Source organism: Thalassophryne amazonica, chromosome 2 (genome assembly GCF_902500255.1).
Source record: "Thalassophryne amazonica chromosome 2, fThaAma1.1, whole genome shotgun sequence".
NCBI lineage: Eukaryota > Metazoa > Chordata > Actinopteri > Batrachoidiformes > Batrachoididae > Thalassophryne > Thalassophryne amazonica.
This window is the reverse complement of record NC_047104.1, coordinates 138,759,338-138,886,460: the sequence shown is the minus strand read 5'-3', so window position 1 is coordinate 138,886,460 and position 127,123 is coordinate 138,759,338. Positions and strand designations below refer to the sequence as shown.

The 127,123-nt window shown below is 42.8% G+C and overlaps 2 protein-coding genes across 2 annotated transcripts; one reads left to right on the top strand and one right to left on the bottom strand.

Moving 5' to 3' along the window:
- The first annotated feature begins 16,939 nt into the window (after positions 1–16,939).
- Positions 16,940–68,056, top strand: tmem39a (transmembrane protein 39A). The gene is made up of 9 exons (XM_034194467.1): positions 16,940–17,218; positions 32,685–32,898; positions 36,724–36,946; positions 38,446–38,529; positions 38,663–38,817; positions 48,973–49,333; positions 49,449–49,636; positions 49,729–49,849; positions 64,264–68,056. Exons 2-9 carry the CDS (start codon positions 32,786–32,788, stop codon positions 64,501–64,503), a joined length of 1,485 nt encoding a protein of 494 aa, XP_034050358.1. The 5' UTR covers positions 16,940–17,218; positions 32,685–32,785; the 3' UTR covers positions 64,504–68,056.
- A 9,208-nt stretch (positions 68,057–77,264) lies between these two features.
- On the bottom strand, positions 77,265–84,232 carry LOC117531385 (serine protease 23-like). Its single transcript, XM_034194479.1, has 2 exons — positions 84,034–84,232; positions 77,265–78,850 (listed from the first exon to the last, which is right to left on the bottom strand). The coding sequence occupies exons 1-2, from the start codon at positions 84,057–84,059 to the stop codon at positions 77,653–77,655; spliced, it is 1,224 nt and encodes a 407-aa protein (XP_034050370.1). The 5' UTR covers positions 84,060–84,232; the 3' UTR covers positions 77,265–77,652.
- Between the last annotated feature and the right edge of the window lie 42,891 nt (positions 84,233–127,123).

The window sequence follows — 127,123 nt, the reverse complement described above, 5'->3', positions numbered from 1 at the left end:
CACTACAATCTTCACCTATTCCTTTGTAAGATATAAAGTATTTTCCCTCCTGCAGTTTTATATTAAAAATGTGCCGGCATGATTTTCGCTGTTCAAATTGATTTACATGTGAAAGCTTCTTACAGCTTGTTAGAATTATATCCATAAGTGATTAAAAAAAAAAAAAAAATCAAAGTTAAGAAACAACATGAGACAATCAGTGAATGTTCTTTACCCACAGTGGGGTGCAAAACTGCTGGTGAATAGAATCTTAGCACTTAGTGGTGCATTTGCTTGATTTATTTTTCATACATTTCATTTCTGTGCTTTGTCCTCATACAAACACTGATATCTCCATCTCACAAAAGTTGATATTTTTTGTTGTTCTTGCTGTTACTCAGGTGAGCAACACAAGCAACAAAAAGATGTTTTGTGACCATATATTGAGGGCATTTCTAAATACAAATGACCATGAATGTGCACCAGCATCTGCTTTAGAACAGGTGCATTTATCAACAATTGATATTGCTGTCTGTACAGACACTGTTTGACCAATGCAGATTTTACACACACACTAAATTCTGTTTGTACAACAGCATTTGTAGAATATTTTTGTCTACACTTTGATAAATGAAAGCCCAGATGTGGCAGTCAGTTTGGGTAATGCATAATCTTCTGAGTTTGTCCACATTCTCGTAATGTATGGAATATGATTCAACCCTTAAATGGAGTTGGCAGGTATAGAAAATAGATGTTGTGAAAGTGTCGTGACACGGACCCACAACGGGGCGTTAATGAACGGACAATGGATAAGCCAAAAGTAACAATTTAATGTTGTGAATCGCACAACGACGTACAGACAATAACAATATGGTGGACTGTCAATTATACACAAAGTGACGTGTGGGCAGGCTCGACGATAGAAGACGCCTGGCGAGAGAAGAGCCGGATCCCACACAGCTTCCACCACCAACGGAGCTGAAGAACACCGGAGCCACCAAGCCCTGCGCCCCAGGTGGCCGCTGTCTTCAGCAGTCAGACCCGGTACTGCTGGCAGAGAACAGAGACAGTCCTGATGAGTGTGAGTTCGCACACTCAGTAATCACACAGTCTGTATACAGTTAGGAGGGAAAACCTCCACCTCCAATCACACACTCGTGTAGCTCCTGTCTAACCACTTATCTGGTTGGGGTGTGAAGCGAAGCCGTCGCTGATCACACCAAACGCCAATCCCACAGATAAGGCAACACCCACAGGAAAACGGCTGCAAAGAAGATCAGACTATTAGTCAGTGTTAAGTACAGCAGAGAATATTACCTGAATGGTAGCTGATTTCTCGGCGAGGAGGTGGAGTTGCAGTCCGGCCTTTATGGTGATGGTGATGAGATGAATGAGTGACAGCTGGTGCTGATGATGAGTGACAGCTGTCACTCCCAGTGGCTCCAGTGCCCTCGTGCTTGAAGCCCGCACTCCAAGCAGGGCGCCATCTGGTGGTGGTGGGCCAGCAGTACCTCCTCTTCAGCGGCCCACACAACAATAGGTATATGGCCCAGTCACTATCTCTCCAATCACTCGCTAGTTAGCAGGTAGCCTGCTTGGAAATGAACTAGCTTGTTGAAATTTTTCAGTTGTATGTCCATTGTTGGTGTGATGGGCCACCACTTTGGAAGTAGTGTTTGTATGTACTCCCCCCCTCCGGTGAGTGTGCATTATGAACGGAATGGAAGGAATCCATTTGGAGCCTCATCTCAGCCTCATCTCTGAAGAGATGAAACCACAGGACAACAGCAGTGTTCACACTCCTGACCGATTGCCCAGCTCTCACTGGAATGCCCCGGTTGCCAGGAAGCCCAGCATGGTCAGCATCCGTGTGGGTACAAACAACCGCTTGGCACCTCACCGTATTGTGCTGTGAGCCAGCCACAGTTCTATGCGTAACTCCATTAACAGTGGCCTTGGTAGTCCAAACCCGTTTATGACCCATTTATCATCATTTGCAAGTAAATCCTTGTGTTCCCTGAATAGTACACGCTCATGTTGGATTGCACCACTTAAGCCCCTTTCACCGGGCCCACTTCGAGTTGCGTCGTGCGGCATCATGACGACCTCTAGCAACTCTAATGCAGCCATTATTAATACCATTTGTTTTCAGCACTTACTTTGCCAGTGTTTTAATGTCCACCCATATAATTGCAAACGTGTGTTAATTTCTCATCAATGTGTCGCTGATGTGCACATCCTTATGATGACTTCATGTTTTCACATTATTAACTGTCCCAGCATTGCCTCGGCAGTCGACCAATAGCTGTAGAAACGTGCATACCCCAGCCAGGATTTTTGCGTGATGCACCGCACATTTCTAAGGTCATTAAATTGCATGGAGAGTGAGACAGATGTACACCACATTTTCGTGTGTTGGCACGCTTTGTACATGAGGCCCCAGGAGAATCTCACAACTCCCACTACACGTCATCTGAGAAGAAGTGGAGAGGGTGGACTTAATCAGGTTCCTTGGCACCCACATCACCAAGGATCTGACATGGACATTACACACCCACAACCTGGTGAAAAAAGCCCAGCAGAGGATGTTCTTCCCGAAGAAGCTGAAACAGGCTGGTCTAGCTCCACAGCTGCTCAGGAACTTCTACAGAAGCACCATCAAGAGCATTCACTGCCAGGGCTGCACAGCGTGGTACAGCAACCGCATAGCAGAGGACAGAAAAGATCTGTCCCAGGTGGTGAAGACAGCAGAGGATTGTAGGAGCTGAACTCCCAGACTTAGACTCTGTATGTTGAGCACTTACAGAGGTAATCACGGGCCATCTGCAAGGACAACAACCACCTGGGATATTCCCTGTTTGTTCCTCTGTCATCTGGGAAGAGGTACTATACTGTAGGACACAGATTAATAGGCTAAGGAACAGTTTTTTTCCCCAGAGCTGTAGCCTCCATCACCCCACCCTGTCCCCTTCCTACAAAGACATTCAGTAATGGATATCAACATGTGCAAAAAATAATAGTCTGTTTACATAACTAAAACTATCCTACCTCACTAAGCATTAACACTGGCAGGCCCAGAGATTTTTGTTTCTGCTGCCTGCCCCCTCCTCTTTGCAAAACATGTTAATTCCTCTCCATATGCTAACATTTGGACAGGAATTAACATGCAGCTCAAGTGAACCAAGCGAACCACATTCCAAAAAAAACCAACAGGCCACATTCCTCTGTCGTGTCTGATTGAGCCTAAACACCAATTACAATGACAATGTACTGTACTAAGCTCACAATGTCATAGACCTGGGATTAGCCCCCCCCCCCCCCCCCCCCCCAAAAAAAAAAATTCATCTTGGAATAACAACACACAGAAGGTATAATGTCAGGAAGAAAACAAAATTTTTATTTCTCCCAAAGAAAAGGGGTTGTTACTATACAAACACTATACAAAGCACACAAATGTAGCATACAGTTGTCATAACTAGCAGTTTCCACATTTCCAAGGTGAGTCTTTCCTACATTTGCCACAGGTGTATTTTCGGCAGTGTACACAACATTCAGTGCCTCTGTTATTATTGCAGAGTATGCACACCTGGGACTGTCTTTTTCTTTTGAGAAACTCTCATCTCACAATGCTGCTGTTTGCGCGCTTCCCCTAGTGCGTTTTCCTGCAAATGTCTGTTTTGAAGTTTCTCTGTGAGCTCCAACATGAACAATTGCCAACTTTCTTTAGATCCTGTACATGCTGTGTATAAAACGTGCATTTGTGGCAGCCATGTCCAACAGGTTGTAAAACACAGCCATGGGCCATCTCCATGTTCCTCCATGCACGGAGTAGTTGCATAATTTCTGGTCCATGATATCAACACCACATTTGAAATGATTGTAATCAACAACAGTGTTTGTTTTTTGTTTTTGAGTGTCCACAATTTCCACTTTCTGATGCATGGTGCTCAGAAGACAGATTTCTTTTTTTTTTTTGCGTACACCATCAGCAAGGCACTTCTAGATGTGAACACCTGTGTTGAGTACAACTGGCAGCCCGAGGTTTCCTTGGTAGTTGCTGGTAGCTCCCAAGGATTTTTGTTGATGGTACCAAGCAGAGTTGTTTTTCATTGAAGAAGCCTGTTAGCCAAAGACAGAGAGGTGAAGAAATTGTCCATAGTTACAGTCCTTCCCTGGTCCATAAATGGTTCCATCAACTTCAAAACAACATTCTCTGACAGCCTCTCTCCCGCCGGATGAGTGGGATCTTTTCCCAAGTAAGGGATGGCATTACACATGTATTTCGTGTCCAGATCTGCTGCAATCCAAAACTTGATTCCAAACTTGTCAGGCTTGGATGCAATGTACTGCAGAAAGAGACAACGAACCTTTGATGGAAATAATTGCTTATCCACAGAAACATGCTGCCCTGGACTGTAGGACGACACACACTTATGAACAAACCAGTGCCAGATGTCAGAAATTGCTGCAAATTTGTCCGTTTGTAAGCGTTCCTTGTGAGTGTCCTTGTTGTTGAAGCAAAGGAACTGCTTTATTACAAGAAAGCGGTTATGGGGCATTATGGCTTTGATATCTGGGTTGCCAAATCTATTGGCCCACATAAATTGCATGGCACCAACGTAGCCCTTGGCAGCCCTTCGAAAAAGGATTGTAAGGAACACCATTAGCTCATAGACACCCATCTGCCAGCTGGGGTTTGTTCTACGGCCCTTCTGGACTGTGCAGTCTCTGATGACCAAAAACATGCTGATATCCACTAAATACAGGAAGCTTTGAAGGCGAGTCATGATTTTGCGTTTTGCAAACTCTGTTAGCCCTCCAGATCCACTGAATGCTGTCTGTGGAGTTTCATGATCAGAATAGTCTCCAGTGTTGCGGTGGAACCAAACAATGCCATCTTTTTCCTTCTCTGTGGATCCAGGTGTTATGCTCAAATCAACAACTTTTTGTTTTTGCTACGAGGGGGGTTGCCATGCTTTGTGTCTTCCTCCTCGTCTGATGTAGCCTCTGTGTTTGAACTGTCCTACTCAATCACATACTTGACCGCCTGTCTTCTAGTGCATCTTTGGAGGGGAGGATTTACTGGTGCAAGAGCAGTCATGTCCTCATCACTTGATGAATCATTGACGACGTTTTCATTCTGAAATGCAAAGTTGCCCACATTTCCACCATCAGATTCACAGTCCGACATGCTCTGTAGCATTGATAAGGCCTCCTGAACACTTATCCTTCTTGATTGCATTGATTGTGACATTGTAAAATCTGGGGTCTGTGTGAAAGACATCCCTTATTTATGGTTGAACTCTCAGCTCAGTGAGACTTCAAAGGGAGGAGGTTGGTGCCGAAGTGAAACTGCCTTCAAGTGTTAATTGGTATATTCCAAAGAAACAATAGGCTGCTTTTCTCTGCTAAAGCCTGTGTCAGCCTCCATATGTTATTACATATGCAGGCTATACAAACCCCACAGAGACTCAGCTCATTTATATAACAAAGTGAGGAGGTTGGTCATATGCAAAACCATATGTTAAGCACCTTGATAATTTCTTAAGCACTTTTTTATTTTTGTGTGTATAGCCATTTGGAAAATGCCACCAGAATTTCATTGCAGAACTGCAATGACAATAAACATCTACTCTATTCTATTAACTGCCTGAATCACGTCAGCACTTTGTCTTCTATATTTGAGAGATGACAACTTGAGACTGGCAAGATGGTCCAGATAATGGAGATAAGAGCCCCCATGACTCAGTCTTGTATCCAGGAGTTGGACCTGTTCAAGAGCATTCCTGTCCCTTTTTAGCTTTGGCGCTCAGATGATAGAAACAAACACAAGGTATGGCCTACTTAGAGGCTTGTATAACTGCAGAAAAACTGGTTGGTCCAAACCACTGTAGGTGTGCTTCTGTTGTGGGCTGGGGTGTTTGGCTGGCTTGGTTTTTGTTTTCTGTTTCTCCCACCAGGTGGTATGCATTCAGGACTGAGTGGCTGAGCATTAGGACCTCACCCTGAACACCTGAGGCTTGTTTTCACATGCAGGTCATCAGGACTCACAGCTGTGGTGTATTTTGTCTTGATCAGAGATTGCTGCATTTAAACCTTGAATGCACAGTGTGTGATTGCCAGAGACTCGACCTTGTGAGCAGACGTGTGAGATCGATGTCAGGAGAACAATCTCACCATCACGGACGCAGAGACCGCTCCAGGTTTGACGCCACAGTCTGTGAAGGAGGATTGGGTGAGGTCTCACGCTCTTCAGCACACTTCCTGAGGTAATTCGGTTTTTGGTGACTTTTATGAAGTAATGACAGTGGATTAGGTGTCCCTCACACCTTGTGTTAGTGAGCTGTCACGTTATGCTAATTGTCTAATCAGCTTCTGCTGCAGTGGAGATTTGAACTGAGTTGTTCCATGCCTGCAGGGTAAGAAGCTGATGTATAGATTTAAGCCAGGAAGTGTTTGCTGATTGCGTGCACCTTTGAGTTGTGTCTCTCTGTGTGGAGTTGGACTCACCTCATGTTTTCTTTCTTCACAGACTTGGCTTGTCGCGGCCACCTGGGGGGTGTCGGCGGGGTCCCTGGGTCCGAACTGCTGTGGCTCCGGACCGTTTGCGCTGTTAAGAGTGCGCCGTGTTTCCACCTCACCAGACCGCGGACTTTTTGGTTGTTTAGCACTGCACACTGTTATGTTTATTAAATTCTGTTATCTTTTGAACCATGCTCTGCTTATTTTATGCTGGGTCCTTTCAAATGCTGGGTCGGTGCTCCGACCGCGTCCGAAACATAACAGTAGTCTCTGGCCATTTAACAATGGACCAGCGGAAGCAGAGACGGTATTTTTGCCGGGAAGGCTGCAGCAGATGTTGGAGTTGATCTGGGATCAGTTGCGGGTGCTCTCTGCCCGGGTTGTGCGCGTTGGTGCGCGCATGGTGGAGTTTACAGCTTGGGTCACGTCGCACCCCGCTGTTACGGCTGTAGCCCCGTCTCCTCCTGTGCAGCTGGCTCCGACGCCTGTTGTAGCAGCCCCGGTGGTATTTAGTTTGCACTTTAAGCTGTTTGTTATAACCTGCTGTCGTTTACAGCAGTGTGTATTGGTTTTTACTCTGTTACCACAGGGATTTTCTTATTTGGCACTTTGGCTCCCTCTGTTGGTGACAGAGTCACATTACCGTCTAGGTTCAAAGGATGGAAAATACGTTTTTCCATTCTTTGCACTTGATGATGTAGGCCAATGTTAGTTTTTTTTTATTGGTCTATTATCTGTTTCTTGTTTTAGTATGTGGTGTTTTTATCAGGGGTTAATTTGTTGTTTTTGTGGGTTTTAAAGCACTGTCTGTGGTCTGGTGGAGTTGAAAATGCAGGCTGTCTGGAGCATAGTTTGACCCAGGTGACTTTATGTTTGTCTGTTGGTCTTTTTTATTTCTTTTGGTTTCACCTCCCAGGGTTTGATGGGACGGTCCTCTGGGGGGTGATGGGGGGGTAATTGGGTTGTTTTTTGTTTTTTTTTTGTTTTTATTGTTCCCTCTCTTCTCCTCTGGCTCCAGCCGTGTGAGCCGTATGTTGTCGGCGTTGCTGGAGTGGTGCAGTTTGGTTATGCTGGGCGTTTCCCAGGTAACCTCTGCACCCGGGAGGGGGGGGGGGGGGGGGGGGGGTTTGGGGTATTTTTTTTTTTTACTTCCCTGTCTTCTTCTCTGGCCCCAGCCGTGTGAGCCGTAGGTTGTCGGCGTTGCTGGGGTGGTGCAGTTTGGTTGTGCTGGGCATTTCCCAGGTGACCTCTGCATCCGGGAGGGGGGGGGGTTCGGGGTGTTGTTTTTTTTTGTTGATTCCCTGTTCCACCTCTGGCTTCAGCGCGCCTTTGAGCCGTATGCCATCGGCGTAGCTGAGGTTTGGGGCAGTGGATTATACCCGCAGCTGGTGGCTGGTTTAAAAGTCGGAGGGGTGGCGCCGTCTTGTGCCGTATGCCATTACTGCTGTTCCACTCCTCCCGGTTGACTTTTGGGGTATAGTCGTGGTTGGTGACACTGGACGTACTTCCAGTTTCCACTGCGCTGAGGGGGTGGGGTTGGGGTTGTTGTTTTGTTTGTATGTTTTTTTTTCTCCCCCAGTTTCCGCCCTCAGGGTGTGACTGTGGTGTCCTCTAGGGGGGAAAGGACTGTGGGTCCATCTAGCCGTAGATGGCCGGGGCTGGGTCTGTTAGTCATGGGGGGGGCGTCTCCTGGGGTTTGATGGACCGGTCCTCTGGGAGGCGCTGGGAGTCCCCGTGGGTGACTTTGGATCCCAGAGGGACCTCGGCTGTGGTTATTACTCCTGGAGCTGGCGGGATGTCCTCTGGGGGGTGTTGGTCCCTACATGTCGTCCGGGGGGGGGTGTTAGCATTTTTGTTTTGTTTGCATGCTTAAGTTTGGGTTGTGTTTTTTCTTTTCTCCTCTTCCCGGGGTTTGATGGGACGGTCCTCTGGGGAGGGGGGGGTTGGTATGGTTGTTTGTGTTTGTCTTTTTTTTTGTTTTATGACTAAGCAGACTTTAACACACAGTCGGAAGAAGGCTGAGTGCACAGGTTCAAGAACTCCTGGCCAAAATTATGTAAAGTGAACAACTAAAGCAAGAGTCGACAGGAATGAACGCAAAGGTGGAGACTCTAACAGGTTTGCTAAATGAAACAGAGGGCAAGACCATTAAAGTCAACAAAGGATGTCTCTGCACTGGAGTGTCAGCTGCGGAGCAGTCTGCTGCAGACAGGCTCAGGGTGGGAAAGGATGAGCTCCAGGATGAGAGTGATGGTCTTGGCACGGAGTTCCCTGTTGACAGAGAAGAGGCGGCTGGAAGCGTGCGTTATTCAGCTGAGGGAAGAGCTGGAGAGGCTCAACATTGAGATGATCAAGGACTGCATGAAGAAATTAACATTGCAGGTGGAGCAGCTGATGATGGAGCTGGGTCGGTGCTCCGACCGTGTCCGAAACATAACAGCTTCAAGGCTCCCATTATGCAAACTGGTCTTGTAGTTAATAACAACACCAACATTCTCAGCATTCTAGAGTGTGCGTGTGTGTGTGTGCGTGCACATGTTTAACCACATGATTTGTCATTATATACATGTTCTGTAATCTGCAAACATTAATACATATTTCTTAAGCAAGTCTGAGATGTCATTGATAAACATAAACAGAAATGGTCCTAAGACTGAGCCTTGTGTGACAGCACGAGTAATGTTAGTCCATTTTGACATATTCCCATTAACTGGTACCCTTGGATGGCAACGTGTTAAAAAAGTTTGAATTTCAAACGTTGTCTTTAATGCAAATGTTGAATTGAAAATGAATTATTGCTTCTTATGCATATGCTAAGAGCCTCAAAGAGTTTGTTGGTACAACCCCAATTCCAATGAAGTTGGGATGTTGTGTAAAATGTAAATAAAAACAGAATACAATGATTTGCAAATCCTCTTCAACCTATATTCAATTAAATACACCACAAAGACAAGATATTTAATCTTCAAAATGATAAACTTTATTGTTTTTGTGCAAATATTTGCTCATTTTGAAATGGATGCCTACAACACGTTTCAAAAAAGCTGGGACAGTGGTATGTTTGCCAATTTTCAATTTCAGTTTATTAATTTGTATAGCGCCATCTCATGACAGAGCTGCCCCAAGGCGCTTCACATAACACATAATTCATAACAGCACAAAGTAAATTAAAATCTAAACGTGCACAATAAAAAGGTAAAACACATACACACACACACTCATCTTCAACCGCTTAGTCCAATTAAGGATCGCGGGGGGCTGGAGCCTACCCCAGCAGTCATACAACAGGAGGCGGGGTACAACCAGGACAGGACGCCAGTCTGTCACAGTGCCACAAACAGACAAACAAACACACCCACTTGCACACCTACAGACAATTTAAAGATTCCAATCCACCTAACCCGCATGCCTTTGGACATAGGAGGAACCGGAGCACCCGGAGGAACCACACAAAACACGGGGGAGAACATGCAAACTCACACAGAAAGGCCACAATAGGATTTAATCCCATGACCTTCTCGCTGTGAGGCAACAGTGCTAACCACTAAGCCACCCTGCTGCCCAAGGTAAAACACAGTAGAATAAAACAAAATTACAAGGCAAACATAAAAACAGAATAAATTAATGATAAGACAGTCTAAAAAAGTGGGTCTTCACTCTTGATTTAAAAATCTCAACCATGTCAGACTGCCTTATAACTGCAGGTAGATCATTCCAGAGAGTAGGGCCACGGTAGGAGAAGGCTCTATACCCCACAAACTTTTTATTCACCCTTGGAACACACAGAAGCCCTGCGAAGGCAAGGTCCGTGGTGGTACATAGGGCTTAACCAAGTCTGCCAGGTAAGAAGGGGCCAGTCCATGAACAATTTATAGACCAGCAACAGGACTTCAAAATCTGTTCTGGCAGATATCAGAAGCCAATGAAGGGATGCCAGAATGGGTGTAATGTGGTCAAACTTCTACTTTGTGTCAAAAGTCTGGCAGCAAACATTCTGCACTAATTGAAGACCCCTAATGCTGGACTGCGGCAGACCACCAAAATAAAGCATTACAGTATCCAATCTGGAAGAGATTAAATGCATATATCAAGTCTCAGCATCAGCCATAGACAGGATGAGACAAATCCTTGCTATGTTTCGAGATGGAAGAAGGCAGTCCTTGTAATATCTCTAATGTGGTGGTCAAAGGACAACTTAGGATCAAAAAGTACCACAAGCTTCCTCATTTGTATGTATGCTGTATAACAATGAACCCAAACTAAGCGGCCAGCTGGTCAAAATCCACTGGTTACATCACCTTTCCATCTAATAACACTCAATAAGCATTTGAGAACTTGAGGCCATAATTTGTGAGTGTCATGATTTGGTTATAAAAGGAGCATCCCCAAAAGTTTTCAGCCGTTCACAAGCAAAGATGGGGGGGAGGATCACACCACGTTGTGAACAAACTGCATGACAAAATAGGTCCAACAGTTGTAAGAACAATGTTTTCTCAAAACGTTCAATTGCAAGGAATTTAGGGATTCCATCATTCTACAGTCAATAATATAATAGAGATTCAGAGAATCTGGAGAACTTTCTACACATAAGCGGCAAGGCCCAAAACTAACATTGAATTCTCGTGACCTTCGATCCTCAGGCGGCACTGCATTAAAACTGACATTGTATAAAGGATCTTACCACGTGGGCCCAGGAACACTTCAGAAAACCATTGTCAGTTAACACAGTTCGTCGCTACATCTACAAGTGCAAGTTAAAACTCTACCATGCAAAGTGAAAGCCATACATCAACAACATCCAGAAACACAGCTGCCTTCTCTGGACCCAAGCTCATTTGAAGTGGACAAACGTAAAGTGGAAAAGTGTGCTGTGGTCTGATGAGTCCACATTTCAAATTGTTTTTGGAAATCATGGACATTGTGTCCTCCGGACAAAAGAGGAAAAAGACCATCCAGATTGTTACCAGAGCAAAGTTCAAAAGCCAGCATCTGTGATGTATGGGGGTGTGTTAGTGCCCATGGCATGGGCAACTTACACACTGTGATGGCACCATCTAATGTTGAAAGGTACATCCAGGTTTTTGGCTATCAACACATGCTGCCATCCAAGCAATGTCTTTTTCAGGGACGTCCCTGCTTATTTCAGCAAGGACAATGCCAAGCCACATTCGCACGTTACAACAGTTGTAAAAGAGTGCAGGTACTAGACTGGCCTGCCTGCAGTTCAGACATGTCGCCCATTGAAAATGTGTGGTGCATTATGAAGCGCAAAATACGACAACGGCGACCCCGGACTGTTGAACAACTACATACATACATCAAGCAAGAATGGGAAAGAATTCCACCTACAAGCTTCAACATTAGTCGCCTCGTTCCCAAACGCTTATTGAGTGTTGTTAGAAGGAAAGGTGATGTAACACAGTGGTAACATGCGCTGTCCCAGCTTTTTTGAACGTGTTGCAGGCATCCATTTCAAAATGAGCAAATATTTGCACAAAAACAATAAAGTTTATCAGTTTGAACATTAAATATCTTGTCTTTGTGGTGTATTCAGTTGAATATAGGTTGAAGAGGATTTGCAAATCATTGCATTCGGTTTTTATTACATTTCACACACAACATCCAACTTCACTGGAATTGGGGTTGTAATACAAAGCCAATAGTTCATTCTTATGTCCACTGAAATCAAACAAATGAGGTGAGTGAGATTGGCCAACAACTGGTACGAGCAGCTTATCTCCTTTCGTGAAAACTGGATTGACTGTTGCCTGTTGTCTTGAACTGTTTTGGAACCTCACCTCTTGAAGCTGAATAACATGCACAGCTGGGGAGCTAAGACATCTGACAATTCCTTGAGTATTTTAGATGTCTATGTTCTGGACCAACCTGACCATTCTCAGTGATTTTACAAAGAGTTTTGTAAATTTTAGAATTACACAAATAGAACACCCATCATCTTAAAAAAAACTGTAGTGACAGTAAAGCTGACTCCAGGTCAGCTATCTGTGTTGTCAAACTGTGGCTGTGCAGTCCCCCCCCCCCCCACACACACACTTTTTTTTCCTTTTTTTTTTCTTGCTTTATTGAAAATAGCCATCAGTATAACTCTTCCACAATGAAGTGTTTTGAACACAAAGTTTTTGGTCATGACAATTTTGTCCAGCTCTTTCCAAGTCATTTGCCTTTTACGGTCTTTACTGAACTTGGTCCAAATGATGGTCTTCATCCACAGATATTTTGTGTTTTTTTTCCTCCTCACATCACATGTCCAGCACAGGGAAGCCTCACAGAAGTAAACCATGATGCTTGCTCAACAATAAAATAACTGGTGGAGGCATAAATGTGTTTGCCAGCAAACCTTGTAAAATTCAAAAACAGGTAGTGCCCCACTGTGGCGGCACATAAGTACCTGCAACCAGTAGAGAGAATTTCTGTTATTATGGCACCAGTATTTAAATGAACCAACATCATGGTTTCTGATGCTCACCTTAGGCTCGTGTCTTACTGGGCTGTGGCAGCCTGCAAATGGTGTCCATGAAGAAATTTGAGTAGTTTGGTGCAAGGGTCGCAGCCATTCACCAAACCCTTGCTTCAGTTGCGTGGCAGCATCCATGCATCACTTAAGTTTTGAAAAATTTGGAGCAATAAACTCCCTCGTCAAATCATCAGTTGGGTGCCTTGTACCTTCACCACGTAGTTTCATGTGAGACAACCTGTGAGAGGCTGACACACACTTTTCCTTTATATGATCGGAGAGGAACAGCGCTTCTGGAAGTCGCTCAAGGAGTCCAGCAGCCTCCAGCCACCTGGCTGGCACCCACCCACTGTGCACACGCTTCAGAAGGCTGGACACATCCTGTCCAGCCATGGATGAGCTGCTCGAACCGGATTGACTGTGATTTTATTTAATTAATTAATTTATTATTCTGAGCACAGAAGTGGAAATTAAATTCAAATCCCTTGTCTGGCTGGCATAGTATGTTACTATGCTTTTTACTCTTAATTAATTTTATTAGGAAACGGAGCGGGCCGCGGCCTCAACTTTATCTAAATTCTGGGTCTTTAGTGAAGCTTAGGACTAGTTGACCGGTGATCACCTCAGTATTTCTTCTGTTTTTCTTGTTGCTTAATGCTGACATATTATACTGTACGTATTTGTTGCCTTTCTGATGCTTGATTCTGCTTTTTTCTTTTCTCTGTTTAAGGTGTGACTCCATCCAGAGATGGGTGTGGTATCTGTTCCGGAAACTGTCCTGTGCACTGGCAACATTTCCTGTATGTTCGTTTTGTGAATTGTTTTGTAATTTGTGTCTGTAGCATGGCCCAAGCAGAGGGTCACCCCTTTGAGTCCGCTCTGCTTGAGGTTTCTTCCTCAGAGGAAGTTTTTCCTTACCACTGTTGCTCTGGGGGTTGGTAAGGTTAGACCTTACTTGTGTGAAGCGCCTTGAGGCAACCTTGTTGTGGTTTGGCGCTATATAAATGAAAATAAATTGAAAATAGTCCGCGCACACCCGCCGTGCACGCATGGACAGTGTGCTGGACAGATGATATCAGCATTCTGGCTCCATTATTTTATTTTATTTTTATCAGAGTGCTTCCAAAACATCATGATGCTCACGCGTCCTGTCCTGCCAAAGAGGAGCCACATCATCTAATGGAACTTAGTTTTATGCGTGGCCCAGCTGTACACGGGCATCAGACGCTGGATGTATCCTGTCCTGCCACGGAGGAACTGTTTTCGTGTGATTTTGTGTGTTTGCCCCTCATGTGCAACCCTCACTTCTGATCTTGAAATTAGTCAGTTGCCTCTTGACAGACTGGAATGGCTGGACACAAATGCAGGGCTCACAAAGATAGCTCTTGTTGCAGACGGGTTTTAATGAGAGAAGCAGAGGTCGGTACATGGGAAGGCAGTCCAGAACACACAGCAAGCAGTACAATAATCATTAGGCTTAATCGTGGTTGACACAGGCAGGCAGGAGGTCGAGAACACACAAAGCAGGCAGGACAAGGAAACATGGGCACAAGAGCTGGATGGAAGGCACAGGGCGCATCAATCTGGCTAGGAACAGACACAAGCCGTGAGCATATATACTCCTGAGACCTAATCAGGAAATCTAGGACAGGTGTGCATGGAAGAGCCAGAAACAGGGCGTGGCCAGAGACAGAGTGCAAAAAAAAAAAAAAAAAAAAACAGCAGACACTTTCCACAAGGAAAAGCATACATGAACAAAGCTAAGCAGAAAACCAAACCCCGTCAGACCCCGACACCTCTTGTACAGCTTCAACACCATTATGTCCTTCTTTATCTCCCTTACAAAAACAAATAAATAAATACATAAATAAATAAATAATACAATAATATACTTAAAGTTTGTTTTACTAAATAAACTTTAGAAAACCTCAAGTTTATCCCAAAGTACATGTTATAGTATAGATGTAGTATAGTACTATTTAAATACTTATTGAGAATAAATTGGCCTACTTTTTAGTTTATAAAAGTATACTTGTAAGTACACTTTAAACATGAGTAGTAAAGTTTGAGTAAACAACTAGTTTTGTTTTTACAGTGCAAGTGAGCTTGTAGGTGCCACTGTAGTTATATAATTGTCACCCACATTGTAGTTTATGAACAGACTACAAAGTGGTCTACATTAAAATCTGTTGACTACAATACTCAGTGGGTTTTAATGAAGTTCTACTGTAGTCTGATCAGGCTTTGATCCAAGGATTGTCTGGTCACAAGACCACATCTCTAACCCTACCATGAAATGTAGTTTGTGTGTGATTTTTGGATTACCTGAGAGGCTTGCTACAAGTATCCTTGTCAGTATATGCCAAGTATACTTGGATTATTCTGTATATTTGTCAGTATATGCCAAGTAGAGATTTTTTGGTATCCCTGTCAGTGCAAAGTATACTTTTAAGTATAATCTGTTCAGTATACATATCTACGACGGCGTTTTAGGGCCATATAGAATTTTTTTGTTTTTTGACTTCGAGAATAAAGTCGTAATATTACGAGAATAAAGATGTAATATTATGAGAATAAAGTCGTAATTTTAAGACTTCAAGAATAAAGTCGTAATTTTACGAGAATAAAGTCGTAATATTACAAGAATAAAGTCGTAATTTTACGAGAAAAAAGTGGTAATATTATGAGAATAAAGTCGTAATTGTACGAGAATAAAGTCGTAATATTACAAGAATAAAGTCGTAATTTTACGAGAAAAAAGTGGTAATATTATGAGAATAAAGTCGTAATTGTACGAGAATAAAGTCGTAATATTACAAGAATAAAGTCGTAATTTTACGAGAAAAAAGGTGGTAATATTATGAGAATAAAGTCGTAATTGTACGAGAATAAAGTCGTAATATTACGAGAATAAAGATGTAATATTATGAGAATAAAGTCGTAATTTTAAGACTTCAAGAATAAAGTCGTAATTTTACGAGAATAAAGTCGTAATATTACAAGAATAAAGTCGTAATTTTACGAGAAAAAAGTGGTAATATTATGAGAATAAAGTCGTAATTGTACGAGAATAAAGTCGTAATATTACAAGAATAAAGTCGTAATTTTACGAGAAAAAAGTGGTAATATTATGAGAATAAAGTCGTAATTGTACGAGAATAAAGTCGTAATATTACAAGAATAAGTCGTAATTTTACGAGAAAAAAGGTGGTAATATTATGAGAATAAAGTCGTAATTGTACGAGAATAAAGTCGTAATATTACAAGAATAAAGTCGTAATATTACGAGAAAAAAAGTCATATTACAAGAAAAGTAATATGACTTTTTTTCTCGTAATATTACGACTTTATTCTTGTAATATTACGACTTTATTCTCGTACAATTACGACTTTATTCTCAAAGTCCAAAAAAAAAAAAAAAGAAAAAAAAAAAAAAAATTCAATGTGGCCCTAAAACTCAGTCGTACATATCTAAGTATATAAGTATACTGAAAGCATACTCACTTATTTAGTTTAAAAGAGGTATACTGCTAGTAAATTTGGAGAAAATTTTTTGGTAAAGACTCGATAATCGTTGCTCCTCACAGCGGTTTGTTATTGGAACACGATACTGTATCGATAGCTGCTCTCATATTCTAATTCTAACAATATTCTAATCAGGGGCTACAAATTCTACATCCAACAGTTTAGTTCGGTTGACAGAGAACGTTGCTATAAATATCTTGAATTTATCAATTCTAATTAAGAGAACTGAATTGACAAACAATTTCCTGTCTTGGCCTAAACAAACAGACAAAGAGGAGTGATAACAAAATAAACGAAGAACAGTTTGTGGTTTAGTGTTACAAAATGTGCATAATTCCTATTTTTGTCAGTAAATTTGGAAATTATTTTGTTCCTGAACAGTGCAGTGTGGGTTTTTTTTTTAATCCAGGTCGCATTTTGATGACGTCAAGGGGAGAGGCGGTGTGAGTTTGCCACGTCGGTTTGTGTGCAGTGCACGACACTGTTGCTTCCCTAACAGGGCCAACTTTAAAAGCTGTTTTATGTTGTTATTCGCAGTTAAAGCCGCTTCTCTTCATCTTCGTTGGCGTCGTAGCTCACTGTAACGTAGTTGTAGCTGAGGGTAGCGAAGCTGGAAAGCAGAGAAATGTTGGCTGCTGTGTGGACTCGTCAGCCTGGAAGCCGCTCTGACTGACTGATGCATCCTGATTTAGTTCTGTGTGCTCCTGTCTACGCTGTGTGAGTAACGCAGTCTTTATCAAGCTTAACACCTGTGGGGTTTTTTTTGTGTAGTAAAAGTGTGCTGGTTAAGTTGGGGCGGTGTGCCGTCTCGCGTGGCGGTTTGCACATTTAATTAACGTGTCATTGCAAACCTCTGCAAAACACCTCGTTAAAAAGTGCTTTCTAAAAGAAACACCGAAGTCCGACAAACAAATCAACATGTGATTTTCAGATGTTCTTGTCGAGGCTTTTATACAGTAACTCTTTAAAATGGAGTTGAGGTGAAGCCTGTGTTGTGCCACATTCTGTGACCCGTCACATTTTGTGACCTGCCAGGAGGTTTCGCTACAGCAACGTTTGCTAAGTTTTTTTTTTTTCCCCCCCTCAAGGTATAACTGGAATCGAACTAAACTAACGCAGTCTTAGGTGTTTTTGTTGTTTTTATTTTCATTCCCCAGAATATAAAAAATTTGCTTTTAATTTCTGTGGAGGTGAAGGGGGAAAAGGAGCGCATGTAAGAAGTCACTTAACTACAAGGATGCACTGCACACCAGAGCAGCCACCTCAAAACCAAGCATTATTCAGTGTGTCTCTTAATCATACCAAAAACCTGTTGCGTGACCAATAATGGTGCTGAAAATGAAGATCGTTCATATTTGTTGATCCCGAACAAGGCAGCTGAGTCAGAAAGAAAACAGAAATGCCTCTAGGTAATAAGTGACGTGCGCAACGCATCTGCGCATGCGTGGGTCAAACGGGGGCAAAAATTCCAACTACAAAACTCACACCGCTCCCATTGAATTTCGTATACAGTAGCATTAGCATACTGTAAAAGTTAAAGCCCCTTTCACACCGGGGCTGCTCCCAGTTGCTCCCTGTGGCGTCATGACGACGCAGGAATTTCTGCGTCAGGTGCGCGCAGCAGGGAGCAGAGAGGAGGTGAGAACACAGTCTGCAGGTTCTCTACACAGAGAAGTCAGAGTGCACAGTTTGGCTGCAGACAGACTGCACTCTGACTTCTCTTCTACTTGTGCTGAGCTGCAGGGCTGCGCTCTAAGTTCTGTTTTAGTTTATCTTTCCTCCTTTGACCGTGAGATGCGCGCGCACGGACCATCCCAAGCAAATGTGGAGATGTCTGGAGTACTTGATGTTGACATGTCCTGGATTTATGTCCTTTTTTAACTGTGATGAGAGAGTCTGAGCAGAGAAAGGAACTAACTGCCTGTAAATCAAATCAAATCAATTTTATTTATATAGCGCCAAATCACAACAAACAGTTGCCCCAAGGCGCTTTATATTGTAAGGCAAAGCCATACAGTAATTACGGAAAAACCCCAACGGTCAAAACGACCCCATGTGAGCAAGCACTTGGCAACAGTGGGAAGGAAAAACTCCCTTTTAACAGGAAGAAATCTCCAGCAGAACCAGGCTCAGGGAGGAGCAGTCTTCTGCTGGGACTGGTTGGGGCTGAGGGAGAGAACCAGGAAAAAGATATGCTGTGGAGGGGAGCAGAGATCAATCACTAATGATTAAATGCAGAGTGGTGCATACAGAGCAAAAAGAGAAAGAAACACTCAGTGCATCATGGGAACCCCCCAGCAGTCTAAGTCTATAGCAGCATAACTAAGGGATGGTTCAGGGTCACCTGATCCAGCCCTAACTATAAGCTTTAGCAAAAAGGAAAGTTTTAAGCCTAATCTAAAAGTAGAGAGGGTGTCTGTCTCCCTGATCCGAATTGGGAGCTGGTTCCACAGGAGAGGAGCCTGAAAGCTGAAGGCTCTGCCTCCCATTCTACTCTTACAAACCCTAGGAACTACAAGTAAGCCTGCAGTCTGAGAGCGAAGTGCTCTATTGGGGTGATATGGTACTATGAGGTCCCTAAGATAAGATGGGACCTGATTATTCAAAACCTTATAAGTAAGAAGAAGAATTTTAAATTCTATTCTAGAATTAACAGGAAGCCAATGAAGAGAGGCCAATATGGGTGAGATATGCTCTCTCCTTCTAGTCCCTGTCAGTACTCTAGCTGCAGCAGGAAATAAATGCATGAATTAGTTTTTCAGCATCACTCTGAGACAAGACCTTTCTAATTTCTCCCTCAGCCCCAACCAGTCCCAGCAGAAGACTGCCCCTGCCTGAGCCTGGTTCTGCTGGAGGTTTCTTCCTGTTAAAAGGGAGTTTTTCCTTCCCACTGTAGCCAAGTGCTTGCTCACAGGGGGTCGTTTTGACCGTTGGGGTTTTACATAATTATTGTATGGCCTTGCCTTACAATATAAAGCGCCTTGGGGCAACTGTTTGTTGTGATTTGGCGCTATATAAAAAAATTGATTGATTGATTGATAATTTTAGAGATATGGCGCAAATGCAAAAAAGCAGTCCTACATATTTGTTTAATATGCGCATTGAATGACATATCCTGATCAAAAATGACTCCAAGATTTCTCACAGTATTACTAGAGGTCAGGGTAATGCCATCCAGAGTAAGGATCTGGTTAGACACCATGTTTCTAAGATTTGTGTGGCCAAGTACAATAACTTCAGTTTTATCTGAGTTTAAAAGCAGGAAATTAGAGGTCATCCATGTCTTTATGTCTGTAAGACAATTCTGCAATTTAACTAATTGGTGTGTGTCCTCTGGCTTCATGGATAGATAAAGCTGGGTATCATCTGCGTAACAATGAAAATTTAAGCAATTGCCGTCTAATAATACTGCCTAAGGGAAACATGTATAAAGTGAATAAAATTGGTCCTAGCACAGAACCTTGTGGAACTCCATAATTAACCTTAGTCTGTGAAGAAGATTCCCCATTTACATGAACAAATTGTAATCTATTAGATAAATATGATTCAAACCACTGCAGCGCAGTGCCTTTAATACCTATGGCATCACACTGACAAAGTGAGGAACCTTGGAGTAATTTTTTGTTCCTACATTGTTCTTTGACCTCCATAATAGAGATATTACGAGGATTGCTTTCTTCCACTTGTGGAATATAGCGACGATTCATCCCATCCTGTCTATGGTCCAAGCAGAGGGTCACCTTTTGAGTCTGGTCTGCTTGAGGTTTCTTCCTAAAATCATCAGAGGGAGTTTTTTGTTACCACTGTCACCTGTGTGCTTGCTCTAGGGGTTGGTAAGGTTAGACCTTACTTGTGTGAAGCACCTTGAGGCAACTTTGTTGTGATTTGGTGCGACATAAATGAAAATAAATTGAAAAAAAATTGAAAATAATTCATACTCCATTAGACTGGCTTACATCTCATCTCTCTGGCTGCACTCCATTCACCCAACTGAAGTCCTTTAAATCCACCCCCTCCCCTGTCACTTCAGGTGTGCCCCAGGGCTCTGTCCTGGGGCCCCTCCTCTTCACCATCGACCTTCTTCCCCTTGGCCATATTTTCCACACATTTAACATTCATTTCCACTGTTATGCTGTTAGCTCTGTCTTACCATTAAACCCTCATCTACTCTTCTGCCCACCTCCCTCACTGACTGCATCTATGAAATCAAATCCTGGTTCACCCTAAGCTTTCTTAAATTAAACAGCAGCAAATCTGAGGTTCTCCTCATTGGTACAAAATCTACCCTATCCAAAACTGACAATTTTCTCTCATTATTGATAGTTCCACCATCTCACCTTCACCCCAGGTCCTTTTAATCCCATATTAAAAACATCACCAGGGCTGCCTACTTCCACCTACGTAATGTCAATCACCTCCGCCCCTCCCTTACCCACCACACTGCTACCATCCTGCCCACGGTCTCGTCACTTCCCATCTGGGTTATTGTAATTCTCTCCTTTTTGGTCTCGCTCATAAATTCCTCGATAAACCTCAACTGGTCCAGAATTCAGCTGCCTGCATCTTAACTCAAACCCTCTTGATCCACCATATCGCTGCTGTCCTCCTACAGCTCCTCTGGGTTCAGGTTCAGTTTCGTATTCAATTCAAAATCCTCCTCTTAACATTCAAGGCCATACACAACCTTGCTCCCCACCTCATCCATGTTTCTACTCCATTCTGCTCCCTCAGATCCTATTCCTCCATCCACCTGTATATCCCCTCCGCCCGTCTACCATGTGGAGCATTCAGACGCTCCACTCCGCGTCTCTGGAATTCATTACCATCTCAACTCAGAAACATTGATTCACTTCCCCATTTCAAATCACAATTCAAAACATATCTGTTTATGACTACTTATTCCACCTGATGCCTCTTGCTCTGTCTGCTTTAGTGATTTTCTTGTTTCTTTTAATAGACTTTGAGTTTTACTGTACGGTGTCCTTTGAGTGTCAAGAAAGGCACTTTCAAATAAAATGTATTATTATTGTTATTATTTCATTGTCTTTTTTTTTTTTTTTTTTTTTTTGAATCATATTTGTGAAACAATCAGTGACCCATTGAAGATGCCGCTGCTCGGCCTCATCCCAACTCATTAAATTCTGTTGTCAGCTGCATACTGCAACAAATCCAGCCACTGAGGCGCTCTTCAGCAAGTCTCCTAAAACACAACCGTTCGCAAAGAAGCACTTTGTGGTCAGACGTAATCTTTAACATATATCTGTATTTTCACTGTTCTGACAGTTGAATCCCAACAGAAAGTTTTTATTTTAATTTATTTATTCCTGTTGTGATTTTAAAAAAATTATTAAAAGTGTTAACTTACAAAAAAGGTCAGAAAGACTCTTTTCATTCTTCTTCTTCTTTTTTTTTTTTTTTTGGCCATTTATCCTGGTTCAGGTCGCAGTAGCAGAAGTGGAAGTAGCTCAACCCCCACTTCCCTATCCTCGGACAAGTCCTCTAACTGTTCCTGGGGGTTCCCGAGGTGTTCCCAAGCCAGCTGGGAGATATAATCCCTCCAGTATGTCCTGGGTCTTCCCCAAAGCCTTATCCCAGTTTGACACACCTGGAAGACCTCCCTAGGGAGACGACTGGGGGCATCATCGCTATAAATGCCGCAACCACCTCAACTGGCTCCTTTGGACGCAAAAAAACAAGTGTGCACCCAGATACCCGACAGAGGAATGTCATTTCCACCACTTGTATATCTGCTACCTTGTTCTTTTAGTCGTTACCCAAAAGGATAGGAGTGTAAATCGACTGAAGACTTTCGCCTTCTGGCTCAGCTTTTTCTTCACCAAGACAGTCCAATACAGCGCATGTTAAACATGAGCCCCCCCCCCATAAAAAATAAAAGTATAAAAAATTATATTGTCATATGTACTAAAATTCTACTTTTTAATTTGAGTGACTCCAGTACAGTATACAGATTTGGTATAAAAAGTTACATTGTGTTTCCAAGAACAGCCTAAAGAAATGTGTTAGAATGTGTTCTAAATATTTGAATGAAATATGAAAATCTAACATATCAATTTAAACAATCTGCTGTTATTCACTGCCATTTGAACAAACCACAGTTGAGTTTATTTAAACCCCCTTTTGCATATTTTCAATGATGCATACATTACATATGAGAAAAACAAATCAATCTTTTTCAATTATTCCTGAATTCTCTGGAATACTGGGAGCTTCAAAAATCCATGCAGGCAAACTGTTCTATATGTTGATGACACGGTGAAGGAAGCTATTCAAGAGGACACTTGCTTCCCCATCAGGAGCTTGTGCCCTCTGGTTTTTCTGGTAACATCCAGATGCATTTAGGCCCATCAGTGCTGTTGTATATGTGTGCAACCATCTTATAATCATGTATGATTTCACCTCTGAGGCCTCTATAGCAGAAGGTTTGCACACACCTTCTTCGGCTGTTCTGGGTTACCAGTGTTAGTACCATTTTGGTGGCTCGCCTTTGGTCATTAAAGTTATAGTTATATTTTGCATCACTCAGAGTGTATCACATATTTTGTTGATGCGTTTGTTTGCAGGTCTATCCAATTGCTTCCAGAGGCATTTTGGTCTATCCATTGGTTGAGCTCTTTGGAAATGGAAAATAAACTGTTCTAGAGTGGCTATGTCAGGCTATGAAAAATCCTTAATATGATAAATATGATTCAAACCACCGCAGCACAGTGCCTTTAATACCTATGGCATGCTGTAATCTCTGTAATAAAATTTTATGGTCAACAGTATCAAAAGCAGCACTGAGGTCTAACAGAACAAACAGAGATGAGTCCACTGTTTGAGGCCATAAGAAGATCATTTGTAACCTTCACTAATGCTGTTTCTGTACTATGATGAATTCTAAAACCTGACTGAAACTCTTCAAGTAGACCATTCCTCTGCAGATGATCAGTTAGCTGTTTTACAACTACCCTTTCAAGAATTTTTGAGAGAAAAAGGAAGGTTGGAGATTGGCCTATAATTAGCTAAGATAGCTGGGTCAAGTGATGGCTTTTTAAGTAATGGTTTAATTACTGCCACCTTAAAAGCCTGTGGTACATAGCCAACTAATAAAGATAGATTGATCATATTTAAGATCGAAGCATTAATTAATGGTAGGGCTTCCTTGAGCAGCCTGGTAGGAATGGGGTCTAATAGACATGTTGATGGTTTGGAGGAAGTAATTAATGAAAATAACTCAGACAGAACAATCGGAGAGAAAGAGTCTAACCAAATACCGGCATCACTGAAAGCAGCCAAAGAGAACGATATGTCTTTGGGATGGTTATGAGTAATTTTTTCTCTAATAGTTAAAATTTTATTAGCAAAGAAAGTCAAGAAGTCATTACTAGTTAAAGTTAAAGGAATACTCGGCTCAATAGAGCTCTGACTCTTTGTCAGCCTGGCTACAGTGCTGAAAAGAAACCTGGGGTGGTTCTTATTTTCTTCAATTAGTGATGAGTAGTAAGATGTCCTAGCTTTACGGAGGGCTTTTTTATAGAGCAACAGACTCTTTTTCCAGGCTAAGTGAAGATCTTCTAAATTAATGAGACGCCATTTCCTCTCCAACTTACAGGTTATCTGCTTTAAGCTGCAAGTTTGTGAGTTATACCACGGAGTCAGGCACTTCTGATTTAAGGCTCTCTTTTTCAGAGGAGCTACAGCATCCAAAGTTGTCCTCAATGAGGATGTAAAACTATTGACGAGATAATTTATCTCACTCAGAGTTTAGGTAGCTACTCTGCACTGTGTTGGTATATGGCATTGGAGAACATAAAGAAGGAATCATATCCTTAAACCTAGTTACAGCACTTTCTGAAAGACTTCTAGTGTAATGAAACTTATTCCCCACTACTGGGTAGTCCATCAGAGCAAATGTAAATGTTATTAAGAAATGATCAGAGAGAAGGGGGTTTTCAGGGAATACTGTTAAGTCTTCAATTTCCATACCATAAGTCAGAACAAGATCTAAGGTATGATTAAAGTGGTGGGTGGACTCATTTACATTTTGAGCAAAGCCAATTGAGTCTAATAATAGATTAAATGCAGTGTTGAGGCTGTCATTCTCAGCATCTGTGTGGATGTTAAAATCGCCCACTATAATTCTCTGAGCTAAGCACTAAGTCAGACAAAAGGTCCGAAAATTCACAGAGAAACTCACAGTAACGACCAGGAGGACGATAGATAACAACAAATAAAACTGGTTTTTGGGACTTCCAATTTGGATGGACAAGACTAAGAGTCAAGCTTTCAAATGAATTAAAGCTCTGTCTGGGTTTTGGATTAATTAATAAGCTGGAGTGGAAGATTGCTGCTAATCCTCTGCCTCGGCCCGTGCTACGAGCGTTCTGGCAGTTAGTGTGACTCGGGGGTGTTGACTCATTTAAACTAACATATTCATCCTGCTGTAACCAGGTTTCTGTAAGGCAGAATAAATCAATATGTTGATCAATTATTATATCATTTACTAACAGGGACTTAGAAGAGAGAGACCTAATGTTTAATAGACCACATTTAACTGTTTTAGTCTGTGGTGCAGTTGAAGGTGCTATATTATTTTTTCTTTTTGAATTTTTATGCTTAAATAGATTTTTGTTGGTTATTGGTAGTCTGGGAGCAGGCACCGTCTCTACGGGGATGGGGTAATGAGGGGATGGCAGGGGGAGAGAAGCTGCAGAGAGGTGTGTAAGACTACAACTCTGCTTCCTGGTCCCAACCCTGGATAGTCACGGTTTGGAGGATTTAAGAAAATTGGCCAGATTTCTAGAAATGAGAGCTGCTCCATCCAAAGTGGGATGGATGCCGTCTCTCCTAACAAGACCAGGTTTTCCCCAGAAGCTTTGCCAATTATCAATGAAGCCCACCTCATTTTTTGGACACCACTCAGACAGCCAGCAATTCAAGGAGAACATGCGGCTAAACATGTCACTCCCAGTCTGATTGGGGAGGGGCCCAGAGAAAACTACAGAGTCCTACATTGTTTTTGCAAAGTTACACACCGATTCAATATTCAAGACAGTTTTTTTCTTTTCTTTCCTCCTTTGACCGTTAGATGCACGCGCGCGAACGGACCGTCAAGCAAATGTGGAGATGTCTGGAGTTCTACTTGATGTTGACATGTCCTGTCTCAGGACTTATGTCCTTTTTTGTCCTTTTTTTAACTGTGATTTGAGAGTTTGAGCAGAGAACAAGGAACTAATGCCTGCAGCCAGACTTTTTTTTCCCTTTTAATTGTTCACATGTGCGCGCGTGAACGAACGTCCATGAGTGGACTAGAGATGTCCGCACTTTTTACTGGATGTTTCTGGCAATCAGTCTGCATTTTTTTTCTTCAGCATGTAGTTTTTAGTACTGCATTAAGTACACGGTATAAAAACAGTCCTGCGTGATTTATACTGCGGGAACAGTGGAACAGCAGGAATCATAAATTGGCTTCGAGTCACGCCGGGTAACGCCTCTTTGCCCCAACTTGCGCTGGAACCACTTTCTTTCTGCATCGAGTACAGGACTCCAAAAAAATTAAACGGGTTTAATTTTTCAGCGCCCGACTTGCTTCCTCCTTTGCGCCCTCGCGCTGTTGTGGCACCGAGCTGCATCGTTTCGGCGCTGAGTTGCTTCCACGCGACGTCGTCATAATGACGCACGGCGCAACTGGGAGCAACCGGGAGCAGCCCCGGTGTGAAAGGGGCTTAAGGCTTACAGGGATTGTTTCAAAGGCTGTAAGCCTTAAGCGACGCATACAGTAATGTCAGGTGCGCACTGTGCTGTTTTCAAATGCTTGAATGGAATTTATAGGCTTGAAAGTTGGCTGAAAACACACGATTGCAAAGCTCCTCCAAGGCCACCCAAAGATGGAAAGAAGAAGAAATGTGGTTGTAAACCTCCGTTCATTCTACACAATTTCCCCACAGAAAAGAAAGATCCAGACGGACGTAAAAGACGGACTAAAATTGTAAGTTTTTTGCACACATTTATTTTGTCAATATCCTGAAACTGTGCTGAATTATAATGTGGCTGATGGCGGCGTTTTCGTGCATCGGCTTATGGCTGTAATGTTGCGCCATGAATGACGTGGTGCGTAATATTGTAATATTGACGTTAATGTATAAACGAACTGCGTGCATGCACATATCGTATGTCTGTCAACTTATCAAAACAAACGTGACACCAAAGAGGTTATATGTGAGACCCACCTTCCATGTAGTCATTACGAAGCCGGCGGAGTAGCGATTTCTCATCCCTGCTTAGCAAATGTTCTGCATTATCCACAGTTTCAGACCCTGGACTTCGTCTAACCACCCGTCAGTTGCCTTCAAGGGGTCAGAAATTTGTTTGTCTCCAACTATCAACAAGGACTGGTCATTTTCGACAGCAGCTCTCTTCCTCCTTCATCGGCACCAACGGTAGTTTCTGTAACGATGCAGCATACGCAGCCGCAGCCAGCTCTTCTTTCTGTTTCTGTCCACTGCCGTATGTAGTCCTGGTTGTAACAGGCAATCCGCGGAGCTTACAAAAATGCTTTAAATTGTCAACCTTCCAGCGGTTGAAATGATCCAAATCATAGCACTTCTCACTGCTTTCCGCCGTCATAGCATGTGGATTGGTAGCCGAAAAATTTAGTGTACCCATAATGCACCGCGCGGCCCGAGATGTGCACTTCACTTATTGGGTGAGGTGCTACACTAGACTCACCCCAGTCTGTGAGACCTCCTCCAACAGATGTTGGACACAACAGGCTGGTGAGATGCATGCCTTTGGCCGGTGAACATCAGAGGGTGCTGCGGAAACTTGGACACAGTTGTTGAGCTACAAAGGCTTCAGTGGGGGAGTGGTGTTTTTTCCCTGTTTAATCCCGAATAGCAAGTCAACATTTTTTTTATTTTAAGCATCATAGTAACTTCCTGATCCATCTTTGTCAATCTTGAACAAACTTGGGATCCATAGTACCGTAATTATGGTCATCGTCGGCACTTGTTTTGAAACGGAAGTCAAATTTTTGAACTGTTAAAAAATTTCATCCCAATTCCCAAAATCGTTGCTCGTGCGTGTTAACTTCCAGGCATTCATAGTCTTAACTGCTTCAGTCATGTTTGAATGTCATTAAACTGGATATTCCTTGTGAGTATGGCTTGAAACCTGTTTGATCATGCTCCATCGGGGTAAACGTTGGAAGCCGAAGCAGCATTTGTTGCAGTTCTGGCTGAGTACGAGGTCTGTCCAAAAAGTATCGTACTTTTTTATTTTTTGCAAAAACCATGTGGATTTGAATCACGTGTGATTGCATCAGCCAAGCTTGAACCTTCGTGCGCATGCGTGATTTTTTTTTTTCACGCCTGTCGGTTGCGTCATTCGCCTGTGAGCACTGGTCCACCCCTCTCATCGGATTTTTATTACGAATAAATGACTGAACAATTTGGAGCTTTGCTGCATCAAAATTTTCCAGAAACTGAGAGACCTCCATGTGGACACCATTCGGAAAATTTTAGATGGCTTTCAGCGACGATTTTATGGGGATTACACAGATTAAGGAGTGCTCCAGCCAGTTTAAAGACCGCCCACAGCGTCTGAGAGCGCGGCGCGCTCTGAGTGCTGATCGACAAGCTCAAACCCCACTCAAACAACCAGATCATTTCTAACATGAAGGCTTTGTTGATCCGGGACATTGTCTAACTTTCACAAAAAAGTCAGAAGTCGTGGACATCAGCACTTTTTCGGCACATTCTACTATTACAGGAGGTTTTTTCATGGAAAGAGAAGCAGAGGATTGCGCCACCATGCCGCTCATGGCACGGGACAAAACCACCTCCGTGTTGGTCTCACAGGACGGCTTTCAGATGGCTCAGACGGCTTCCGGTTGCTTTTCAGTCATGTGAGTATCCGAGAAATTGTGCATGAGCTGGACATGCCCCAACATGTCCTGTGAGGCTTCATCATGGCGTTGCTTTGCGCCATGCGGCTCCGCCGCTATGCGTGGAGTTCCTCCGCTCCTCTTTCCATGACAATAACTCCTGTAACAGTGGAATGTGCCGTCCATTTCTAAACTGGACGCTGTCTTGATCCGGTATGTCGTCTGACTAGCACAGGAATTGCGGAAGACATGGACATCAGCACTTTTTCGGCACATTGAGACAGACGTGCAGAGGAACTCCGCGTGCAGTGGCGGAGCCGCATGGCGCAAAGCACCGCGATGATGAAGCCTCACAGGACATGTTGGGGCATGTTCAGCTCATGCACAATTTCTCGGATACTCACACGACTGAAAAGCAACCGGAAGCCGTCTGAAAGCCACCTGAAAGTCATCCTGTGAGACCAACACGGAGGTGGTTTTGTCCCGTGCCATGAGCGGCATGGTGGCGCAATCCTCCACTTCTCTTTCAAATCAAATCAATTTTATTTATATAGCGCCAAATCACAACAAACAGTTGCCCCAAGGTGCTTTATATTGTAAGGCAAGACAGGACCTTTCTAATTTTAGAGATATTGCGCAAATGCAAAAAAGCAGTCCTACATATTTGTTTAATATGCACATTGAAGGACATATCCTGATCAAAAATGACTCCAAGATTTCTCACAGTATTACTAGAGGTCAGGGTAATGCCATCCAGAGTAAGGATCTGGTTAGACACCATGTTTCTAAGATTTGTGGGGCCAAGTACAATAACTTCAGTTTTATCTGAGTTTAAAAGCAGGAAATTAGAGGTCATCCATGTCTTTATGTCTGTAAGACAATCCTGCAGTTTAGCTAATTGGTGTGTGTCCTCTGGCTTCATGGATAGATAAAGCTGGGTATCATCTGCGTAACAATGAAAATTTAAGCAATGCTGTCTAATAATACTGCCTAAGGGAAGCATGTATAAAGTGAATAAAATTGGTCCTAGCACAGAACCTTGTGGAACTCCATAATTAACCTTAGTCTGTGAAGAAGATTCCCCATTTACATGAACAAATTGTAATCTATTAGATAAATATGATTCAAACCACTGCAGCGCAGTGCCTTTAATACCTATGGCATGCTGTAATCTCTGTAATAAAATTTTATGGTCAACAGTATCAAAAGCAGCACTGAGGTCTAACAGAACAGAGATGAGTCCACTGTTTGAGGCCATAAGATCATTTGTAACCTTCACTAATGCTGTTTCTGTACTATGATGAGTTTAAAAGCAGGAAATCTTTCCATGAAAAAAAACCTCCTGTAACAGTTGAATGTGCCCAAAAAGTGCTGATGTCCACGCCTTCTGCCTTTTTTGTGAAAGTTAGACGACGTCCCGGATCAACAAAGCATTCACGTTGGAAATGATCTGGTTGTTTGAGCGGGGTTTGAGCTTGTTGATCTGGGCTCGGAGCGTGCCGCGCTCTGACGCTGTGGGTGGTCTTTAAACCGGCTGGAGCACTCCTTAATCTGTGTAATCCCCATAAAATTGTCACTGAAAGCCATCTAAATGTTCCAAATGGTGTCCAGCTGGAGGTCTCTCACTGTCTCTGGAAAAATTTGATGCAGCAAAGCTCCAAATCGTTCATTTATTCGCAATAAAAATCCGACGAGAGGGGTGGACCACTGCTCACACAAAGCCTGCTCACAGGCGAATGACGCAACCGACAGGCGTGAAAAAACTCACGCATGCGCACGAAGGTTCAAGCTTGGCTGATGCAATCACATGTGATTCAAATCCATATGGTTTTGCAAAAAATAAAAAGGTCCGATACTTTTTGGACAGACCTCGTATGAACCTCCTTTCCTTTTGTTTTCAGACCGGTTCCCAGGCCTGCACTTCATAAACCAGCCTGTCAGGAGGGAAGTCAGATTAAGCCATTTCATCATGTTTTTGCACATTTTTGAATTGTGGGCTATTGTAGAAGAATACTGCCCTGTGGAAAAGGGGTATAAGCATTTGAGTTGTCTCAAATTATGTGATACTCTGTGATGAACTCTTGCTTTATCAATGAGCAAAATCATGTTTAATGTTGCTCAGGTTGTGTGACAGCTCCATCACAGTGATGACATAGGAGCTCCCAGTCAATCATTGACTGATATTAAAGGAGAATTCTGGAATTTCTCAACAAGTCAAGTCTGGGTGCGCGTGCTAGTGCTGCAATTTGCCGCAACCACGACACCAGGGAACTGCCTTGGGTCCTCTGACAACCACCCAGGCAGAAAACCGGTCCATCCAAACATCTCAAAAGTAACCATCCATCTGGTGCAGCCAGGTGAAATGTGGGTATCCCCTTGTCCTTCTCCACCCTCTGGTATCATCAACAATCGGGCACCTGCGTGCTGGCTCATGCATAGAGAAGTGGTACCTAAGGTTCCTCAGAAAGAGACAAAGTACCAAAAGACCACAATAATTTGATTCAATCCCATACTAATTTAAATTGATAACAGTCATGGACTAAACAGCTCCACAGCATAATTTATGGGGCAAACTAAAAACTCAGTAAGCAGCTTCTTGCTATTTCTGAGTAGGTAAATGTCTTTACAAGTGTGTGTGGTTTGATTTTGATTTGTTTTGGCAATAAAAGTACATATAAAAAACATGCACACACACACATTCATATATATATATATATATATATATATATATATATATATGGTCTATTAGATAAGAAACTGACACTTTTATTTATTTTTTTTAACTATATGGATTTGAATGACGTGCAATTACACCAATCATGCTTGAACCCTTGTGCGCATGCGTGAGTTTTTTCATGCATCTGTGACGTCATTTCCCTATGGGCAGGCCTTGAGTGAGATGTGGTCCCGCCCTCTCGGCTGAATTCCTTTGTTTCACACGCTGCTCGAGACGGCGCGCGTTGCTTTATCAAAATTTTTTCTGGATCTATGAGGAATATCCGAGTGAACACTATTCGAGAAATTTAGCTGGTTTTCGGTGAAAAGTTTAACGGCTGATGAGAGATTATGGGGTGTTTCTGTCGGTGTAAGGACTTACCACGCACGGAGCGGGACGTCCTGCAGCGCTTCCAGGCGCCGTCGGCCTGTATCGACCTGAAAACATCCTAATTTAAGGCTTAATTCACCCAGGACATCGTGAGAGAACAGAGAAGATTCAGAAGAGGCTGGCATGAGGACTTTATGCGGACATTCCACTGTTTAAGGACATTTTGTAATGAAAGACGTGCGCGCAAATTCGCCGAGTCATCACGGAAATGACTTGGCGAATTTGTGTGCGCCGCTACAGGAAAAACACCTCCGTCTTGAAAACCATTTGTAAAATTCAGGCGGCTTTTGATGGCTTTCAACAAGTGAGTAACTGAAATTGTTTAACAGCTTGGGCATGTTCCAACTTGCCCGTTAAGGTTTCCAACGGAGGTGTTTTTCCTGTCGCGATCCCCCGCAGTCGGGTCCGGCCCGACATGCGACTCTGCCCGCACGTTCTTTCATTACAAAATGTCCGTTAACAATGGAATGTCCGAATAAACTCCTCATGCCAACTTCTTCTGAAAGTTCTTTGTTCTCTGACGACTTCCTGGGTCAACAGAGCCTGAAATCTGGAAGTTTTCAACTTGAAACGGCGAGACGCCGCCGCCTCGAAGCGCAGATCGCCGTCAGGCGCCGTGGGCCGTCCTTAAAGCGACACTACCAGACCAAAATCTCTCATCAGCCATTAAAATTTTTACCGAAAACCAGCTGAATTTATCGAATGGTGTCCGCTTTAAGCTCAGTTCTAGTTGAGTTGATGTGTCGTTGCAGTGATAAATAAGGTGGTTGTTCCACTAAACACGGCAGTGAACTGTAAACCTAATAAGTGAGTGATCAGAGACCACTGATGCAAGAGGCATGATATCAATATTTGTGACAGCAATACCATGTGCGAGAACCAAAGCCAGGGTATTTCCACTAATGTGCATTGAATCCTTAATGCTATATTCTTTACTCCAGTAGGGGAGGGGCCAGAGACTATTAACTGATGCCGACACATCTTTCTGGCAAGGTTACAAGTCCTCTCTGTGTCCATTTTGTGACCTCAGAGTGCTTCATCCTGACATCATTGGCGCCGATGTGAATAACTATGTGGCTATATCTAGTGTCATGTCCTTTGTCTTCACTGTTCTGAATGTTCTCAGTCTGTGTACTTTGTGTTTTACTTTTCTGTTTATTTTGCTGTTTTGTTTTGTTTTTTTTTCCCCGCAGAGGCCCAGTCTGTGTATATGGTGGTTTATTGAGAAGGAGAGGAGTCTCAGCGGCTGTTTGTTGGTTGGAGGAGTCTGTGGTTGCCACGGTAACTGGCGACCATGCCAGGAGGTCGCAGGGGTCCCAGCAGACAGCAGCTAAGTCGCTCTGCTCTGCCATCCCTGCAGACACTGGTTGGCAGCAACCTCATTAATGGTACAGGTCTCAGAAACAGGTAAGCACATGCAGTTGAATTACCTGAGGGTCGGAAAACTCTTACTCCCAGGTGCTGAAAGTCTTTAACCTCAGTGAAAATGGAACAATCATGGGTAGAGTTATGGAAAGCTAAAAAATAAATAAATGAAAGCGCCGTAGTGCAGTATAACAGTGCAGTAATTTTGGGTTTCAGCTTTATTTGTTTTTACCACTTTCATCCCTGCAGAATGACAAATTGGCGCACATCTGAAAAGTGTCTGGTTTCAGTTTGAAAAATTTTTGACAACCATCTGTGAGAGTCCACACAGTTGGTCAAAATCAGCTTGCGGCCCTGAGTGTGATGCACATGTTCAAAACCCTCTGGGCACCATTGAGATGGGCCATCTATCCGACGGCGGTCCATGTGCAATCTGAGCGCTATCTGACTGCAATTTACATATTCTGATGGCAGCGAAATAGGATCTGAAATGATTTGAATGCATATGAGGGAACCTTATAGATCTGGTACGGCAAAGTCTGCCGGTATGACCTGCATGTGCCACGTATAATAATGCCACTCCCGCAGCGTAAAGGGACTGTTGAAATGTATATAGCACGCTTCATCATGAGAATTACGAGGTCTGTCCGAAAAGTAACGGACCTTTTTATTTTTTTCAAAAACTATGGATTTGAATCATGTGAGCTTGCATCAGTCAAGCTTGAACCTTTGTGCACATGCGTGAGTTTTTTCAAGCCTGTCGGTTGCGTCATTTGCCTGTGGGCAGGCTTTGAGTGAGCACTGGTCCAGCCCCCTCGTCGGATTTTCATTGTCAGGGAAATGGCTGAGCGACTGCCACTTTGCTCCATGAAAATTTTTCAGAAACTGTGACAGACAGCCAGGTGGAAACCATTCGGAAAATTCAGATGGCTTTCGGTGAAGATTCTATCGGCGTCACACAGATTAAGGACCATTACAACCGGATTAAAGACGGCCCACACCGGCGGAGGGCGCGCCGCACTCCGAGCGGCCATCGACAGGCTGAAACGACCAGATCATTTCCAAAGTGAAGGCTGTGTTGATCCGGCCCGTCCTGTGACTACCAGAGAAATTGCTGAAGAGTTGGACATCAGCACTTTTGCGGCACATTCCACTGTTAAGGAGATTTTGTAATGAAAGACGTGCGGAGGAATTCGCGCTTCGGGACGGAGCCGCTCATGGTGCACAACAAACTTCCTCCGTGTTGGAAACCATTCGGAAGATTCAGACGGCTTTCGGTGGCTTTTCAGTCGTGTTGATGTAGTCTTAGACCAATATGTTGTGCTATCATTTCTAATAACGATATATTTAGAACCTCTAATTCTAAAAGCTTCCCTGACTAGTTCACTGATACTATATATTAGTTGGTCATGTTGGATGTTGGTATACAAAGTGGAAAAATCAAAAAATCAAAACTATCAAAATTAGAAAGGTCTTGTCTTAGAGTGATGCTGAAAAACTAATTCATGCATTTATTTCCTCTAGGCTGGACTATTGTAATTCATTATTATCAGGTTGTCCTAAAAGTTCCCTGAAAAGCCTTCAGTTAATTCAAAATGCTGCAGCTAGAGTACTGACAGGGACTAGAAGGAGAGAGCATATCTCACCCATATTGGCCTCTCTTCATTGGCTTCCTGTTAATTCTAGAATAGAATTTAAAATTCTTCTTCTTACTTATAAGGTTTTGAATAATCAGGTCCCATCTTATCTTTGGGACCTCATAGTACCATATCACCCCAATAGAGCGCTTCGCTCTCAGACTGCAGGCTTACTTGTAGTTCCTAGGGTTTGTAAGAGTAGAATGGGAGGCAGAGCCTTCAGCTTTCAGGCTCCTCTCCTCTGGAACCAGCTCCCAATTCGGATCAGGGAAACAGACACCCTCTCTACTTTTAAGATTAGGCTTAAAACTTTCCTTTTTGCTAAAGCTTATAGTTAGGGCTGGATCAGGTGACCCTGAACCATCCCTTAGTTATGCTGCTCTAGACTTAGACTGCTGGGGAGTTCCCATGATGCACTGAGTGTTTCTTTCTCTTTTTGCTCTGTATGCACCACTCTGCATTTAATCATTAGTGATTGATCTCTGCTCCCCTCCACAGCATGTCTTTTTCCTGGTTCTCTCCCTCAGCCCCAACCAGTCCCAGCAAAAGACTGCCCCTCCCTGAGCCTGGTTCTGCTGGAGGTTTCTTCTTGTTAAAAGGGAGTTTTTCCTTCCCACTGTCGCCAAGTGCTTGCTCACAGGGGGTCGTTTTGACAGTTGGGGTTTTTCTGTAATTATTGTATGGCTTTGCCTTGCAATATGAAGCGCCTTGGAGCAACTGTTTGTTGTGATTTGGTGCTATATAAATGAAATTGATTTGATTTAATCTAAGTTCTAAATCTCTTTATAGTTGCATGTTGTCTATTGCGCTTACCTGATCGTTTTTTTGAACTTACATTGTTTTTTGTAAAAAAAAAATGTCCATATGACAATATTTTACATATCTTTTTTAGAAACATTACCTAGTTTTTTTTACATTGTCATTAAGCCCATACGGATAAATTGTGGCTAGTTCTTTGTACCAGTATTTCTCCCTTTGTAATCGTTTAGAGGCTAAACTAAAGCATTCACCCTCTTCCAAAAATACTTGTACAGTGAATGTGAACAGCACCGTATGCTGCCGGGTGCACACCAAAACATCAAATTTAGGCTTTCATTTTTAGATACACCTTCTGGCAAATTGTAGCTCAACTTTCAGGTCTCCTTTTAAGAAAATCCTCATAAAATCAACAATAATGGTAATAATATTAAAGCAAACAGAGCTCTGGTATTAGATCGGAAAAGTATTGATATTGGCAGATATCCAAATTCAGTTATTGGGTTCGGATCAAATCGGAAGTGAAAAATTGTGGATCGGTGCATCCCTAGGGGCAACAGCTCCAGCAGGGGACCCCAAACTTTCCTTTTCCCTGCCACATTGACCACCTCTGACTGGGGGATCCCGAGGTGTTCCCAGGCCAGTGTGGAGATATAATCTCTCCACTTAGTCCTGGGTCTTCCCCGGGGTCTCCTCCCAGGTGGACGTACCTGGAACACCTCCCTCGGGAGGCACCCGGAAGGCATCCTTACCAGATGCCTGAACCACCTCAGCTGGCTCCTTTCAACGTGAAGTAGCAGCAGCTCTACTCGGAGATCCCCACAGATGGCCAAGGTTTTCACATTATCTCTAAGGGAGACACCAGCCACCCTCCTGAGGAAGCCCATTTCGGCCGTTTGTTCCCGTGATCTAGTTCTTTCGGTCATGACCCAACCCTAATGACCATAGGTGAGTAGGAGCGAAGACTGACCAGTAGATCGAGAGCTTCACCTTTTGGCTCAGCTCCTTTTTCGTCACAACAGTATGGTAGAGCAAATGCAGTGCCGTCTCTGCTGCGCCAATTCTCTGGCCAGTCTTGCGCTCAGTCACCTCATGAGTGAAACGGCCAATGAAGTGTCCTTTGGACGCTGATTTTTGCCTGCTGTGATAGACGGAAAGTTTGGGTTGCACTGTAGAATAAAACCATCCTGAAAATTATCTGTAGCTAAAAACTTTTTCTTGGGGCCAGTGATATTTTGTTTAATGGTGCATCATAACACAGTCCTTTAGTGCTGTTGCTTTTAATGCTAATGCAAACGCTCTGTTAACCTGTTTGCTGACAGCAGACTTATGTGTGTGCCAATGACACACTTGTCACAGAACAGTTTCCACATTATTCAGGACATAAACAATACTGGCTTCAGATCAGTCTGATGTGTTCTTCCTCAAACATGTTTATTATTTGTGTGGCTGTACTTTTTTTTTTTTCTTCCAGGAGCAGTAACTCTGTTGGTCTGTCTGCACCACCTCTGTCAGCTCTCATTACGCCAGAGCCTGTCCGTCACTCAAGAATCCCCGAGCTGCCTTTGGATAGCAGCCTGCTGTTTGAGTTCCTGCTCTTTCTTTATCTGCTGGTGGCCTTGTTTGTCCAGTACATAAACATCTACAGAACGGTTTGGTGGTACCCATATAGCCACCCTGCTGCCTCCACCTCACTTGTGAGAACACACTTTTTTGACGCTTCCCCCCTTTTTCCAGTAGCTATTTCCCAAAAAGTAAATACTTGTAAGTTGAGTTCAACCCTACACCAAAACTTGATATCATTGAATTTCTACAATATTGTAAAAATTGTTGAACCACATCACACTAAAGACCAACAGTCTTTAGTGTGATGTGGTTCAACAATTTTGGTGCTGGCAAAAGTTAGCAACCAAAATTTGTACTGTTTGAATAATTTAACATTGTGGATACAGTGGTTCTTGGTTACTAGTGTTGACAGGTGTAGCAAAACTACTAGGAAAAAGAAATTGTAGATGTATAGAAAAGTACCACCTTTCTGAGAAACACTCCAACTGACTTGCAGCCATTTATTCATTTACTTATTTATTTATTCATTGTTATCCCTTGCAAGTGAAAATTTGTGGCTTATATAGAAATCACCCTGTCCTTATGTCCATGAGTCAAATGTAACTCCTTGTAAACTGGTGGATTTCAATAAGATGTGCACAAAGACAAATTATTTGTCTGATGCATTTGAGGAAAGATGACTGGATATTTTTGTTTGATGCATCAGAAGATATTAAATTCATTAGCACAGTTCCTCCTAAACTGGTTTATAGATTTCAGTGAAAGTACACACAGTGGTAGCATGTCATACAAAATTGTTTGTGAATAATGTAATTGAGGCCCATTGTCTTCAAGGGGAGGCAAATGGAAACTTATCTGTTTTAATAAATCATATTTTTCAGTTACATATATTAATCAAAAACTTGAAGAAATGTCCTGGCTGTAAATGCAAAGTACCTTTAAAGCTAGCTCTCTCTCTCTCGCACACATACACCTACCTTCAACCGCTTATCCATGATCAGGGCGTGGGGAAAGCTAGCTCTATGACTGAAAAATTGTTATAATTACACCTTTTATTTTTTCCCTCTGACATGTTAACTCCTAAAGGTCCATGTCCACATAGTCTGCCTCTCGCCTACCCTGGCAGAAAAGTGCCAAGAGGATGCAGAGAAGTGCTTCAACACAGCACCTCATCACAGCACTTTCTTAAACATAAAAAGCTCTCCTTATGGGATTTGTTTTGATGAGTACAACTATCTTATTATGCACATGGTGATGAAAGCACTCACCCTCAGCAGGAACACTGCATCTGTTGTTGATATTGTGTGTTTCAAATCAATTGATTCTAAACAGTCTGATTCAATCGAATTAGCTGCTGGTGACATGGTGCCTTTCTAAAAAGTTTTGAGATGTTCAACTTAAAACCCACATAGTGGCTGCACACAAAAGCTGGGCTTGGTGTGGCACTTTTTCTCTTGGTGGCTCCATACACTGTTCTCTTTTACACATTTAAAAAAATAAAGATGCTGGCCCTGTTGAGGGGGAGGGGGGAGACCCTATATGAACATAGGCTCTTATGGTGATGAAATGATGCAATTGTACAATGTGATGGAAAACTAACAATGTGTTTCCTCATGTTGCTTTCATCCAGAACTTCCATCTCATGGACTACCACCTGGCTATTTTTATTACAGTCATGTTGGCCAGGAGACTTGTCTGGACTATAGTTTCAGAGGTAAATAAAGATTTAAGTGAACTTTTTTCCCTTAATTGAACAGTTTGTATAAATATGGAATTGGATGTCCATCCCTAATAGTATGTATAACTCAGTACATGATAAGTCTTACTTATTCTTATTTCACATCCAGGTGTCTCAGAGCAGCGGAGGATCACTGGTCGGCTATGTGGTTTTGATTGCAGCCCGACTCAGCTTGCTGGCTATGTGTGGTTGGGTGTTGTGCTGGACACTTGTCAACCTGTGCAGAAACCATTCTGTACTCAACCTGCTTTTCCTGGGTTATCCGTAAGTGTTTGAAATCTCTGCACCTTGCTACTTTCTGTCACACACACCTTCACATGTTGAAATGGTAAATGGACTGCATTTACAGTAGTGCTCAGAATAATAGTAGTGATATGTGACTAAAAAGATTAATCCAGGTTTTGAGTATATTTTATTGTTACATGGGAAACAAGGTACCAGTAGATTCAGTCGATTCTCATAAATCCAACAAGACCAAGCATTCATGATATGCACACTCTTAAGGCTATGAAATTGGGCTATTAGGTGGGGGTGTTCACAATAATAGTAGTGTGGCATTCAGTCAGTGAGTTTGTCAATTTTGTGGAACAAACAGGTGTGAATCAGGTGTCCCCTATTTAAGGATGAAGCCAGCACCTGTTGAACATGCTTTTCTCTTTGAAAGCCTGAGGAAAATGGGACGTTCAAGACATTGTTCAGAAGAACAGCGTAGTTTGATTAAAAAGTTGATTGGAGAGGGGAAAACTTATACGCAGGTGCAAAACATTATAGGCTGTTCATCTACAATGATCTCCAATGCTTTAAAATGGACAAAAAAACAGACGCATGGAAGAAAATTGAAAAAAAAACCCCATCAAAATGGATAGAAGAATAACCAGAATGGCAAAGGCTCATCCATTGATCAGCTCCAGGATGATCAAAGACAGTCTGCAGTTATCTGTAATTGCTGTGACAGTTAGAAGACACCTGTGTGAAGCTAATTTATTTGCAGGAATCCCCTGCAAAGTCCCTCTGTTAAATAAGACATGCAAAAGAGGTTACAATTTGCCAAAGAACACATCAACTGGCCTAAAGAGAAATGGAGGAATATTTTGTGGACTGATGAGAGTAAAATTGTTCTTTTTGGGTCCAAGGGCCGCAGACAGTTTGTGAGACGACCCCCAAACTCTGAATTCAAGCCACAGTTCACAGTGAAGCATGGTGGCACAAGCATCATGATATGGGCATGTTTCTCCTACTATGGTGTTAGGCCTATATATCGCATACCAGGTATCATGGATCAGTTTGGATATGTCAAAATACTTGAAGAGGTCATGCCCTTGAAATGGGTGTTTCAACAAGACAATAACCCCAAGCACACTAGTAAACGAGCAAAATCTTGGTTCCAAACCAACAAAATTAATGTTTTGGAGTGGCCTGCCTAATCCCCGGACCTAAATCCAATTGAGAACTTGTGGGGTGACATCAAAAAAGCTGTTTCTGTAGCCAAACCAAGACATGTAAATGAATTGTGGAACATTGTTAAAAAATCTTGTAGTGGAATAACAGCTGAAAGGTGCCACTAGTTGGTTGACTCCATGCCTCGCAGATGTGAAGAAATCATGAAAAACTGTGGTTATACAACTAAATACTGGTTTAGTGATTCATGATTGCTAAAAAAAAAGTTTGAACATAATAGTTTTGAGTTTGTAGCATCAACAGCAGATGCTACAATTATTGTGAACACCCCCTTTTCTACTTTTTTTTTTTTTTTTTACTAATAGCCCAATTTCATAGCCTTAAGAGTGCGCATATCATGAATGCTTGGTCTTGTTGGATTTGTGAGAATCTACTGAATCTACTGGTACCTTGTTTCCCATGTAACAATAAGAAATATACTTAACCTGGCTTAATATTTTTTGTCACATAGCACTACTATTATTCTGAACATAAATGAAGACCAACACGAAGAAAACACAGCTCTGAACAGCCATATAAGCTTGGTCTCTACGGGAATATCAGACCCTGCTCTTTTTGTGCTATCAAGACCGCAGCCTGATATTTTCGCATACAGACCTCGCGCTCTGTTAATAGTCCTGTATTATTGCCAGCTTTCTTCAGACAAGTCAGGGAATGGATACATGAACATTTCCAAGTCCAGTTTTTTTTTTAAATATATTTTTTCCCCTTATTATTTTTCTCCCACTGAATGTGGTACTGCAGCCTAGACCATAGAACTTATGGACGTGACATTTTCAGAACTAATACAAAACCCTGCACGCAACTCACACAAAAATTTTTAACAAATTCTCCTGTAGGGGTGCTATAGCATCACGTTTGCATTTTAGTTCATTACACCCAATCTGTACATAGCACATTCAACTGCCTTATATGGATGCAGTCACTAGATCCAGCGAAATCTCTTGAGTTAGGCTACACCCATTTGCAGCAGGATGTTTTTTCACAAATTGGAAAATTATGCAACCTGACTTTTTCAGAGACAACCCAGACCATTGCTCTGATCAACACCAAACTTTGCACAGTCTAGTGGGCCACCAAAGCTTAAGGTATTAAAATGAACTTGATGGGCCTCAGCCTACCTGAGAAATAAAGGACGAGCTTTCTGTTGCAAACACGTGACATGGGAAGTTGGGCTCGCCTTTGTATACAAATCTCACATGGCTGATGCAGAATAGTTCAGAGAAGGAGCCTGAATAAAACAGTTTCAGTTGAACACTAGGGGTGCCATCGGGCTCTACAGTTTATAGCTCAAAATTGGCTCATCAGAATTGTACCAAATTTGACATGGATAATCTTGGGACAGGTCTTACTTGAAACATACATACATCATGATTGTTGCAAGGGGATGTGGCCTATTTGCTTTTTAATTGGAAAAGTGGGCATGACTCAAACCATTCAGGCTATCAAGCTGTAAATGTCAGGGAAGATACAAACCAGCGCAAGGTAGGGCTACACAAAAATTGACATCTTTTCAACTCCAGGTTGCACTATAATAAAGAAAAAGGCATTTTCCTAAGTTTTTGGACCAGAACTCCAAAATGGTACATCGCACAATCAACATTCATGCATTCTCAAATTCTTTGAAGTGTGACAAATATTCTGATATAGGACATACCCATTTGTTTTTCCACGTTTATGCAGTTTTACAAAATATGTAAAAACTTTTAAGATCTGTCTCCTCCCAAGCTGTAACTTCGATCCACACCAGTCTTTGCAAGTTGAATCTATGGACCATTTAGAAGCTGAGGTTATTAAATTTAGCTTAGTAGGTCTGAAGTTGACAACTTAATAATGGTGCGTTTACACATAGGCAAGATGCGTTACGAATGTTATATTTGTGTCATTCTTGTCACATTCCTGACTTAACGTGATTTAACACATCTGAATAGGTTTCGTAATAGCGTGTGTTGGTGCGTGATATTCGTGATTTTTGTGGAGCATGTTTTTGGCTGTCAAAAAAATCTTCCACGAATGTCACGCACCACCCTCATTTCGCCTCATGTCGTGGAGGTCGCAACTGAGCGTGTTGATCCGTCTTGATGAGTGGTGATCCTTAATAGAACGTGACAGTGTTCTCTGACGTGCTGTTATGACCCACAGGGACACAACATATTTATTGAGACACAGACAACAGAGGAAAGAGTCAAATAGTCAGTTTTATTAAGTAATTCTTCATTCTTCTTGATTTATTTCATTTAGGTAGACTTCTTTATTAATGTTCCACAACAGAATCCTTACCTCCCCATGTCCCAAAAAGAATCCAAAAGTTACAAAAGAAAGTTGGGGCCTGGAAGGCCGGCTAAACAGAAACAACAGGTGCAGCAGTGGGCCAACCCCATACAGGGCTGTCGAAACCGCTGCAAACACCGGACTAACAAAAAGAGCAAAAGCCCCTAAACCCACTCAAAAGAAAAGTGAAAACAGGACAGCCAGTCCCACCAGGCCCAAAAGAGAAGAAAAATCCAAAAATAAAGCTACAAAAAAAAACTACTCACAGGACAGGCTCAGGCCTAAGGCTTGCGGCCTGCATCCTGACAGCTGGCAGCTGTGCATTCTGACGAGCCACGCCCAGACCCCGGCACAAAGTGAGCTGGAGAAGGTGAGAGAGAGAGAGTGAGAGACGCACCCGCAGACAAGCCTATTTATAGGCTGGCGGAGGGGGCATTTCCACAAAACCACAAAAAAAAAAAACCCACAAAAATCAATAGACAAAAAATAAACATACTTATAACCTGAAAAATAAACCAGAAAAAAGATATTAATACAAAAATAAGAATGGTAAGGACCCGTAACACCCTCACCCAAAAAACACTGAATAGGATCCTGAAAAAGATCCATTCAGTGAAAAAACAAACCTACAGCCGCGAAAGCGCGTCAGCCACCACATTGTCCTTTCCACGTATGTGCTGTACAACAATAATAAAGGACGGCAGACATAGAGCCCAATTCATCAGCCTCTGATTCTTATTACGCATGCGGGCCAGGAACACGAGTGGGTTGTGATCTGTAAAGACAAGCACAGGCACACTGGAACCACCCACATAAACTTCAAAATGCTCCAAAGCCAGGACCAAGGCAAGAGCGCCCTTCTCAATGGTAGAATACCACCTCTGATGTTTATTAAGCTTCTTCAAAAAATAAGAAACAGGATGTTCAACCCCATGAGCACCATCTTGCACCAGGACAGCCCCTACCCCTGAATCACATGCGTCTACAGCCAACTTAAACGGCACATCAAAACAAGGCGCGGCCAAAACAGGTGCAGACACCAACAAAGACTTGGTCTGCTCAGATGCAGACTGACACAAGTCAGACCAACAAAAATCCACCTTTGAACTAAGGAGATTAGTCAGCGGCGCAGCAACTGCTGAAAAATTCTTACAAAACCCCTATAGTACCTCACCATCGCCAAATACCGATGCAACTCTGTACGAGTGGTGGGAACAGGGACAGCTAAAATAGCCTCAACCTTAGCCTGAACAGGGCGCGCACCTGACCTCTCCCCACCATTTTCCCAAGATAGGTCACTGTCGCTTGACCAAATTCACATTTTGAAAGATTTACAGTCAAATTAGCCTCACTCAGATGTGCAAAAAACTGAACCCACATGGTCTACATGCTCAGCCCACGTTTGAGAACAGGTCACCACATCATCAAGATATGCCTCACAAAAACCAGATAAAACCCTGTTCATAAGCCGCTGAAACGTCGCCGGAGCATTACATATCCCAAAAGCCATCACCGTATACTGGAGGAAATCATCGGGTGTGACAAAGGCAGAGCTCTTTTGGCCCCATGCCGTCAAAGGCACCTGCCAGTATCCCTTTAGCAGATCCAGATTCGTGACAAACTGGGCAGCTCCAACATGATCAACACAATCCGCCATTCGAGGCAGCGGGAAACAATCCGGCTTCATCACCCCATTGACCTTCCTAGAGTCTGTACAAAAACAATCCTCTCCATTGTGGCTTTAATGGTTAAGAGACACGGCGAACTCCACACACTACTGCTCTTCACAGCAATATCGTGCTCCACCATATACTCCACTTGCTTCTTCAAACGGCACCGCTTGAATGGATTTACTCTGTAAGGATGTTGTTTTATGGGTTTAGAATCACCGACATCAATATTGTGACTGAGCACATGCGTCTGAGTGGGAATATCAGCAAACAGCAACCTATACGACTGGATCAAATTGACATCCTCCTGCTGGGAAAAATCAAGATGAGACAATAGGAGAGGCAAATTTTCCAACACCAACAAATTAGAAAATTTCCCCTGAGTCAAAGCTGCAGGAAAGACATCACTGTCAGATTCAGCACTGGACTGCTTCCCCTGCACATCTGTCACCAAACTGACATGTGGCTCAAATGACTCAACATCACTACCACCAGCAGACGAATTTGACAAAGAAGAAGCATGCTCAACATATGGTTTCAGCATATTTATGTGGCATAAACGAGACTTCCGCCGCCTGTCAGACGTAGTCCCCATCACTGACCCTTTTCTGAACCAAATGGGGCCCACTGTAACGTGCTTGCAAACTTGACCCTGGAATAGGTAATAAAACCAAAACCCTTATCACCAGGATCAAACCCCCTCAGTTTCGCTTTCCTGTAAACGGACCCACACAGTCAACCAACACACGCTCAAAAGGTTCAGAAACTGCTGGAATTGGATAGAATGGAGCAGGTGGAATTGTCTGATTAGGCTTCCCAGATACTTGACAGAGATGACACGATTGACAATAGTGTGCCACATCACGCTTCAACCCAGGCCAAAAGAAATGACGCAAAATGCGATCATACGTTTTCCTAATACCCAAATGACCCACTAACGGATTATCATGAGCCAGCTTCAATATTTCAACATGGTACTTCGCCGGAACCACAATCTGCGTAACCACGCCCCACTCCTCAACAGGAGAGACATCCACCGGTGTCCATTTACGCATTAACAGACCATCCAACAAAAAGTAACCAGTGGACACACTCATCAGTTACCGCATCAAACAAATGTGCTAAAGTGTCATCAGCTTTCTGATCAGCACCCGATCTACTCCTCGACAGTGACAGTACCTCTACATCACAACTCCTGTCACTGCGCCTTCATTCACAAAGGGAACACACTCGCTCTCAACTTCAGCATCACCCAAAAAACTATCACTCAAATCAATCTTGCCTTTTCCCTCCTCCTGCTCATGCTTAGCCGCTGCGCGCGTAACGTGTGGAAATGTACGAGCAAGCTTGTCTGGACATGAACGTAAAACTGGGACAGGTATAACCTCCTGTGTAATCAACACTCTACCTCCTGCCACATCATTCCCCATAATCGGAGAAACGCCACTGATTGGAAAACCAGGATGCACGCCACCACAGCCTCTCCAGATCTCAGCTCTGAGTGAATCATTATTTTATGCAAAGGAACGTCAGTGTCTCGCATACCAAACCCACGAACAGGAATATCAAAACCAACCGCAGTATCACCATTTAAAGGCAAAATCCCCTCCAAAATAAGACTGTGAGGCAGCCGTATCGCATAATATTTTCACTGGAATGCTCTCACCACCCGCAACGGAGGCAAAGCCATCCATAATGAAAGGCTTAAAATCTGCAAAGTCACACTGCTTCTCCGATGCAAAATGACTAACTTGATCCACAGTTTTCACCAAAGCCACAGATTTAAGGTTCTTTTTCTTTAAAACCAGACAGCCTGCAACGATATGCCCTCTCTTTACAGTAAACGCACAGCACATCATTAGATTTTCCATTTGTGTCCAATTTACTCTCAATAACACACGGCACCTGCCTCGTAACAGCCTCTACTGTTGAAGAAATTTTCTCTACCTCCTTTTCATGGCCATTAAATGTGTCAGATTTAACAAAACCACGAGAGCGCTCAGAATGTTCCGTGCGTCAAGATATATTCATCGAGCACTGCAGCTCTTACAAAATTACTTTTCTTTTGTTCGTTTACATAAGTAGCAACTCTATCGGGCAGGCCATTTCTAAAATCTTCCATTAAAATCAGCTGTTTTAATTGCTCAAAACCCTCAACTTTTTGAGAAGCACACCACTGGTGAAAGAGCACCTCCTTATCTCACAAATTCCACATACGTTTGATTATATTTTCTTCTAAGCTTATGAAATTTCTGACGATAAGCCTCTGGCACTAATTCATACGCCTAAAGGATGGCACTTTTCACTTTAGCATAATCAAGGCTGTCAGCAGCAGACACTGATGCATAAGCCTCCTGCGCTTTACCAACCAGACTACACTGTAACAATAATGTCCACGTCTCTCTAGGCCACTTAAGTGCTTCAGCAATTCTCTCAAAAATGACAAAAATACTTATCAACATCCTGCTCATTAAACAGTGGCACCAAAGGAATATTTTTACTCACATCAAAACCTAAGGTCTGAGATTGCTGCTGTTGTCTCACCAACTCCGACTCCACTTCGTGCAAGCGAACTTGAGCCTCCTGTTCGACTCTTATTTGTTCCAATTCAACCTTCTTCCGTTCCAAACTCAAACGCTGCAACTCCACATCCAGTTCCTTCACGCGAGCCGCTTCCTCAATATCAGAAACTAACCGTGAAGTTCCTGGAACCAAAGAAGCAGGAAAAATCCCTCATGCAACCAACCCAGCTAACAATTCAGATTTGATAACCACCTTCCCAATCTTTTTTGAAACCGGAACTTCAAAATGATCAGCAATTACCAACAAATTGTCCCCCCCCCCCCCCCCCCCCCCCACACACACACACACACACGTTCATTGCCTCAAAGCAAGAAGGTTTTGGGTTCAAATCCTCCCAAGCACATTTCCCTTCTGTGTTTGCATATTCTCTCCGTGCCTGCGTGGATTTTCCCCAGTTACTCCAGTTTCCTTATACCCCAAAAAACAAAACAAAACATGCTAATTGGGCCGGTACTCGTTACACCCCATCACACTCGATCACGCTTCCACAACTTCCGCTACAAAAAATGAGAGAATCGAGCCCAAAACCTGCACAACTTATTAGGAATCCAGTAGGTATAGCAAAGGGCTCGGTGTGTTCTTTAGGGACATGGTGGATGTGTTTGAACTTCAGACATGTTCAAAATATGTGCAGAGAGGACGAGGGCAAATCAGGAAGCAGTAGGTATTAATTAAGGAGCTATTAAGGAGTGCATTGACTTATTAACAACTTAATTGGTGCATCACTGAAGCACCATAAATGTGGCACAGACAGACCCACGGCAGCCGTCCCTGATCTGCTCTGTGAGGGGAATATGCTAGTTCAATAATGGTCCGTGGTACTGTGTGGAGTGTGCATATTCTCCTCGTGTTTGCGCGGGTTTCCTCCCATATCTAAAGACATGCAGCTTAGGTGAACTGGAAACTTTATAATTGTCCAGGTCTCCCTTGTAAAAGAGATCTTGATCTCACTGGGGCTAACCTGGTTAAATACGAGGTCTGTCCAAAAAGTATCGTACCTTTTAATTTTTTTCAAAAACTATATGGATTTGAATCATGTGTGATTGCATGAGCCAAGCTTGAACCTTCGTGCGCATGCGTGAGTTTTTCCACGCCTTTCAGTTGCGTCATTCGCCTGTGGGCAGGCTTTGAGTGAGCACTGGTCCACCCCTCCCGTCGGAGTTCTTTTGTCTGAGAACTTGCTGAGAGACTGCCGCTTTGCTCCATGAAATTTTTTTCAGAAACTGTTAGACAGGCAGTTGGAAACCATTCGATAGATTCAGTTGGATATCGGTGAAGATTCTGTCGGCGTCACGCGGATTATGGACTGTTAAAACCTTTTTAAAGATGGCCCACAGCGGTGGCGGGCCCGCGGCGCGCCGAGCGGCCATCAACAGGCTGGATCAACCAGATCATTTCTAAACTGAACGCTGTGTTGATCCGGGACATCATGTGACTACCACAGAAATGGCAAGAGAGCTGGACATAACACTTTTGCGGCACATTCCACTGTTACAGGAGATTTTGTAATGAAAGACGTGCGGAGGATTTTGCGCGTCGGCACGAAGCAGCTCAGGACGCGCAGCAAAAAAACACCTCTGTCTTGGAAGTCTCACAGGACATGTTGGGGCATGTCCAGCTGTTACACAATTTCTCAGATACTCACTCGACTGAAAGCCATCGAAAGCCGTCTGAATCTTCTGAATGGTTTCCAACACGGAGGTGTTTTTTTTTTTTTTGCTGCGCGTCCTGAGCTGCTTCGTGCCGACGTGCGAAATCTTCCGCACGTCTTTCATTACAAAATCTCCTGTAACAGTGGAATGTGCCGCAAAAGTGCTATGTCCAGCTCTCTTGCCATTTCTGTGGTAGTCACATGATGTCCCGGATCAACACAGCGTTCAGTTTAGAAATGGTCTGGTCGTTCCAGCCTGTCGATGGCTGCTCGGCACGCCATGCGCCCTCCGCCGCTGTGGGCCGTCTTTAAAAAGGTTTTAACAGTCCGTAATCTGCGTGACGCCGACAGAATCTTCACCGATATCCAACTGAGTTTATGGAATGGTTTCCAACTGCCTGTCTCTAACAGTTTCTGAAAAAAATTTCATGGAGCAAAGCGGCAGTCTCTCAGCAAGTTCTCAGACAAAAGAAATCTGACGGGAGGGGTGGACCAGTGCTCACTCAAAGCCTGCCCACAGGCGAATGACACAACCGACAGGCGTGGAAAAACTCACGCATGCGCACGAAGGTTCAAGCTTGGCTCATGCAATCACACATGATTCAAATCCATATAGTTTTTGAAAAAAATAAAAAGCTACAATACTTTTTGGACAGACCTCGTAAAGGTAAAAATAAAAATACCCCCCCCATGCATGTTCCTTCCTGTTGTACATGTCTTTCATAAATCTAATTTTCATCTCACCGCCCTTTGAATCATTTGTGTACAATTTTCCCTCCTTCCCAGGTTTGGTGTCTACGTCCCTCTCTGTTGCTTCCACCAGGAGGGAGCGAAGAGCCAAATGGTAGCAGCAGCAGACTGTGATTACCCGGCCGAGCACCAGCAGAACGAACTATCAGAGACGCCGTTCTTTCGACCACGTGACTTTTTATTATTGTTACGAGAAAACATAAGAGAGCAGTTTGCCAGCCCTCCACACATGCCTACTCACACCTGCCCGCCCCACACACACACTCACACACCGGAGAGGATTCGCACCGAGGTGGAGGAGCTTAAGACCGATTTCAACCGGCGAATCAAAGAAGTGCTGTTCAACTCGCTGTTTAGCGCGTACTACGTAGCCTTCTTGCCTCTCTGCTTTGTCAAGGTTGGTGTTGCTGATGTGGGTGTCTTTGTTTCTCCCCAGGATTTAAATCGTTTTTCATTGTGTTATCTGCAGTTTGTTTATGCTTATGGGTTTATGTTCCTCACCCCTTTGGCAGAGCACCCAGTACTATGACATGCGATGGTCTTGTGAACACCTGATTATGGTCTGGATCAATGCATTTGTGATGCTGATGAGCCAGCTGCTGCCCCCTAGCTACTGCGATCTGCTTCATCGCTCTGCAGCTCACTTGGGCCGTTGGCAGAAACTGGAGCACGGCTCATACAGCAACACACCTCAACATGTGTGAGTGCCCTTCCCTCATCTGTATTTATACAGTGTTTGAACATGCCAATGACTGTTATTAAAAATGTGTGTGCATGTTTTCTGTTATGTAGGTGGTCAGAAAGTACCATCTGGCCTCAGGGGGTGTTGGTACGACACAGTCGATGTCTATATAAGGCAGTGGGACCCTATAACGTTGCCCTGCCCTCAGATGTGTCCCACGCAAGGTTTTATGTGAGTATTTGCACTTCTTGAATGGATTGTAGAAATTTCATTTTTTACATCAAGGTTAAAGTAAAGATTTACTAAGTGGGTTTTGAGTGTTTTGTTCTGCAGGTCACTTTTTCAGCTGTGTGAGCTAGTTCAAAATGATGTAGCCCCAGACATTTATTCATGCAATATCTTTTCCAGAAAATACTCCACACAAATGGTAATATAGTATTTAGACACAAACTTGCTGTCATAGCAGAAATCCTTTCCAACTTTGCATTAAAATAAATTTGGTAATGGTTTACAATATTTGATTTCTATTTGATTCTAGATTCTTAAAATGTATATGTTGGATTTTGAGCTGTTTGCCATCATATTTCTTTTGTTTGTGCGCAGTGAGTGAGAGAAAGGACCATGAAAAATAAGATTTTTTTTTTTTTTTTTTTTTTTTGAATTATTGCAGGGACTGAAAATAGTCACCACTGTTGTTCTCTTTAGAAAACTCACTTTTTTGTCTTCTCCACACGGCCCTCTGAGTCAAACTCTTCTTCTTTGTCTTTCGGCTGTTCCCGTTAGGGGTCGCCACAGCAGATCAATCTTTTCCATCTCACCCTGTCCTCTGTATCTTCCTCTGTCACACCAACCACCTGCATGTCATCTCTCAGCACATCCATGAACCTCCTCTTTGGTCTCCCTCTTCTCCTCCTGCTTGGTGGCTCCATCCTCAGCATCCTTCTCCCTATATACCCTGGGTCCCTCCTCTGCACATGTCCAAACCATCTCAATCTCGCCTCTCTGACTTTGTCTCCAAATTGTCCCACCTGAGCTGTCCCTCTGATATGTTCATTCCTAATCTTGTCCATTCTTGTCACTCCCAAAGAGAATCTCAACATCTTCAGCTCTGCCACCTCCAGCTCTGCCTCCTGTCTTTTTGTTAGTGCCACTGTCTCTAAACCATACAACATAGCTGGTCTCACTCCTGTTTTGTAAACTTTCCCCTTCACTCTTGCTGATATTCTTCGGTCACAAATCACTCCTGCCACCTTTCTCCACCCACTCCACCCTGCCTGCACTCTCTTCTTCACCTCTCTACCACACTCTCCATTACTTTGAACAGTTGACCCCAAATATTTAAACTCATCTACTTTCACCACTTCTACTCCTTGTAACTGCACTATTCCACTGGGCTCCCTCTCATTCACACACATGTACTCAGTCTTGCTTCTACTGACTTTCATTCCCCTTCTCTCCAAAGCACATCTCCATTTCTCCAGACTAGACTCAACTTGCTCTCTACTCTCACTACAGATCACAATGTCATCTGCAAACATAGTCCATGGGGACTCCTGTCTGATCTCATCTGTCAACCTGTCCATCACCACTGCAAACAAGAAAGGACTCACAGCTGATCCTTGGTGTAAGCCCACCTCCACCTTGAATGAGTCTGTCATTCGACTGCGCATCTCACCGCTGTCACACTATTCTTGTACATGTCCTGCACTACCCTAACATACTTCTCTGCCACTCACAGACTTCCTCATACAATGCCACAACTCTTCTCTTGGCACCCTATCATAAGCTTTTTCTAAGTCCACAAACACACAATGTAACTCTTTCTGTCCTTCTCTGTACTTTTCCAACAGTATTCTCAGAGCAAACATTGCGTCTGTAGTGCTCTTTCTCAGCATGAAACCATATTGCTGCTCACAGATCTTCACCTGTTTTCTAAGCCTAGCTTCTACTGCTCATTCCCATAACTTCATGCTGTGGCTGATCAGCTTTATGCCTCTGTAGTTACTGCAGCTCTGCACATCACCCTTGTTCTTGAAAATAGGAACCAGCACACTTCGTCTCCACTCCTCAGGCATCTTCTCACTTTCCAAGATTTTATTAAACAATCTGGTTAGAAACTCTACTGCCATCTCTCCTAGACATTTCCATGCCTCCATTGGAATGTCATCTGGACCAACTGCCTTTCCACTCTTCATCCTCTTCATAGCAGCCCTCACTTCTTTCTTGCTAATCTCTTTTACTTCCTGATTTACTCTCACCACATCATCCAGCCTTTTCTCTCGCTCATTTTCTTTATTCATCAACTCTTCGAAATATTCCCTCCACCTTCTCAGCACACACTCTTCACTTGTCAGCACATTACCATGTGCATCTTTTACCACCCTATCCTGCTGCACATCTTTTCCAGCTCTGTCCCTTTGTCTGGCCAATCGGTACAAGTCCTTTTCTCCTTCCTTACTATTCAACTTCTTGTACAGCTCGCAATATGCCTTTTCCTTTGCTTTTGCCACTTCTCTTCTCGCCTTACGCCGCATCTCCTTGTACTCCTGTCTACTTTCTTCATCTCTCCGACTATCCCAAAACTTTTTCGCCAACCTCTTTCTCGTTATGCTTTCCTGGACCTCTTCATTCCACCACCAAGTCTCCTTGTCTTCCTTCCACTGTCCAGATGTCATACCCAGTACTGCCCTAGCTGTCTCCCTCACCACATCTGCAGTACTTTTCCAGTTGTCCAAAATTGCTTCCCCTCCAACTAGTGCTTCTCTCACCTGCTCGCTAAATTTAACACAACAGTCTTCCTCCTTCAGCTTCCACCATCTGATCCTTTGTTGAGCTCTCACTCTCTTCTTCTTCTTTACCTCTAAAGTCATCCTACAAACAACCATCCTATGCTGTCTAGTGACACTCTCTCCTGCTACCACCTTACAGTCTGCTTGCATCTCCTATAAAGAATGTAGTCCACCTATGTGCACCTTCCTCCACTCTTATGTTACCCTGTGCTCCTCCCTTTTCTTAAAGTAGGTATTCACCACAGCCATTTCCATCCTTTTTGCAAAATCAACTACCATCTGTCCTTCCCCATTCCTATCCTTGATACCATATCTACCCATTACTTCCTCGTCACCTCTGTTCCCTTCACCAACATGCCCATTGAAGTCGGCTCCTATCACCACTCTTTCATGCTTGGGCACACTCTCCACCACCTCATCTAACACTCTCCAGAAATCTTCTTTCTCCTTCATCTGACAACCTACCTGTGGGGCATATGCACTGATGATATTCATCATCACCCCTTCAATTTCCAACTTCACACTCATCACCCTGTCAGACACTCGCTTAACCTCCAACACTTTTAACATACTCTTCCTTTAAAATGACCCCAACATCATTTCTCTTCCTGTCCTCACCATGGTACAACTTGTAGCCACCGCCGATGCTCCTGCTCTTACTTCCCTTCCACTTGGTCTCTTGCACACACGATATGTCTACCTTTCTCCTCTCCATCATATCAGCCAGCTCTCTCCCTTTACTAGTCATACTACCAACATTCAAAGTCCCCACTCTCATTTCCACCCTTCTAGTTTTCTTCTTCTCCCGCTGTTCGTGGCAACGTTTTCCTCCTCTTCTTCGTCGTCTTCGCCCAGCAGTAGCCCAATTTCCACCGGCACCCTGTTGGGCAATAGCACCGGTGGCGGACGTTGTTAACCCGGGCCGCGACCGATCCAGTATGGGAATTCGATTCTGAGTCTGCATATTTGGGTTGGCTTGTTTTACGCCGGATGCCCTTCCTGACGCAACCCTCATTTATCTGGGCTTGGGACCGGCACTCAGAATGTACTGGCTGCACATTCATGGAAAAAGGACAAAACTATGGTGAGTTCTCAATGACCTTATTGTACCTACTTATAAATTAAGTTTCCACATGAGGTGCTGTCAGGCATGCGAGAGTGGGGGGAGAAAACGCACGCATAATCTGAATTGAATGTGCACGTATGCACATGTAGAAAAAGAATTCATTTACTATTTAACTTGTGTTGTCTTCCATGCTAACAGGGTTTTACTTAATTAGTGCTACAGGGTGACATCATAACAGTAATCAGAGAGCTGATTACTTGTCTGACGTGACGTGCACTTTTGGTGACAGTCCACCTGGCAGAAGCCCAGAATGAACCATAAGTCACAGGAGCGCTTTCACCTTTTAAAATGGGGCTCACAGCCCCAATCATTGTACACCCGTTGGCTGTGATATTGAAATGCTCTTTTTTTTTTTTTTTTCCCCCTGATTTCACATCCGGTCTCACGTCATTCGGATCATGTGCGCCTGTCAGGCGCCGGTCGTGGGGCACTCTGTGAGGTGTTTTTACATGGCCTTTGTGGTATTTGTGCTTGTTGACTAGCTGCGGAAATCAGGCGCAGCTTCATACTTCACGGCAACCATTGCAATCATGGAGTGATCATGGTGTGTGAGGATACTGAGCGGACCTCGTAAGGTTTTGGCGGGAGCTGAGTGCCTGTTTCGCATCATGCTGCATTCGAAGTGATTTCATAACTGCACAAGGGCCGCTGGACAGACCCTGTCGCTGTATAAAGGGGGTTTATTTGAATTGCCTGTTCAGTCACGCAGTTGTTAAAGAGTTCACTTTACATAAATAAATTTTCACACACTGCGCAATGCCCCACTGGTCTGTGAGCACTTCAGTATAAAATGTTATGCCCTCCCCACTCCAAATTGGGGGCTGTATTCAATCCATGTTTGAAGATCTGCAGCTTTGTGTTTTCTATTCAGCTATGCACAGAAGTATAATTGCTTAAACTGATTACATTTGAGTCACTACAAAGTTATTTTCATATGCAGTGATGAAAGTTTTACAGAAATTACTGGAAATCTGGGGTTTTACTCACTTGGGGAACATTTCTGGGTTATTTTTGACAATACGTATACATCAGAATCCATTCATTCAGTTCTATTCAGTTCCATGCCCAAACACTTTTTGGCGGTAATGTTTTGTGTTGGTTTGCACGCCACCAAAGAAGGGTTATTTTGTTTTAGTTTTTGGAAGTTCATCAGTTCATATTTTTGGGGACTGCGTGGTGGTTCTCCTAATGGTTTACTTTGCGTTCTTCCTCCCCACTACAAAGTCATGTCATCAGCAAATAAAATACAACTCACAAACATAAAGATTAAACATATGTCATTAATATATAAAAAGAAACAACAAAGGCCAAGGACTGAGCTCTGGGGCACGCCACAAGTGCACCTCAAAAATTCAGAATTTATCCCACCAATGTGAACACATTGATACCTATTGTACAAATAACTAGCTATCCAATCATGAGCTAATCCTCTGATGCCATACATCCATAATTTTCCAATAATACGTTATGAGCTATAGTATCACATGCTTTCTGTAAGTCAAACAAAACCCCTACGGTATATTGCTTGTTTTCAATTACATTTATATATTTTGTTTTAAATCCATATTGCTACTCATTTAGTATATGATATTTAGATATAAAATCATTTAACTATTTTGTGAATACATTTTCCATAATTTTTGTAAATTAAGGTAACAGCCTGCAGTTGGCCTGTAGTTTAAAAAATGTTTATCACCAGATTTGAACAGTGGTATTACTTTAGGTATTTTCATTTTGGAAGTAAATCTCTGTCATTAATGACAAATTACACATAGGTATATTAAAGGTTTACTGACAAAATCAATTATTTTTTTATCAAAAACATATCACAGTTATAGTAATCAGTTGATTCCCCCCCTTTAGTTTATGAGCTATGTTAATTATTTCATATTCATCAGTTTCTCTGATAAATATTGAATCTGAAATGTTATTACTTGTTGTACTGTTATCCCAAGAACCCATATTAGAAGGCACAATTGAGTTTGCTAATTTTTTTCCCCACATTAGCAAAATAATTATTAAAATGATCTACTGTAGCTTTCTTTTCCTTAACAATTGTATCAGTATTTGTATAAAAATATGTTGGATAATCTTTGTCAGCTTTTTATTTTTGATGATTTCATTTAAGGGCTTCCAAGTACCTTTGTTTATTTTTCCAGTAAATCACTGTAATACTGCCTTTGTAAGATCGCATAATATTAGTTAATTTGTTTTTTGTGTCATATTTACTCTCAGCTTCAATTGTTCTGAGTTTTAAAAGTTGCTTGTAGAAATTTTTTTCTTTTTACATGCATTCAGCAGTCCCTTTGAGCTATGGTTTGTGTTTCGCTTGTTTCCAACACTTAACAATGGACAATGTTTATCGTATAACTTGGAAATAATCAGTCAATCAACAGCTTTATTAATCCCACAAGGGGCAATTTCATTTGAGCAGTCCGTTTAAAAAAAAACAAAACACACACACACACACACAATAACATAATATTTAACAACAATGAAACTAATAAAAACAGACTTAAGGAGTTAAAATGAATAGCAAGAATAAATAAATAAAAACATGAGAGCTACGGAGCATTTAAAAGTTGAATGGCCGAAGGGATAAACGACTTTAAAAACCGGTTGGTTCTACACACCGGAGAAGCATAACGGCATCCTGAATGAAGCAGAGAAAACTCTCCTAAAAGAACATGACCTGACAAGGACAAAATGCTTTCAGCCTTCCGGAGGATCTGTTGATTACAAAACAGTGTAAGTCTCTTTGTTTCACTCTGATAATCTTTTTTCTCAGGATGTTTGTCTTTCACTGAGATGCTGTGGTGAAACCAGCAGATAAATGAAAAACACAAAAGTCTCTCAATAAAAACTGATAAAAATGACAAAGGATGGCAGGCCTGACAGAAAAGGAATTCAGTTTACAGAGACGATAAAGTCTCTGCTGTCCTCGCTTCACAGTGGTGTCCGTGTTCACATCAAACTTCAGCGTGTCATCAAAAATAGTCCCCAAATACTTATATGAGGTGGCAAGTTCCACCTTTTCATTGTGTATGATCCACTCCTTGGCCACATCCCTTTTACGTCTGAAGTCAATGATCATTTCTTTAGTTTTGGACACATTTAAATCCAAAAGGTTATCACACCAACAAATTAAATCTGATAAAGCAGCTCTGTGGTCTGATTCTGAACGGTGGAGAAGAGACAACAGTACAGTGTCAAAAGAAAATTTAACCAAATGGCTGTCGTCTTGAGAACTCTTGCAGCTGTCTGTATACATAAAAGGAGGGGTGAAAGAACACACCCTTGTGGTGACCCTGTGGACAACATGACAGAGTCCGAGAAACAGCCATTTACAAAGACCCTCTGCTCTCGCTTGCATAAAAATTTAAAAATCCATAAAACAAGCTGGTGAGGCAGGTGGAAATCATCACGCAGCCTTTGTACTAAAAGATAATGGAGATAAATGATTCATATGATTGGTCAATGTCTTCAGTATAGATGTTACACCAATTTTGATGCATTAAATCCGTTCTAAGATTAGCCTTAGTTTCCTAATTTATTTTCCTTTTGAAATTTGGAGTTTCAGTATGATCAACTAAGGAATTGTAAGCAACAAAAACCGGCAAGTGATCACTAATGTCACTAATAAGTAATCCACTTGTTAAATTCCCAACAATAGCATTTGTTAATATATTGTCAATGAGTGTCGTTGTGTTTGTAGTAATATTAGTTGGATGTGTTATCAATGGATACAGTCCCATACAAAACACAGAATCTAAGAATTCCACTATCTGTATTTGGTTATGAGGATTTACAAAATCTATGTTAGTCTCCACAAACAAAACAAAGCTTATTGCTTTTGAGTCATACATTTCAGTCAGTTTCTCCACAAAAATGTTTATTTGATCTCTATAAATACAACTTATAATTGTGTTTTTTGATTTTTCACATAATTTCCACAGTAACACATTCCATAATGTTATCCAAGGAAAATGACATATTTGGAACAATTTCACAGTGATGATTGGATCTGACAGACAGCCACACTCAATCACGTGTGATTACATCAGCCAAGCTTGAACCCTCGTGGGCATGCGAGAGTTTTTTCACGCCTGTCGGTGACGTCATTCGCCTGTGAGCACGCCTTGTGGAAGGAGTGGTCCAGCCCCCTCGTCGGAATTCCTTTGTCTGAGAAGTTGCTGAGAGACTGCTGTGCTTCATCAAAATTTTTTCAAAAACTGTGAGGCACATCCGAGTGGACACCATTCAAGAAATTCAGCTGGTTTTCTGTGAAAATTTTAACGGCTGATGAGAGATTTTGGATTGTTTCTAGCACTGTAAGGACTTCCCACAGATAAACTGCTGATTCCGACCTCTTCTGAAAGTTCTCTGTTCTCTCACGTCGTCCTGGGTCTACAGAGGCTTAAATTTGGAGGTTTTCAGCTTGAAACAGGATGACGACGTCGCCTCGGAGCGCTGCGCGACATCCCGCTCCATGGGAAGTCCTTACAGTGATAGAAATCTCTCATCAGCTGTTAAAATTTACACCGAAAACCAGCTGAATCTCTCGAATGATGTCCACTCGGATGTGCCTCACAGTTATGGAAAAAATTTTGATCAAGCACAGCGCCAGTCTCTCAGCAACTACTCAATGAAAATCCGACGAGGGGGCTGGACCACTCCTCCAACAAGGTGTGCTCACAGGCGAATGACGTCACCGACAGGCATGAAAAAACTCACGCATGCGCACGAGGGTTCAAGCTTGGCTGATGTAATCACACGTGATTCAAATCCATATAGTTAAAAAATAAAACTTACATGGGGTGTGCAGCCAGTACATTCTGAGTGCCGGTCCCAAGCCCGGATAAATGAGGAGGGTTGCGTCAGGAAGGGCATCCGGCATAAAACAAGCCAACCGAACTATGCAGACTCAGAATCGAATTCCCATACCGGATCGGTCGCGGCCCAGGTTAACAACGTCCGCCACCGGTGCTATTGCCCAACAGGGTACCGGTGGAAATTGGGCTACTGCTGGGTGAAGACGACGAAGAGGAGGAGGAAAACGTTGCCACGAACAGCGGGAGAAGAAGAAAACTAGAAGGGGGGGACTTTGAATGTTGGTAGCATGACTGGTAAAGGGAGAGAGCTGGCTGATATGATGGAGAGGAGAAAGGTAGACATATTGTGTGTGCAAGAGACCAAGTGGAAGGGAAGTAAGAGCAGGAGCATCGGCGGTGGGTACAAGTTGTTGTACCATGGTGAGGACAGGAAGAGAAATGGTGTTGGGGTCATTTTAAAGGAAGAGTATGGTAAAAGTGTGTTGGAGGTTAAGCGAGTGTCTGACAGGGTGATGAGTGTGAAGTTGGAAATTGAAGGGGTGATGATGAATATAATCAGTGCATATGCCCACAGGTGGTTGTGAGATGAAGGAGAAAGAAGATTTCTGGAGTGTGTTAGATGAGGGTGGTGGAGAGTGTGCCCAAGCATGAAAGAGTGGTGATAGGAGCAGACTTCAATGGGCATGTTGGTGAAGGGAACAGAGGTGATGAGGAAGTAATGGGTAGATATGGTATCAAGGATAGGAATGGGGAAGGACAGATGGTAGTTGATTTTGCAAAAAGGATGGAAATGGCTGTGGTGAATACCTACTTTAAGAAAAGGGAGGAGCACAGGGTAACATATAAGAGTGGAGGAAGGTGCACACAGGTGGACTACATTCTTTATAGGAGATGCAAGCTAAAAGAAATCACAGACTGTAAGGTGGTTGCAGGAGAGAGTGTCACTAGACAGCACAGGATGGTTGTTTGGAGGATGACTTTAGAGGTAAAGAAGAGTGAGAGCTCAACAAAGGATCAGATGGTGGAAGCTGAAGGAGGAAGACTGTGTGAAATTTAGCGAGCAGGTGAGAGAAGCACTGGTTGGAGGGGAAGCAATTTTGGTCAACTGGAAAAGTACTGCAGATGTGGTGAGGGCGACAGCTAGGACAGTACTGGGTATGACATCTGTACAGTGGAAGGAAGACAAGGAGACTTGGTGGTGGAATGAAGAGGAAGAGGAAGGAGAAAAGGACTTGTACCGATTGGCCAGACAAAGGGACAGAGCTGGAAAGGATGTGCAGCAGGTTAGGGTGGTAAAAGATGCACATGGTAATGTGCTGACAAGTGAGGAGTGTGTGCTGAGAAGGTGGAGGGAATATTTTGCAGAGTTGATGAATAAAGAAAATGAGTGAGAGAAAAGGCTGGATGATGTGGTGAGAGTAAATCAGGAAGTAAAAGAGATTAGCAAGGAAGAAGTGAGGGCTGCTATGAAGAGGATGAAGAGTGGAAAGGCAGTCGGTCAAGATAACATTCCAGTGGAGGCATGGAAATGTCTAGGAGAGATGGCAGTAGAGTTTCTAACCAGATTGTTTAATAAAATCTTGGAAAGTGAGAGCATGCCTGAGAAGTGGAGATGAAGTGTGCTGGTTCCTATTTTCAAGAACAAGGGTGATGTGCAGAGCTGCAGTAACTACAGAGGCATAAAGCTGATCAGCCACAACATGAAGTTATGGGAAAGAGTAGTAGAAGCTAGGCTTAGAAAACCGAAGAAGATCTGTGAGCAGCAGTATGGTTTCATGCCAAGAAAGAGCACTACAGATGCAATGTTTGCTCTGAGAATACTGCTGGAAAAGTACAGAGAAGGACAGAAAGAGTTACATTATGTGTTTGTGGACTTAGAAAAAGCTTATGATAGGGTGCCAAGAGAAGAGTTGTGGTATTGTACAATCCCTGGCAATAATTATGGAATTACCAGCCTCGGAGGATGTTCATTCAGTTGTTTAATTCTGTAGAAAAAAAAGCAGATCACAGACATGACACAAAACTAAAGTCATTTCAAATGGTAACTTTCTGGCTTTAAGAAACACTATAAGAAATCAGGAAAAATAATTGTGGCAGTCAGTAACAGTTACTTTTTTAGACCAAGCAGAGGGAAAAAAATATGTAATCACTCAATTCTGAGGAATAAATTATGGAATCACCCTGTAAATTTTCATCCCCAAAACTAACACCTGCATCAAATCAGATCTGCTCATTAGTCTGCATCTAAAAAGGAGTGATCACACCTTGGAGAGCTGTTGCACCAAGTGGACTGACATGAATCATGGCTCCAACACAAGAGATGTCAGTTGAAACAAAGGAGAGGATTATCAAACTCTTAAAAGAGGGTAAATCATCACGCAATGTTGCAAAAGATGTTGGTTGTTCACAGTCAGCTGTGTCTAAACTCTGGACCAAATACAAACATGGGAAGGTTGTTAAAGGCAAACATACTGGTAGACCAAAGAAGACATCAAAGCATCAAGACAGAAAACTTAAAGCAATATGTTTCAAAAATCGAAAATGCACAACAAAACAAATGAACGAATGGGAGGAACCTGGAGTCAACGTCTGTGACCGACCTGTAAGAAACCGCCTAAAGGAAATGGGATTTACATACAGATAAGCTAAACGAAAGCCATCATTAACACCTAAACAGAAAAAAACAAGGTTACAAAGGGCTAAGGAAAAGCAATCATGGACTGTGGATGACTGGATGAAAGTCATCTTCAGTGATGAATCTCGAATCTGCATTGGGCAAGGTGATGATGCTGGAACTTTTGTTTGGTGCCGTTCCATTGAGATTTATAAAGATGACTGCCTGAAGAGAACATGTAAATTTCCACAGTCATTAATGATATGGGGCTGCATGTCAGGTAAAGGCACTGGGGAGATGGTTGTCATTACATCATCAATAAATGCACAAGTTTACATTGATATTTTGGACACTTTTCTTATCCCATCAATTGAAAGGATGTTTGGGGATGATATCATTTTTCAAGATGATAATGCATCTTGCCATAGAGCAAAAACTCTGAAAACATTCCTTGCAAAAAGACACATAGGGGCAATGTCATGGCTTGCAAATAGTCCGAATCTTAATCCAATTGAAAATCTTTTGGAAGTTGAAGAAAATGGTCCATGACAAGGCTCCACCATGCAAAGCTGATCTGGCAACAGCAATCAGAGAAAGTTGGAGCCAGATTGATGAAGAGTACTGTTTGTCACTCATTAAGTCCATGCCTCAGAGACTGCAAGCTGTTATAAAAGCCAGAGGTGGTGCAACAAAATACTAGTGATGTGTTGGAGCATTCTTTTGTTTTTCATGATTCCATAATTTTTTCCTCAGAATTGAGTGATTCCATATTTTTTTCCCTCTGCTTGGTCTAAAAAAGTAACCGTTACTGACTGCCACAATTTTTTTTCCCTGATTTCTTATAGTGTTTCTTAAAGCTAGAAAGTTGCCATTTGAAATGACTTTAGTTTTGTGTCATGTCTGTGATCTGCTTTTTCTCTACAAAATTAAACTGAATGAACATCCTCCGAGGCCGGTGATTCCATAATTTTTGCCAGGGGTTGTATGAGGAAGTCTGGAGTTGCTGAGAAGTATGTTAGGGTAGTGCAGGACATGTACAAGAATAGTGTGACAGCGGTGAGATGCGCAGTCGGAATGACACTCATTCAAGGTGGAGGTGGGATTACACCAAGGATCAGCTCTGAGTCCTTTCTTGTTTGCAGTGGTGATGGACAGGTTGACGGATGAGATCACACAGGAATCCCCATGGACTATGATGTTTGCAGATGACATTGTGATCTGTAGTGAGAGTAGAGAGCAAGTTGAGTCTAGTCTGGAGAAGTGGAGATATGCTTTGGAGAGAAGGGGAATGAAAGTCAGTAGAAGCAAGACTGAGTACGTGTGTGTGAATGAGAGGGAGCCCAGTGGAATAGTGCGGTTACAAGGAGTAGAAGTGGTGAAAGTAGAGTTTAAATATTTGGGGTCAACTGTTCAAAGTAATGGAGAGTGTGGTAGAGAGGTGAAGAAGAGAGTGCAGGCAGGGTGGAGTGGGTGGAGAAAGGTGGCAGGAGTGATTTGTGACCGAAGAATATCAGCAAGGGTGAAGGGGAAAGTTTACAAAACAGTAGTGAGACCAGCTATGTTGTATGGTTTAGAGACAGTGGCACTAACAAAAACAGGAGGCAGAGCTGGAGGTGGCAGAGCTGAAGATGTTGAGATTCTCTTTGGGAGTGACAGGAATGGACAAGATTAGGAATGAACATATCAGAGGGACAGCTCAGGTGGGACGGTTTGGAGACAGAGAGGCGAGATTGAGATGGTTTGGACATGTGCAGAGGAGGGACCCAGGGTATACAGGGAGAAGGATGCTGAGGATGGAGCCACCAGGCAGGAGGAGAAGAGGGAGACCAAAGAGGAGGTTCATGGATGTGCTGAGAGAGGACATGCAGGTGGTTGGTGTGACAGAGGAAGATACAGAGGACAGGGTGAGATGGAAACGATTGATCTGCTGTGGCGACCACTAACGGGAACAGCCGAAAGACAAAGAAGGTTTCTTTTCTAATAGACCTCGTATATGTGTATTTTTTTTTTTCTGCTTTTGCAGGGCTCTTGCTTGTCTTGCTATCTCAGCATTTTTCTTTGTCAAATGCTCATTAACATAAATATCCATCCCTCGTACCTTTTTTGTTTGTTGGAGCAAGTCATTCTTGAACTTTCTGTTCACAAATCAGATAATAATGACAGGTTTAGACTTAATGTCTTTTTTTTTTTTTTTTTTTTTTTTTTTTGGTCATGAATGGCAGTCTGCAATGTCACTATTGTTAACACGTATGTCCTTTGAAGAAAAAAAATTGAATGACTTGTTTCTTCAGGGAGTGGATTTCTCCCGGTGAGTCCTCTTCAACACTGGCACCATTTCCAACGGCTACAGCTTTCGCGTGCACGTATGCACGCAGTGTTTTATATTTAATCCAGTTAATTGTAATCTTAATTGAAATGATTCATGCTTTAGAGAAGGACTTTCTTTAATAGAGGTGAAGTTTTAGCTGTAGTTTGCTAGAGGCTATAGACTAATTTTAAGCCCAAACTGATGATTTATTGAGTGAAAATGCTTCTCCGTTCCACTTAAGAATGAAGTTGTGACTTGATGATGCAATAGACAAATGTTGCACCATGCACAGCTCCTCCTGTTACAGCGACACAAGCCTATGAATTCTTCAGTTGTCATAGGTGTCTTGGTGGCATCCTTCACTAGTCTCCTTATACACTCAGTTTTTGAGAACTGTTGCCCCCAGAGAGATTTGCTGTACAGCACCATACTGTTTGTATTTAATGATTGATGTAAGTGGAGTCCAAGGCTTATTCTGTCACTAGGAAATATTCATGTATCAATCCCTTTACTTGTCTAAAGAAAATTAGCTACAAAACTAGTATAGTTTGTTCGGTTATTTATGGCCTCTGAAAACAGAGTGACTGATCAACATGTGATTCCAAATTGACTATAATTTTTTTCTTAAAGTCCTTGAAGTATAGTTAAATGTCTACACTACAGACATGTTTTGTACAAGTCATTGCTGAAACTCTATATTGGTACTGGTTCCTAGTCTGAAAATTCATTCTTTGTGGTTGTGACTGAAATCATCCTTAACATACAGTGAGGAGTACTTCAATAGGCCCCCCACAAATCAAGTAACAGTCTCCATTCTCCAAGTATGCCACTAGTACTTTGAATTTAACTTTATTTTGCTGAATCTTCCAAGACATATATGATTTTTTAAATTATATATATATATATATATTTATTTTTTTAATTTGATTGAATATTTTCCTTTCTGATCATCACCTTTTGCCTCTTTGTGTTTTAGTTCCTGTTCCACAAGCCTTTGCGGATCCTGAACCTGCTCATCTGGATCGAGTCCAGCGTGGTTCTCTACCAGTTATACTCTCTGCTGCGCTCTGAGCGCTGGAATCACACTCTGTCTTTGGGCCTTATTCTCTTCTGCAACTACTATGTTCTTTTTAAGCTGCTCCGAGACCGCATCGTGCTGGGAAAAGCCTACTCCTACCCTCTGTCCTCCAACAGCTTGGGGCTGAAGTCTCAGTGAAGAAGGCTTCCTGATCTGGTACAGTGGATAGAGACTCAGTTTGCTCCAAGTCCTCATGAGGTGAAAGGACAGACTGTGAACTCTTTGTCATGTTTTGATACGGTTCTATTTTTAATGCGATGTTTATATATATATATATATATATATACACCTATTTAAAAGAATATTTTTATTTTGTATACAATTTTGAGTTACGCTGGGCATTACCACGCTGATATTAGCATGTTGTGTTATGTTGTTGCTAGGCGACAGGAGAGCAAGGGAATGCCAGAAGGCGACTTTCACCAAAGATATTTCAAGTGCAGGTGGCCAATCACATACTAGACATGCCCACTGTCACTCAGATGAACCTTCTTCTTATAATCAAACAAGCAATTCACTGCAGAGTTGGAGCAGAGTCTTTGTTGGGCTTTTTGGCTTTTGAATCTGGAGAAACGGACGCAGCAGTTAGCAGGATGGTTTGAACGTCATTGTCAACTCCGTGTGTTTTGACAAGTAGATTTAAACCAAGGCCCAGTTTTCCAGCCAGTTGTTTTGAGGAAACGCACCTTAGGTACTCTGTACAAAATGCTGTATTCTTTTTTGTTTGTTTGTTTTCTTTCTCTCTCTGTTGGATGTTTTTTTTATGTCAGTATCTACTTAATTCACAGCGCTGTCTATCTTGTGGGCACGTAACATTACCAGGCTTTACAGAGCGGAACCAGGGTATCAATCTGTGAGAAAGTGTTGGCTGTAAACTCAAACATCCAAAGAGAAAAGTCACTTTGATCTTCCACACTCGCCTGACCTTGTTTTGGATGTTGCTGTAAGTCGGATGATCATTGAAGTTCTCTGTTCTCTGACCACGTGGACAAAGGTGCTGTGATGTGGCCTCTTAGTATCATCTGGTTATTGTACATCTTATTTGCATCTTGGTGCCTGAATATTAAAACCATAATGGAATTGATCCGGTCTGTATTTGCCTGGACACAGATAAGTCGATAAATGCAGCTAATAAGTCATAGAACCTGAATGTTCCCTCAGTTGTTCTCTAAATGTGCCCTCTGTCACAGATTTGGCAGACAGTATAACATGTCCAGGGGTGAGGACTGTTTAACATCGTTACCAGTTGTCACAGTTTAACCCAAGTGGCTGTTCTTTTAGGTTTAATCACAGTCAGTGAATGTGTGTGCACGTCTTAAATTCAAGTGTCTTACTCTCATTGGTGCCGCCTTTCTTTCACCTACTCTGTGCAGACCGTGTGTCTGTGGCCAAAGTTATTTTTGTAATGGGACTCTTTATCATTTAATTCAGCTGACAGAATGGTGGTGCCCAGTGCCACGTAGTTTACCAGTCCTGAGGTGGTATCTACATTGCTGTTTGCTCCTAACAGTACAAAATGTAGATATGCTTGAACAGACAGTTGGCCTTATTCGGTAACTGGTCGTACTAACATATTCTTTAGGAAATATGTATGACTCGTTTAAGAGAATCTCCTGCCTTTACTTTTGTAGCTACAAACAAAATCCTCAAGTGTTCCAGACCTGCGGTAAAGGTTGTGCGTCTAGTCTCATTAGTCTTGGACCTTGCTTAGACACGTACACACATCATTTAGGAGAGGATAACTCAACTGTTCTAGACTAATATGACCCGAATGAACAACTTGGGATATGTGTAAAAATGTCTGTCCAGGAGAACGGCCTGAAAATGACAGGATTTTTCATCCTGAGTGTTACTTCATATATAGCTCTATTTTCTAAACTGCAGCAGCTATAGCTTTTCCAAGGTATTCAAAATGTTCAGAATGACGGATGCGTGTCTGGGAGGATCATTTTAAGAGGTAAACCACTAGAAAACATTAAGTCAAACAACCTGAATTTTGTTGTGTTTACGTGTTTGAAATAGAAACAGTAATGTGGTGTTGTAAGTTGGATTACTGGCTGTTGGGAAGTTTTCCTGTTACTCCCTTAAAACATTTAAGATGTCTAGATACTTGGTTTTGGTTTGTTTTTCACTTTAAATCAGTATTCCATTGATAACAGCATGACTGAATAAAATTATATTTGGCAAATGTTCATTACCTTTCAATGTTTATTTCAATAAGTTGACCCACTTATTTTAGCCATTTTCTCTTAAAATAAAATACAAATTTTACACTCTTCTATGACCCTCCCAACATTTACTGGTCATGCTGATTATTTTGAATACATTGGAAAATCTATACCTGCTGCAGTTTCGAAAATACAGCTGTAGTACTACAGCTTTGTAGTAGCACTCGGGATGAAAAAGGGCGTGGTCATTTTCGAGCTGTTCGTCACGGAGAGATTTATATAGAGATTTTGGAACATATCCCAAGTTGTTCATAGGGGTCATATTAGTCAAGAACAGTTGAGTTTCCCCTCCTAAATGATGTGCATACGTGTCTCGGTTAGGTCCTCTACTACATCTATACCTAGGTTTTCTGGGGTTGTTTCATTACTTTGAAGTAGTTTTAGTTTGAAAGTCCGGCATAAATTGCTTGTCAAAATTGCGCTGAGGGCCAATCCAAGGTTTACCCTGCCTTTTGCTTATGGTCCACTGGAAAATCTCCCCCGAACTAAGCAGGTTCAGGAAATAAATGAATTACATTGACATCTTGTTTAAATTAACAATTGGAACATAGACTAATTCTATAATTTTGCATGTAGCCAAGCCACATCATTAGTTGAAGACGTATCCATGACTTTCTCCCATGGTAGATGGCAATGGCCGCGTTCGCGTTAACCCATCAGATTTTTATAAAGGTAGCTGAAATTGTGCAAATGTTCTTGAATGAGGCCCAGTAATACAAAGTTGGAAATCTGCAGTAAATCTGGTCTTTTTTTTGTTTTTAACAGCCTGATTTCAGGACTAAGGATTAGCACAACAAAACCCTGTCCATTGTTGAGTCTGGCGATGAGGTGAAGGAAACCGTGTTGAGTATTTCATGGACGTGCAACACAGTTCAAATGAGAGGTATTGTAATTACTTTAAACTTCCATGCCTGTGCCTGTTACGCTGCAGTGTTTGTCAACCCAGGTCTAAGTCCATTGGTGCTGCTTACCGATGGTTTGTTGATCTGTGTGCATTTGGTCATTGTCCAGTTGAATGTAGCAAAAATTTTCATTGGTCTGGTGCTCTTATATTAAAATGTCACATTTGAGACATTAAGGACTCCGTTAATTCCATTTTCTGTCGGTCTGCATTGAAATAAGTCTTGTAATGACTCACATTCTCTCTGCCTACTTTTTTTGTGGTTTGGTGGAAACCATAAGATAGCTCTGAGAATGGAGAGTGACTGTGTCCCATGTTACGGAATTTGTCAAATTGCGTTGCAGCATTTGTCTTCATTCATCATATGTCAGGTTGCAGTCATGGACTCCTGGGAAAAACCTGTTGAATGTTTTGGAAAAGGAACAGGTCCTTATATTTCGGCTTTCTTTTGTTTTGTTTTGTGTTTTGTTTTTTACAGTTTTTTTTTTTTTTTTTTAACTATCCCCACAGCATTTCTGAAAATGCTTTTGGCATCTGAAATAATAAACATGGTGTCCAGACGCTGTCTGTATGCGTGTCATTTTACCTGGAGACAGAACGGTTTAAGGAGGATGTGATGCCTGAATTGATGGGGGTGGTGGTAGCAAAGAAAAAATGGTGCCTGCAATGAAACTTGAGCAGGTGAATTCATGTTGGAACCCCACAACATACTTTCCATTCTGGCAAGATTCAGGACTGGGAACATGTGTTGGTGCTGCATGTTGCTGTGTCCACCAAAGGGCCTTGAGTCCTCTGTGGCAATCACCCAGGCGGACAACCAATCAATTGCACCCCCCCCCACTTCCAGAAATTACCCATCTGTCTGCTGCAGTTGAGTAAAATGTGTGTCATTTTGCTGGGGACCTGAGCACTGAGACCCCTGTGTGTTGGATTATGTCCAGAGAAACTCACCATGTGGCTAAAATGTAGCTGGTATTCTCTCTGCAAGTGCTGTTCCTCATCTGAGTGCCAAAGTAACTTCATTTGACGCAGTCATTCCAGTGGTACCCGAGGATCCTCCTGTTGCCTTATTTTACTGGTTTGCATCCGAATCTCACAATCATACAGCGAGATGCACAGGACCTTAAAGATTTAAGCTGCGATCGCCTCTGTATGACAGCATGACTGTAGTGCAGCAGATAAGAGAATATTTAGTGCAGAATCCTGCAAATGGTGATACAAGCATCAGATTTAGCACAAATATTCCTTAGACATGAACTCTCTTGAAATAACCGATTAGCCACCTGAATTTTCAATAGGTAGCCCGGTAGGGGTCAATTGAATTACACAGGGGTCAAAATTAAAAGATGCTCTCATCATATTGAGCACTATCAATATTTGCTTGAACATAATTCCAAAAAGGTATAGTTTGGACTCTGTCAGTGTTGCCAGTTACTTTGAAAAAGTAATCCAATTACTGATTACTCCTTGAAAAAGTAACTTAGTTACTTTACTGATTACTCAATTGGAAAAGTAACTAAGTTAGATTACTAGTTACTTTTTTCAATCAATCAGTCAACATTTATTTATAAAGCGCTTTACAGCACCGACTGGTGTCCAAAGTGCTTAACATTAAAAACACAAATTGACAAAAATAAAACACACAAAATAAAATTTTAAACAACACATAAAAAACAGAACATAAAAATAACAGAACATGTCACCTCCCCACTAAGATGTTATCTGGGAGTAATGGAGAAACCAGTCCATTCATGGCATAAAACTGAGAGTCCATGAAGGCAGCAGCAAAGTCCCCCGCTGTCGAGGAGGTGACCAAACAGCGGCGAGAGACGGGAACAAGTGGCTTACTAGCAGATGGGATAAAATCTGCCAGAAACTCAGAAAACTCCTGAATAAAATCCTTTTTAAATTTTGGTGGACGGTAAACAACAGCACAGAGCACAGGACAGTCGAACTCCATCACAAACAACTGAAGTTCAAAAGTGGAGTAGACATTAGAAGATTAAAAATCGGCATTTAAAACTGTCTTTAAAAACCGTGGCCACACCCCCGCCTCGACCTGATGCTTGCGGGGAGCTGAAAAACAAGCAGCCAGGGGGGAGGAGCTTAGAGAAGGCGCTATTTTCACCTGGTTTCAACCAGGTCTCCGTTAACAGGAGAAAGTCCAGATCACGACTGGAGAAAAAGTCATTCAAAATGAAAGTCTTACTTGTGAGTGACCTTGTGTTGAGCGCCACACGGACTGAGCGCACATCAGTCTGCTGGGAGACATGACTGAGCGGGCGCAGGTTCTCCTGCACGCAGCCACGACTGCAGCTCCTCACAGGACGGCGACGCGGAAGTGGAGACCCGGCACCCCGGACAACCGGCCGGAGCCACCGATAGCAAAAAGTCAGGGAACGCCGCACGTCGTAGCCGTCATATGGTGTGAAGAATCCGGCTATGAATTGTCTTGGAGCATGTTTGCAGGAAACAGCCAGGCACACTCTGAGCCGAACACGGACTCCTCCTCTCTTCCCACGTCCTCTGCGACGCAGACGCCGAGGCAACACGCCAAGCGGCCGGCGTAGAAAGTCTGGTACGGACGCTAAGACAGGCGACTTTTTTTAGTTACTTTCCCCAGCTGCCGACAACCCTCTGCCACCTCAAAATGACAATGATACCTGTTTTGCCAAAACTCACTTTATAGTCACCCTTTCTTGATTTCGATGAAAATAAATGTTTTATAAAAAGTAAGGCCTCTTTCTTGACCTTATATTTAACTATTGACAGCACTGCAACAGTAAAACTTGCAGTTTCTAACCTACATTGTTTATAAATGTAACTATAAAATTCATTCTAACATTTAAATTAACTCTAAACATTTTACTTGTCGAAATTATTATTATTTTAAGTAGTATTAGTAGTTGTAGTAAAAAAACGGCTTAAAAACTGGACCTTTAATCTAGGGGTGTTGTGGGGGGGCACATCCTTGCCCCACGCCCCCATTCCATCTGGATTCGCCCCTGCTTTAGCGTTTGAGCACAAAGAATGGATAACATTTATTTATGCAGAAAACATGACCAGATTTACAGGTAAGAAAGTTTTGTGTTTTCACATCATGTGGTCCTCAGAGAGTTTAGGTGCATTTGAGTGGAAAATAGTGTCAGCTGTTGACGCGTCGCGGAGGATCAGGTGTTTTTAGCAGCAGATACGGAGCGGCTCAGCTCAGAATTCTAAATAAAGGAGAAAAAAAGCACGAGTCGTAGCTGCTGCAAAAAAACGCGGATGAAAAGCCCACAGCTCGCTTAAAGTGGGCAGTTCAGTCGAACCTCGACCCCCTGCCCACGGACCAAGTTTAATGCTGCTGTCGACCCACAATGCAAAAATAATAGTAACTCACAGTGACTTGGAGAAGTAACTTTAATCTGATTACTGATTTGGAAAGATTAACGCGTTAGATTACTCGTTACTAAAAAAAGTGGTCAGATTAGAATAACCCGTTACTAAGTAACGCATTACTGGCATCACTGGACTCTGTGACTGAATGTTATGGAGTTTTTGGGTAAAAACAGCAAGAATGGTGACAAAGGTCACCAACAAATTTCACAACAAATTTCACAAATTCCACCGACAAATTTCACCAACATGTGAAATGCCTTACAAGAGGGGAAAACGCTCTGGACCATGTTTATACCAACATCAAGAGAGCATACAGAGCCATACCCCTCCCCCACCTGGGCCAGTCAGATCATCTCTCCCTGTTTCTCACCCCCGCTTCACCCCCCCTCAACCGACAAACAAAGCCTAAACGGCTGACCATTAACACCTGGCCTGATGCTGCCCTCGCCCGTCTGCAGGACTGCTTTGACCAGACACAGTGGGAAGCCTTTTACCATGAAGACCTGGCTACATTCACAGACACAGTACTGTCCTACATCAAGTACTGCATTGAAATGGTTACTGTGGAAAAGAACATTCTGGTGTTTCCAAACCAAAAACCATGGATGACTAGCCAGGTCCGCACACTCCTCCGGGACCGGGACGCAGCCTTCAGATCGGGAGACAGAGCACTATACAACACCACCCGTGCTGACCTGAGGAGAGGCATCAAGACCACCAAAGCAAAGCATAAGAGCAGGATAGAGGACCAGCCTAATAACCCCCGACAGGTGTGGCATGGCATACAGTCGATCACCAATTACAGAGGCTGTGCTGTGACACCAGGGAACTCAGATCTGGCACTAGCAGAGGAGCTGAACAGCTTCTATGCCCATTTTGAGTCTCAGGCACATCACTCAACCACAACACCCCAACCCCCACTACAACCCATTCCAGCCTCCAGTTCCCCCCCCCCCCATTTACTCTAGCAGCTGAGGACGTGAGACGAGTGCTCCGGGCTGTGAACCCCAGGAAGGCTTCAGGCCCAGATGGAGTACCAGGGAAGGTGCTCAAGGCATGTGCTGACCAGCTAGCACAGGTCTTCACTGTCATTTTCAACCTGTTACTAGAACAAGCCGTCATCCCAACCTGCTTAAAATCCGCCACTATCATCCCAGTTCCCAAAAAATCACCCGCAACCAGCCTCAATGACTTCTGCCCGGTAGCACTCACCCCAGTCATCACCAAGTGCTTTGAGAAAGTGGTTCTAAGACACATCAAAGCTTGTCTGCCTGGGGATTCCACTGCCCATCTGCTCCTGGATCAAAGACTTCCTGGTCAACCGACCACAGCAGGTGAAGCTTGGCCCTCACTTCTCCTCCTTCCGTACTCTCAGTACCGGCTCCCCCCAGGGCTGTGTGCTGAGCCCACTCCTCTACTCACTCTACACATCTGACTGCACCCCCACCCACTCGGAGAACATCATCGTCAGATTTGCTGCTGACACAACAGTGGTGGGGCTGATAACAGGGGGAAACGAAGTGGCCTACAGAGATGAGGTCCAAAAACTGGTCGAGTGGAGTGCATCCAACAACTTGGCACTAAACATCACAAAGATTAAGGAACTCATCCTGGACGTCTGTCGAAAGAAAGCTGCCCCTGCCCCCCTGTACATCAATGGCGAATGTGTGGAGCGAGTGGAGTCCTTCAAGTTCCTAGGGGTTCACATCTCTGCTGACCTCTCCTGGTCAGTCAACACCGCAGCACTGGTCAAGAAGGCCCAGCAGCGACTACACTTCTTGAGGGTGCTTAGGAAGGAGCAATTAAGCACACCCCTGCTGGTGGCCTTCTATCGCTCCACTATAGAGAGCCTGCTGACCTACGCAGTGTCAGTGTTGCACTCCAGCTGCACTGAAGCTGACAGGAAGAGACAGTAGAGGGTAGCAAACACTGCCCAAAAAATCACTGGCTGTTCTCTGCCCTTCATTTCCACCATCTACACCTCCCATTGTCTTAGTAGGGCCAAGAACATTCTCAAGGACAATACACACCCCAGCTTTCACCTCTTCAACCTGTTGCCCTCTGGCAGGCGCTACAGATCCATACAGGCCAGGACAAACAGACTCAGAGACAGTTTCTTCCCCAAAACCATCACCATGTTGAACAATAATCTGCACTAAAAACGGACTATATTAGGTACTGAGCCGCACCATATCTATCTCATTTGTAGCACAGGACTTTTGCACATTTTTCAATTGTTACATTGTTTACATTGCCTATAGTTGTCATACAGTTTTACATATCCTTTTGCACTCTCTCAATTGCTGCACTGTTTGCACTGTCCATATGTTACACAATTTTACATTTCAGCAAAGGACTTCGCGTGTTTCTTTGTTATATTGTTGTTTGTTTATGTTATATTGTCTGGTATTGCACTGCATGCACATTTTAAGGAGCAGCCCCCTAATCTCTATGCAGACTGTGTTTGCTGTGTATAATGACAATAAAGGCTTTCTATTCTATTCTATTCTAAAGGTCAGTTTCAGTTTGTACAGGGGTCAAAAGTTAAAGTTGCTCCAATTTTGGTAAAACGTGATACAAATTATTAAACAGTTTTTAAAAGGAATAGTTTGGCTCATGTGTCATGCTTAGTTATGTTACGGGTTGACATATGTGACATGTCATAGAATCCAATGGACGTTGAATTTGTTTGACTTTTACTTTGGAGACCAAACATTAAACACTGTCAGAACTATTCCATTTATTAATCCTAGTAGCTCAAACAATAATTTGCATCACTTTATGCTAAAATTGGGGCAACTTTAACTTTGACCCCTGTACAAACTGAAACTGACCTTTGTCACCATTCTTGCTGTTTTTACCCCATAACTCCCTAACATTCAGTCACAGATAGTCCAACTATACCTTTTTGGAACTATTATGATCAAGTGAATAATGTGATAAGGTTTTAAACATTATTAAAGCATCTTTTAATTTTGATCCCTGTGTAATTCTTCAATTGACCCCTTCCTGGTTGCCTATTGAAAATTCAGGTGGCTAATCGGTTATTTCAAAAGAGTAATATCTTAAGTGTATTTGTGCTAAATTTGATGCTTGTATCACCATTTGCAGGATTGTTTATCTGCTGCACTACTACCTAATGCACTTCCCAAGTGTCTCCCAAATATCAAAGGCTGTGGACCCAGAGACACAAATGTCAAGTTCAACATTGTCATCACATACAGTACAGATACACTTATGATGGTCGAGTCCAAGAAGACGTTGAAAGCCTGGATCTTTGTCTTGATCCAGGACAACTGCAAACCCAGATGTGCCAATTTCTTGCTCACCTCAAGTCTACAAGAACATCCACTGATAATACAGAAATTATAACAGTCCACAAAGTTGAGGTTAACTAACACTTTGATTTATTCACACAGACAAATGCATGACGTGCCAGAACGACCAAACAGACATACTCAGTCACAACCAAAATGGGATAAATCTCTCATTCTGTGGTTCACCTCCTTTTCATCTGAGCCTCATTGTAGTTTAAATCCCCATTTAAAATTTTCATTTAACTCAGTGCATTTGGCTATACTCGGTGTGTTACAGCCTGCATGTTTCCATGTTGTGAAAATGTACATTCTGGGAGTATTTTTTTCTTTCTTTCTTACAGACACTTTCATAACTGGTTAGTCTTGTCTATTTTGCAAACTACCAGTCCTTCAATTCTAGTAACCTCATGTCTGAGACTTCCATGTGTGAAGGAAACACTTGCAGGGCATAATTAATACTGCTTCAGTTTTTTTTTTTTTTTTTTATATGCATTAGACTACAGGGCTGCTGTGGATTCCTGAACCCCACCCAGTTTTTTAAGGCCATATCAGGGAAACCATTGGCATTACATAGACTACTGTCATGTTTTGTTTTTCCCACTAGATGGAGCCAAGTGAAATGTTATAAAAACAAGGGCTTCATGTGAAACCCATAGAAAAAGTCCAAGGTTGTAATGTTCTGTTCTTATGGGCATTGTGCCCGCAGATAACGTGCACCAAGAGATTACTGCCATGGATGCCTTTGGTATCTATACATTCACTTGTGGTTACAATTATGGGGGCACTAGGAAATCTAACCTCTTTATCATTTGGTCACCCCCCCCCCCCCCCCCCCCCCCCCAAAAAAAAAAAAAAAAGATTAACAACTGGTTTAGGGAGGGGGGAGCCTGAAACATTTATATACATCTTTTCCTGTAATTGTTCATTTTGTAATATATTTGTAATAGTCACCACAGGAACAAACTTGTCACATTTCATACACCCCTAAAGTGGACCATACCATTTCTTAACGTTAGCTGAACGTCTCGTCTGCCATTACAATGGCTAATTTAAGGCTATGGTCTAGTAAGCCAGTGGATAGTAGGTTCATGTAAGTAGCTGTCAGTCTTGTTTAATACAGTTGCCTTTCTTAAGGCCCCCTGACACTTGCACAACTTTGATTTGTGCACCCTGCACGCACTCTGCCTTGCACGAGAGTAAACTCATCTCAAACTTGCAGAATGTGCGTGGCTTCATGTACGTGGTCTTAGAAAATTTTGAAATGTTCATAATCTCCATCACGCATTAATGACGTGAACTTCAAGTGTCATTGCGCAAACAATTCAAAAATTGTGTGTGCGTGCGAGTGATTGTGTCAGCGCACAGCATCAGAGCGTAGCTCGTCTGAACAATTATAACAAGGTGTTAAATCTGTCATAGACATACTTGGGTGATTCTTTAACCATGGGCACTATTGGCCTTGTAAATGTAATTTCCACCACACCATTGCCTTACAATATAAAGCGCCTTGGGGCAACTGTTTGTTGTGATTTGGCGCTATATACATGTGCTCTGATGTCACTGTTTATCTCCATAGAAACTACCCAAACAATCTTTCATACAAACTGTTTAGGGACATTACAGTGTTGTGGTGGAAATTACGGCAATAGTGTGGGACAACTACATTTTGTTTAAAAAAATCACAACAGTTGTATGACATTGAATACCCCAATTATGTTTTGATTATTTTAGTGATATTTTATTCAGAGATATTTTAAAACATTAGAAAAAACGTTTCTTTACCATTCATTTTTATCATTGAAGATCAAAAGTCTGGGTGTGGGACAAGCACAAAACGGCAATATTTGCATATAATGATGCTGAAAAAAGGTGAAAAAGTCATCATAGACTACTAGAACAAATTTCTTAACACACTTTCATTGTAAAGATAACTATAAAAGTGTGAAATTTCCCCTTTTTTCTGTTTTTCATACAATATGATCAAAGGACGTAGTCTAAGAATCACCCACTTACAACTGCACACAAGAAGGAAAGAACATGCAACTGTTTTACCAACTCATTACAATATAAACATGACAAGTAATTACCTTTTTAGACAGTTCTAAATGCTTTCTCCACCTCATTGAGAGAGAGAGAGAGAAAAGCTGCAGCTGGAGTGGACCGCTGTGATTCCGAAAGCGATTAGAGGCATTTTTAACAGCCAATTCAGAGAGAAAATGATTAATCCGCTATGAAATAATTATTTTATATATGCAGCGTCCAGCACACAACGGAACAAAGCATGGCGTCCAGCTGGGAACACTGCGGGTGAGATCGTTACGATGATGTGCGTGCAAGTGACAGGGCACCTTTACTTTCAGAAGTTCTTTAGATTGTGCACCTATTGGCACCTGAATGCCGATGTTAGACAGTTTCTAACTTTTGCCTCATGTTACCCTTTACCTAATGTTAGCTACTGAAAGTTAAAATTTATGCTGCGATCTAACCTGCATCGGAAATTGTTAATTCTAAGTTGGTATTTCTGATGTCTAATAGCCTTCCAGTGCATCTGCTCAGCAAAACATGGATGGCCACAATGTTTGCATGGCTAAAGACTATGAGCACCTTTCTGTGAGATTTTCATCGGCCATTTTGGGAAGGGCATTGTCATGAATTTGTGACATGGAGCTGTACTGACAACGCAAAGCAATACTGCTTATTGTTCGCTGTGTGCAGCACAATACTGCTGTGACACCAGATCAGTAAAGTCAGCCTACATTGATCATGCAGATGTTTCTAACTTGGAATTCCAGCTTGAATGGCAGATTGATCCATTGCACTTTTCTGAGTAGGAGCTTGTTTTCCCCCCAGAATTCAGAGTACAATGGAATACAACATTAATACTTAAAGTTAATTAGCTCCCCTCACCCTCCAAATACATAAGGACTCAGTGATTGTCATTTTATAATTAGAACTCTGTATTTACACTCAAATGGATGCACCTCCAGCCAAAGGGCATTTTCATGTTTTAGCAGCGCAATATTTAGTGTTCACACCTAGCACACTCTAAATAGTCATTATTGTCCAGTTTCAAGGCATCTTTTTTTTTTGTTAATGAATCATCTCCTAGATTAAATGATTCCCAGATAAGTGTAGATTCATGCAAACACTCCCCAGTAAACAAGGCAATTTTGAAATTTGTAAGAGAAGATGCCATTTTATGAATTTAAATGTAATGAGCACAGTTGTCCTGTTTCCACAATGGTGTCATTTTTCTGGACATGCCCTTGAGTTACGGTTCCTGGTTTCTATAAATTGTGGCAACAGTAAAACTAATGTATTTTTATTGGTCTTAGTCAGTGTAATAGCTACTGGGATCAAAGGTGGTGCTGAGTGTAGAGGCACCCAAGTACTTTAGTAAGATGTCTGGATTTAGGGGGGCTGATGGTTTCCTGTCTCATGCTTACTGTTCAGTTTTTCATCACCCCTCTCGGCAGTCCACATAGTTGCCCGTTATCCAGTAGCATATCTGGGCATATTTCAGCGGTGTAATTCTCACTGCTACGTTAAACTCCTGAGATGCCCCTTGTCGCTCCAACCACTGATGCCCAGAAAAGACACCTATTATCTTTCGTTGCCACTGCCTGCGTCGTCCATCCCACATTCGGGCGTAGACACCTGATCCACTGGCACCAGGCTGAGCATCGCAGTGTTGGTATAGCAAGTCTGACGTCTCTTCGCCGGCACGACAGAACCGATAGACCAGTTGGCTGGGACGGTCGTTGTCAAATCCTGAGAAATGAACCCTTTGACCAGGCAGTCTTCGACCCGGGGGACTGACTCCCAACTTCATGTGGCGACGTTTGTGGGGTTTCTTGAGTTCAAGAAGAGCATAGTCGTAGTCCATTCCAATGTCATTGGCGTTCCCTTTAATCCATCCCTTGGGCACATAAGTGCGCTTAGCTCTGATCCACTGGAACTTCATTTTGTCAGTAACCGGTGCAGAGTAAGGAGCAGGACTACCTTCAATGTGGTTGCTAAAGTTTAAGGACAAGTAAAGGGAAGACTTTGCTACATCTCGTTGCTTGGGCTTTAAAAAGCCAACTCTGAGCTTCTGAGCACCTTTCACATAGTTCTTGCCGTCATGAACACAGTGAGCAGCTGTGAGTACGTGACGGTCTCCAACTAAACTGCCGGAACAGCCAGTGGATAGTTTGACAGCGACTGAGAAAGGGTATTTGAGGAGGAAGTTCTGTCCGGCTATGCTGAAACGCCCATCATGGCCAAAGATCTGTCGCTTTCGTCGAACATGTGACTGCCGAGCTTTAGATGGTTCCATTGAATAAGCAGGACTGGTGTTCAGGTTGGGGTTGTAGCCATAGATCCCAATGGCGGTCTCAGTCAGTCGACCATCAGAGTGAAGCGTCTCATAGGCCAGAAACTGCCGCAGGTCCCAGTAGCTTGGCCGTGGAGCTCTCTTGTGGCATTCTGGGTTACATTGGGATGTAACCTCCAGGTGTACTGGAGAAAGAAAGTGTGGAGCTGGCCTGGCCTCCGTCTGCTGTGGGAGGACCACAGGGACACGCTGGAGAATCCACTGAGGGCGGGAGGAGGAGGAGAAAGAGGACTCAACTAGGCATATATAGAAAAGAAAAAGAAAGGGAAGGATAGACATGAACCTGTGGACAAAAGAATCGGTTAACAATACGAAAGATGAAAAAATTCACACTTTTAAAATAGTCTGATGCAAATGTTTTGAGGTTGGCAACATGTCTGAACCTGAACACAAGCCTCAGAATAAACTTTACTTTTGTTAAACATGGTGTTTTGGCCTTCAAAACCAACATCATGTATTTACAATTCCAAGCATGGGAAGCAGTGGAGGCTATTTTCCACTTATTTTTATTTATTTATTTATTTTTGAAAATTTAGTACTGTACATTTTTAATACTTCAAGATATGACAGACAGGGTCAGCGGTCAGAATGTTACAGGCTCTCAGGGAAAATTCCTAAAGTATCCTGGGGGACTGGTGTTTAAATATTTTGTTGTACTGAATATAGCCCTTATCCTTTTCTCTTTTTCTTTTCTTCCCTTTTTTGTAGAGGATACTTGTCTTTCCACAGCACAAACCTCACTTAACAATAATAATGATTAAAACGAACAAAGATCTGTAATAAGTAAAACTTTGTCCTTAAATCGAATCATACACATTTATTTATCCTTCTATAACTTTATTCATTAGACACATTTAAAAAATATGTTTAAACATATGTATTTTCAATAATCTATCAGTTGCCCTATTTCTAAATTTTTGTCCTATACTTAAAGTACATATCACTGGTAAAAGAAATGACAAATGAGCTGGCTATTCTAAAGAAGTAAAGTATTATGAAAATATTGGTGTATTGTGTTTTATTTTTCGTGTCATACGCCCTAAGATATTTGGCCATAAACATTGGGACTTTAGCTTGATTTAAATGGTCAGATTTGATAGGCTGCGTTAAATGTTGATTTCTGTGACATCACCTTTGGGAACTCCCTCCAGAGCCACTTTGGCTGATTTGTTGGAATGAACGGGAAAAACGCATTTTTTTTTAAGTTGGCATGGGCAGCGTAATCTCGTTTGAGGGTGGGCGATAAAGGGTTAAATGAAAGAGCATATGACGCAAAAAATATACTTCCGGGGACAGCCCCATTATCACCCGTCTGTCCCCATCATTAACATGACACTTTCTCTGAGTTTTTGGGCAAATTAACACAGTAAACAAAGTGAAAATGCAAAGAAAAAGTGACGAGGTGGTGAAAAATGGACATTTGTTGTGGTCTGTTTTTTGACCCGAAGCTCAAACATGTGAGGCGGTTGTGCAGGTGCCGATGAGACACCACGGCTACTCTGTCCAACTTCAACTCCTCATTATTTACATTAAATCTAGCTAAAACGTACCGACACAGCCGCTCCCATTTGATTTGTCTTCCCTTCTCCATCGGGAACCGAAAAAAACTGCACTTTTCGCGACTGGTTCGGTGATTGCAGCCAAAAACAAAACAGTACACCATCTTTCCATGTGAAGTGATGGTGTGTTTATGTTGCACAATGTCAGGCTGTCCCCAGAAGTGGTCAAATCCCGTGATATCACGCAGGGGCCCAACGAGCTACGCTGCCCCATTTGGTGAGCTTTCATGGTGAATACTTCGAAATGGTAAACGGGTGTTGTGTGAGGATGCAGCAACACCACTCGCGATGTTCATTAGGTGGACAGTTTTCTGATGGCTAAAATCAGGGGAAAGGGTGGAGTTTTTTTTTGAAGTGCCTCAAGGAAAGGTAAGAAATGCAGCCGTGGCAAATGAGCTGAAACACCCCCCCCCCCCCCCCCCCCATCTAAACAAGGATTCTATCCATTCCATTTGTGTGATCAGCAGGACTCTAACAACGCGTATTGCTTCTCCTGAAAGTGTGGAACCGGCCGTGTTTGTGGTTTGTTCCGTGTCACGATGCTACGCTACACTATGCTATGTGGGTAGCTGTTGAGTCTGGCTGAGGAAGCTGCATCTGTGTTTATAAATGTGACCACAGAGAGTTGGAGGGAAAGTAACTGTGGGTGACAATGCTGAACAGCTGATACAAACTTAAAGGAAGAGCTGTGACGTGGACATGGGACCGGCTCCCAGTCGTTTTTGTTAAGAGACATGAATACAGTGTATCTGGAAAGGTTTCATTTTTTTCCACATTATGTTATGTTACAGCCCTATGCCAAACTACAGTAGAAAATTTTTTTCCCCTCAAAATTCCACTTACAACACCCCATAATAACAACATGAAAAAAAGCTTTTTTTTATTTTTGAAAATTTATTAAAAACAAAAACTAAGAAATCACGTGTGCATAAATATTCACATCCTTTGCTCAATACTTTGTTGATGGACCTTTGGCAGCAATTACAGCCTCAAGTCTTCTTGAATATGATGCCACAAGCTTGGCGCACCTATTTTTGGGTAGTTTTGCCTATTCCTCTTTGCAGCACCTCTCAAGCTCCATCAGGTTGGTTGGGGAGGGTCAGTGCACAGCCATTTTCAAATCTCTCCAGAGATGTTCAATTGGATTCAGGTCTGGATTCTGGCTGGGCCACTCAAGGACATTCACAGAGTTGTCCTGAAGACACTCCTTTGATATCTTGGTTGTGTGCTTATCGTCATTGTCCTGCTGAAAGATGAATTGTCACCCCAGTCTGAGGCCAAGAGCGCTCTGGAGCAGGTTCTTATCCAGGATGTCTCTGTACATTCCTGCATTCATCTTTCCCTCAATCCTGACTAGTCTCCCAGTTCCTGCCACTGAAAAACATCCCCACAGCATGATGCTTCACTGCAGGGATGATGCCTGGTTTCCACCAAACATGACACCTGGGATTCACACCAAAGACTTCAATCTTTGTCCCATCAGACCAGAGAGTCCTTCAGGTGCCTTTTGGCAAACTCCAGGTGGGCTGTCATGTGCCTTTTATTAAGGAGTGGCTTCCGTCTGGCCACTCTACCATACAGGCCTGATTGGTGGATTGCTGCAAAAATGGTTGTCCTTCTGGAAGATTCTCCTCTCTCCACAGAAGAATGCTGGAGCTTTGACAGTGTAACCATTGAGTTCTTGTTCACCATCCTGACTAAGGCCCTTCTCAACCGATTGCTCAGTTTAGATGGGTGACCAGCTCTAGGAAGAGTCCTGGTGGATCTAAACTTCTTTCATTTATGAATGATTGAGGCCACTGTGCTTATTGGGACCTTTAAAGCAACAGAAACGTTTCTCTACCCTTCCTCATATTTCTTAGTTTATATATAATATATGGGTGATTCTTAGACTACGGGCACTTATTATGTCCTTTGATCATATTGTATGAAAAACAGAAAAAAGGGGAAATTTCACACTTTTATAGTTATCTTTACAATGAAAGTGTGTTAAGAAATTTGCTCTAGTAGTCTATGATGACTTTTTCACCTTTTTTCAGCATCATTATATGCAAATATTGCCGTTTTGTGCTTGTCCCACACCCAGACTTTTGATCTTCAATGATAAAAATGAATGGTAAAGAAACAATTTTTTTTCTAATGTTTTAAAAGATCTCTGAATAAAATATCAGTAAAATAATCAAAACATAATTAGGGTATTCAATGTCATACAACTGTTGTGATTTTTTTAAACAAAATGTAGTTGTCCCACACTATTGCCGTAATTTCCACTACAACACTGTAATGTCCCTTTAACAGTTTGTATGAAAGATTGTTTGGGTAGTTTCTATGGAGATAAACAGTGACATCAGAGCACATGTATACAGCGCCAAATCACAACAAACAGTTGCCCCAAGGCGCTTTATATTGCAAGGCAATGGTGTGGTGGAAATTGCATTTACAAGGCCAATAGTGCCCGTAGTTAAAGAATCACCCATATATATATATACATTTGCAAAAATCATAAAAAAACTTTTTCACATTGTCATTATGGGGTACTGTGTAAAGAATTTTGAAGAAAAAAAATGAATTTCATCCATTTTGGAATAAGGCTGTAACATAACAAAATGCTGAAAAAGTGAACTGCTGTGAAAACTTTCCGGATGCACCGTATTTACTATGGACCTTTTACTGTGATGGACTGATGACAGTGCTAGACAGCTGAACAATATTCTGCATGGCTCTGTGTGCAAACACAGTTGCATCTCTCAAGGTATGTAATTATTACTGCATCATTTGTACTTACTCAATTTTATTTAGAAGCATTTGATTTTTTTTTCCTAAATATGCAGCAGGTTACAAAGGAGGCGAATATGTAAATACATTGATCTGCAAAATACAAGAATTTGGCTTGAAAGCCAAATTAAAGCATAACTGGTGATGCAAAATTTTACAATTCAAAACATGCACTATGTACAATTTCTCCAATCACAGCCACAGAAGCCTATAACTTGTGTCTTGGTGGCTTTCCTCACTCTTTCTCCTTCTTGCACAGTACCTCAGTTTTTGAGAACTATATACTCCAAGCAGATTTGCCATACAGTTCTAGAAAGTTTGCATTTGTCAAACACTGATAAAGTAAGTCCAAGACATATTCAGTGACTTGGAAATGTTCATGTATCCATCTCCTGAGTTGTTTGAAGAAAACTGTCAATAAAACTGATTACTTACGTGTGTTATACTAAAGGGTTCCATCACTTATGCAACCCATCATCTTGGCTTTGATATTTTTATTTCTTTTATATCAAGTTGTAGAGATTTGCTTTCAGTTTGAGTTTATGAAGGACATTTTTTTTTTTTAGAAATTTTAATATAGAAAAGCTTGAATTACTTTTTGTGTTTGAAATGGCACAAACAAATTAAAATGTGTAAAAATTCAGTGTATAGCTATTCCTTTATGGCTTTTTTTCCTTCTTTTTTTAAAATAGTGTTTACTGGAGTGAGTTATGCATTTAAACTCACAGGACAGGTAAGTTATTTAAGGTTGTGCACTTTTTTGTCGAAAACCTTTCACACAATAAATACATGTTAAAGTGAATGCGATTTTACAGAATTACAGCAACAATTAAAAATCCAGAAACAGCCAAACAAGAAGACTAAAACACTGCAGATGCAGTTGTAGATGAAAGCAAAAATCTAACGTATGATAAGATTAGATTATAGATTAGATTCTCTCTCTTTCTCTCTCTCTCTCTTTTGGGAAGTTTTAGACTCCATTTATAATATATTTTTTGAACCTCTTGTCACAAAATCCGTTCGATTAAACAAAAAAAGTCCCCTCTGAATCAAATGAGCGTTTTTCTTGTCTTTCTTTCCTTCTGGTGAGTTTTGGTGTTTTGTGCGAGTTGCAGTCATGCGTCAGACTCACCGCGGAGGCGCAGCGCTGGAGCGCATGGTTCACTTCCTGCAGGTGACTCCCAGAGTGGGCCAACAAACACCTCTGCTTCAAAAAGAAGCGAGGAGGAAAAGAGCGGAGCTTTCCTTCAGGAAATGATGCCCTTCGCTACTCCATCACAGTGTGAGTTTGTCCCGGAGCGGGCGGACTCGGACATGCGCTGCTGGACGCGCGCTCTCTGCGCTGATCAGGCAGCGCCACCCGCTGATCCTCCACCAGGGGGCGTGGCCACAGCGCGCGCGTGTGCGTATCATGCCTCCCCACCTGAAACGACATGATCATATTTTCATGCAGCCAGAATCATTACAGCAATATCATACAGAATTCATAATTCATTTTATTGTGTAAAAATGATGCATGCAAAAATGTGTATAAAGACACATCATAACAATAAATGTTGCAGTAAAAACAACTTCTAAAACCTGGCGGTGTTTGTGTTATAATACAAATCACAATTTCTTTTAAAAACGTTAACACTAGCTCGATTGCTAAAGATTTTTTTCTTAACCCCTTAACGCCCGAATTTATATAACTATATAAAAAATGTTTTGTGTGTGTTTTTGCCTTTAAGTAGATGGTAAATAATGTTGAGATTATTAATTTCACTTTTGCACAAAAACTAGATAGTAATATTGGGTATTCTGGTAATGACTTTATGTTATAATGTTATAATAACATTGGGGCAACTGTTTGTTGTGATTTGGCGCTATATAAATAAAATTGATTTGATTTGATAATAATGATGGTATGTTGCAAATTTGCGAGGTCAATTTGGTAAGTTGCATATTTGAGTCAGAGATTGTAGCATATATGCGACGATGGGCGTTAAGGGGTTAAATTCAACCTGGAGGTTTGTAATTCAAGGTAGAGGTGGGTGATATCGGGAATTTTGGTACTGATCCGATACCAAATAAATACAGGCCCAGTATCGCCAATACCGGTACTTTTTTCATATTTAGCTTCATAGATCCAAAGGATCCAAAAGACCTAGGACAGAATTTCGGCAAACATTGTACGTGACAACAAAATACTTTATTATCACAATCAACATTTAAAAAAAAAAATATATCACTCAACACAACTTAAAACAAAATCTCCTGAGGTAGAGGGCTGACAAACCACAATACAAGGTTGCGCTGCTCTTACAGAGAGTAGACTTTGATGACTTTGGGCCTCTACAGTGGTTGGCTCTCACTGCGGTATTGTATCACTTCCTGTTCCGGAGCACAGCGGTGTTTTGCTGTATCTGTTAGCTGTTTAATCTGCGCAGTTAGATTGATCTAGATAACGATTTGTTTCACAGTGTAATCTTCACGTGCCTTAACTAAAGCACTCCATCTGCTGAATCACCTCTAAATTATTTACACACTATTCACTTTGTGTGTTTTTAGGAATCCGCTAGCTTAGCATAGCTACTAGCTCTTAGCCGGTTTAGCATGGCGGCTTCTCCTGTCTCTCCCGCACTTTTCTGCTCTGGGTGTGAAATGTTTAGTTATTCCTCGGCCTCCTTTAGCAGTAATGGTACTTGTAATAAGTGTAGCTTATTCGTAGCTTTGGAGGCCAGGCTGGGCGAATTGGAGACTCGGCTCCGCACCATGGAAAATTCTACAGCTACCCAGGCCCCTGTAGTCGGTGCGGACCAAGGTAGCTTAGCCGCCGTTAGTTCCCTTCCAGCAGATCCCGAGCAGCCGGGAAAGCAGGCCAACTGGGTGACTGTGAGGAGGAAGCGTAGCCCTAAACAGAATCCCCGTGTACACCGCCAACCCGTTCACATTTCTAACCGTTTTTCCCCACTCGGCGACACACCCGCCGAAGATCAAACTCTGGTTATTGGCGACTCTGTTTTGAGAAATGTGAAGTTGGCGACACCAGCAACCATAGTCAATTGACTTCCGGGGGCCAGAGCAGGCGACACTGAAGGAAATTTGAAACTGCTGGCTAGGCTAAGCGTAAAATTGGTAAGATTGTAATTCACGTCGGCAGTAATGACACCCGGTTACGCCAATCGGAGGTCACTAAAATTAACATTGAATCGGTGTGTAACTTTGCAAAAACAATGTCAGACTCTGTAGTTTTCTCTGGGCCCCTCCCCAATCGGACGGGGAGTGACATGTTTAGCCGCATGTTCTCCTTGAATTGCTGGCTGTCTGAGTGGTGTCCAAAAAATGAGGTGGGCTTCATAGATAATTGGCAAGCTTCTGGGGAAAACCTGGTCTTGTTAGGAGAGACGGCATCCATCCCACTTTGGATGGAGCAGCTCTCATTTCTAGAAATCTGGCCAATTTTCTTAAATCCTCCAAACCGTGACTATCCAGGGTTGGGACCAGGAAGCAGAGTTGTAGTCTTACACACCTCTCTGCAGCTTCTCTCCCCCTGCCATCCCTCATTACCCCATCCCCGTAGAGACGGTGCCTGCTCCCAGACTACAATAACCAGCAAAAATCTATTTAAGCATAAAAATTCAAAAAGAAAAAATAATATAGCACCTTCAACTGCACCACAGACTAAAACAGTTAAATGTGGCCTATTAACATTAGGTCTCTCTCTTCTAAGTCCCTGTTAGTAAATGATATAATAATTGATCAACATATTGATTTATTCTGCCTTACAAAAACCTGGTTACAGCAGGATGAATATGTTAGTTTAAATGAGTCAACACCCCCGAGTCACACTAACTGCCAGAACGCTTGTAGCACGGGCCGAGGTGGAGGATTAGCAGCAATCTTCCATTCCAGCTTATTAATTAATCCAAAACCCAGACAGAGCTTTAATTCATTTGAAAGCTTGATTCTTAGTCTTGTCCATCCAAATTGGAAGTCCCAAAAAACAGTTTTATTTGTTATTATCTATCGTCCACCTGGTCGTTACTGTGAGTTTCTCTGTGAATTTTCAGACCTTTTGTCTGACTTAGTGCTTAGCTCAGATAAGATAATTATAGTGGGCGATTTTAACATCCACACAGATGCTGAGAATGACAGCCTCAACACTGCATTTAATCTATTGTTAGACTCAATTGGCTTTGCTCAAAATGTAAATGAGTCCACCCACCACTTTATCATATCTTAGATCTTGTTCTGACTTATGGTATGAAATTGAAGACTTAACAGTATTCCCTGAAAACTCCCTTCTGTCTGATCATTTCTTAATAGCATTTACATTTACTCTGATGGACTACCCAGCAGTGGGGAATAAGTTTCATTACAGTAGAAGTCTTTCAGAAAGCGCTGTAACTAGGTTTAAGGATATGATCCTTCTTTATGTTCTCTAATGCCATATACCAACACAGTGCAGAGTAGCTACCTAAACTCTGTGAGTGAGATAGAGTATCTCGTCAATAGTTTTACATCCTCATTGAAGACAACTTTGGATGCTGTAGCTCATCTGAAAAAGAGAGCCTTAAATCAGAAGTGCCTGACTCCGTGGTATTACTCACAAACTCACAGCTTAAAGCAGATAACCCGTAAGTTGGAGAGGAAATGGCGTCTCACTAATTTAGAAGATCTTCACTTAGTCTGGAAAAAGAGTCTGTTGCTCTATAAAAAAGCCCTCCGTAAAGCTAGGACAACTTACTACTCATCACTAATTGAAGAAAATAAGAACAACCCCAGGTTTCTTTTCAGCACTGTAGCCAGGCTGACAAAGAGTCAGAGCTCTATTGAGCCGAGTATTCCTTTAACTTTAACTAGTAATGACTTCATGACTTTCTTTGCTAATAAAATTCTAACTATTAGAGAAAAAATTACTCATAACCATCCCAAAGACATATCGTTATCTTTGCCTGCTTTCAGTGATGCCGGTATTTGGTTAGACTCTTTCTCTCCGATTGTTCTGTCTGAGTTATTTTCATTAGTTACTTCATCCAAACCATCAACATGTCTATTAGACCCCATTCCTACCAGGCTGCTCAAGGAAGCCCTACCATTAATTAATGCTTCGATCTTAAATATGATCAATCTATCTTTATTAGTTGGCTATGTACCACAGGCTTTTAAGGTGGCAGCAATTAAACCATTACTTAAAAAGCCATCACTTGACCCAGCTATCTTAGCTAATTATAGGCCAATCTCCAACCTTCCTTTTCTCTCAAACATTCTTGAAAGGGTAGTTGTAAAACAGCTAACTGATCATCTGCAGAGGAATGGTCTATTTGAAGAGTTTCAGTCAGGTTTTAGAATCCATCTTAGTACAGAAACAGCATTAGTGAAGGTTACAAATGATCGTCTTATGGTCTCAGACAGTTGACTCATCTCTGTGCTTGTTCTGTTAGACCTCAGTGCTGCTTTTGATACTGTTGACCATAAAATTTTATTACAGAGATTAGAGCATGCCATAGGTATTAAAGGCACTGTGCTGCAGTGATTTGAATCATATTTGTCTAATAGATTACAATTTGTTCATGTAAATGGGGAATCTTCTTCACAGACTAAGGTTAATTATGGAGTTCCACAAGGTTCTGTGCTAGGACCAATTTTATTCACTTTATACATGTTTCCCTTAGGCAGTATTATTAGACAGCATTGCTTAAATTTTCATTGTTACGCAGATGATACCCAGCTTTATCTATCCATGAAGCCAGAGGACACACACCAATTAGCTAAACTGCAGGATTATTAAAATTAGAAAGGTCTTGTCTCTTAGTGATGCTGAAAAAGTAATTCATGCATTTATTTCCTCTAGGCTGGACTATTGTAATTCATTATTATCGGGTTGTCCTAAAAGGTCCCTGAAAAGCCTTCAGTTAATTCAAAATGCTGCAGCTAGAGTACTGACAGGGACTAGAAGGAGAGAGCATATCTCACCCATATTGGCCTCTCTTCATTGGCTTCCTGTTAATTCTAGAATAGAATTTAAAATTCTTCTTCTTACTTATAAGGTTTTGAATAATCAGGTCCCATCTTATCTTAGGGACCTCATAGTACCATATCACTCCAATAGAGCGCTTCGCTCTCAGACTGCAGGCTTACTTGTAGTTCCTAGGGTTTGTAAGAGTAGAATGGGAGGCAGAGCCTTCAGCTTTCAGGCTCCTCTCCTGTGGAACCAGCTCTCAATTCAGATCAGGGAGACAGACACCCTCTCTACTTTTAAGATTAGGCTTAAAACTTTCCTTTTTGCTAAAGCTTATAGTTAGGGCTGGATCGGGTGACCCTGAACCATCACTTAGTTATGCTGCTATAGACTTAGACTGCTGGGGGGTTCCCATGATGCACTGAGTGTTTCTTTCTCTTTTTTGCTCTGTATGCACCACTCTGCATTTAATCATTAGTGATTGATCTCTGCTCTCTTCCACAGCATGTCTTTTTCCTGGTTCTCTCCCTCAGCCCCAACCAGTCCCATCAGAAGACTGCCCCTCCCTGAGCCTGGTTCTGCTGGAGGTTTCTTCCTGTTAAAAGGGAGTTTTTCCTTCCCACTGTCGCCAAGTGCTTGCTCACAGGGGGTCGTTTTGACCGTTGGGGTTTTTCCGTGATTATTGTATGGCCTTGCCTTACAATATAAAGGGCCTTGGGGCAGCTGTTTGTTGTGATTTGGCGCTATATAAATAAAGTTGATTGATTGATTGATTGATGAATCTGTGTGTGCAGCAGTCAGTGCATGCGGGAGAGAAAAAAAGCTTGAGTATCGATCTTTTTACATGAGGATCGTTCAATAACAATACCAGCGTTGGTATCGATATTATCGATATTAGGATCAATCCGCCCACCTCTACTTCAAGCCTCAGTTCATGGTCTCTCAGGGACAACAGATCTTCTCATTTAAAAGAAATATTCAAAATTTACATTTTCAAAATCATGAAAATTTTTTTGTATCTCAATTAGGTCCCCTCTAATGTGTCTGTCTTCAAGGGTAGTTAAACCTAATTCTGAAAGTCTTTCTTCATAAGACATATGCTGCAATTCTGGAACCAACTTCGTGGCCCTTCTCTGCACTTTTTCTAAGGGCCCCTTCACACATAGTGTGAAGTTTGGTCGATGTGCGCATGAAGCAGGAATTTCATGCAAAATGTGTGTAATTATACTTGCCTCTAACACCTCACACACCTGTTGCTACAACTATTTGCACACACCAGTGGCTAAATGACAGAGTGTGCGCTGTGCAAACCCATCACAACCTCTTGCAGCAGGTGCCGGCCAAATTTCAGGTGACACGCACAAACACCTAGCACTGCTCGAATGGCACTGTGTGGCCAGTTGCACTCTTGGCACGACAACAGACTGCAGACAACCATTGTCATACTGCTGTGAAATTTGTCTAAGTTCCCAACGAGTGTCACTTTGCAAACACACACACCGACACATGAGTGTGTGTGCTCCACTCATAGGAGGTGTGGCTTTCAACAGAAGCAGCTGTGAGAATCTGTGGATCTGGAAATCCCAGCTGGAAAACACCTGGACTAACAACTGTCCACTGTGAGGTGCGTGTGTCTGATTGCTGTACTTACATGGACATTAATAAAAACATATATCGCAGTGGTGGTGACAAGCTGCAGCAAGCGAGCGCACACACGGAACGGACACTGAAAGCCCACAGTTGAAACGGACATCAGATCAGAACACGCAGCAGGTGATCTGACCGTCACATCACCCATGTGAGCTCTGTTCCACATGATGCGGTGTCTGTGCCTGCGGTGCACCATCCACAAGACGCGTGTCGGGTAGGACGTGCGCGACCGACTGGATTCACCGGACCAGTAGATGTGGACATCAGAGCACACTGCTTCTTATTCATGTCATTTCATGACTGTATGTCAGTGACCATGGGTCATCACCAGAGGAACAGATGGATCATATTTGTATTGCTCGCTTGATAAATGCAGGTTTTTATATGGTGTGTGACTTAATTTTTTTTTTGTAATACTTCCATGTCCTTCCTGATATGAGGCAGCTTCCCGCAGCTTTCAAAGAACAGTTCCGGAGCTCAGTGGTAAAGTTTCTGACTGCCAATCAGAGCTTTTGGAAAGTGCAGGTTCGCATCCATTGGGTGGGATGTTTTTTCTTTTTTTTTTTTTTTTTTGATTTATTCCACATACACAGTGTGTTGTGGTCCCACAGGTACCAGCTGGTTTTATTTTTTATTTATTCCACATAAGCATCGCGATGTGGTCCCACAGGTACCGCCTGTTTTTTAATTATTATTATTTATTCCACATAAGCAGCGCAATGTGGTGCACCTTGCATTGTTCCTGCTCGAAATACACCATCACGTGCACAAGTTCTCGCACCGGGATCGTGCATGCCTGCCCATCGGCACAACGCTTTATGGTGCGCAAATTCAAACTGTTTTGCCGTATTTGTCCAAACGTCGTCCAAACGTTGCACTATGTGTGAAGGGTCTTAAAGTATTTTTATCTTTCTCAAGGTATGGTGCCCAGACTTAGACACAATACACTACACATACATTACACATATAGTATTTCAGGTCGTCGTGATGAAGAAATACAGTTGCTTTCAAAAACAGAAGTTCAAAGATTTCTTTGTCATTTAACCTTGTAAAAGCAATGTAACGTAGTTTCGTTGATGAATAAATATAGATGAATAAAGATGAATAAAAATGAAATACAACTCCAATTCCAATGAAGTTGGGACTTTGTGTAAAATGTAAATAAAAACAAAATACAATGATTTAAAAATCCTCTTCAGCCTATATTCAATTGAATACACCACAAAGACAACATATTTAATGTTCAAACTGATAGACTTTGTTGTTTTTGTGCAAATATTTGCTCATTTTGAAATGGTATTTGTATATTTTTTGAAACAAAAGAGTGACACAGTGCAGGCAACAGAAACATTTCTTTCAGATATAGCACCTTATGGGAGGGTCAATCAGACAATGGTGCAGAGTTCATGTGTGATGCTCACCAAACACTACTCAGATAAACTGCATTAATCATGAAACCTCAGCGCCGCCATATTCACCACACCAAAACGGCACAGCTGAATATAGCGAACACTTTTTGACATGGCTAGGTGTCTATTACTTGAAAGTAACTTGTCAAAGGAGCTCTGGACGTATGCAGTGAGTGCAGACAGCAGCTGTTATAAGAAACAGGTGTTTAACACTGGGAACTACCAGAGTGGTGCCAAATGGCACTTATTCCTTTAAATCCCAAGGTGGTGCCAAATGGCGGCCGTGAACAGCTCATCTTGTCACTAGTGTTATGTAAATGTGGCCGTTACACTCTACTCAGCGAGGGTTAGGGAGAAGGACAGGAAGGAATGCCAAGTGCTTTACGATGAAAAAGACCCACTCCTCAAAAGGACCAGATAGTCTGAGCCATGTTGAGAATAAATGTTTTATATTTTTTGGTAATTGTTTGGTCAAGATTATTTTTTTACATTAAAAAAAGTTAATAAATAGTTTCAGTTACTTGTAGAAGTAACTCTAAAGACAGAACCCCAAAAAACATGTTTAGTAACGAAGATGTAGAGAAGCCAGAGCCAGAGAAGCCACACCTCACACACCTGTTGCTACAACTATTTGCACACACCAGTGGCTAAATGACAGAGTGTGCGCTGCGCAAACCCATCACCTCTACTATAGTAGAGAAGCTTGAATCTTCGACTGGACTGGGTTGCTTGACGCGAGGACGTTTCGCTTCAATCGCAGAAGCTTCCTCAGTTAAAATTCTTGCTCTGGTGGTCTGACTTCTGTCTTGACTCTTGTTGAGAAGAATGATCCGAAGTTACAAAAGCTGGAATTTTAACCCTAACCAGACCCCTCCTACCGAGAGGCAGACTGCTATAGGCTAGTGACTAAACAATAGCTCTAATTAGAACCTATTGTGCTCTAGTTAGCACCCTCCTAATGACAGGGCAGCTCTGGCTCCCTTGACGACTCTGCTGATGACGTGAATGACTCATTACCATGAACAAAAGACTGAAACCGCTTTGACCTGAGTACCCCATTGTAAACAGGGGATAAAGCGTGTCTCAGACCCCCTCCCCGGTTAAGGCTGGGTTTCAAACGTTTCACAAAGAATGCTTCCTTGACACCTCTCTCAAACCATTTCTTCTCTCTGGCTAATATTTAACTTTCCTTGTCCTCAAACGTGTGGTTAGTGTCTTTAAGGTGGAGATGAACTGCAGACTGAGGTCCACCGGCGCCCATCTCTGCGGTGCTGGTATAGCCTTTTGTGTAAAGGTTGCTTAGTCTCACCTATGTAGTGTTCATTACAGTTTTCCTGACATCTGATATGATACACTACATGCTCTGTTTGTAACTAGGGATCATGTCCTTAGGGTGAACTAATTTCTGTCTCAAGGTGTTAACCGGTTTAAAGTAAACTGGGATTTGTGCTGTCTGAAGATCCTCTGTAGTTTTTCCCTACTCCTGCTAAATAAGGGAGAAGAGACAGGAGACGGAGACAAGAAGAAGAGTGTCTCTCCTTATTTAGACACACAAAGATATTATATTTGATTATAATTCCAAAACATCTCAAGTATGCCTCCTTTGTATTGATTTAGGATGTTTTCACACTGCAAAAAGTGACATATTAATTCTTCAAATAGCTCAAATTAAGATATTTTACCTTAATTTGAGTAATTTTGACTTGTCAAGGAAAAAAAATATTTGCCAATGGGGTAAGACATTTTCACTTAATATAGACAAAAAAACTCCTCACCTACTAGCAATAAGATGTTTTTACTTAAACTTTTGTAAAACCTAAGTATAAAACATCTTATCAAGACATTTTGTTTTATTTTAAGTAAAAATATCTTACCCCATTGGCAATTTTTTTTTTCTTGGCAAGTCAAAATTACTCAAATTAAGGTAATTTTTTTTTTTTTTTTTAGCAATTTTAACTTATCAAGATGTTACTTTTTACAGTACATCTCTTCCTAAAACACAACTGCCATAATCAGCAAATGAAAATAGGAAATTTAGGAAATCTTACCATAGAAATTTCAGAGTCAGAACACTCTGGTACTGCCACATTCCAATCTAATGGCTGCATTACATAGGAAAGGTGGCCTAATGAGTTGTAAATTACCCAGCAGTGCTATTTGGCACCCTCCGGTCAGAATACGAGGGGGAGAACAGGCTGGGGTCTTCTAGTGTTCATAATCGCACAAAGAAGACACCATTTTCCTTTTTGATGGGTAGAAAGCCTAACCTGTCCAGAATGCAAAAGTTTGGATCTGAGTGTTTTGCGTATAAACGGGAAAGAAGAACCTGGACCCTAGATGTGACAGAGTATTTTTATTGGATATAGACAGAAGTAGCCCCACCAACTGGTGTACTACTTTGACAGTGGAAGAATACAGAAACACAGAACAGTTAAATTCCCAACTAAAAGAAATGTTGAGCAGGCGGCACAGACAGAAATTTCACTTGAGGATGACAATTTCCAGTAATAAGAAGTAATAGACGAGCCAGAACCACAATGAACACATGAAACACGCGTCCGATGCAGTCAGCCGCAGGCACCCAAATCAACGAAGACACACAAACGAATCCCAACGAGACTGACACATGACCAAAGAAGGTACCCGCTAGAGGTTAGAAGGAAGCCAGGCTATCTGAGGGATTATGTGATGAGAGCACAGCAGACCTGGTGAAAACTCAGCGAAATTCCCATGGATTTCATCTATGGGGTGGTGGTGGGGGGCAGGGGTGTGTTAGTGTTTTACTGTGTAATTGCGATAGTCACTGAGTTTTTTAAAATCTATCGCAATGTTGTTCTTTTTATTTTTACAACACGTGCAAGTTTTACAAGACCGCGGCGGTCCGTGGACACTGATCTGTGTGTACAGATACAAATCAGTGTCCTCGGATCCGCGGAGTTTCGAGGACAAAAAAGCATGGCTGTTGCAAACAGTTGTCGTAAAGCGAGACTTGTTGGTTGCTGCGGCGAGCCTGTGTCGCTCCTGCGTGAAGCTAAGCTAAACATAGCATGTGGAAATGCAAACCTTTAGAGCTCTAAAAGTTTTTAAAGAAGAGTTGTGCAGCACGTCTGTGTCACGGACCGACGTCGGACAGAGAGAAGATGGCGAGGAAAGACTTTGAAAAAGTCTTATAAGGACAAGAATCTGTGGAATTGTCACTGGCTTCATCAACACACCTGAAAGATCAAAGAAATGAGGAAAAGTGAACTGTGCCATCAGGAAACATGGTAACAATTTTTCTCTCTGAAATAAACATTGTGCTGTTCAACAGGATTTTAGACAAGATTATGTGACTTTTTCATTATTGTAGACCAGGGGAAGGCAACCTATGGCACGCGTGCCAGCAGTGGCACGCGTGCATAACTTAAAAACGGGAGCGATGCTAATTGCGTTAGCATGCCTATGGCATTTTCAATGTTAAAGTTAGCATAAGCCAGTTGCAGCTGTCATCACGTTCGGGGTGCATTTGTTTTCAAATTGTAATATTTTTTAAATTTATTTTTGTTCATATATTAATAATATAATGATTATTACTATACAATATATACTTTTTTCAGAGAAAGAGACAAAAGAACCTGAACAGAAACACAACAGAAAATATAAAAGCAACTACCAATGAACATAACTAAATAAATAAGTACATACAGAAATAAATGTTTCCTGTGAACTGCAGGTATTTTTGCACATGAAACATGTGCTCAGCCCCATCCGCAGCCGTTTTGACGACGGATCATTCTGAGGCATGTTTACAATTAAAAGTGACAAACTACAAACCCCAGATAAAAAGCTCAGCCAAGAAAAGCAAGGACAGGGATCACACTGACTGGTAGGCAAGATATATTAATTGAGACATAGCCTATGATTCATTTTAGTCTCAGCCACACTGATTAGTTAAATACGTTGCTGTTTGCTTTTAATTTGTTGAACATATTCCTGTAGTTTGTGTCATTTTACATTATTGTGATAGTGGCACATCATTGACTAGAAAATTTGAAATTGGCACTCAATGTATCAAAAGTTGCCGACCCCTGATCTAGACTTTATTTCATTGGGGAAAAAAAAACAGTGGCTATGAATGGCATTTGCATGAATTTACACAAGAATGTAAATGAGTTTTTATTAATGTAGACTTTTTTTTCATGGGAAAAAGACACTGTGGTTTGGGTGGATTTACAGGAATTTAAACAAGAATATGTGGCTTTTTTACTATAAGGTATGTTATTGATATTTTACCATGATTTTCAAAATATCTCCAAGCTTGTAGCTGTGGTTTTTGAAATACTTTAACAGTCTTTTCAGTCTGCATGAATTTCATGTAATTTAATTGTTCTTGATTAATGCATAATTTGGTTTACAATTAAAAGGAAAATCATACCAGGTCCTACTTCCACGTCATATTCTGTTATTTCACAATCATCATTGACGGTTTTCAAATGAAAGGTTGAATACAGGGTTATTTAAATATGCGCTAATTTTGAGATTTCTTGTTCCAGGAGATGCTGAAAATGTATCAATAGATAAAAATTAATTTGGTTTCTGGGATCCCACAGGGCCCGAGACCCTGGCTCCTGCGGGGCCTATGCCACCCAGACCCCTGCACAATTTTCATTTCACAGCCCTGGAGCAAAGATCAGGTGCTTGTTATGTTGATTATCAATCAATCAATCAATTTTTTTATATAGCGCCAAATCACAACAAACAGTTGCCCAAGGCGCTTTATATGTAAGGCAAGGCCATACATAATTATGTAAAACCCCAACGGTCAAAAACGACCCCCTGTGAGCAAGCACTTGGCTACAGTGGGAAGGAAAACCTCCTTTTAACAGGAAGAAAACCGCAGCAGAACCAGACTCAGGGAGGGGCAGTCTTCTGCTGGGATCTGGTTGGGGCTGAGGGAGAGAACCAGGAAAAAGACATGCTGTTGGAGGGAAGCAGAGATCGATCACTAATGATTAAATGCCGAGTGGTGCATACAGAGCAAAAAGAGAAAGAAAACAGTGCATCATGGGAACCCCCCAGCAGTCTACGTCTATAGCAGCATAACTAAGGGATGGTTCAGGGTCACCCGATCCAGCCCTAACTATAAGCTTTAGCAAAAAGGAAAGTTTTAAGCCTAATCTTAAAAGTAGAGAGGGTGTCTGTCTCCCTGATCTGAATTGGGAGCTGGTTCCACAGGAGAGGAGCCTGAAAGCTGAAGGCTCTGCCTCCCATTCTACTCTTACAAACCCTAGGAACTACAAGTAAGCCTGCAGTCTGAGAGCGAAGCGCTCTATTGGGGTGATATGGTACTACGAGGTCCCTAAGATAAGATGGGACCTGATTATTCAAAACCTTATAAGTAAGAAGAATAATTTTAAATTCTATTCTAGAATTAACAGGAAGCCAATGAAGAGAGGCCAATATGGGTGAGATATGCTCTCTCCTTCTAGTCCCCGTCAGTACTCTAGCTGCAGCATTTTGAATTAACTGAAGGCTTTTTAGGGAACTTTTAGGACAACCTGATAATAATGAATTACAATAGTCCAGCCTAGAGGAAATAAATGCATGAATTAGTTTTTCAGCATCACTCTGAGACAAGACCTTTCTGATTTTAGAGATATTGCGTAAATGCAAAAAAGCAGTCCTACATATTTGTTTAATATGCGCATTGAATGACATATCCTGATCAAAAATGACTCCAAGATTTCTCACAGTATTAATAGAGGTCAGGGTAATGCCATCCAGAGTAAGGATCTGGTTAGACACCATGTTTCTAAGATTTGTGGGGCCAAGTACAATAACTTCAGTTTTATCTGAGTTTAAAAGCAGGAAATTAGAGGTCATCCATGTCTTTATGTCTGTAAGACAATCCTGAAGTTTAGCTAATTGGTGTGTGTCCTCTGGCTTCATGGATAGATAAAGCTGGGTATCATCTGCGTAACAATGTAAATTTAAGCAATACCGTCTAATAATACTGCCTAAGGGAAGCATGTATAAAGTGAATAAAATTGGTCCGAGCACAGAACCTTGTGGAACTCCATAATTAACTTTAGTCTGTGAAGAAGATTCCCCATTTACATGAACAAATTGTAATCTATTAGACAAATATGATTCAAACCACCGCAGCGCAGTGCCTTTAATACCTATGGCATGCTCTAATCTCTGTAATAAAATTTTATGGTCAACAGTATCAAAAGCAGCACTGAGGTCTAACAGAACAAGCACAGAGATGAGTCCACTGTCCGAGGCCATAAGAAGATCATTTGTAACCTTCACTAATGCTGTTTCTGTACTATGATGAATTCTAAAACCTGACTGAAACTCTTCAAATAGACCATTCCTCTGCAGATGATCAGTTAGCTGTTTTACAACTACCCTTTCAAGAATTTTTGAGAGAAAAGGAAGGTTGGAGATTGGCCTATAATTAGCTAAGATAGCTGGGTCAAGTGATGGCTTTTTAAGTAATGGTTTAATTACTGCCACCTTAAAAGCCTGTGCTACATAGCCAACTAATAAGATAGATTGATCATATTTAAGATCGAAGCATTAAATAATGGTAGGGCTTCCTTGAGCAGCCTGGTAGGAATGGGGTCTAATAAACATGTTGATGGTTTGGATGAAGTAACTAATGAAAATAACTCAGACAGAACAATCGGAGAGAAAGAGTCTAACCAAATACCGGCATCACTGAAAGCAGCCAAAGATAACGATACATCTTTGGGATGGTTATGAGTAATTTTTTCTCTAATAGTTAAAATTTTGTTAGCAAAGAAAGTCATGAAGTCATTACTAGTTAAAGTTAATGGAATACTCAGCTCAATAGAGCTCTGACTCTTTGTCAGCCTGGCTACAGTGCTGAAAAGAAACCTGGGGTTGTTCTTATTTTCTTCAATTAGTGATGAGTAGAAAGATGTCCTAGCTTTACGGAGGGCTTTTTTATAGAGCAACAGACTCTTTTTCCAGGCTAAGTGAAGATCTTCTAAATTAGTGAGACGCCATTTCCTCTCCAACTTACGGGTTATCTGCTTTAAGCTACGAGTTTGTGAGTTATACCACGGAGTCAGGCACTTCTGATTTAAAGCTCTCTTTTTTAGAGGAGCTACAGCATCCAAAGTTGTCTTCAATGAGGATGTAAAACTATTGATGAGATACTCTATCTCACTTACAGAGTTTAGGTAGCTACTCTGCACTGTGTTGGTATATGGCATTAGAGAACATAAAGAAGGAATCATATCCTTAAACCTAGTTACAGCGCTTTCTGAAAGACTTCTAGTGTAATGAAACTTATTCCCCACTACTGGGTAGTCCATCAGAGTAAATGTAAATGTTATTAAGAATGATCAGACAGAAGGGAGTTTTCAGGGAATACTGTTAAGTCTTCTATTTCCATACCATAAGTCAGAACAAGATCTAAGATATGATTAAAGTGGTGGGTGACTCATTTACTTTTTGAGCAAAGCCAATAGAGTCTAATAATAGATTAATGCAGTGTTGAGGCTGTCATTCTCAGCATCTGTGTGGATGTTAAAATCGCCTACTATAATTATCTTATCTGAGCTAAGCACTAAGTCAGACAAAAGGTCTGAAAATTCACAGAGAAACTCACAGTAACGACCAGGTGGACGATAGATAATAACATAAAAACTGGTTTTTGGGACTTCCAATTTGGATGGACAAGACTAAGAGTCAAGCTTTCAAATGAATTAAAGCTCTGTCTGGGTTTTTGATTAATTAATAAGCTGGAATGGAAGATTGCTGCTAATCCTCCGCCCCGGCCCGTGCTACGAGCATTCTGACAGTTAGTGTGACTCGGGGGTGTTGACTCATTTAAACTACATATTCATCCTGCTGTAACCAGGTTTCTGTAAGGCGAATAAATCAATATGTTGATCAATTATTATATCATTTACCAACAGGGACTTAGAAGAGAGAGACATAATGTTTAATAGACCACATTTAACTGTTTTAGTCTGTGGTGCAGTTGAAGGTGCTATATTATTTTTCTTTTTGAATTTTTATGCTTAAATAGATTTTTGCTGGTTATTGGTAGTCTGGGAGCAGGCACCGTCTCTACAGGGATGGGTAATGAGGGGATGGCAGGGGGAGAAGAAGCTGCAGAGAGGTGTGTAAGACTACAACTCTGCTTCCTGGTCCCAACCCTGGATAGTCACAGTTTGGAGGATTTAAGAAAATTGGCCAGATTTCTAGAAATGAGAGCTGCTCCATCCAAAGTGGGATGGATGCCGTCTTTCCTAACAAGACCAGGTTTTCCCCAGAAGCATTGCCAATTATCTATGAAGCCCACCTCATTTTTTGGACACCACTCAGACAGCCAGCAATTCAAGGAGAACATGCGGCTAAACATGTCACTCCCGGTCTGATTGGGGAGGGGCCCAGAGAAAACTACAGAGTCCGACATTGTTTTTGCAAAGTTACACACCGATTTAATGTTAATTTTAGTGACCTCCGATTGGCGTAACCGGGTGTCATTACTGCCGACGTGTGTTGTGAAAGTGTAGGAACACGGACCCACAACAGGGGGCGCAAATGAACGGACAATGGAGTAAGTCAAATAACAAAGCTTTACTGTTGTGAAACTCGCACAACAAACACAACCGATTACAATTTCGGGAACAAGCCGAATTCCAATGGTGTCGTGTGGGCAGGCTCAAAGGTAGGAGACGTCTGTTCAAGTCGAACCGGAACCACTCGATCTCCACCGCCACCGAACCCCGGGAATACTGGAGCCGCCACGTCCCGAACTCCCAGGTGACCACTGCCTCCGCTTGTCGGATCTGGTACTGCTGGCGAGGAACAAAAACAGTCAGAGGTGGGTGCGCTGCACCCAGCAACACGGACGGTGGTAACACCACCTCCCCCTCTCGTCAAGTAAACACTGAAGTGCAGGAGTGTGAGTACTTATCCAACACTGTCTCCTGCTGCTCTTCTCTCTCTCTGTATAAAGGCAAAAAGTATTCAAGGTTGATATAGTCGGCTGGATACGTTACCTCCTCGGTAGAAACGATATCTCGGCAATGAGGTGGAGCTGCCGTCCTGCTGATATACCCCTCTGATGATTGCTGTCAGCTGTCTCAGGTGATGGGTGACAGCTGTCACCCTGGCTGCTCCTGTGTGGCGGCAGCGCCCTCTGGTGCCTGGAGCCCGCACTCCAGGCAGGGCGCCCTCTGGTGGTGGTGGGCCAGCAGTACCTCCTCTTCAGCGGCCCACACAACAGACGTGAATTACAATCTTACCAAATTTACGCTTAGCCTTAGCCAGCAGTTTCAAATTTCCTTCAATGTCGCCTGCTCTGGCCCCCGGAAGACAATTGACTATGGTTTGCTGGTGTCGCTAACTTCACATTTTCGCAAAACAGCGTCGCCAATAACCAGAGTTCTGTCCTCAGCGGGTGTGTCGTCGAGTGGGGAAAAACGGTTAGAGATGTGAAGGGTTGGCGGTGTACACGGGGGCTTCTGTTTAGGACTACGCTTCCTCCTCACAGTCACCCAGTCAGCCTGCTTTCCCGGCTGCTCGGGATCTGCCAGGGGGTAACTAACGGCGGCTAAGCTACCTTGGTCCGCACCGACTACAGGGGCCTGGCTAGCTGTAGAATTTTCCACGGTGCGGAGCCGAGTCTCCAATTCGCCCAGCCTGGCCTCCAAAGCTACGAATAAGCTACCTTATTACAAGTGCCGTTACTGCTAAAGGAGGCCGAGGAATAACTAAACATTTCACACCCAGAGCAGAAAAGTGAGGGAGAGACAGGAGAAGCCGCCATGCTAAATCGGCTAAGAGCTAGTAGCTGCGTAAGCTAGCGGATTCCTAAAAACACGCAAAGTGAATAATGTGTAAATAATTTAGAGGTGTGATTCAGCAGAAGGAGTGCTTTAGTTAAGGCACGTAAAGATTACACTGGGAAACAAATCGTAATCTAGATAACTAGATCAATCTAACTGCGCAGAATTAAACAGCTAACAGATACAGAAAAACACCGCTGTGCTCCGGAACAGGAAGTGATACAATACGCAGTGAGAGCCAACCCTGCGGTGTACCACTGACATTTGTAACCTCTCACAACTCAGAAGAGTGGATTAATTGCTATAGATGAAGAGATGCAATCACTAAGAGAAAATACTGGAAAGCTTTGATATGCAGGACTGTAAGCCTAGAGCCACACCGTGTGAACAGAAACTGAATTACTCAGATGATGCTGGAAAAATTAGCAATGTCAGAAAGTATAGAGAAGCTGCTTTATTCGAGTACCTGTACAAGACCAGATTTAAGTTTTGTGATCAGCAAACTGTCACAACACTTTGCCAACCAACAGAAGAACAGTGGACCACTGTAAAACATGTTTTTAGATATTTAAAAGGCAAAGCTGAGAAAAGCGATATGTTGCAAAATATGATGTGAAACAGGGATTACAAGCAGAGATGTGAACATATCGACATAAAATACAATTTTGTGAGGTCAACAGTAAATAATGCCACAGTGAATTTGGAGTACTGTCCTACTCATGTGATGGTACCAAATGTCTTGACAAAACCTGCAACAAAGTTAAAACTGCTCAAGTTTGAAAAGTTTTGTTTGGAAAATGAGAATATGTAGAGTAAGAGCTAAATGAAGCAAACTCTAAATCAAGCCACTGTTCACATTGAAGACAGTGAAGCATGGTGGTGCAAGCATCATGAAATGGGCATGTTTCTCCTACTATGGGTTGGGCTATGTATCGCATACCAGGTATCATGGATCAGTTTGGATATGTCATAATACTGAAGAGGTCATGTTGCCTCATGCTGAAGAGGACATGCCCTTGAAATGGGTGTTTCAACCAGACAATGACCCCAAGCCACACTAGTAACCAGCAAAATCTTGGTTCCAAACCCAACAAATTAATGCCTCACAGATGTGAAGAAATCATGAAAAACTGTGGTTATACAACTAAATACTAGTTTAGTGATTCTACTTTTTTTTTTTTTTTTTTTACTAATAGCCCAATTTCATAGCCTTACGACGTGTGCCATATCATGAATGCTTGGTCTTGTGGATTTGTGAGAATCTACTGAATCTACTGGTACCTTGTTTCCCATGTAATAATAAGAAATATACTCAAAACCTGGATTAATCTTTTTAGTCACATAGCACTACTATTATTCTGAACACTACTGTACATATGTCTAATTTTTATTTCTTGGTTAAAGGGGTAGGCATTTACAAGCTTTTGCTTCTGTCTACACCCTTTTGGGCGCACGGTGCATTGTTGGATTCTTGTTTTTTATTTCTTTGTAAGTTTCTTTTTGTTTTTGGATCTGTGTGTGCCAAATAAATTCATTCATTCATTTCTTGAATAACTGCTTCTGGTGCGGGAGTTTACACTGCTACACGGCTGTGCATAATTTGTCATCTCTCATATCCTCTCCAAAATCTGTGTTTAGACACCAGGGGCCTCATGTACAAAGCATGCGTATGCAAAAAATTGTGGTATTCAGCCATCTCCACATTCATGTTCAGATATATCAATAGTGAAATGACTGTGGAAATGCGCGGTGCATCACATGAAACCTTGGCTGGAGTACACACGGTTTCTTCAGCTATTGTGCCATCGCTGACATATAAAGGTGATGTGGGGAACTGTTAATAGTGTGAAAACAAGAAGTCATCAGAGTGATGTGCACATCAGAGACACATTGATGATCATTTAACACACCCACGTGTTTGCAATTATATGCATGGATATAAAAGCATGCGCAAAGTGATGCATAAAATGGCTCTAACAGTGGCTGCATTGTCAGAGGACCTTGCAAATGGTGCAATCTGATGTGAGTGTGTACTCAGGGATGTGAGGATTTATTTGCAAATGACGATAATTGGCCCATAAACAAATTTCGATTACCAAGGCCAGTGTTACTGGAGTTGCACACATAGCTGCGGTTGGCCCAGAATGTAATACGGTGAGGAACCCAGGGGTTGTCTGTGCCCACACAGGAGCTGACCACGCTGGGCATCCTGGCAACAGGGCCATTCCAGCAGGAGTTGGCTGATCAGTCAGGAGTGTGCCTGTCAACCTTGAGCCGTGGAACGCAATCATCCGAATGTCATCCAGTTACATCACATTCCAACATTACAGCACATTTTGCAGCGAGAGCCAGTTTCCCTAATGTGATCAGAGCTACTGACTGCACACATATTGCTATAAAGGCGCCATCACATTTTCATTCCATCAATGTTCAAATCATATGTGATGCACAAATGCGCATCAGGCTGGAGGCTGGCACGATGTGTGATGGATGGCTGCTCTGTGATTAGTTTATTTGTGTAACTGTTCCTAAGGATAACCAGCATGGGCTCATTTGGGCATGCACACATTCAAATATGTTTTTTGATATTATTATTAATATGTTTAATGTTGTTTAATATGTCACACACTGTCAGCCGCCATGCACCCAATATCTTTTTACTTCAGGGTGTGTGCGCTGCTCTGAACTCAGCATTTACACACACAAATTTAATTTTCATGCTGTGTGGAAGAAAAGCAACCGAACCACAGCTTTCATTGTTTTTGCATGTTGTCTCTAAAAGTTCTTTAATTTTTACACACAACAGCACAGAGACAAAGGCAGACATCCTCAAACGCACTACACCTCACACTTGCGGTACTGTCAGCATGACACAACCAAGCTATTCGAATACATTTGCATATTCAGATAGAGGTGTGGCCAGGGAGGAGTTTGGTGCATGTGCACGTGTGCTAAATTCCATGTTGATGTATAAACAGAATGTGCTTGGATCCATGCCTACACACACTTTGATACACCCTTGTTTTTGTTGTTGTTGTTGTTGTGCTTATGCCAGTTTCTGGGTTTTGGCATATGCCACGTTTCAGTAGGAAATCCGCGCATGTTTTTATACATGAGGACCCTGGTGACTGACATTCTTGGTTACTGAAAAGGTACATAATATGACCCCTTTAAAGAGACATTTGTTATCAGGCATACGAGAAGACAAATGTAACACAGTTCTGAGATGTGAAAGTGATGACGTGCCGAGAGAGGATGATAAGGAATGTGAAGGCTTGTGGATTCTGTCTGAATGTTAATGACACATCAGTGTCGTTATCATCATTTATTCTTTTGATGAACCGGTTCCTCCCTTTTACACTTCTGTCTGACACACACAAATGTGAATAAACACCAAATGCTCATTAAATAGCTTCTGTCCATCAATGACTGGCTAAGAATCACACTGTTATGTCTGTTGGAGTGATTCCTGCTTTTAAGTGGGCTCAAAAAAGTGATTCAGTAGAATAAATTATTATATTTCACAGAAAAGATCTCGGACCCGGAAAAGCGGATGAAGATGAGTGAGGTGAGTGGGTGAGAAAAGATAAAACTTTAATTATTCCCTGAAAATTCAATTAATATTTGAATGTCACCTCACCTATCAGTGATAAATACCACTGGGCTGTTCTCATTTGTACTCATTCAAGTGGAACATAGCTGTATTACACAAAATTGTGTGTGGGGGGGGGGGGGGGGGGGGGGGGGATGATGTGTAACTGCTCAGGCAAATGTGGTCATGGAAATACACTCAACAAAAATATAAATGCAACACTTTTGGTTTTTTCCCCATTTTGTATGAGATGAACTCAAAGATCTAAAACTTTTTCCACATACACAATATCACCATTTTCCTCAAATATTGTTCACAAACCTGTCTAAATCTGTGATAGTGAGCACTTCTCCTTTGCTGAGATAATCCATCCCACCTTACAGACCCCGATGAGGACGACGAGCATGCAGATGAGCTTCCCTGAGACGGTTTCTGACAGTTAGTGCAGAAATTATTTGGTTATGCAAACCGATTGTTTCAGCAGCTGTCCGAGTGGCTGGTCTCAGACGATCTTGGAGGTGAACATGCTGGATGTGGAGGTCCTGGGCTGGTGTGGTTACATGTGGTCTGTGGTTGTGAGGCTGGTTGGATGTACTGCCAAATTCTCTGAAACGCCTTTGGAGACGGCTTATGGTAGAGAAATGAACATTCACTACACGAGCAACAGCTCTGGTTGACATTCCTGCTGTCAGCATGCCAATTGCACGCTCCCTCAAATCTTGCGACATCTGTGGCATTGTGCTGTGTGATAAAACTGCACCTTTCAGAGTGGCCTTTTATTGTGGGCAGTCTAAGGCACACCTGTGCACTAATTATGGTGTCTAATCAGCATCTTGATATGGCACACCTGTGAGGTGGGATGGATTATATCAGCAAAGGAGAAGTGCTCACTATCACAGATTTAGACTGGTTTGTGAACAATATTTGAGGGAAATGGTGATATTGTGTATGTGGAAAAAGTTTTAGATCTTTGAGTTCATCTCATACAAAATGGGAGCAAAACCAAAAGTGTTGCGTTTATATTTTTGTTGAGTGTATTTCACATTATTACAGATACAGTGCATCAGGAAAATATCCACTTTTCCCACTTTTATTTTACAGTCTTTTTCCGAAATGGATGAAATTAATTTTTTCCTGAAAATTCTACACACTGGTCATGGAGGTTCTGAACTGCCCTTAGTCCAGGGGTGGGCAATCATGTGCCATAAAGGGCCGAGACACTGCAGGTTTTCCGTGCAACCAGTCACCTCAGCAGGTGATTTCATTAATGATCAGGTGTCTCAGCAGGTGATTTCATTGACAACCAGGTGTTTATGTTCAGAGGAGAAGCTCATCAGCAACCCACCTGCTGAGGTGAATGGTTGCATGGAAAACCTGCAGTGTCTCGGCCCTCGATGCCCACCCCTGCCTTAGTCTGACCCGTCATCTAGGACCTGTTTGCCTTGGGAGACCCTACAGGAAGCACAAAGCCCCCGACAACATAGCTCCTAGGATCATCCGGGTGTGCAAACTCCCCCACCACGATAAGGTGGCAGTTAGAGGGGGAGTGGCAGCTAGAGGGGGAGTGGCAGCTAGAGCTGGGCTCAGCCCGAACGAGTGACGTGGGCCCGCCCTCCTGTGGGTTCACCACCTGCAGAGGGGGCCATGGGGGTCGGGTGCAGAGAGCATTGTGTGGCGGTCGAGGGCGGGAGGCCTGGCGGCCCAGCCCATGCTCACAGCCCCTGGCTGTTGGGACGTGGAATGTCACCTCGCTAGGGGGGAAGGAGCCTGAGCTTGTGCGGGAGGTTGAGAGATACCGACTAGAGATAGTCGGGCTCACCTCCACGCACAGCTGGGCTCTGGTACCCAACTCCTGGAGAGGGGCTGGACGCTTCATTTTTCTGGCGTCGCCCACGGGGAGAGGCGGAGAGCTGGGGTCGCATTGCTTATTTCTCCCCAGCTCAGTCGCCAAGTGTTGGAGTTCACTCCAGTGAATGAGAGGGTCGCGTCCCTACGCCTTCGGGTCGGGGACAGGTCTCTCACCGTTGTCTCGGCCTATGGGCTGAGCGGCAGTGCAGAGTACCCGACCTTCCTGGAGTCCCTGGGAGGGGTACTAGATAGCGCTCCGACTGGGGACTCCATTGTTCTCCTGGGGGATTTCCACGGCCACGTGGGCAGCGACAGTGAGACCTGGAGGGGGGTGATCAGGAAGCACGGCCTCCCCAATCTGAACCCGAGTGGTGTTCAGTTGTTGGACCTCTGTGCTAGTCACAGTTTGTCCATCACGAACACCATGTTCGAGCACAAGGGTGTCCATAAGTGCACGTGGCACCAGGACACCCTGAGCTGGAGGTCGATGATCGACTTTGTAGTCATATCATCTGACCTTTGGCCACGTGTCTCGGACACTCGAGTGAAGAGAGGGGCAGAGCTGTCGACTGATCACCACCTGGTGGTGAGTTGGATCCACTGGGAGGGTAGGAAGCCAGTCAGACCTGGCAGGCCCAAACATATCGTGAGGGTCTGCTGGGAACGACTGGCGGAACCATCTGTCAGCGAAGTCTTCAACTCCCACCTCCGAGAGAGCTTCTCCCAGATTCCGGGGGAGGTTGGAGACATGGAGTCCGAGTGGACCATGTTCTCCACCTCCATTGTCGATGCGGCTGCTCGTAGCTGTGGTCGCAAGGTCTCTGGTGCCTGTCGCAGCGGCAATCACCGAACCCGGTGGTGGGCACCGGAAGTAAGGGATGCCGTCAAGCTGAAGAAGGAGTCCTACTTATCTTTGTTGGTAGGTGGGACCCCAGAGGCAGCTGACAGGTACCGGCAGGCCAAGCGTGCCGCAGCCCGTGCAGTCGCAGAGGCAAAAACTCGGGTCTGGGAGGAGTTCGGGGAGGCTATGGAGGAGGACTATCGGTCGGTCTCGAAGAGATTCTGGCAAACCGTCCGACGTCTCAGGAGGCGGAAGCAGCTCTCCACCAGCACTGTTTATGGTGCGGATGGGGAGCTGTTGACCCTGACTGGGGATGTTGTCGGGCGGTGGAAGGAGTACTTCGAGGATCTCCTCAATCCCATCATCACGTCTTCAGGAAAGGAAGCAGAGACTGGGGACTCAGAGGCGGACTCATCCATTACCCAGGCCAAAGTCACCGAGGTGGTTAGAAAGCTCCTCGGTGGCAAGGCTCCTGGGGTGGATGAAGTCCGTCCTGAGTACCTTAAGTCTCTGGATGTTGTGGGGCTGTCTTGGTTGACACGCCTCTGCAACATCGCGTGGCGATCGGGGACAGTGCCTCTGGATTGGCAGACCGGGGTGGTGGTCCCTCTGTTTAAGAAGGCGGACCGGAGGGTGTGTTCCAACTATAGGGGGATCACACTCCTCAGCCTCCCTGGTAAGGTCTATTCCAGAGTACTGGAGAGGAGAATTCGACCGATGGTCGAACCTCAGATTCAGGAGGAGCAGTGTGGTTTTCGTCCTGGTCACGGCACACTAGACCAGCTCTACACGCTCCATCGGGTGCTCGAGGGTTCATGGGAGTTCGCCCAACCAGTCCACATGTGTTTTGTGGATCTGGAGAAGGCGTTCGACCGTGTCCCTCGGGGCACGCTGTGGGGAGTGCTCCAGGAGTACAGGGTCCGGGGTCCTTTGCTAAGGGCTATCTGGTCCCTGTACGACCGCAGCAGGAGCTTGGTTTGCATTGCCGGTAGTAAGTCAAACCTGTTTCCAGTGCACGTTGGCCTCCGCCAGGGCTGCCCTTTGTCACCGGTTCTGTTCATTATTTTTATGGACAGAATTTCTAGGCGCAGGCAGGGTGTAGAGGGGGTCTGGTTTGGGAACCACAGAATCTTGTCTCTGCTGTTTGTGGACGATGTGGTTCTGTTGGCTTCGTCAAATCAGGACCTTCAGCGTGCACTGGGGCGGTTTGCAGCTGACTGTGAAGCGTCTGGGATGAAAATCAGCACCTCCAAATCCGAGGCCATGGTTCTCGACCGGAAAAAGGTGCTTTGCCCTCTTCAGGTTGGTGGACTGTCCTTGCCTCAAGTGGAGGAGTTTAAGTATCTCGGGGTCTTGTTCACGAGTGAGGGACGGATGGAGTGTGAGATCGATAGACAGATCGGTGCAGCATCTGCAGTGATGCGGTCGCTGTATCGGACCGTCGTGGTGAAGAGAGAGCTGAGTAGGGAGCAAAGCTCTCAATTTACCGATCGATCTACGTTCCGATTCTCACCTATGGTCATGAGATTTGGCTCATGACTGAAAGAACGAGATCGCGAGTACAAGCGGCTGAGATGAGTTTGCTCCTCAGGGTGGCTGGGTGCTCCCTTAGAGATAGGGTGAGGAGCTCGGTCACTCGGGAGGAGCTCGGAGTCAAGCCGCTGCTCCTCCACGTCGAAAGGAGTCAGTTGAGGTGGCTCGGGCATCTTTTCCGAATGCCCCCTTTACGCCTCGCTGGAGAGGTGTTCTGGGCACGTCCCACTGGGAGGAGGCCCTGGGGAAGACCCAGAACACGCTGGAGGGACTACATCTCTTGGCTGGCTTGGGAACGCCTTGGGGTTCCCCCGGAGGAGCTTGGGGAGGTGTGTGTGGATCAGGAGATCTGGGCGGCTTTGTTTGAGCTGCTGCCCCCGCGACCCGACTCCGGATAAAGCGGAAGAAAATGGATGGATGGATGGAATTCTACACACAATACCCTATAATCACAAAATGAAGAAAGGCTTTGTGTGTGCACGTTTTAGATTTTTGCAAATTTATTTAAAAAAACTAAATAAAAATCAAAACTAATAAATCACAGGTACATAAGCATTCACAGCCTTTGCCATGAAGCTCAAAACTGAACTCCGGTGCCTCCTGTTTCCACTTATCATTGTTGAGATGTTTCCACAGCTTAATTGGAGTCCACCTGGGGTAAATTCAGTTGACTGGACATGATTTGGAAAGGCACACACCTGTCTACATATAAGGTCCCATGGTTGACAGTGCATGTCAGAACACAAACCAAGCATGAAGTCAAAGGAATTGTCTGTAGACCTCCGAGACAGGATTGTCTTGAGGCACAAATCTGGGGAAGGGTACAGAAACATTTCTGCTTCTTTGAAAGTCCCAGTGAGCACAGTGGCCTCCATCATCTGCAAATGGAATAAGTTCAGATCCACCAGGACTCGTCGTAGAGCTGGCTGCCTATCTAAACTGAGCAATCAGGGGAGAATAAGCGCTTTTGTAAGGGAGGTGACCAAGAACCCAATGGTCACTCTGTCAGAGCTCCAGCATTCCACTGTGGCGAGAAGAGAACCTTCCAGAAAGACAACCATCTCTGCAGCAATCCACCAATCAGGCCTGTATGATAGAGTGGCCAGATGGAAGCTACTCCTTATTAAAAGACACATGGCAGCCTGCATGGAGTTTGCTAAAAGGCGCCTGAAGGACTCTCAGACCATAAGAAACAAAATTCTCTGGTCTGATGAGACAAAGATTGAACACTTTGGCGTCAGTGCCATACGTCATGTTTGGAGGAAACCAGGCACCATCAGTACAGTGAAGCATGGTGGTGTCAGAATCATGCTGTGGAGATGTTTTTCAGCAGCAGGAACTGGAAGACTAGTCAGGATTGAGGGAAAGATGAATGCAGCAATGTACAGAGACTCACTGAGTTCATCTTTCAGCAGTGCAATGACCCTAAGCACACAGCCAAGAGTGGTTTTAGGACAACTCTGGACAGATCTGACAATGGCTGTACACTGATGCTCCCCATCCAACCTGATGGAGCTTGAGAGGTGCTCCAAATAGGAATGGGAAAAACTGTCCAAAGATAGGTGCACCAAGCTTGTGACATCATATTCACAAATACTTGAGGCTGTAATTGCTGCCAAGTGTGCATCAACAAGTATTGAGCAAAGTATGTGAATACTTATGTACAACCCCAATTTCAAAGAAGTTGGGACGTTGTGTAAAATGTAAATAAAAACAGAATACAATGATTTGCAAATCCTCTTCAACCTATATTCAATTGAATACACCACAAAGACAAGATATTTAATGTTCAAACTGATCAACTTTTTTGTTTTTGTGCAAACATTTGCTCATTTTGAAATGAATGCCGGCAACACGCTTCATAAAAGCTGTCACAGTGGTATGTTTACCACTGTGTTACATCACCTTTCCTTCTAATAACACTCAATAAGCGTTTGGGAACTGAGGACACTAATTGTTAAAGCTTTGTAGGTGGAATTCTTTCCCATTCATGCTTGATGTACGACTTCAGTTGTTCAACAGTTCAGGGTCTCAGTTGTTATATTTTGCGCTTCATAATGCACCACATATTTTCAATGGATGACAGGTCTGGACTACAGGCAGGCCAGTCTAGTAACTGCAATCTTTTACTATGAAGCCACGCTGTTGTTACACGTGCAGAATGTGGCAGGGACGTCCCTGAAAAAGACGTTGCTTGGATGGCAGCATGTGTTGCTCCAAAACCTGGATGTACCTTTCAGCATTGATGGTGCCATCACAGATGTGTAAGTTGCCCATGCCATGGCCACTAACACACATCCATACCATCACAGATGCTGGCTTTTGAACTTTGTGCTGGTAACAATCTGGATGGTCTTTTTCCTCTTTTGTCAGGCAGACACGACGTCCATGATGTCCAAAAACAATTTGAAATGTGGACTCATCAGACCACAGCACACTTTTCCACTTTGTGTCTGTCCATTTCAAATGAGCTCGGGCCCAGAGAAGGCGCCGTCGTTTCTGGATGTTGTTGATGTATGGCTTTCGCTTTGCATGGTAGAGTTTTAACTTGCACTTGTAGATGTAGCGACGAACTGTGTTAACTGACACTGGTTTTCTGAAGTGTTCCTGAGCCCACGCGGTAAGATCTTTTACACAATGATGCTGGTTTTTAATAAAGTGCCGCCTGAGGGATCGAAGGTCACGGGCATTCAATGCTGGTTTTCAGCCTTGCCACTTATGTGTAGAAAGTTCTCCAGATTCCCTGATTCTTATGATTATATTATGGACTGTAGATGATGGAATCCCTAAATTCCTTGCAAGTGAACATTGAAAAACATTGTACTTAAACTGTTGGACTATTTTTTCATGCAGTTGATCACAAAGTGGTGATCCTCTCTGCTTGTGAACAGCTGAGACTTTTGGGGATGCTCCTTTATACCCAGTCATGAGACTCACAATTAGTGTCCTCAGTTCCCAAATGCTTGTTGAGTGTTGTTAGAAGGAAAGGTGATGTAACACAGTGGTAAACATACCGCTGTCGCAGCTTTTTTGAAACGTGTTGCAGGTATCCATTTTGAAATATTTTTGTGCAAATATTTGCACAAAAATAATAAAGTTTATCAGTTTGAACATTAAATATCTTGTCTTTGTGGTGTATTCAGTTGAATATACAGTAGGTTGAAGAGGATTTGCAAATCATTGTATTCTGTTTTTATTTACATTTCACACAATGTCCCAACTTCATTGGAATTGGGGTTGTACATGTGATCTCTTTGTTTTTTGTTTTTAATAAATTTGTAAAAAAACTTTTTGATGTTGTCTTTATGGGGTATTGTGAGTAGAATTTTGAGGGACAAAAATAATTTACTCCATTTTAGAATAAAGCTGTAACATAACAAAATGTGGAAATAGTGAAGCACTGTAAATATTTTCTGGATGCACTGTATAGCTCTATCACCTTGGAGTGGATTCACGACACAGTACACCACTAGTGGCTGCTTGAGCGAGCCACTTCCAGTGTCAACACTGACAGTTTGGGCTTTGAGTGATGGACTCAGTGACTTGTGGGTTGCAAAGAAGGCAGAGATACATATGGGACCTATGGAAATATCATTCAGGTGATTCACAAATCAAAACCATGGAGGAATAAATAAAAACATTTGTAAAATGTTGAAAATAAATTTAATTCACTGCTTTCACAATAAGACAAACCACCTACTTAATAGGGGAATTGTGGATATCAGAAACCATAAACAGCTCACAGCTGTGATTCCAGCAAATTAACAGTATTGCATAGATGTACTTTGTTTTAGTTTAGGCTTCAGTTGAGTCATCCAGTGAGATATTTTTTCAGATGTTTGGCTTATGGGCAAACTGTGACACTAAGATGAAGTTTCATTAGTTGAAGCAATGATGCTGAAAATGTCTGTGCCAGTGATAATGATTTAATGCTGACCAAACCTGTAAAAAGACTACATTCAAAAACACAACAAAAAAGCTGCCTTTCGAGGCACTGTGAGAATGATTATAGACCAGCAGTTGAGCCAGGACACAGGGTGGACCTGCTGGCTCATCAAACACTGCTCTGAAGATCCAAGACCTCACCCATCCAAAGCACTAATTCACAGAAAAAAATTAAATTAAATAAATAAATAAAAAATCCCAAAACAGTCACAACACATTTTTTTAAATTAAATAATTAATTTAGGACATTTCTTACTGAGTATGAGTTGGTGTATTTTAATTTCTGTTGTTATGTGCCCATTGGCTACAGATGAACAAATATCTCCCATTAAATTCAGTCAGTCAGAGGGTCTGTAAGTAAGTCTGTTAAAACGACTGCATATTCAGCTCTTATATTTTGGGTTTTCATAAATACAGGTGAGGACCAACAACTGTTGGTCTTTTGGCTGCTCCCATTTTGTCCAGGGTCACCATAGCTAATGCAGTGTGGATCCACATTGCAGTCTGGCACAAGTTTTCGCCAGATGCCCTTCCTGACACAACTCCAGTTTCACCTGGAGAAACACACACACAGCCCCTGGTCTTCCAAAGAGATCTCCTATGTAAGTCTTAACCAGGACCCACTCGGCTTAGCTCCTGAGATCCGACAGGATCCTGCTCACACCGAGCAGACTGGTGGATGCAGATCAGGTCTGGTGAAGCTCCTGTTTTCTGGCCCATGTTGGAATATTTTAAATGCACAAAGACTGTAACATAAAATAAATTTGTACAGGCTTGTGAAGCCTTGTTGCTAATCTGAGGGTCCTGGCGGTCATGAACGTCTCTGTTGAGTTTTAAAAATCAGAGAGGAAGGTCATCCTAGAGAACTGACAATTGGAAATTTTTTACCAATGAGTTAGATTTGCTGTTGTTTGCAAGAACATACTTTTCCCCTTCAATGCATCTTTTGCTTTGGCTTGTCAGTTAGATTGTCCAGTGGCCAAATTCCTACAAAAGTAAGACTGTCCAAGGCAAACTTAAATAGTGCATTTCCATAATTACATTGTTTATTCAACATGAACTGAACTCTGATTGGGTTTTTCTTTTGGAACAAAGTACTTTTGGGCAGATGTGAACCTAATCACATGAGTGCAGCCTAAAACACCTGCACTGAGGTCCTTTGGATTGTTGCTCTCCTTGGAAGTGGAATGTGACACATTTGGACCCAAATGAAGCATGTAGTGGATTGAGACCCACCGTTTGAAGAGCAGGTTCACACCAGTTTAAATGAACCAAACCAAAAAAGCATTTCAATTCTGTGCTATTAATATACAAATAGTGACTGGCTTGGAGGGCAACATAATGGAATGTCACCCTTCGGGATCATTATGCTGCCCGATAAACCAGTCACCATTTGTTTTATTATACATCTGTGTATTTAATAAATTTATCTTTACAATTTTGTGAAAAATTTGCTAAGTTATTTTTTTATTCTTTTTATTTTTGGTTATTTTTACTAGAAACAAATAATTAATTTAAATTTCATTCACACATATAAATTTCTGAAATCAATACAATTCCAGTAGAATTACATATAAGCTCCACAGAATTATTGCACACGGCCCGCAATCACTCATAACGTTGCCTGAAATGGTGCACAATCAGTCAATAATGTGGCTATTGTTAACTTTGGATGATTTCTTGTAAAAAGTATTGCAATTGTTACACGCGAATCAGCCAATAACAACAAAGGATTTCAGTCAGATGTATAATAATCTCATTTGGTAACTTGACCATAGAAACTGAAATTCCAGCATTACCACAATACAGCAATGTTAATCAAAGAAGTATGCACATAAAACACCAGCTTGTGTCCCAGATGGAACATTTAATAATCTTGGTTTGTCGCATTACAAAACAAACAAATAAACAAATGGCAGCATGGTGGCTTAGAGGTTAGCACTGTTCCCTCACAGCAAGAATGTTGTGGGTTCGATTCCCACTTGGGGCCTTTCTGTGTGGAGTTTACATGTACTCCCAGTGTCTGCGTTGGACATCTCTGGATGCTTTGGCTTCCTCCCACATCCAAAGACATATAGGTTAGGTGGGCTGGAAACTTTAAATTGTCTGTAGGTGTGCGTGCCGGTGTGAATGTGTTTGTCTATATGCCCTGTGATAGACTGGCATACTGTCCAAGGTGTACCCGCCTCACACTCCATGACTGCTGGGATAGCCCCCAACCCCTCCCCTCATGGTGACCCTGAATTGGAGTAAGTGGGTATAGAAAATGGATGGATGGACAAACAAACAAAAAAAAAGCAGTTTCAATGAATTCACCACCAAAGTGGCCCTTCCTTGTGATTTATTCCCCAAACGTTTGGTGCCAAGTGACAGAGAAAGGCTGAGGTTATGTGACTGGCATGGCTAATTCACAGAGGTTAATAATGAGTACCAGAGTCCGCAGTCCTAATGCTGCCGACTAAACACGAATGTCCCTTCATTGATAGTGACATGACACCTCCTAACCGGGCAAAATATTGATGAAGTGCCCGGATGATACGTGAGTGAACACACTCGGAAAAACGCTTGCAAAATACGTGTTAAAATGTCGTTCTGTCCTGGATATCGAGCCAGTAAAATGAATTTACATTAAACTACGTGAGGAAGGTATTAAACTTACTCTGACACCCACACATTCATAAATATTAGTGTTGAAAGTTACACAGATCTGATCTGTTTGTTATGTTTCGGACGCGGTCGGAGCACCGACCCAGCGTTTGACAGGACCCAGCACGAAATAAGCAGAGCACGGTTCAAAAGATAACAGAATTTAATAATCATAATAAGTGCAGTGATAAACAACCAAAAATGTCCGCGGTCTGGTGAGGTGAAAACACAGCGCGCTCTCAGCAGCGCAACGGTCCAGAGCCACAGCAGTTCGGACCCAGGGACCCCGCCGACACCCCCCAGGTGGCCGCGACAAACCGAGTCTGTGAAGAAAGAAAACATGAGGTGAGTCCAACACTCTCCACCCAGAGAGACACAACTGAAAAGGGTGCACACAATCAGCAAACACTTCCTGGCTTAAATATATATCAGCTTCTCACCCTGCAGGCACAGAACAACTCAGTTCAAATCTCCACTGCAGCAGAAGCTGATTAGACAATTAGCATAACGTGACAGCTCACTAACACAAGGTGTGAGGGACACCAAATCCACTGTCATTACTTCATAAAAGTCACCAAAACCAAATTACCTCAGGAAGTGTGCTGAAGAGCGTGAGACCTCACCCAATCCTCCATCACAGACTGTGGCGTCAAACCTGGAGCGGTCTCTGCGTCCGTAATGGTAAGATTGTTCTCCTGACGTCGATCTCACACATCTGCTCACAAGGTCGAGTCTCTGGCAATCACACACTGTGCATTCAAGGTTTAAATGCAGCAATCTCTGATCAAGACAGAATACACCACAGCTGTGAGTCCTGATGACCTGCACATGAAAACAAGCCTCAGGTCCTAATGCTCAGCCACTCAGTCCTGAATGCATACCACCTGGTGGGAAAAACAGAAACCAAGCCAGCCAAACACCCCAGCACACAACACTGTTCCCACTGAGACGTCCTGCTGCTGCTGTGTTCAGCGCAGCATGACACATCAATCCATTGCAATACATTTTTATATATATATATATATATATAAATATATACACATACACACAAGAGAGAAAACTGACCCACCTTTCGTCAAAAAAGTGACAGCTGCCAATCAAAATCGGCCACGTCACTAAGCCCCGCCCCCTCTATGACGTCATAGCCAATCAGAATCGATGACGTCACTATGTCCCGCCCCTAAGCCCCTCCCCTAGTCCCGCCTCCAAGCCCCGCCCCTTATGACGTCACAGCCAATCATAATCGATGACGTCATTATGCCCCGCCCCTAAGCCCCGCCCCTGATCCCGCCTCCGAGCCCCCGCCCCTTATGACGTCACATCCAATCAGAGTCGATGACGTCAGTATGCCCCGCCCCTAAGCCCCGCCCCCAGCTCCTCCCCTAGTTCCGCCCCTGGCTCCTCCCCTAGCCCCACCCCCAAGCTCCTCCCCTAACCCCGGCCAAGCACCGCCTCCAAGCCATACCTCCCCTCCCACCCAGGGTCTAATATTTTAATGTCATTTTATTTCATGAATTAAAGAACGATTAAAAATACCTAGATCTTTTTAATGTATTAAAGAATTAACTAATTCTGAAATAATTAAACATAAATCACTGTCTATTATTTAATGACCCTTTAATATCTTTAATTCTTAAATTATTACGTTTCCTTTTCTGTTTTTTAATTCGTAAATTAAAGAAGGGGAACAAATACCTGTCTCTCTCGGCTGTAAGTCTTTGCAGCAAGACGGTCAAATACCCACGCATAGAGCCGCTCGCGGAAACATGACCCCACGGCTGTAAAACCTGTTGCAGACGCTGTGTCTGTGTGAGTGCGTGTGTGTGTGCGTGTGTGTGTGTGTGTGTGTGTGTGTGTGTGTGTGTGTGTGTGTGTGTGGCGGGACACCCGCTGAGCGGAGATGCTGCCCCGAGGTGATGAACCCGAAGAACAATAAACAATGCTCCTTATCACTCACGCCAGATGATGTTTTCTTTTAAGATATTAGCCGATCGATCATGGGGCGCGGGACACCCGCTGAGCGGAGATGCTGCCCCGAGCCCGAACAATAAACAATGCTCCTTATCACTTACGTCCCTGGGAACGAGTCAGCGAGCATTTCCACTACGACCGGTGAAGAGTGAAGATGCCTGGACCCCCAGCTATGGGTATAAAATAGAATAAATTTGCGGAAAAAATCCTGGAAAACCATGTTGTTTAATTAAGTTTTCTTGTCTTCGAGCAGAGTGCGAAAACCGCATCAGCTTTCAGGGTAAGTGATTTAAGTAATCTGTTTTGATAGAAATGAGTGTTTTTAAATGATGCACGCCGTCTGAAACTGTTTTTTTTTATTTTTTTTAGACAAAACCACGCAGACGGTCCAGAGCGCGTTCGGACCCGTCCTCGGTAATATATTTGAAATAGTACAGAATATCCGCTTGCGAGGGTGATGCTTTGTATTCATTTATTTATGTTAATTCTAGAAATCAAGTCAGAGCCCCCTGAAGAAGTTCGAAGGCTGGAAGCCCCGACTTCACCACGCAGATGTAAGTACAGCGATCGAGATTAAATCACGATTAAAACTCTGGAATAACCCGATTTTTTCTGTCACAGCCCATGGAGAAGCGGGTCAGTGGGAGAGACCCGTAAAACGATCCGCGGATGTACACGGTAAGGAGTCGGAGTTTATGTATTTATTTATTTTAAATATTTAATAACTAACGATTTTCTCTTTTTTCAGCACGCGGTGGAGGGAGACCGTCTATTTTCCACAGAGACGCAAGGCTCGAAGATATTCTGAGCTGGGATTAACCTCATCACGCAACTTTCTTGAAAATGTGTAGTCTGTTTTTATTTTTTTATTTTTTCTCTTATTCCGATGGAACGGGAGAATTCATTTTGAAGAGGTATATTAACTGAATTTCTTGAGGTAGATTCTTCCTGCTACAGATTTTAAAAGATGGAAGGAGAGAATTCACATCGGGAAAATAACTTCGGACGTGTATTGGATTTAAACGCTTCAATAATCGACTCAGCGGGGAGCGCTCCTGGAGCAGATGGTCCATTACCCGAGGCGTTAAATTCGCCGCCTCAAAATAACATCGAGTCCGGAGAGAGACTTTTAAGCCGTGTTCGTTTAACACCGTTAAATGAGGCTCTTAACAATTTAGCGGCTGAACGAGAATCGGAAGAAATTAACCCCTACATCATTTCTGCGATTAACGCTATAAATTCGACGGTCCAGTCTGATACTGAAGAGCCCCCTGACCCCCCGCACACCTCACCTCCAGACGAGTCCGGTCCCGCGGCGTTGAACCAGGTACGTCTGACTCCGTTAAATAACGCCGTAAACCTCCTCGCGTGTGAAGTTAATCCTCACGTCCAATCCGCGGTGGATGAATTAAATCAAACGCCTAACGACGCTCGCGCTTTTTCACCTTTAAGAAGTCCCTCCCCGCGCAATGCGCGCGGAGAAGAGATTTTAAACAGAGCTCGTTTAACCCCGATAAACGCGGCGATCTCTGTTTTGATGGAAGACGGAGATGATGCACGACCGGGGTCCAGCCGACACTCTCCCATGACGGGTGGTGGGGCTGCTAACGTCATCAGGAGACCTGCTTTTAACAATATCGAAATCAGGCTGCCTCTCAATTTCCAGCGCGCCGACGAAATTCCCGACTACGCGGAATTTTACCGTAACGTCGTTGGGGCTCTTCATAACTCGGTCGAAAAGGCTTTAACACACGCCAGGGCCGGGGACTTTATCCAAATGGAGATTCGTGGGGACTCAGTCTACAACGAGGCCGCTTTGATCAGCTCATATAACGACGCTGGCGATGTGACGGGCTTCCAAAATCTGTTAGAACGATTGATACAATCAAATTCCAACGTTTTAGCCGACGAGTCTCTGGAATTAGTGGTTCAAGTCATCCGCAACCAGAACGGCGCGGGGAAGCGCAGAATAGATGACCTCCTCCATCACGAGGTTCTGAGGAAAAAATCCAAATGCCTTAATATCGTGTATAATCCTGACAACAGTTTATGTTTCGCGATAAACCTCGTTCAGTTATTGAATCCTCATCTGAGTACGCACGAGGCGGAGCAGCGCGGACTGGCGTTACAAAATAGCGTCGGATTAACGGAAGCTACGCCGGTATCTTTAGAGCAGGTGGGAAAATTTGAAAACGCTCTGGGTTGTAAAATTGTGGTGTTTTTCAGACCCGAAGGGGAGAGAAAGCTGACAAAATTCCAGACAGGAATACCGGCGCAGCAGAAAACTCTTTTCGTTTTTCTGTTTAATAATCATTTTTACGGAATCATCGATTTAAAGAGATTTTTGGGAGTGAAATATGTATGTAAGTTTTGCTTTGAGGGGTACAATAACCACGCCTCCCATAATTGTCCGTCATATTGTAAAATTTGTGAATCCACGCAGTGTTATGAGAAAAATAACCCTGTATTCTGCAGCGAATGTAACAAGGAGTGTCGCTCTCCCACCTGTTACAGCCTGCATAAACAGCCGAAGTATCGTCCTTCCGCCGGTAAGTTCGTTAATGTGTGTGATAACAGAAAAAAATGCTCTCGATGTAAACGTGAGTATTACATAGCGTTTTCTAAAAACAGCGCTCCGCACGTGTGTAAGCAGAAGAGGTGTCATATATGCGGCGAGGCTCTCCAGGAGCCGAGCGAGGGTCACCTCTGCTATATGACCCCGCTCAAAGCTGAAGAGACGCATTCAGAGAAATACGTTTTTTATGATTTTGAAACGTATGTCGATAATAACGGGGAACACGTACCGTTTTACGTCAGCGCTGTAACAAAGACGGGTGATTTTTGGAGCGCATGGGGGACAGACTGCGTAGCCCGCTTCTTTAAACATTTTAGAACGAGAAAATTCAAAGAATACGTGTTCATCGCTCACAACTCAAAAGGTTTTGACGGCTATTTGCTTCTAAAGTATTTAGTCCAGCAGGGCGTAACCCCCGCTGTGATTATGACCGGGAGTAAACTATTACTCATGACAGACGCCGCCTTTAAACAGAAATATATAGATTCGTTATCTTTCCTTACAATGCGCTTATCTCAGATGCCTAAAGCCCTGGGGATCCGGCTGAAAGACGAAATCATCCGCAAAGGTTACTTTCCGCACCTGTTCAGTTCAGAAAAAAATCTGAACTATGTCGGTCCGTACCCTGACTCAGCGGCTTACGGGGTCGCAAATATGTCAGAGGGAGAAAGAGAGGAATTTAACGCGGGGTACGTGCGGAAAAAAAAACGCAATTTTCGATTTTAAAGCCGAGGCCGTTATGTATTGTGATAACGACACAAAAATCTTGGCTGCAGCCTGCTCCAAATTTATGTCTGAATTCATCGCTGAAACACTCGTGGATCCTTTTACCTGCGTTACAATCGCCTCGGCGTGTATGAAAGTCTTCCAAACTAACTTTCTTGCTCCAAAAACGCTGGCGATCCCCTCCGCCGACAATTATAGAACGAGGCATAAAAAATATTCGGACGTGGCCGTGCAATGGTTAGAATGGGTTGCTGAGACGCAAAACATTATCATCGATCATGCTCTAAACAGGGGCGAGAAAAAAATAGGAGGTTATTATGTTGATGGGTATGCTCAGATTGACGGCCGGATAAAAGTGTGGGAGTTTCTCGGATGTTTTTACCACGGGTGTGCAAGGTGTTTTACACAGCATGAAATAAACCCTCTCACAAACACCTCATTTGGAGATGTCAGAAAAAAATAGCCTTTCTGCGGGCTATGCCGGGCGTCACCCTCAACGTAATTTGGGAGCATCAATGGCTTGAAATGAGGCTGAGGGATGAGAGCGTTCGGTGTTTCCTCGCCCGCAGGGGGTTACCGCCGCCCCTCGAACCTCGCGACGCTTTATACGGCGGTCGGACTTGCGCGGCCCGTCTGAGGTACACGGCTGAGCAAGATGAGACGGTCTATTACGTCGACGTGACCTCGCTGTATCCTTACGTTAACGTAAATTTCACATATCCCACGGGGCATCCGGAAATTATAGAGAGAAATTTCAGAGACCCCAGGACTTATTTCGGGCTCATCAAAGCCATCGTGTACCCGCCCCAGGGGCTAAAATTCCCCGTCCTCCCACACAGAACTCCTCACGGTAAACTGGTGTTTACTCTGTGTCGCACCTGCGCTGATGAAAATAATCAAGCTGCAGCGTGCACACACAGTCAGCAGCAGAGAGCTCTGTCTGGGACTTGGACGACCCCGGAATTCCACAAAGCTCTGGATACAGGCTATGCTGTAGCTAAGATTTTTGAAGTCTGGCATTTTGAGGAAAAAAGTGATAAAATCTTTGAGGGGTACATAAACACCTTCTTAAAACACAAGCAGGAAGCCTCTGGTTTCCCTCCCGAATTTGATAAAGACTCCGAGAGCAGAGAAAAATACATCACGGACTACTGGCTGAATCAGAAGATTCGTTTAGACCCAGAAAAAATCAGTCACAATCCGGCAAAACGTCAGATGGCTAAGATCTGCCTCAACTCCTTCTGGGGGAAATTCGCCCAGAGGGCAAATCTGACGCAGACCGCGCTCGTTAAAAATGCTGACGATCTGTTCAGGTATCTGTTTTCTGAAGAGTACGAGGTCACATATCTAACATTCCTCAGCAGTCAGGCGGCTATGGTTCAATGGAGGTACGGCCCGCGGCACGTCAGCCGACCGGGTAAAACCGTCAATATTTTCATCGCGGCGTTTACAACGGCGTACGCGCGTTTGACCTTGTACGGTTTTATGGAGGCTGTGGCAAATCCTGACAGGATTCTGTATTATGATACCGATAGCCTGATTTACGTTTGTAGGCGGGGTGAAACCCCGCTGCCTACCGGTAATTATCTGGGGCAGCTCACCGACGAGTTGAACGGCGACGTCATCACAGAGTTTGCAGCGGCGGGACCTAAAAGTTACACATATAAAACCGCACGAGGTAAAACGGTCATGCGTGTGAAGGGGATCACTCAAACCCACGAAAGCTGTCAGAAAATAAACTTTGACAGCGTCAAAGATCTGGTCGAGGGTTATATAAAAGATCCCGCCCTCGCTGCATCTATCATAACGCCGCAGCAGGGAATTAAACGTCATAAAAGCAGTTTCAGTTTGACAAACGTGTCATTTCAAAAATCCTTCAGGGTGGTGTATGACAAGCGGCGTCTTTAAAGGACGGGGAAACCGAACCGTTCGGATTTTGAAACATGTCTCACTCTGGAAATACGGTGGAGATTGACCCCAGACTTCAGCTCCCATTCTCCTGTCTCATCGTTGGACCGAGTGGTTCGGGAAAGACTGTGTTTGTGAAAACATTGCTGGAAAATTGTAGCCACGCTATGAGACATGTGCCTGACAACATTGTATGGCTGTATACGTCTGAACAACCTCTGTATTCTGAACTGAAGAATAAAAATATTAAATTTGTAAGAGGACTCCCTGACTCATTTCTGGACGACAGCCTTTTCCCTGAAGGTCAGAGCCATCTGGTTATTTTGGACGATCTCATCTTTCAAGCAACGGATCATCCTGAAGTTGTAAGAATTTTCACCCAGTACAGACATCACCGGAATATGAGCGTCATCATGATCACACAGAACGTGTTTCATAAAGGGAAATACAGTCGAACCATCAGTTTGAATTGTAATTATATGGTGCTGTTTAAAAATCCCAGAGACAAGTTACAGATGAACATTCTGGCTCAGCAAATGTTTCCCGGCAGAAAACAATTTTTTTTGGAGGCACTTGATGATGCTACGAGCGTACCTTACGGGTATTTATTACTGGATTGCACGCAGGAGTGTCCAGATCAGTTCAGACTGAGATCGGGATTACTCCCGCACGAGTGGCCCACAGTTTATTTACAGAAAGATAAACGGATATGAGCTCTCTTTTAAAAAGGAACGCCCCCGCTCTTAAAGCGCTAATCAGAGCCGGGGCGAGGGAGCGTCACCACAGCCTGAAGACCTGCAGGGCGGAGCTTCTGAAAACTTTATCCGAGATCGCTTTGAATATATTAAAGGGGAATATCGCCTTGAGCGACTCTCAATTCCGGGCCTTGAAAAAACGAAAAAGAGTTTTACGTCTTCTGGCCGACAGAAAAACCAGTTATAAAAAGAAGCGGGGAGCGCTGATTCAGACGGGCGGCTTTCTCCTGCCTCTGCTCGCCGCGGCCCTGCCCGTTATAACGAGTCTAATAGTACCCAGAGGATAATGGCGTTCAAAGCGGCGCAAAAGATGTTTTTACTCACTCCACAGCAGATGCTTCAACTCAGTCATTCCGTTCCGCCGAGCGGAAATAACATCAGACAAACGGCGGAAAATGATTTAGACTCGCGAATGCGAGGTATACTGGAAGAACGTACTCACTCTCCTTATGAAAAAATTAAAAAGTATGAGGCTCTGCTGCAGCGCTATTTAACCCTGATCAAGCAGGGGGAACTCGAATCACGCGTTTCACCCCCGCAAGAGACTCACGTCGCTAAGCAACCTGAGGAGGAGGGGGTGGAGGAGGAGGAGGAGGAGGATGAGACTGTCACAGAGGTCCTGAAGAATATCCCCTCCAGAGAGCGTAGAAACGCTGAATATATTATGAGGAAATTATCGAAGGGTGATACGCGCTGGAGTCCGTCGGGGGAATTTATTTACAAGGGGAAAGTCGTGAGGGGGTCTCACGCCATAGATCTTATGAAACATCTCGGATCCTCGTTCAAGAAATCAAGCCCTCCTACAGGCTGGGTGAAGTTCCTCAATATTTTACAGGAGCGGAACATCCCGGTGGCGTGCGTATCAAACCCGCAAGCCCGCGAGCAGCTTCAGAAGCTTAAAAAAGGCCGGAGCAGCTCGCCGGATGAATCCCTTCTTTTAACCGATTCGCCGGCCAGGAAGAAACTTAAGAAAAAAAAAAGACTTCCAACGCTGGGAAGGTTTCTCACCATAAAAGGAGGGTATCGAATTAAAAACTGACTGGATATTATGATCAAGATTCTTTAAAATACATCGCAGTCAGTCACGTTTTTGTATATTGTTACTAATAAAACACAGACTGAAACTCATCTCCGGCCTTCATCACTTTTATTCGGTATACGGTTTAAAAAACAACTTTCAACACTTCTCTACTTAATAACAACGATGCAAAAACATTAAAGGTATGATCGGGGGTGCATTTTCTACACATTCGGAACATTTTTCACAAAAAACACATAAAAAAAAATCAAAGGTCAAGCTTCTTTCTACGTTTAAAAACGGGGGTTTACATCATGCAAACGCGATAAAACTTTAAAGGTATGATCGGAAGGCCGCTCTCACACATCCACCCCGTTTTCAGGCGAAAAAAAACATAAAAAAAATTTAGGATCAAAGATTAACACTTCTTTCTGTACTTAATAACAATGTTTTAAAGCGTGCAAACGCGATAAAACTTTAAAGGTATGTTCGGAAGGCCGCTCTCACACATCCACCCCGTTTTCAGGCGAAAAAAAACACATAAAAAAAATCAAAGGTCAAAGGTCAAAGCTTCTTTCTACGTTTAAAAACGGGGGTTTACATTATGCAAACGCGTTAAAACTTTAAAGGTATGTTTGGAAGGCCGCTCTCACACATCCACCCCGTTTTCAGGCGAAAAAAAACACATACAAAAAATCAAAGGTCAAAGGTCAAAGCTTCTTTCTACGTTTAAAAACGGAGGCTTACATTATGCAAACGCGTTAAAACTTTAAAGGTATGATCGGAAGGCCGCTCTCACACATCCACCCCGTTTTCAGGCAAAAAAAAAACACATACAAAAAATCAAAGGTCAAAGGTCAAAGCTTCTTTCTACGTTTAAAAACGGAGGTTTACATTATGCAAACGCGTTAAAACTTTAAAGGTATGATCGGAAGGCCGCTCTCACACATCCACCCCGTTTTCAGGCGAAAAAAAACACATACAAAAAATCAAAGGTCAAAGGTCAAAGCTTCTTTCTACGTTTAAAAACGGGGGTTTACATTATGCAAACGCGTTAAAACTTTAAAGGTATGATCGGAAGGCCGCTCTCACACATCCACCCTGTTTTCAGGCGAAAAAAACACATACAAAAATCAAAGGTCAAAGGTCAAGGCTTCTTTCTACATTTAAAAAACGGGGGTTTAAATTTTCCAAACGCAATAAAACTTTAAAGGTATGATCGGGAGAGCGTTCTAAGACGGAGGTTACATTTTCACACGGAAAAACATAAAAAAAATAGGAACGCCGGTTAACACAAGCCGTGACAATATTTAAACTCATGCAGAGGCCCTGCTAGCTGGTTACAGGAGGTATTGCAGCTTTTCTTAAGGCAATAACGATATGTTTTCACAAAATCAGAAACCAAATCATCGTTCGCGATAGTATTTTCGGAGTATAAAGACACCACGTCCCGGTACGACTTCCCACTGGCTCTGTTATACAGATAATACACGCAGTGTTGTCCGCATACGTCGGATAACTCGTGCTGAAGCTGCTTGTTGTGATACAGAATGTTTTTAACATCTGGGAGATTCTCCAGATATTGCAGGATGCTTTTAGGGTAGTAATCAAAGTCAGGGCTGAGGCCGAACGAGTCAAAAAATGTGGCTCGACCATTTTTTTCAACGGTGAGCGCTAACCAGTGTTCTCCCGGTAAATGTCTAGGGTGGGTGTTTACAATGAAATATACGGGAGGGCCCGGCTTGATCCGGAATAACTCGTCAGACGCAAAAACACCGGCAAACAGGTCTCCTATTAAGCCCCTCATAACTGCGTCCAATTCCAGGGTGTTCATCAGTAAAAATCCACAAGGACCTGTCGCTTGGAATTAATCTCCAGGAGAGAATCATAACACGCGTACACTATCAGCGTGGTGGTATGCGGAGTCGCGACTCTGAATCTCATTTCAAGTCGCAGGGTGCCTGTGGAGACGGGGCTCAGAGCGCCGCTGTCCTCCTCCGGGTTTAAATTGAAGACGTACAGCGCGTAGCCGCGCGCAAAATCCTC

What these genes read in the sequence shown, in the direction of transcription:
- tmem39a (XM_034194467.1), top strand. Translation starts at nt 32,786, where the DNA reads ATGCCAGGAGGTCGCAGGGGTCCCAGCAGACAGCAGCTAAGTCGCTCT. An exon ending in GGTACAGGTCTCAGAAACAG is followed by an intron (nt 32,899 to 36,723) that starts GTAAGCACATGC and finishes TTTTTCTTCCAG; the next exon opens with GAGCAGTAACTCTGTTGGTC. An exon ending in CTGCTTTTCCTGGGTTATCC is followed by an intron (nt 38,818 to 48,972) that starts GTAAGTGTTTGA and finishes CCTCCTTCCCAG; the next exon opens with GTTTGGTGTCTACGTCCCTC.
- LOC117531385 (XM_034194479.1), bottom strand. Translation starts at nt 84,059, where the DNA reads ATGCGCTCCAGCGCTGCGCCTCCGCG. An exon ending in TCCAGCGCTGCGCCTCCGCG is followed by an intron (nt 78,851 to 84,033) that starts GTGAGTCTGACG and finishes TTTTGTCCACAG; the next exon opens with GTTCATGTCTATCCTTCCCT.